This window comes from Drosophila nasuta, unplaced genomic scaffold, assembly GCF_023558535.2.
Source record: "Drosophila nasuta strain 15112-1781.00 unplaced genomic scaffold, ASM2355853v1 ctg16_pilon, whole genome shotgun sequence".
Lineage (NCBI taxonomy): Eukaryota > Metazoa > Arthropoda > Insecta > Diptera > Drosophilidae > Drosophila > Drosophila nasuta.
In genome coordinates this window covers 1047788-1191966 of record NW_026869398.1, presented here as the reverse complement: position 1 = coordinate 1191966, position 144179 = coordinate 1047788, and the positions used below count along the sequence as shown (strand labels likewise).

General features: G+C 37.4%; 7 protein-coding genes and 3 long non-coding RNA genes across 20 annotated transcripts; 5 read left to right on the top strand and 5 right to left on the bottom strand.

Moving 5' to 3' along the window:
• Positions 1–4695: 4695 nt before the first annotated feature.
• On the bottom strand, positions 4696–5157 carry LOC132797660 (uncharacterized). Its single transcript, XM_060809415.1, has one exon. It carries the CDS (start codon positions 5155–5157, stop codon positions 4696–4698), a length of 462 nt encoding a protein of 153 aa, XP_060665398.1.
• Positions 5158–7779: 2622 nt separating this feature from the next.
• LOC132797659 (uncharacterized) lies at positions 7780–8574 on the bottom strand. The gene has a single exon (XM_060809413.1). It carries the CDS (start codon positions 8572–8574, stop codon positions 7780–7782), a length of 795 nt encoding a protein of 264 aa, XP_060665396.1.
• A 1930-nt stretch (positions 8575–10504) lies between these two features.
• On the top strand, positions 10505–11753 carry LOC132797662 (pinin). The gene is made up of 2 exons (XM_060809417.1): positions 10505–10700; positions 10777–11753. The coding sequence occupies exons 1-2, from the start codon at positions 10588–10590 to the stop codon at positions 11624–11626; spliced, it is 963 nt and encodes a 320-aa protein (XP_060665400.1). The 5' UTR covers positions 10505–10587; the 3' UTR covers positions 11627–11753.
• Positions 11754–13324: 1571 nt separating this feature from the next.
• LOC132797663 (uncharacterized) lies at positions 13325–14682 on the bottom strand. Its single transcript, XR_009633758.1, has 3 exons — positions 14031–14682; positions 13600–13905; positions 13325–13534 (listed from the first exon to the last, which is right to left on the bottom strand). It is a non-coding gene; the product is annotated as an uncharacterized LOC132797663 (long non-coding RNA).
• A 6550-nt stretch (positions 14683–21232) lies between these two features.
• On the top strand, positions 21233–34072 carry LOC132797644 (catenin alpha). Of its 3 annotated transcripts, none has more exons than XM_060809399.1 (12): positions 21315–21630; positions 27487–27863; positions 27918–28235; positions 28326–28529; positions 28589–29273; positions 31314–31465; positions 31909–31981; positions 32128–32195; positions 32254–32435; positions 32891–33131; positions 33186–33302; positions 33560–34072. In XM_060809399.1, the coding sequence occupies exons 1-12, from the start codon at positions 21480–21482 to the stop codon at positions 33722–33724; spliced, it is 2733 nt and encodes a 910-aa protein (XP_060665382.1). In that variant the 5' UTR covers positions 21315–21479; the 3' UTR covers positions 33725–34072. The 3 variants fall into 3 exon arrangements, with proteins under 3 accessions (XP_060665384.1, XP_060665382.1, XP_060665383.1); XM_060809400.1 differs by lacking the exon at positions 21315–21630 and adding an exon at positions 21791–21863; XM_060809401.1 differs by lacking the exons at positions 31314–31465; positions 31909–31981; positions 32128–32195; ... (2 more) ...; positions 33186–33302; positions 33560–34072 and adding an exon at positions 29328–29347 and having other exon boundaries at positions 21233–21630.
• A 5365-nt stretch (positions 34073–39437) lies between these two features.
• LOC132797678 (uncharacterized) lies at positions 39438–41043 on the top strand. Its single transcript, XR_009633767.1, has 3 exons — positions 39438–39630; positions 39866–40360; positions 40618–41043. It is a non-coding gene; the product is annotated as an uncharacterized LOC132797678 (long non-coding RNA).
• A 19260-nt stretch (positions 41044–60303) lies between these two features.
• LOC132797647 (cytochrome P450 307a1-like) lies at positions 60304–63704 on the bottom strand. Of its 2 annotated transcripts, XM_060809403.1 has the most exons (3): positions 63451–63529; positions 62716–63285; positions 60305–61839 (listed from the first exon to the last, which is right to left on the bottom strand). In XM_060809403.1, exons 2-3 carry the CDS (start codon positions 63119–63121, stop codon positions 60536–60538), a joined length of 1710 nt encoding a protein of 569 aa, XP_060665386.1. In that variant the 5' UTR covers positions 63122–63285; positions 63451–63529; the 3' UTR covers positions 60305–60535. The 2 variants fall into 2 exon arrangements, with proteins under 2 accessions (XP_060665387.1, XP_060665386.1); XM_060809404.1 differs by lacking the exons at positions 62716–63285; positions 63451–63529 and adding an exon at positions 63674–63704 and having other exon boundaries at positions 60304–61839.
• A 14852-nt stretch (positions 63705–78556) lies between these two features.
• On the top strand, positions 78557–79406 carry LOC132797670 (uncharacterized). Of its 3 annotated transcripts, XR_009633763.1 has the most exons (4): positions 78557–78646; positions 78774–78833; positions 78885–79011; positions 79078–79406. It is a non-coding gene; the product is annotated as an uncharacterized LOC132797670 (long non-coding RNA). The 3 variants fall into 3 exon arrangements; XR_009633761.1 differs by having other exon boundaries at positions 78774–79011; XR_009633762.1 differs by having other exon boundaries at positions 78568–78833.
• A 9525-nt stretch (positions 79407–88931) lies between these two features.
• On the top strand, positions 88932–100691 carry LOC132797685 (cholesterol 7-desaturase nvd). 6 transcript variants are annotated; one of them, XR_009633771.1, is made up of 6 exons: positions 88932–89222; positions 95163–95556; positions 95626–95932; positions 96004–96145; positions 96205–96807; positions 100051–100136. XR_009633771.1 is itself a non-coding variant. In XM_060809435.1 (5 exons), the coding sequence occupies exons 1-4, from the start codon at positions 89040–89042 to the stop codon at positions 100133–100135; spliced, it is 969 nt and encodes a 322-aa protein (XP_060665418.1). In that variant the 5' UTR covers positions 88951–89039; the 3' UTR covers positions 100136–100157; positions 100220–100349. The 6 variants fall into 6 exon arrangements, 2 of the variants coding, with proteins under 2 accessions (XP_060665418.1, XP_060665419.1); XR_009633769.1 differs by lacking the exon at positions 100051–100136 and adding an exon at positions 96848–97247; XR_009633768.1 differs by lacking the exon at positions 100051–100136 and adding an exon at positions 96873–97246.
• A 32887-nt stretch (positions 100692–133578) lies between these two features.
• On the bottom strand, positions 133579–137742 carry LOC132797684 (uncharacterized). Its single transcript, XM_060809434.1, has 5 exons — positions 137619–137742; positions 137373–137564; positions 136763–137300; positions 135016–135205; positions 133579–134736 (listed from the first exon to the last, which is right to left on the bottom strand). Exons 1-5 carry the CDS (start codon positions 137730–137732, stop codon positions 133947–133949), a joined length of 1824 nt encoding a protein of 607 aa, XP_060665417.1. The 5' UTR covers positions 137733–137742; the 3' UTR covers positions 133579–133946.
• Between the last annotated feature and the right edge of the window lie 6437 nt (positions 137743–144179).

The following is a 144179-nucleotide window of genomic DNA, read 5'->3' as shown; positions in this document are numbered from 1 at the left end:
GCGCTTTACTCTTAGTGCTTGTGCTTTGTGCTCTCAACGCTCTTTAGAATAGTAACTCTCCCTCTCTTGGTGTTGTAGTTGCCTACCTATCTTGCGTCTCGCTCGACATGTGCACACTCTCTGTGTTTTGTGCTCTTCGTAAGTACAGATCATATTAGTTTGCAAATAATTTACCTATTTTGATTTATTTCTTTTTGGTTTTTTAATTGGTTTAATAATCTTTGTTTTAGCAATATGTTGGTCTGCTACAACAAGAAATGCCGGGTGCCAGTTGGTGCCAAAATGGGTTTTGTTTGTTGCACATGAAAAATGTGCTGGCTTTAACGGCCGTATTGTTGTTTTGATTTCGGCCTAGTCTGGATTGAGATGGACTTGTGAACATTGTAGGGACTCTGAACGCGATATAGCTGGGTTTATACGGCAGACGCGAACTGGGTTTAAAGATATATTGGCGGGCTTTAAAAAACTCTCCGATAGCTTTTCTGCTTTGGATTCTGGGTTTAAGAGTATGAAGCTCTTGACCGAGTCTCCGAAGCGTAAAAAGGCCAATACGCGTCTGTCGATTACCCCAATCGAGCTTTCTGTCCCAGTTGATGTTCCAAGCTTATCTATACCACCTGCTGGGGAATTAATGTCGTTTAGTTCCCCGTCCCCTCAACCTTCGGTAGCTCTGGATGTTCTAGATCATGACATTACGTCATTAAGATTGGAGTCTCCTGCTCCGGCTTCGATTTTGTTGTCGACTGAGATGGAGACGGTTGAAGAAATTCAACCATCACCATCCTCTGTTGAGATCGTTAGTGCTGTAACGATAGAAGAATCGCCTCCAGCTCCTACCTCAGTTGTCCGCAACACATTAGTTTCAGTGCCACCTCTTAAGCAGATTTTCGTTTCAAGGCTTTCCCCTGATACGACATCTGATGATGTTCGGGCTTATATTAAGTCCAAATCCCAAGCCAGGGTTAAAGTAGATAAATTTAATTTCTCGTATGAACGGGAGATTTCGTCTTTTAAAATAAGTGTTCCGGCTGAACAATTTAGCACGATGTGCAGTAAAGAGTTTTGGCCGGAACACCTATTAGTTAAAGAATTTGTTGCGAAAAAGAAAAATCGGTCTCCGGTTTCTCTTCCTAGTAGTGGCAAGAATTCGATTTCAAAGCCTTCTTCTGTCAGTTCAAAAAACTAACATCCTCTTTACTTCTTGGCTATCAGAATGTAAGAGGTATTTGTAGTAAACTTACTGACTTATATTTAAATAGTGTATCTTTCCCTTTCAATGTCATTGCCTTTACTGAAACTTGGTTAAAAAATGACATCCTTGATACGGAAATCTTTTCTAGTAGATTTTCCGTATACAGACGTGACCGCAAGGTACGTCGCGGTGGTGGGGTTTAATTGCAGTAGATGCTCAATTAAATTCAGAGTTGATTGATCATACTTCTGACATTGAGTTAGTGGCTGTTAGATTATCCTTTGGTAGTTTTAACATTTGTATTTCTTGCTCATATATCCCTCCTGCTTCAGATGATGCTTTATATTTAGCTCATTTTTCTATTATTAATAACATTTCTAATATGCTTTCTGATCGTGATCACTTTATAGTGGTGATTTTAATATCGCTGGAGTGTCATGGCATTCCGCCAAGAATCTAAATGGACTTTGCCCCTCTGTATCCCATGTTTTTATTGATAGTCTCTTTGGGGTATCATTGTCTCAGATTAACGGTATTCCAAATAGCTTAAACAGGTCTCTAGACCTTATTTTTGTTTTAGACCCAGATTCATGTTCTCTATCGAGAATATCACCTATATCTTCCCCTGAAGACCCTTACCATCCCACTTTAGAAATTATGTTGGAGCTCCCATTTATTGCGTCAGAGTCGAGTGTACGTCGTGGTGAGCTTTCTCGTTGTTTTCGGAAAACCGATTTTGAGAAACTTGCTCTGCTTATATCTCAAACTGACTGGTCCCAACTTTCGTTGTCTACAAACTTGGATATAGCGGTTGAATTTTTTTATTCTACTTTAAACTCGCTATTTGATGCTTGTGTTCCATCAAGTATTCCACATTTGTCTTATAAACCCTTATGGTTTACCAAGAAATTATCGAATTTAAAAAATCGTAAGTCGAGACTTTACAAAAAATTCAAAGGAACTGGCTCTTCTTTTGATTTTCTGCGTTATTCTGTTGCACAAGCTGCTTTTCGCACTCATAACAATGAGTGTTATAATAATTATTTGGGTAGGTGCAGAATAAGATTTCAGCGTGATCCAAAGCGATTTTACGACTTCGTTAACTCGAAGCGTAGATCCGCGTCATCACCAGCATTTATGTCTTTGGAGAAATTGACAGTAATTTTCCAAACGACATATTCTGTCCCAAGTTCTCAAAATTCATTTTCTTATCCTTATCAGTTAATTTCATCTAATTGTATTTTTGGTCCTTTAATTACTGAAAGCTCTATTTTAACGGAACTATTGGCTATAAAACCTGTTTTTTCGGCTGGTCCGGATGGAGTACCTAGTTGTGTGCTAAGGTATTGTGCTGGTAGTATCTGTAAACCGCTTTTTAAATTGTTTGAATTATCCGTTAACTCATGTTCTTTTTCTAAAATCTGGAAAAAATCATACATTATACCTATCCTAAAAAAAGGGAGTAAATCTAAAGTTCAAAATTATCGCGGTATATCTGAATTGTCTGCGATTCCGAAAGCATTTGAAAAAATTATAACCTCTCAACTGCAACATCTGTGTAAATCTATAATTTCACCTTACCAACATGGGTTTGTGAAGTCTAGATCCACTTCTACTAACTTATTGGAGTTCTCTTCTATTGTAATTAAAGGATTCGAGAATAAAATGCAAACGGATGTCATTTACACCGATTTTAGTAAGGCTTTTGACTCTGTTAATCATCACCTCTTACTGTATAAGCTTAATGTTTTAGGGTTTCCTCATAGCCTAATTGAGTGGATATCCTCATACCTTTCCAACAGAATTCAAAATGTTTATTATAATGGTTTTGTATCTAAATGTGTTCAAGTCATTTCTGGTGTGCCCCAGGGCAGTCATTTAGGTCCTCTATTGTTCACTTTGTTCATAAATGATCTTCCTTCTGTTATTGAGCATTCCCGTGTACTTATGTACGCCGATGACGTTAAGCTTTGCCTGACATTTAATGATAGTCTTGCGAGCTCACTGTTACAATGTGACCTTAATCGTCTAGAATCTTGGTGCAGAGTAAATATGTTACATCTGAACTGTAATAAGTGTAAGTTTATGACCTTTTGTAGGGATTCTTCCCAGTTAAATAACTATATGTTATATGATACTCCGCTTGAGCGAATTGAAGGTGTGAATGACTTAGGGGTTTTGCTTGATGTAAAACTAAAACTCGATAAACATATTCTGTCTGCTGTAAATAGGGCCATGGGTGTTCTGGGATTTATAAAACGCTGGTCGAAAGAGTTCAATGATCCCTACATCACTAAGACTTTGTACGTCTCACTGGTTCGTTCTATCATTGAGTACGGATCTCTTGTCTGGAATCCCCAGTATAGGGTTTATCAAGATAGGATTGAATCGGTGCAGAAACAATTCTTATTATTTGCTCTTCGTAGTTTAAATTGGAATCCTAATATTAGATTACCACCGTATCGAAGTAGACTTTTATTACTAAACCTTCCTTCTCTTTCTGACCGTAGAACTATGCAAGGTGCTGTTTTTATACAGAGACTAATTAATGGTGAAATAGACTCTTTGGAGCTGTTAAGTCAAATTAGTTTTGCAGTTCCTGTCAGGATCACTAGGAATTTTCTTCCTCTTCTCATTTCACGTAGATTTACTAACTTTGCTTGCCATAATCCCTTCCGTATTCTGTATGTGAACTATAATAATCTCAATAACGTAGTTTGCTCTAGTAAATCTATTCCTTTGCTTAAAACCTTATTATTAGCTTATTTATCGAGTATTTAATTGTTATTTATCTTATTATACATTTATTCTAACATATTTTTAATCTAATTTAATTAGCTGTCCAGCGTCTTTTAATATTTATTCGCGGTTTTCGTTTAATGCATGCTGTTCACAAATTTTTTTTGTTTTGTCCGCGCGTCAACAAGCCCGTGCTTGGTATCGATTGGCCACTTGATGGTACTGCCGTTAGTACGTCAACGTCCAAATAAATAAAATTTTGTAGGTTCCTTATTAAGGGTTATAACGCAAACACCCAAATCTGCTTTTGCTTCAATTCCGAAGAATATTAAATTGTAATATGCTCTATGTTTGCTGCCTTGGCAGTGAAATAGAGATTTGATTGTAAGGCAAAAAACTGTCGTGTGTGCAGCCGTTTACGTCATACGCTGCACGATCACAAATAGTAGAGCATTACCACCCCTGAGTCCTTCCCCTGTTGAGCATCATCATAGAATCCCATCATTGAAGCAGTTGGTGAAAATAAATATATATTTGCTTTGCCTTATGTTTATTGATTACTATATACTTATATTTAAAACTAAAAAGATGATCGGGAGATGAAAGCGGCAAAGACTCTGCAGTGGCGGCGGACGAAGCTGACGAAACTTATTGAGGGGAGAGTGTGTCTCCTGGAGATGTACTCCCGTAATATCGATACTCGCGTGAGTTATCGAGTTTTGTTGATCACGAGAACTGAAAGGGGTTGCCACAGTACCCCCCTCCTAGAGTTCCAGTTGGGAAAGATACTTTGCTGGGAATCTGATTTGTCGTCCTGATCTTGACACTTTCTCGAGTGTCTGAGCAGTTGGCGCTGTCGTCTGCTCCTGTGTTGGAGGCGGTACGTCTTTGAAGATGTAAGCTGGTTTAAGTCGATCGATGGAAACCTTGTTTTCCTTTGTGTGGCCCTTGAGTGTAAAATATTTGTCGTGTTTTGTTACCACTTCGAAAGGACCCTCGTAGTTTGCTTCCAACGGGGTTTTCACTCGATCCACTCGAACGAAGACGTGGGTACAATGGTTTAGGTCCGGGTGGACAAATTCTTGCGGTGTATGATGGTGCACTGGCTTAGTGGTTGGCAGTTGAGACATGGTTTTTTGAAGAGCCTCGGTGAACTCGGACTCAGTGTGTTTTGTGTGCTCGGTGCAAAATCCGCCTGGCACCCGTAGTGTGGTGCCATAAACCATTTCCGCAGGGCTCAGCCCGATGTCGCTTTTGATTGTTGTGCGTAGGCCGAGTAGGATTAGATGCAGGAACTACTCCAGTTGATTGGATCGACGCATTTTAAAGCAGCTTTTAACGTTCTGTGCCAGCGTTCGATCATACCATTGGCTTGTGGGTGGTACGCCGTCGTCCGCAGGTGCTTAAAACCACAAATTTTGGAAAGCTCTTGGAATAATGTAGACTCGAATTGTCGACCCAGATCGGTTGTGATGTGAAGAGGAATACCGTACTGAGCGAACCAGCCCGATATCAGTGCGTTGGCTACAGATTTTGCTGTGATGTCTACTAAAGGAATTGCTGCGGGCCATCGTGAGAATCGATCGATACACGTGAGGCAGTATCGGTATCCGTTCGATGAAGGCAGCGGGACGACTATGTCGATATTTATGTGTTCGAAACGGGTGTCGCTGGCGGTGTACTCTCCTAGTGGCGATTTGGTGTGACGTTGGATTTTGGCCTTCTGGCACGGGATACAAGAGCGTACGATCTTAGCGACATCCTTCGCCATGCGGGGCCAAACGTAGTGTTTTCCGACCAACTTGTTTGTTGCCTTAACTCCCGGATGGCTCAGCGAATGTAGGGCCTCAACCACGGTTTGGCGTAGGCATTTGGGCACAAACGGACGTGTATGGTTATTGGCGACGTGGCAGTACAATTGTTTGTTTGAGCCTGCAAGAGACAATTTTGTTAGTGAGATGGGTTTTCGGCGTCAGACTTGAGTAGCGATTGTAGTTCCGCATCGTTTTCCTGTTCCAGTGCCATCTCGTCGAAGTTTATGTGTTTGATGGCATCGATGCGTGAGAGAAGATCAGCCACGTTGTTTTCTTCTCAGAGATGTGCCGGATATCGGTGCTGAATTGGCTGATAAAATCCAGTTGCCGAGCGCGTCGAGGTGATGCTTTCTCGCTGTTTTGACTGAAGGCGTACATAAGCGGCTTGTGGTCGGTGAAAATAACGAAATTCCTGCCCTCCAGTGCGTACTTGAAGTGCAAAACGGCCTGATAGATGGCAGTCAGTTCTCTATCGTAGGTGCTGTACTTCTTTTGCGTCGATGTGAATTTCCTGGAGAAGAATCCCAGTGGTTGTGTCTGCCCGTTGATGACCTGATGTACTACGGCTCCCATAGCGTCGTCGGACGCGTCGGTGGTTAGAGTTAATTGTGAGTTTGGTGCCATGTAATTCAACAACGTAGCGTTTGCAAGCTCGTTCTTGCAGGCGGTGAATGCGTAGTCGGCTTCTGTAGACCAAAGTATCGGGGTTTTGTCGTTCTTTTATTGCCTTGGATCAGCGTCTGGAGTATGTGCTGGTTCTCGGCTGCTCGTGGGATAAACGGCCTATAGAAATTAATCATACCCAGAAACTTTTTTAGGTCTTTAGCGATAAGCGGTTTTTTAAAATGCCGTATGGCTTCCACTTTGGCTTCGGATGGTTTTAAGCCGTGCTGACTGATGTCGTGTCCCAGGAATGTAAGTTGTGTCTTACCGAATTGGCACTTCTCAAAGTTTACGGTGAGATGTGCCTTCCGAAGGCGGTCGAGGATTGTGCGGAGGTGCGTCTCGTGCTGCGCCTCGGATTCTGAAGCGATCAAAATGTCGTCGATGTAAGCAAAACGAAGTCGAGGCCTTGTATGACGTTGTTTATGTGACGTTGAAAAGTTTGCGCTGCGTTGCGCAGACCGAACGTCATGAACAAGAATTCGAATAGCCCAAAAGGCGTGATAATTGCTGTTTTGGGAATATCTTGTGGTTCGACAGGAATCTGGTGATATGCTTTTGCAGGTCGATTTTCGAAAATATCTTCTTACCGTATAAGATGCTCGTTACATCCAGTATGTACGGAATAGGATATCGATCCGGCACGGTTACGTTGTTCAGTGCTCGGTAGTCGCCGCACGGACGCCACTCTCCATTTGCTTTCTTTACCAGGTGCAAAGGGCTGGACCAGTTGCTATTTGAGGGACGGCATATTCCTTTCTCGATGAGGTAGGAGAACTCGGATTGTGCAGCTTTGAGTTTGTCGGGCGCTAGTCGTCGGGCGCGGGCGTGAGTAGGCGGCCCGTTGGTCGAGATGAAGTGCGTTACTTCGGATGTTGCTGGCAGCCGGTTCGAGTTGATCGTTGCGAGATCGCGATATTCGTGAAGCAATGTAGCGTATTGGTTACTCGTGTCGTAGGATAAAACCGCGTTGATTTTACGTTGGGGCGCGTGACATTTTGATTCCAGCAGCGTAGCCCGATCGATGAGTTTGCGTCGTTTCATATCGACGAGTAAGTCAAAATGTTGAAGAAAGTCGGATCCGATGATAGCGCAGTTGACGTCAGCTATCACGAAAGTCCACACGAAGTTTCGTCGCAATCCCAGTGACAATGCTATGCGTTTTTCTCCATAGGTTTGTATTTTCGTGCCATTGGCGGCGAAAAGAAGCTTTGGAGTGAGCATAGTTTTGCGTTTTGCAGGGTGGCATCACTGAAATGTCGGCGCCGGTATCGATGAGAAACTGTGTTTTGGAGAAATTGTCGTTGATGGCGAGGCGGGCAATTGTGTTGTGGTCTTCTTCGAATTTGTCCGCCGAATCCGAAGATTGATTTAGTTTTTTGGTTCGGATGCAAAAGAGCATGGTTGGCGACATTTCTTGGCGGCGTTACCAAATTTGCTGTGGTACCAACACATGTCTCCAGCCATGACGCTGTTGCGATCCGTTCGCAAGCTGTTCTTGCGAGAAAGGTTTCTGGAGAGCGCGTTGATTTGTTGTTCGATGCGGTCTAGACGATCGTCGGAAACGGCGCTGCTGGTTGGCGCCGACTTGGCGTCGATGGTGCGTACCTGATGAAAATCACCGACTTCCATCACTTTATCTGCCAACTTAGCTAAGTTTGCTAGGCTGGCGTCCGATGCTTGCAAGATCGCTTGCACTTGTGTTGGTAAGCGCTGCAGCCACAGTGCTTTCAGAAAAGATTCTTGAACTTTGTTTGCGGCTAGTGCGTTTAACTCGTTGAGCAGTTGCGTGGGGCGCTTGTCACCAAGGTCGGTCTCCGATATTAACTTCTGGATTTTCTTTTGTTCGCTTTCGCAGAAGCGTTCCAGGATGCACGATTTCAAATTTTCGTACTTGCCTGTGCGTGGTTGGTTGACGATGGCGTCGGCAATTCGGGCCAACACCGGTGCTTCGATTGACGCTAGGATTGTGTTAAATTTCGTTTCGTCCGAGGTTATTCCCGCCAGAACGAATTGGGCTTCGATTTGCGATAGCCATAATTCTGGGTGTTCGGGCCAAAACGGCGGTATTTTCACAGCTACACGGTTGATAACTGCGTCAACACCGTGAGTAACGGTATCGTGAAAAACCTCGGCGTCGTCTTGTGGGGCGTCGTTGTTTGCCATTGTAAGCACCAGTACTCGTGTGTATATAGTGATCACGTCGGGGTCACCAATTTGCTTTGCCTTATGTTTATTGATTACTATATACTTATATTTAAAACTAAAAAGATGATCGGGAGATGAAAGCGGCAAAGACTCTGCAGTGGCGGCGGACGAAGCTGACGAAACTTATTGAGGGGAGAGTGTGTCTCCTGGAGATGTACTCCCGTAATATCGATACTCGCGTGAGTTATCGAGTTTTGTTGATCACGAGAACTGAAAGGGGTTGCCACATATACATATGTATAAGCCATTCATGAATAGCGATATTTACAATAGATTATTTGTATTTGGATGCAAATCAATAGGCAATAAAATTATTTTTCTTTTGAATTTATGTCATTGTGTGCAGAATTTACGATCTAATTTTTTTTTTTTGTAAAATTTATCAATCTCACCACAAGTCCTATACAAAATGAGTACAAAAAAATTAATGATACCAATTGATGACTGTAATTTTCTTTAGACGTTCGTAGATACACATTTAAAGAATATACTTACATATGTAGCATCTCTATAAATAATTCTTTTTTTCGGAATATTTAGAGCGCTTTTTAAGAAAATTTACAGTATTGGATTCCACCAAAATAAGTTTAGATGTATTAAATATTTTCTCAAAAACTTAAATAATTTTGCTATGTGATATCTTTCTTTAAGGAACATAGAATTTCTTATATTACTTATCAATATAAGCATTCAGCTCATTTAAATGTAATGTCAATTTAATATATAACATACTTGTTTTATTTAGATATTTTCTGTAAGTTTTTAAAATCCCGCCGAAACGAAAAATGTGTTATTTTACACTACGTACCCCGGTTTGAGTCAGCTCTGGCATGACTGATTCCGCATTGGTTCCAGCTAATCGATGCACCTGTAAAATCAAATTGATTTGATGTGTTGACAAAAGATCAAATTTCTTCAAAATTACTTTAGGGACTTCTACCAAAAAAATTTCTTAAATATAGATACATATGTCTTTAAATGAATAACGCGCGCCTTGGCTGACGAGAGACTTATGAACATTAATCGGAAGCTTTGATTTTATTGGGATCATTTTGTATGGGGCTGGAATTGAGGTTGTTCTACTTTTCCCCAGTGCATGATATTTTGGGGATATATTCTTTAAGCTATACTCTAAAACCTTCTATAATCCAATATGACCGATAACTCAGAACTGAGTTTTTCGCAAATTTTTTTATTTCTTACATTTAAGACTTATGCCCCGTATCCACCGCACAAAAATACTCGGTTCTTTTCCGTTCAGTTCGAATGTTTCGTTTGCCTTAAAAAACTCGGTTTTTCTACGTTCGCGGCTACATGAAAATATCGATAACGAACATGGAAATATCGAGCACACTTTTTGAGTAATCACGCGATATTTCATCGATATGACAACGAAGAAGAGATCACCACTCAACAAGCAGCTGTGCGCCAAAGTATGAATAAATAAATTAACAAATTTATTTAGCTTTTTGGCACAATTCTCTAGCAACCTTGTGGAGTAGCATTCACGAGGAAATGTTGTTTGAGTTGTGGGAATAAAATTAAACGCCATTGAGGTCTGCACAAAAAACTCACACACATACACATATGTATATCAATGTAAATATTGCATAGCTGCCAGCAATTCTACTTACAAATGGCCTATCTTAAATTAGATCTTCCTCCACTTTGTCAAGATATTAAAATTTAAAATAGTTTTCCATTTTACAAGTACGTATACAGTTTTTTAAATTGTTTGCCAACTCTTGTTTACATTTGAACAGCTGGCATTTCAGAGCGGCTACATTATGAAGGCTACCGTTGTCCATACTTTTCGGTTCTTGGCGGTGGAAACGCCAAAACGGTACTTGGACGAAACTAAAATTATCGATATTTTGAAATTCATGTATCAAAACATACCAAGAAGCGTGCATCTCTAGTCGATTAGTTTCGCTAAACTAGAAATTAAATATTTCTACACATTTATTAGCCATGGAAGAAAACGTGTGTGATTTAGAAGCAAAATTAAGTCATGCTCGTCAGTCATTGACAACTTTAAATGATAACATTCGACGATTTGTTGGTCGTGGTCTTAAGGATTCCAGGTTTTTATTTTAAATTTCTCATGCATATACGTGTTTACTTGTACATACAAATATGTTAATAGGAATTTGTTTCTAGAGTGGACAGATATAATCCTGACAGCGGAACTTCTAAGAGAAATGAATCAAATTACGACCGAAATGTGCCACGCAAGGATATTACTTTGAGGACAAATAGGCGGATACACGATTCAAAAATCGTAGTAAATCGACCCTCTAAAGAAGAGGATGAAGATGCGTCAATATGGCTGCCAACCCCAAGAATAAATTCACGGGTAATTCGGGAATTACCTTCTAGAGAAGAGATTGTTGAAGCTCAAGGCATTGATTCAGAATCAAGAGCTCGAAATCGACGTATGTTTGGTTCGCTCTTGGGTACATTACAAAAATTCTGTCAAGAGGAATCAAGATTACGAAAAACCGAAGATAAGAAGGCACAGATTGAAAAGAAGTTGGAGAAACAACAATTACAAGAAAGAGAACTATTGCAAAAGGAACGCAATTCATTATATTTAGATAGGAAGCGCAAACAACTTGAAATCAAATGTCTTGAAAATAAAATGGCTAGAGTAAAGGATTTCAAAACTTGGGAGCACTCAATGAACAATCAAAAAAACCAAATACAAACCAAAAGCAAGCCGCATCTACTCTTTCAACCCAGATTAAACACACCGCACACCGAACAGTTAATTTTAAAACGAAAAATCGAACTGGATTCCCTAATTGAGCGACGCCGCGTAAACTTGCAAGCTGATCTAAGAGAAATCGAATACACTAATAATATGGAGGAAGACGAGTACGGATTAGATGACAGCAGCAACAGCAACTTTTACGATGCAGGCAAACAAGTAAATGAATCGAATATAAAAACGCTGCTGGCTGACAATTCTGAAAAATCAAATCACAATTGGTTGACGCTTGAAGAATGATGTGCAAATTATTCGTTTTTCTTAGTATTGCGATTATTAGTTAATGCCGATATGTGCTTAACTTTTTTCGATGTCGCTAGACTTATATTTTAAAAATAGAATAAAAGTTAAGTTGGACCAAAGTAAATTTAATATTCTTTAATTCATTTTGCATACCTCAAGGCCCTTTTAACTATTCATGTGTAGAGTAGCAAGTAGCTGTGAATATGTACATGTTTGTGACGTATCGAATTCCGTTATTCTATGGAGTTCCCAATTCTCTAAAAACTGTTGTGTTCGATAGTATTACTTATTCTGAGTAAAATTTCTGCTAAAATTAATTGTAGAACGTCAAAATCACAAGTAACCGCCAAACCTTAGCACATAATATAAGTACATACATACATATGTATATTCAAGTCGGTGTAATACATTTTCAAGCTGTTAAAGTACAATATATCGCGCTTCACATTTGCTTTCTTTGATCAGATTTTTTTTTGCATTTGAAAATGCAAATGTACTCACTTTTCAAGATCTACATATGTCTATGGCTTTAAGCTTTTGAAATTTAAATTGTTTTCTTATGTCAGAAAACGCTTACGCTTGCATATGAATGTGCATACTCAAATATTCTGACGCAAAGCATGAAAGCACAATATGAATTGTGCGGCTATTTTACAACAACAACAATATAGTATGTAGCAGGCAAAAGGAGGCATCTCCAACTAAATAAAGTTTATATATTCTTGATCAGCGTCAATAACCGAGACGATATAGTCTTGTCCGTCTGTCTATCCGTCCGTACGAACATCTAGATCTTAGAGACAAGAAGTCGATTACTCCAAAAACTGACCACCACTGGTACAATTCGTAACGAAGTCTTCTCAGCTAACAAACTCGTAACATTGCGAATCTTATAAGCAAATACAATTTTAAATTCACGTCAATTAGAATGAACGAATGACCCAGACCTAACCCAAACAATAGATTGTGTCTCGCCTGGCAGTCCTACAGACTGAAGGAAAGAAGTATATTTGGCTGACTTTGCAGTTACGAAAAACATACAAGGCGTCAAATCTTAATCTGATCTGCCATCAGATTTTTACCGCTGCTTTCCAATAAATCAACACCGAGTAAATAAAATAACAAATTGGCTTACAAAAAAATTTAGTTTTTCATATTTAACTAAACCTACGATAATTGGATAACGTAGCTGATATAAACTTCTCTACAAACTTGCGTCAGCTCGTATTTCAGCGCTACAAATGCGACACGCGTTTCGCAAGAGATTGAGCAGCTCGTAAAAAGGCGTTTACGGCAATCCCACTGATCCCCATCTGCACTATATCTATATATATCACTATATCAGTTACAATTACTAATGACGACTACTTGTCTTCCCGGTTTACAATAAAACAAGTAAGAAAGTTACAGTCGAGTGTGCTCGACTGTGAGATACCCGCTACCTATTTTGAATAAAAGCAAATTATTGCGGTATTTTTCTAAAAATATATAGCAAAATACAAAAAAATACTGAAAATTTACCTAATTGCATATTTGTTATATCGATATAGTACCACATTCAAAATATACCATATACTCCACAATATACCAGATTGTTAGCCAACGCTGTCGAGATTTACTTTGCTGCTTATGCTGTTTTTTGCTCCCCTTGTATTCTGATAAATTAAACAGTTTGAAAATATGTTTTTTTTAATTCTTTTTTTTTTTCATAAAATACAATGTTATTCAAAATAAACTTTCAAAATCTTTTTCATCTTGAAAAAGAGATAAGTTGTCAATCGTTGAATCCAGAAAGCTTGGATTCAATTTGACCAGCAGTATATTCTCTAGTACTTCCTGACTTAGTCGATTTCGGTAATCAGTAAGTACAAGTCTTAGCGTCGAAAATGCTCATTTAATCGTCACCTGTTAGAAAACATTTGTATTTATGTTTTAATTTATTAAAACATTTACATTGCATATATACGTACCTGAGTTGGTGGTACCGCAAAGCAAACATTAGTTAGTGCATATAGCTCCTGGTCAGTGCACTGCTTTTCTTTCCAAAATGTGAGAACGTCTGCATCGATTCTTTGGAAAGAAAGTTGAAGATTCTCAATCTTTGAGTAGACGTCTGACTTCCGTTTGGATCCCTTGCTCTAAGTAAGCGTTTAACAATTCATCTTATTCATCAAAAAATGGTTCACAGATTAATGTGAGCCCGGATTTGGTGTTGAGCATATCTGTCCAGTAGAATTTGTCATTTATTCTGACCCATATCGATTTAAAATGATTTGCTGCATAATTTTTTTGTTGTGGTGTTAGTGTATGTTGAAAACGAGGATTCAAAAACAAACAGGAAATGAGATATTAATTATTTAATAACATTTTCGATCGAGAGATCGAGAGTTGCATCATTTACAATTTTTTCTGTGCAAATTTCTAATTTTGGCCATTGGGCGTAAAAATTTCCATAATGTAGTTGTTCTTCTTGAATTTTTTTAATGTTTTCTGCAATGGACTGAAAACTGAGCAATAGTTTTCAATAAAATTCCACAACGATGCATCCACTTAAAAATTGTCTTCTTCGAATTGTTCGATTGTTTTCAGTTGACTCACTTTCAGTTACTTCATCTTTGGCCACTAACAAATCCTTTAGCATCGTGTAAGTGGATCCCCATCTGGTCGAATAATCTAGTTTCGGCATTTTTAGCTGTTTCAGCTTGAATATTTCGCGATATCCATTTGAAGTTTTTCTTATAAATTTCGTCATGTTGCGACAATTAAATTGGTATTTCAACACATCCGACGATTTGGTAACATCAAGAGGAACCAGTTGAGCTGTATGTGCAGCACAACGACAAACTTGAATTTTCCTTATTAACACGTTTGGCACTTTTTCGATATTTTTAAATATTCATCGTTTGAACAATATTCGCAGTCCTTACCAAGATTTTCATCGAAAACAAATGGTACCATTGTCATATGTAACTGACACTATTTGGCTTAAGTTTATATTATATTTACTTAGGACTTTAGTACTTTAGCGGCGAGATTTTTGGCTGTGCTCGATCCAACACCTTTGAGCTCTACCATGCCTAATATAAGGGATTTTATTTGAGCTGAACCAATATATTGAGCACTTATGCCAAAAATGTTTCTTGTCAGCCGCGTGACACTGTCTATTATTATGACCTCAGTTGTTGTCTTTTATTCACTTCAATTTTTTTTTTCTAATAGCTTCTTTTAATTTTATGGAGGAATTGGACAACACTTCAAATTGTTCAACACATTCAGCATTTAAATTAATAGGGCGTGGCAAAACTTTGAAATCAACTTGATCTGCGTGCAAACGGAACAAATGCTGTCGAAAAATTATAGCTCTATCTCTTATAGGATGGACAGACGGTGTTGATCAAGAATATATATACTTTAAAGGGTCGGAGATTGCTCCTTCTACCTGTTACATACATTTCCTGCCGGCACAAAGTTGTAATATAAAAACACATCTGGCCACGCCGACATTCGATCGCGAATATAAACTTCTCTGTTAACTTCCGAACAATTCTCACGGAAAATTTCAGCATAGCATGCGGATATACAAAAGCAGCAGTGCAAAGTCTTTCGGGGGCCGTTTTGTTCCGAAGTTCTCAACCAAAAAAATTTGTAGACAGCTCCACATGCGAAAAATAGACATATGTTTATTTTTAATTACAGCATTTATTTAGCAAATCTTTGGGCTATACTTTTTTTTTTTTACTTTTTAGGGTCATAAGGGTTGCCAAAAACGGTCCCTCCAAAATTTGTGGAAATATATTGCTTTTCCGCACGTTAAAAATGTTGCTCATCTGCAGATGGGAACAGCAGTTAACATCCTCCAGATCAAAAATTAATTATTAAAAAATACTTCGTGGTAACTTTACATGAAAACATTATGTGTTTTGCATATTAATAATTAATGGCGAAGTTGATAGTTTAAGAGAGTTGCGAATGAAGTTGTTAGAATTAGGGCGAAAGTGAAAGCACAATAAAGCTTTAGTGACGCTCTCTGAGCGAGTTCGTTCCGCCAATTTAGTTAAGTTAGGCTCACAATGTAAATTAACATTGTGAAGTAAAGGAGCTGAAGATCAAAAGCTACAGCGCGTCGCTATTTTTTCGTTCGTTTTCAACAACAACAACAATTAGGTCCAGTCAATCGTTCGCGAAATAAAGCGAGATTTATAATAAAAATGCTTGTGATTTTTATGGCGCTCCCGGGTGGACTTTAAATGTTGTTGCTTCGCGAATGCATCTCTCTTGGCTTTCGTCGCCCTCTCTTGTCAACACACTCGCAGCCAATGTAACGTGTGTGCTGACAGCTAAGCGCACATACATATGTATATGTAAGTTAACAACAACGTTGACACATCAGAAGGTGGCTAAGTGCATCGACACCTGAAATGCACTCAGCCAATTCTGCAAGCTCTGCAAAGTCTGCAGAACATCCGCTACATGCCCTGGGTCGGCATAACATCGATCGTGGGACACTTGCGCAACGCGGGATCGCAATCAGCACCGAGTGCCACATGCCCTGTGTCAGCATAATATCCATCGTGGGACACTTGCGCAACCAGCGCCAACGCGGGATCGTCAGCAGCGACGGCAGCAGCGGTAGCGGCAGCGAGCCTTCATTTTAAGACTTAGAATTGTCATAAGTTAGTTCCATTTTGGCAACCGAATAAAGCAATCGCTTTTTTTTTATTTAAAAACAAACATAACGTTTTGCTAATTTGTACATATAAATACGGCCGAAATCCCCCTACATTGGTTGATTGTGTATATCAGTGAGATATCGTGTTGTGCGATATATAAATAATAAAAATAAAATTTTTATATTCGCTACCCATAGGGTAGAAGGGTATTATAACTTTGTGCCGGCAGAAAATGTATGTATCAGGTAGAAGGAGGTATATATATTCTTGATCAGCATCAATAGCCGAGACGATCTAGCCATGTCCGTCTGTCTGTCTGTCCGTATGAACACCTAGATAGCACTTCGACAAATCTGAAGGTAGTATTTGATGCATCGTGTCGCACTTCGAATGGTCGGACCAACCGTTCAAGAAGAGCTATTTTCGACTGCATAAATATGCATTAACGACCAACATTAAAATGATGCACCGATAACAATCTCCGAGACTAACAGCAACAACAGCAACTTAAATCAATTTGACGCAGTTGCAAAACATAAAAGTACCACGATATTTGCCCACTCTTCAATAATAGCGTATGGGCATTTATTTACGTTCGGGCGCACACTGCAGAAGATTGTAAAACCTCCAAGTCGAAAGTAGCGCCCCTCAAGCCTACGACACATCCTAGACTTGAGTTGTGTGTAGCCCACCTTCTTGCAGAACTCTGCCACCGAAGGCTGATACGATCATCAATTGAACGGATGGTTCTGTGGTCAGATTCGGAAGTCACTCTTTATTCGATCCGGTCACATCCTTCCACTCTCGCGACATTCGTGTCGAATCGCGTGGCCGAGATTCAAGAGTTGTCAGAGAGCGTGGACTATCGTCATGTTCCAACTAAGCAGAACCCGCAGACACTATATCGTAGAGGTTGCGAAGTGTCTGAACTATGCGCGTTCATATGGTTCAGTGGTCCGTCATTCTTATAGGAACCGCTCGATGCATGGCCAGTTAATCACCATTCTGAAGAGACGCGTAATTTGGAAGTGCGCAAAACTGTTTTTGGACTGACAGCTTTGGTAGCCAAGTCGGATCTATTAGTTGAATCTATTGAAAAATTTTCGACGAATACAAGTTCGTTACAAGTGTTCGCTTATGTGTGTCCGTGGTCGTGACGGTCGAAGCGGTGCTCAACTCCCATCCACTCGAAACCGTTAGTCAGGATCCAACAGACGGCCAGGCATTAAACCCATGGCACCTACTGGAGGGCGGCCCACTGTTGTGCACTGGTGGCACCGGCAGCGTCCAGGACTCCTACCAGGATGGTCTTAAGCTGCTTAAGGCGATGTCACATCGCTCAAGCCAGCACTCTGGCAGCGATGGTCCCAGGAGTATGTACTGAGTCTGAAATCACGGGCCAAGTGGAACCAATCGCTGCCAAATCTACAAATCGGAGAGCTCGTCGTCTTTGATTGAGTCGTGGCGGTTTACCCAGGACAAGACGGAGGGAAGCGCGTCGCAGATGTGCGAACTAGCGGTGGAGGGCTCTACAAGCGGTCAATTCATAAACTGGCGTCTCTGCCAGTGGTATGAAGGCACAGCCGTTCATGGGGGCAGGTGTTGGTGCAGTTGATAATTTTAGAGAGTTATGGCGAAGCCAGAGCGCAATAAAACTATCGTGTCACTCTCTGAACGAGTTCGTCTCGCTTAAGTTAAGTTAGGAATAGAATGTAACATTGTGCAGTAAATGAGTTGAAAATCGGAAGTTAAAACGCGTCATCATTTTTCGCTCGTTTTCTTTTTCAACAACAAATAAAGCGAGAATTAATATCATAAAAACTGTTGTGATTTATCAAACAGCAACCTTTAAAATTTTGGCTAAAATGGGCCATAATTTTGTTGAGATGAAACCACATCTATAAAGTTCGATTTGTTATAATTAGAAGGATAATATATCCAAGTTAGTTAGTGTACAACTACATTTCTCAACTATTTTCTTAAGCATTATAAATTTAAAAACAGCTGATTTAAAAAGGTAATTATCAGGTGAGTGCAAAGAAATGGTGGTGAGGATGGAAAAGTCCTTAAATTTTTTTTACGAAATCTTTCAATTCCTAGCTAGATGCCATCTCACATGCCATCTTCTCAATCGATGACATTTCGTGCGTTTTCTAATATTTACATAACGATCCTCCGTCACCCTTAGTTGGTAAATGTAAATAATTCCTTGCCGAACCGGGTTGGTCCAATCGGATGCATCGTTGACTGAAAATTATAGAGGTATTCCGTTTATGGGTTCAAAAACCTTTTGCATTTGGTCGGCAAATTTGTCGAGTTTTGCTTTGTCACTGCGTGTATTGTTGCCGTAAATGCCACAATTGCCATGAGAAGAGTTGTTTGATATGCAGGACAACTGATTGTCTTAGAGTACTGCTGTTCTGCCAATGTTTAGCAGATAGTGATGAGGGATTTTCGTTCTTAACATAAGCGTTCATAGGTCTTGGGTTGTGAGTTGCTTTTCGCAATTGCTACAACCAAACCGGAATCAAGTATAGTTTGTAGACACATTTATATCAGTGCCATTTAAGCATAATCACTTGCTTGACTCAGTTTGAGAGGCTAAAGGTTAAGGCAAGAAAGCAATACAGATTTTATATATTTATATTGCAATCAGCGGTACGGCCACTAAGTTTCTGACGGCATAATAACATTAAGCAAACAATACCATACATGCCAAAATAATGGTTTCACTGAAAACTGAATTATTGGCCCTCAAGCCATGGCAACAACAAGCGACAGGCTGATTTCGAACATCGAACTCAGCAAATTCCGTTAAATTTAGTTCAGTCGCACATGGACTGCATAGGGCAGCGAAGGATAGTGTTTGCGTGTGAAATTTTCTATTGTGCTGCCATCAGCTCGCGCACATTGATTTCACAAACAAAAGTGGCGAGAGCCGAAGGACTAGTGCTGCAAAAACATCGGCACACTATCGATACTATCGATGTTTTTATTTTTTAAAGAAAACATCGATGTTTTTTTTGCGCTATCGATGTTTTGTTTGAATGGATTACCATCACAAAATTTACTAAAAGCGCGCGAAGCAGGTTTGGGTAACATTATAAATTACAGATTATTTTAAAAGCTTGGCTTAAATTGGTGTTGGCGGTCGTACGATGGCTAGTCCTGTAAATAGAAAGCGTAAGTACATGTTTCTAATCTGTTTGAAGGTGATTAATTCATGGCTTACTATTCATTGAATTAAATTTATTATTTGTTTTGGTTTAGAAAAAAAACTCGCTTTTATTTAAGATTTTAAACTTGTATATCAAATAATTACAAAAAAATTGTTCTAAACATCGATACTATCGATGTTTTTTTTTTAAACATCGGAAACCTCGATGGTGCCAAACCTCGATGTTTTTGCAGCACTACGAAGGACTATATTGAATATATATTCAGGTCCAATGTTACGTTCGTCCAATGTAAAAACCCATAAGAAAAAACAGTTGGTTCGAAACTTAAAAAAACTAAATGCAGTGGAATTAGGCTATTTTGCGATTTTACTGGGGGCAAATGTACCATTTTAACTTAATGGAAATTAACCAAGAATGTTACGCTCGCCCCATGTAAAAACCCATAGGAAAAAATCAGTTTTCTACGTTCGCGAGCTACATGAAAGTTTCTAAAACGAACGTAGAAATATTGAAGACACTATGGGTAGTCACACGATATTTTATCAATGTGAAACCGAAAATGAGCTCAACACTCAACAAACAGCTGACAGTGCTAGCCTGGCACTTAAGTGTGTCATGGTATAAAAAAAGAAATAAAAAAATTTATTTTGATTTTTAAAACATATCTCCAGCAATCTCGTAGAGTGGCATTCGCGAAGAAATGTTGTTTGTGGCTGTTGAATTGTCAAAACGGGGATTGAACGGACGTAAAATAACTGACTGGCTGTGGAAACGTGGCATTAAGACAAAAACAATGATATCTATCAGTTATTATTATATCGATAGTTGACGCTTAAGATGTGGTGTGCGTAAAGATAGGTACGCAATATTATAGCTTATTCCCACTGCACTAGCTGACGTTTCAATCCGATTTTTTTTCTTATGGGTTTTTACATGGGGCGAACGTAACACTCGACCTGGATGAAAAAATTAGATTTTTTCTTTTTATTTAATCCATGATCGTCAAATTGATTTAGTACTTGGTATAAATTCGTAAAAGATAAATTGGGGTTCTAACAATTTTGTCCATATCTCGGTTCTGAAAAATTGTCGGCAAATTTGGCTTTTGACAAATTATAGGGTATAGTTTTAGAAATATATCCGTATGAAATCATTAATTTTTCTTTAGCTGTTTGCGAGATATTTGGGAAAATTTTAACCACCTCAGCTCCAGTTCCAGGAAGATATGCAGCAATTATGGTCAAAATACTTATAGCGGTTTTTAAGAAAATAAACATGTACTCAACCCATAGCCGATTTAAAGCGGGGCACAATATAGTTAAATTGATTTTGGGGGGACAGTGAATACTTACAGAAAACAACAAAATGAAACAAAAAAGCAATAAATTTAAATTTATATTAAATTTTTATATTATTTCATATATATATTATAAGTTTATAATCATGTTTAGTGCATAAGCAATATATCGACATTAATTTTAAATTATTCTTCACATTTGTTTAACTATGTCGCTCTTTGTTTTATTGAAGTCGTTATAGCCCTTTTTGGGAAAATTCAATTTTTGTGATAATTGCGACAATTTAAAATTAATATAATCGTTTTCTTTAAACAGCATCCGATATTTTTATCCCGATAGGCGACGCCAAAGTTGCGGAACTATCTTGACGGACATTAAGTTGTGGAAGTAAACTAATACACATTTATATATTTCCAATATGTATGGATATGACAACAAATAACATTAATTAATAATTCAACTACTTGTAACTTAAATGTACAGTGCAGTATATAATCAAAGTGTCATTAGTGTATCAACAGATAAATCGTATGGAACATTTTTTTTGAATTGATTATTCACCTAAGTATCGTTACTCTACGTATACCGAAAGATATCGACACTTCCAAATCGATTTTTTTTTTATAAAATAAGGCGTCGTCTTTATAGACGAAAAAATAATTCGAGCGTCTGATTGTGTCAAATATAAAAAACATATTTCGAAATGGCGTTATCAGATTTTGGACAAATAGCCTTAAAATGGGACCCAAAAAATTTGGAAATCCGTACAATGTCTGTGGAGAAAACATTAGAGCCTTTGGTATTACAAGTGACAACACTAGTGAACACCAAAGGTCCTAGCAAAAAAAAAAAAGGTAAGTAAAATGTGTATTACAAGATTTAGAATGTGATTAAAGGTATTGCTACGAAAATATGTAAATACAAACATATTTATAGTAAAATGTTCGATAATTGACAATTGTGTCAACAATACCAAGCATCTCTATTCATAAATTTCGGTTGGTTATTGGACTAAGCAGCGAATATAAAATGCTAAACAATCGTATAGTGACTCATAACCTAGGACCCTATATCTACTTTAAATATGGTATAGTATCTATGTATGTAGTTTGGTATTTAAGAATCTCTGTCTATATACAGTTTTTATAGTTTTTACGACATTTATTAGGTCAACTGGTCATTCATGCATTTACGTGAATTCAAATACATATGCTTACTTCATATGTATATGAGCCTTTAATTGTATGAATATTTGCTTCATACGTATATGTATGTATTTACACATTACAGAAGAATTTACATATGAATGTTTATACGTACGCATGTATGAATGTACATTTGCATGTACATACATTTACATGTACATATGTATGTAGATAAAACAAGTAACAGTCGAGTGTTCTCGACTCTGAGATACAGAAATACCTCAATAATTAGCTTTATTTCAAAATGGGTAGCTGGTATATATTTATATATGTATGTATATAGTATATATATATATATATGGTATATAGCCAGCTACCCATTTTGAAATAAAACTAATTATTGCGGTACTTATATATATATATATACCAGCTACCAGCTGGTACCAGCTACCCATTTTTGTATCTCACAGTCGAGCACACTCGACTGTTACTTTATATACTTTACTTTATATAATATATATATATATATATATAATATATATATTTGGTATATCGATATAGTACCACATTCAAAATATACCATAGACAGCACAATATACCAGATTGTCGTCCAAAGCAACTATGATCCCCTTGTAAGTAGGCGTTTTTGCCCATACAAAAGTACAGTAGAATCCGGTTATAACGACTCCGCTTATAGTGTCCTTCCGGTTATTGCGACGAAAAGTCGATGGCTTGGTTGGTCCCCATACAACCTTATATGAAAGGGCCTCCGCTTAGTACGTCTCCGCTTTTACCGACAAACCGCTTATACCGACGAAATTTTCACAATTCAACCGGATATTGCGACGAAAAAAAAAATACAGCGAAATACTGCCAACAAATTTAAGTATCAAACGACGCTGTCATAAATGTATGCATTTATCAGTGAGTGGCACTCTTGTTGGGAGCGTAGGAGCGACACGAAGGTTCTTACATACTCACTACTCTCTGTTAGTTTTAGCAGGTATACGATTTATTATGGGAAAACCATTCCAATAAAGTAATTTATCAATTTTTTGTTTTGTTTAAAAATTCATTTGTTTCATCTTAAAAACCTATTACGAACATGGCAACCATAAAAAAAAACAAAACAAAAATTTATTTTGCTCCTTTCGATTAGTGCGTCTTCCGCGTATAACGACGTAAAATCGTCGGTCCCTTGAAAGTCGCTATAAACGGAATCTACTGTATTTCTTTAGTAACTTCAACAATTTTTATCGGATCGCAACCAAATTTTCAGGAATCACAAATACTTTAGTTGTTATTGTATTTTTCGCAGCTCTAGCTTTAAAATGACGCTTGTAATTCGATTTTTTTGATTTGTAGGGGCGGAAAAAATTTGCGTGCAAACATAACAAATGCTGTCGAAAAAATTATAGCTCTATCTCTTATAGTCTCTGAGATCCAGTGTTTCATACGGACGGACGGACATGTCTAGATCGTCTCCGCTGTTGACGCTGATCAAGAATATATATACTTTATAGGGTCGGAGATGCCTCCTTCTACCTGTTACATACATTTCTTGCCGGTACAAAGTTATAATACCCTTTTATCCTATGGGTTGCGGGTATAAACATTGGCTCCAAGATTAGCGATTTTTTCTAAAAAATTACTCAAATTTATTTGTAAGCACCATCTGTTTACTATTATTTTGTAATATACTGTTATATTTTCTAAAAAAAAATTTAAAGCTAAAACAAGATGATTCGTAGGAATAATAAGGCAGAAGCCAAATGTGAGATGCCAGCAAATCACACAAACATGAACGCTTTTTTTTGGTTATTTTTTGTTTTTCTATAATGTTATATAGTAAACAAATAATAGAGAATAAATGACAGGATATCTCTATGTTAAAACATTAATCTAAAATCCTGCGTAAATAAATTGAATACATTTTTTAGTTTGGACAGTATACTGATTCAAAGTTGACGTTTGGTGGTGGTTGAAATAAGCTGTTATCCACTGTATATTAACTGAAAAATACCACTTTACCACAATTAAGAACATTAATCTTAAATCTGAGCTCTTAAAACAATATTTATTTAAGAGCAAAAGATCCAAACTATGAAAATTAATCTCAATAAGGAAAGTTCTCAAAATAAGACCCAAAATACTAAATTTATATTACGAATCAATTAAAAATCATACGAATTTTCGCGCTTAGTTTAGTTAGTCGATCTGTGACGAATTCGAATCGTAATTTCAAGAGCTCAATTGTTAAAATAGAATTTAAGAATTATTTTATTAGCTGAACAAAATGAAAGCTCACTGCGTCGTGATACTGGTGAAGTGGAAAGGAAATTAATTTTGGTATTGATAAAATGCAAAATAGCTCGAGATGATAATGCTCTAATGAGAACGAGCCTGCTTGATGTTTAGATTAAATGAAATGGGCTTCATAGCAAGGACACCTGGAAAAAAGCCGCCCTTGAATAAAAGAATGAAGGTAAACCGTCTAAACTAGGCCAACAAGGATACAACAAAATGGAATTCAAATTCAATATAAGTGGAACCGATGCACAGTGGTTGGGCTTGTATTGAGCCGCGGCCATAAGTACATACTTGCGACGAAATTTATACCAAAATTTTTTAAAAATGTATGTAATATAAAATTTCGTAAGTCTGTCTATATCATATAGCTGCTATAGAAACGGTTGATTCGGTTAGTTCTTAGCATTTAGCTTGAAGAATTTTTTTTTGTTTTTGAATATATGTAAACCAAACTCATGGATTGTGTTTTGAGCAATTTTATATATGTTTCCCAAATTTAGTTCAAATCGAAAAACTATACCATACTATACTATACCTGCCATAGCAAAAATTGCAAACAAAAATAAGTGCTAGAGTCAAAGAGTAGTTTCTAAATCGAAAAGGCGTCATAACAAACCAAATAGTTGGTAAACATTAACTAAATCAAAAAAACAAAGGATGAAATAGTAATTACTTTCATTCTAAAATGATATCTAGTGCAGGCTTGATTAAACTGGAAGTCTTCGTGGAACCTTTTTATACCCGCAACCCATAGGGTATACGGGCATTATATCTTTGTACCGGCAGGAAATGTATGTTACAGGTAGAAGGAGGTATCTCTATAAAGTATATATATTCTTGATCAGCGTCAACAGTCGAGACGATCTAGCCATGTCCGTCTCTCTGTCTACGTATGAAACAATGGGTCTCAGAGACTACAAGAGTTAGAGCTATAATTTTCTTCGACAGCATTTGTTATGCTTGTTTCAAATTTTTGCCACGCCCACTTCGGAATTTTGGTACATACAATAATAACTATAGTCATTATGATTGCTGAAAACTTGGTTGCGATCACATTAAAAAATTGTCGAAGTTATTGAAAAAATACTTTTGTATGGGGAAAAACGCCTGCTATGATTTCTTTTGTATGTATGCGTCTATGTATCTACATACATGCTCGATATTGGTGTGTGTATGCATGTGTAGTGTTGCAACGAAGATGAACACGACAACAATTGCTTGTGTCTTAGATGTTTAGAGTTCAATAGCGGCTTCACAATAATTACTATAGTAATTGTGGTGGGCGAATTCGAGTCCCGGTCGGGAATACAAACATACATATATATATTTTTTTTAATGCGATTTATGTATATATTTATGCGATTTATATTTTTAATATATACTGCAAAAATACTATAAATATACCATAGGCGGCACAATATACCAGATTGTCAGCCAAAGCATCTAAGACCCCTAGTAAGTAGGCGTTTTTGCCCATACAAAAATATTTCTTTAATAACTACGACATTTTTATCTGATCGCAACCAAATTTTCAGGTATCATAACTACTATATATACCAAAATTCGCAACTTTAGCTTTAAAATTACGCTTGTTATTCGATTTTTTTGATTTGCGGGGGCGGAATTGGGCGTGGCAAAAATTTGAAACAAACTTGATCTTCGGGCAAACATAACAAATGCTGTCGAAAAAAATTAGAGCTCTATGCCTTATAGTCCCTGAGATCCAGTGTTTCATACGGATAGACACACAGACGGACATGGCTATATCGTCTCGGCTGTTGGCGCTGATCAAGAATATATATACTTTATAGGGTCGGAGATGCCTCCTTCTACCTGTTACATACATTTCCTGTCGGCACAAAGTTTTAATACCCTTCTACCCTATGGGTAGCGGGTATAATAAATAGTCTTATTCAATCCGAAAAACTGAATAAACTTATCTTTTATTAAGATGTGCTGAACATCACTTAATTCATTTTCATCGATATTTTGCAAAACAAAACTGATTCACAGCAGTTTGTTGGCGGTTGTTGTTGCTCCAAAAATCAAGCAACGTTGGATAACAAGACGTAAATACAACTGCAACATTAAGTTTTGGCGTAAATCGGGCAAAAATGTTAACCACTATTTGATTGTTAACAGTTTGGTTAATAACATTCAGCTTTAATATTGCCTCGACCGGCGTAGACGCACTAGTTACACTCCACAGAAACACAAATACATTTGTTACCAGGGACAATTGGACATTATATCACATGTTCTAAAAATTTAGTGCCAATAATTAATATTACATACTTTGACGATTAAATTCCATATTCAATCTTTTTTATTTGATTTAATATTTGAATATAAAACTGACAGAAAAAATCACAAATTTTCACGCAAATTTTTTTTTTTGAGGGTCCAGACCATAGTCTTTTAATATGGGCGAATAACAAATTACCAACGAAGTCTAAAATTCTTTAAAAATATGTTTCAGTATTCTTGAAGTATTCTAATTCAAAAATAAAGTCAATTTAATGATACCGAACACAAAAAAAAATGTAAAAATGCCGCACTTAGCGACTTTTTGCCCATAGTGCATTGCCAGGTATGGTGATGGTGACATATATGACCAGCTTTGTTTTCTTATTCTTGCTATTAAACCCACATAGTTCAACCAACTTAAAATTGTTCGCACCGAAGAATTATTATTCTCCAGATCTGGAGAAAATATTTTCATACAAAGAATTTGTTTTCAGTATCAACCCATTTTAGCTTTCATTTCTAGAGTCTGAGTGTGCTATATGAAGTGGTTTCAAAAAACAACAAATAATTATCATAAAATTATATAAATAGTGCTGCAAAAATAGGCAAACTATGTAGAAATTATATCTGAGAACTCGAAAAAAATTAATAATATAAAATAGTATTTATGAAAACTTTTGATTTTGTATGCAATTATTGGCTGGCAGGAAAATATAAATTTGGGAGATATTTCCAATAAAAGGATAATATGATAGTAAAAGTTAGAAGTGAATACGGGATAGTCATAGTAATTTTCAGATGATATGCACAATGTTGTCTACTATACATTTGCCTATAACCAAAAAAAAAATACTCCGTAATAAATAATATGTCTTTTTTTGTGATAAAATAACAAATCAATGAGTATGAAGAATTTCATATATATTGTAATGTATATGAATAGACATAGAATATAATGAATAGAATATATGAATATCAAGAAAAGTATTTCTGCCTCTGTTCTTTTAGGAAAATCAAAACGAGCTAGCGCACTAGTTGCAGCAGTTGAAAAAGCCACGGAAAACTTCATTCAAAAAGGAGAACAAATTGCGTATGAAAATCCAGACATTACTCAGGAGATGTTATCAGCGGTAGACGAAGTGAGGAAAACTGGAGATGCAATGAGTCTGGCAGCAAGAGAATTTTCAGAAGATCCATGCAGTTCATTGAAACGCGGAAACATGGTGCGGGCAGCTAGAAATTTACTTTCTGCTGTCACACGATTACTAATATTGGCTGATATGGTTGATGTTCATTTATTGCTTAAGTCTCTTCATATTGTTGAAGATGACCTCAATAAACTGAAAAATGCATCTAGCCAAGATGAACTCATGGACAATATGAGAGTAAGTATAAAATGTTTTATTTAATATAAAATTTGAACATTTGGTTGTTTGTAGCAATTTGGTCGCAACGCTGGAGAACTTATAAAACAAGCAGCAAAACGTCAGCAGGAGCTAAAGGATCCTCAATTGCGAGATGACTTGGCTGCTGCTCGTGCAATGCTAAAAAAACATTCCACAATGCTTCTAACCGCATCCAAGGTCTATGTTCGACACCCAGAATTAGATTTAGCCAAAGTCAACCGGGATTTCATTTTGAAACAAGTTTGCGACGCAGTAAATACGATTAGTGATGTAGCACAAGGAAAATCATCACAACCTACTGATGTTTACAGTGGCGCTGGGGAACTAGCTGCAGCCTTGGACGATTTTGATGTGAGTTTAAACAAAAATCAATTATAATTTTTTTCATACATAAACTTGCTACAGCGGTTTACTTTTATATTATGTAAAATAATATTTTAGGAAGGCATTGTAATGGATCCCATGACTTATAGTGAGAAACGGTCACGTCAACTGCTTGAAGAACGTCTCGAGAGTATAATCAGTGCAGCAGCATTAATGGCCGATGCAGACTGTACGCGAGACGAGCGCAGAGAAAGAATTGTAGCGGAATGTAATGCTGTGCGTCAAGCTTTACAGGATCTTCTCTCTGAATACATGTCAAATGTGAGTATTTTGTATGTTATTTTAGTATAAATAATTGTGAATCTTATTTTTTTTTCAAGATGGGCCAGAAAGATAATACAGCAGGACTGGATCGCGCAATTGATCAAATGTGTCGTAAAACGAGAGATCTTCGCAGGCAGTTACGTAAAGCTGTTGTTGACCACGTGTCCGATTCGTTCTTAGAAACGACATCTCCTTTGATTGACTTGATTGAAGCTGCCAAGTCAGGGAATGAAAAGAAAGTCAGAGAGAAAGCTGACATATTTACTAAACATGCTGAAAAGCTTGTTGAAGTTGCCAATCTCGTGTGCAGTATGTCAAATAACGAAGATGGAGTAAAAATGGTCCGATACGCTGCGGCCCAAATTGAAAGTTTGTGTCCCCAAGTAATTAACGCAGCATCAATTCTTACGGTTCGACCTAACTCTAAAGTTGCCCAGGAAAATATGTCCGCTTATCGACAGGCATGGGAAGTGCAAGTTCGAATTTTGACAGAAGCCGTTGATGATATTACGACTATTGATGACTTTTTAGCTGTATCGGAAAATCATATTTTAGAAGATGTCAACAAATGTGTAATGGCTTTACAAGTTGGCGACGCTAAAGATTTACGTGAAACAGCGGGATCTATACAGGGCCGATCGTCACGTGTATGCAATGTTGTTGAAGCTGAAATGGATAATTATGAACCATGTATTTACACCAAACGAGTCCTAGAAGCAGTCAAAGTTCTTCGAGAGCAAGGTTAGTATCAAAATACTTTTTGTGCTGTAATCTTTTAATAGCCACTACGTATAGGATAGACCAGCGTCAACTGCGGAGACAATATATCAATGTCCGTCTTGTTTGCCTGCATGAAAGCGTAGACTACCCAGACTGTAATAGAAGGAATTATAATTATAGCAACACTTGTTACTTGTTGTTGCTCGCAGATCAAGTTTGTTTTACATTTTTAGCATGCCCAAGAAAACGAGAAAAATCGAAAAGCGTAGAGTAATGATACAACAATAACTACAGACTTTATGATTCCTAAAATGTATAGTAGGCGCTCGTATTTTTTTTTAATTGGGGCAATATTTGAATATCGCTTAACAGAATCAATTGTTTTTATTTTTGTCGTACGAGACATTTTTAACATTATATGAGTTGCCTCTTGTTTTTTTTCCTTTGAGTCAAAAAGAATGTTGAAAAATATATCGCATATAAAAAACTCATTGAAGTAAAAATAGACTAAATAAAGTAGGATAGATCTAAATGGAATAGTTATATTTGCATCTCTAATTTTGTTTACTGTCCATTTTCCTCACATACATTGAGCAGAATGACGATAAATTTATAATAAATTACGTTGTGCTTAGGCAAAAAATAATATTCGAATATGAAGCAAAATCCACTTTTTATAATTTTTTTTCACCTCGCGGTCAGAATTTTCGGGTAAGAAATAAAATAAAATAAATTGTTTAATTAAACTTGACTTATCTCTGAAGTTCAGTTGGGTTAAGAAACATATGTATGTATCTAAACACAATCCAATTGAAAATGTCTGTACTTTTTTGAGTGTAAAGATAAAGCGCTGACTTAATTTTATAGTGAAATGAGAAAGAACTAGGAATAAAAACTAAAATATGTACTTCCAGGAATTGTATGATTTGATTTTAAATTAAAAGTTTTCACCGGTAAAGACAATTGGCAATCGTTAACTCGAACAGATTTAAGAGTCTACATCTTCCATTGCAAATTAGCGCCGTTTTTCTAAACGTTTCCTTGAACACCAGCTGGCGACTTAGTGAAATTAGAGGTAATTTTAATTTGTATTACCGAGTTAATTCCATTTTTTGCCGATGTAAGTTTTTGATTCTCTATCGATATCAAACGATTATTGATAAAAGTCCAAATTTTGTTTTTGGGAAAAGCCAATTAGTTCTAGTATGGATAAAAGTTACCTAGGCCAGAAATATATAAATCAATGTAATACTTATTGTAATAATACCTAGGCGGAGCCTTAGCCATGAAAGATTATTTTGAGTTAAAATGAATATCTTTCTTTGCGTAGCTGCGACGATGTGCTCTCAGTCGTTTAAGCTAAGTTATCACTTATCACCCTATCGGGTGACAATGTATGTATGTGCTTGTATTTTTTGCTCTTTGTAAGTAGGGCATAAAGAAGTTTGCAATTAACATTATTATTATTTTTATCACCCTTTTGATTATTTAGTTTAAATTAATTTATTTTTTGGTTTTCTTATTTTGTAATAATATTATTGTCTGCTGATAGAAAATGCTGGTTGCCGGCTAGTGCCAAAATGTGTTTCGTTTGTTGCTGGCTGTGCAATAGCTCTCTGTTTATACCCTTATGAAACACATAATACTATCCTCACGTTTTTATACCCGCTACGCTAGTGTATTATAACAGGTAGAAGGAGGCAACTTAGTTGTAAAACTTTTCAGCCATTATTAAAAAGTTGCCACAGGCAGAAAAACCCGAAAGCCTCAAGAAATTTGTATTTATTTATGTATATGTATGTAGCAGGAGACTGAAATTGCCACACAAAAATGAAAGCTTATCGAAGACATGTAAACTTTTTGAATTTGAATTTTTTATGTTAGCAGTATTAAGAATTTATAAATGGCATAATGAAGAAATTTGCGACAGTAAAATATTATAGAAGTTTCACTTCGATATGTGTCAATATGTAGCGGGCGAGACTATGGCCAAATGGTCTAATACATTGAAATGTTAATTGAAATTCTTAATAAATAATATTCAATTGCTATCTCTTTCAGTTATGATCAAATTTGAGCAGCGAGTTGATGCTGCCGTCGAAGCTCTATCTACCAATTCAAACAAAGATGTTGATGAAAACGATTTTATTGATGCATCGCGCTTGGTTTATGATGGAGTTCGAGAAATTCGCCGTGCGGTGTTAATGAATAGAGTAAGATAATTGAAACGTTAATTTGAACAATTTATTCTTGTGCATGGACATACACGCTATGCAAATCTAAGTAGTCAAACGATACTGAGCTAAATCACATTACATTCAGATTGTAAATCAGAGACCATTTCCCGTTCAAAAATGAACAGAGTTTACCACACTCGAACGGGAAGGATGCGGACATAGTACTTAGTTTTGCTGCAAACTAATTTTGCTGTTTTAAAAGCTTTATGCTCTTAACTCTTGGTCTTCTATAAAGACGTGATTAAGATAGTGAAACTTTAACATTAGCATTAACCGCGAGGAGGCAATGAAATACAACCAATGTGCTCTTCTAATAATATCGTAGCTTCTTAGCTTCAACTGTCAGTATAGCCGCATGTTAAGCATAATCAATTTTATCATCTTGTCTGAAAAAAGTATGATGCTTGATACATTTTCAGAGCTCAGAGGACTTGGATACAGACACCGAATTTGAACCAGTTGAAGATTTAACGTTGGAAACTCGAAGTCGATGTAAGATCTTAATTTTCGATTTTTATATTTTAGCTTGTATATTTATAGTTATAAAATTTAAGTACTAATTTTTCAAATATACAATTAGAAATTAAATTGTATTTTTAATTTTTTCTATTAATTAATTGGTAACTAATTATTTTTAGCGAGTGCACATACAGGAGATCAGACCGTTGACGAGTATCCAGACATTAGTGGTATTTGCACAGCTAGAGTAAGTAATTACAAATTTTTTTTTTTGATTCATTATTGTTTGTACATTTGATTTAAAGGAAGCAATGCGTAAAATGACAGAAGAAGATAAGCAAAAGATTGCCCAACAAGTCGAGCTATTTCGAAGGGAAAAACTTACTTTTGATTCCGAGGTCGCAAAATGGGATGACACCGGCAATGACATCATTTTCTTGGCAAAACATATGTGTATGATAATGATGGAAATGACAGATTTTACAAGGTGATTTAAATATTATATTGAACAAAAGGAATGGTGCTTTGATATTCATTCCCTTGAAAGACCATTTGCAAAGAACTAACCGCAAGTAAAAATCTTTTGTACTGAGTGTACAAGTACCAAAATTATATTAAATAATAAATATATAGATATTACTCAGAAAAATTAGGAATGAAGAAAATATTTTGCTCCTGGCCACAACCATATTGTTCATTGTACTAGAAATAATGCAATATAAATAATGTTTTTTAACTTGCCATTTAGTTATTGGATTCGTATCGAAAATATTATGTACAGTTACAAAATCAAAAACATCGCTTTTGTATATATTTTGCTTATTAAATAACTAATGGTTAAGGTGAAACATTTTTTTTAAATCTATCCTAATATATTAAAACTTGAATTGGGGCTATAAAATAATACAATAATATATAACAATAATTTTTACAAATGCATAGAGGTCGCGGCCCTTTGAAGACTACTATGGACGTTATCAATGCTGCTAAAAAAATATCCGAAGCCGGCAATAAACTTGATAAGTTAACCCGTGAGATAGCTGAGCAATGCCCTGAAAGCAGCACTAAAAAAGACTTGTTAGCATATTTGCAACGTATCGCATTGTATTGTCATCAAATTCAAATAACTTCAAAGGTCAAAGCAGATGTACAAAACATTAGTGGTGAATTGATCGTGTCTGGGGTAAGAATTATTTAAAAATAATTTTTGTAAAATAGATAGTAATTTTTTTTTTAGCTGGATAGTGCCACATCATTAATCCAAGCAGCTAAGAATTTGATGAATGCTGTTGTACTCACTGTGAAGTACTCCTATGTAGCTTCCACAAAATACACCAGACAAGGCACCGTTACTGTAAGTATATTTGATAAATAGAATTTTCTTTTTACAAAAATAACTCATCACCTGAAAAGCTTTTGTATAAATCACTTGCGATGTTACTCGCCGAAAAATGTTTTATGGCATTGTTCTCAGATGGAGGCTATCTTTTTCGCAAGTTTCACATATGTATAGTAGTGTGCGTCACTTTAATAATTAAAACAAAGACTTTTCGGGCGATGTATTATCGTACTCTATGACTAAACAGTATTTCCTAATGAAAACTTTTTTAGTCTCCAATTGTGGTATGGAAAATGAAAGCACCAGAAAAAAAACCATTAGTGCGTCCTGAAAAACCTGAAGAAGTTCGTGCTAAAGTTCGAAAAGGATCACAGAAAAAAGTGCAAAATCCAATTCATGCGTTATCTGAATTCCAAAGTCCCGCAGATGCTGTATAAAGGCAGATATTTCGAACAATTATAAAATATATATATTCCTATCAATACGTGAATTTAAAATAAAAAATGTATTTCTGCTGTTAACACACTCTAAATTATACTTATATGCTTCATTATCAGAATTACATAATTTGTGTAGCGATAAATAAGTTATGTATACAGGTAGAAAATATTTCATAAGTGCTTGCATATATGAAGATGCCTACATATGTCAATAATTTTTCAATATTAAAAAGGCAAGCTAAAAAAAAACATTATTATGCTAAGTTATACATTTAATTTTAATTTTACTTTTTTCTATTTAAATTATATTCTTTGAACTTGAAAATATTTTACTGAAAAGTAAATACACATATAAATTAATAAACATTCACTCAAAATCGAGTTTCTTTATAAAATGTAACTGTGCAGCAGATGTTTAAAGCACTTAAAGTTATGTGCCATCTACGGTTTAGCTGGCCTGCAAATTTCCTGAGATCAAGATCTCTAGAAATTTCTTTGGTATCCCCCATTTCACCGAAAAATTAATTCTACTGTTAACTTCGGTGAATTGATAAAGCGATATTAACTAAAGCCGACTCTAAATATAATTTAGTACGAGAAAAGATAACGTTACACCTTTTTTGTTACTAAATTCCAGTCGTGGGTTAGACAATATCGCTACTAAAGCAGGCCATCCACAGGCGAGGAAGCACAAATGCGTGAGGCAATAAGCGCAAACGAACGCCTCTCATTATATTTCTCCAATAGCACTTCCCATGCTTTATTGCGTAAATTATTATTTTTATAGGCCTCGCATTTTGCATGCCATACAGCAGGCTGCGCAAACACGTGTTCTCTCTACTAAACGATTTCACAAATGATGTTCGCGCCAACGTTGGCGAGCATATTGTTGCCAACATAGAAAAAAAAAGAATGATTTCAATTTCATGCTATCATTTTGGCCAACACGAAATTTGCCGACGAACACTACCATCAACGAGAAAAATTTCGGCAAACACAACATGCTCGCCATGGATGGGCTGCTTTAACCAAGCTCGAATAATGCCCATTTAGAGAGGGGATGTGCCTTAGCACACATGGCAACGGGTACATCAAGGGGCCACGCCACTGTCCGAGTTAACCCGTAGCGAATTTATAAGCACCCGGCCTTGCCAAGCCACGTAATTTCAACAGTTATATCTACATATGTCCACAAAAAACTTATCAAGTGACCAACGACGCTAAGCTAAGAGCTTGTAAGCGCGGGAAAGCTGTTACTGAGTATCCCAACTCCGGAACACCCAACAATTATATAGGGGTGCCACTTAAAACTCTAGTGATGTAGAAAATCTGCAAACGTCAAACAACTGAAGCCTATGCGATTTGAGTTCTGATGGTTCACATATTCCACGATAAAAAATTTCCTTTTTGTTTCGCATATATTTGGAAAAATTAATGGTACGAAAATAAATAATTTAAAATGTAATTGAAAATGAGCAAAATAACGAAAGTCGATCAGTAGTTGTGGTAGCTGTACCGGTGGAGCGTATCTTCGTCTCATAAGTCGCACAGTATGGATGTATTTTTGGCAAAAGCCAGCAGCATCCTGGGTTGTAGCCGTGAAACGCCACGAACATCGTTGTGGCATGGCGAATCAAGGTATTTCATCCGGAGTCGGGATAACGCTGGGCATCTACCCAGAATATGCTCAAGTGTTTCCTTAAAACCGGACTCGTTGCATTTCCTGCACTGATCGCTGTTCGTAATATCCAGCTTTATAGCACGCGCAGCGGACAAACAGTGACCAGTTAAAATTCCTAGCATTAGCCTGCAATCTTTCCTTGAAAGTTGCATGATGAATTTGGTTAAGTTGTTGTTTATTGAAGCACACATCAGCCTTGCAGTTTTGCACGAGTTGGTATTACGCCAGTTCGCGTCACACTGAAGTCTAGAGCGAACTTCAATTTCTCTGTCTAGAGATCTCAGGGATATCGGCATTGCACATGTTGCCGACATCAAGTCTTACCCCATCGATGTCCTGGCGGCTTGGCATCCAATAGATGCGCACGACCGCAGAGGCGTTCAGGGACTCTCAGGGACTCTTCTGTTATCCATGACAACTTTGGATTTGACCACATCTGACCCTATAAAGTACATGTATATATTCTTAATCAGCGTGAATAGCCTAGAAGATCAAGCCATATCCGATTGTCTATAGTTTGTCTGTCCATATGAACAACTAGATCTCAGAGACTATAAGAGATGAAGCTATAAATTTTATTCAACATCGCTTGTTTGCAGGTGGATAGTTTGTTTAAAATTTTTGCCACGCCCACTTCCGCCCCCATAAATTGACAAAACGCGAATAACAAGAGCGTTTTTAAACCTTGAATTTTGGTCCTGGAAATTTGGTTGCGATTTGAAGTTATTAAAGAAATACTTTTTTATGGGAAAAACGCCTACTTACTAGGGGTCTTAGTTGCTTCGGCTGGCGATCGGGTATATTTTTCACTCTATAGTATATCTTGTATGTAGTATCATAATATGATAATCAAATCCATATACCAAATATACCATTTGATATTTTTAGTATTTGTGTGGTATGTTATTTTGACATATTTTGAAAATACCACAATATTTTGCTTTTATTAAAAATGGATAGCGGGATCACAGTTGTGCACACTCGGCTGTAGCTTTCTTACTTGTTTAAATTTGAAGGTATGGATTTTTAAAAATTCTGCGCCCTTGAAAACATTTTCTGTCACAATTATCGTGTTAAAAGAAGACTTTCGATGACCCTACTCTTATACTTCATCACTTGGTTACATCCTACCTGTTTTTATTTTTTGTGTTACTACTACCTGTAAACAAGACAAGCTACTAATGTCATTACAAATTAAACCATAAATACCATACTAGTAGGAAATGTCCATTCAATATCAAATAAATTTGTCTACACCTACATACTTTTAAAGCTTTTGTATAACATTCAACACATTTTTATACTTTTAGCCTGCAGAAAATGTTTGTGTCAAGCAGGGAAGCTATCTCCGACAATATAGCCATGTCCGTCCGTCCGTATGAAGTCTAACATTTCAGACACTATAATAGATAGAGCAATAATTTTTTTGACAGTACTTGTTATGTTTGGACGCAAATGAAGTTTGTTCCAAATCGCAAATCGAATTACAAGCGTAATTTTACTTTTCACAAGTTTTTGTTCATCGTTTTGGTATCGGACCTAGAGGTAGAGATCTATCGATAGTGGACACTATCAATATTCGTTGATAGTCATTTATTTTGTATTCTTTACAAAGCATTTCGCAAGTTTTTTGTCGTCTGCTTTTCTAAAGGACTTGCAAACATTTGAAATACTACTATTTTTGGTAATACTTCGCCTTTCAGTAACAGAATTCATTTCAAAGTCTGTGCTGGTGCAATCGCAGTCCAGCTTGTCTGTTCTTGACGCACTAGGTTTTGCGACGTTCAACGTTTGTCTTAACCCTCTTCGGGACGGAGTATTATTATAAATCCAAGATAGTTGTGGCAAATGTTTTTGCATATTATGAAAGGTGGCTAACAATAATTATGTACTGCATACTTAAAAATCCTTAAATCATTGTGAAATAGACACTTAAAGTTGCGTTTGATGTTGTTGTTGAGCTACTAAGCTTTTTTAGTAACTTTTATTCGCAAGAATATTGTTTATAAATAAAACACGCGAATTCAAATTAAATTGTTTATTAAATGGCACATATGTTCGTATATGTAACCACCACTTTGGATTATTTGGCTGTGACTTGCGTAGTACCAAGCTTCGCCACCGACACAAACAAGAGTCAAGGTAATTAGCCGATCGACCTGCAAGCGATCGCTAACAGAGAGCATACAGCGCTGCCGGCAGATGCAGCGCTGCTGGCAGACGCTGTAACAACATTGCATTAACATGCGCTGTCTGCTGCTCCCGACAGTTGTTGATAATACGGAAGTTTAAAAATTGCTGGGACGTATTGTTGCAGTAGTCCCGAAATGGTTAAGTTCATAAAACGTACCTATTTTTAAAAATCGAATCATATCTATTTATTTTTTCTTAATTGTAGATTTAGCACAGTACAGTGCGCACTGTTCGCCGAAACCTGTTTAAAAATATGTTTTTTTGTTCTTGAAATATTCTAATTCAAAAAATAAGGTTAATTTGATAATACGGAACAACTCAAAATATGTAAAATGCCTTTTTGCCCATAGTGCAGTGCAAGACGCCAGCTATCGATTGCACTATCGAAGTTGCCTGCTGCTATCGATTGTGAATCGATAGCGCCCAACCATCGATAGTGTCATCGACCGCTAATCGGAACGTTTAATTTCTTACTGATGAACAGCTGCCTTGTGTTTTGATTTTTGCTTTCCCCTGCAAGCAATATATTAGCCTTTTCTGTTTTTTTCACAATAAAGTTTGTAACTTTTATTTTTAAAAAACAGTGGAACCGCAATTAGCTGTTTTCCACAAAAAGGGATGCCACCTTTTAACCGATTTCGTTTCGGTGGTTTCAACTACTTTATGGACTTATAGCATTTAAGTAATAAAATTAAAAAGATTCATTATTAAAAAAAATATTTTACCCAACTTCAACAAAATTAATGGCTATCCGTTTTATTATATAAGTATTATTATATTGTTTATTTTTCATTCCAAGCATGTATTTATTTTTAAAACAACTAATTTCTAACCCCATCTCAAATTTGGGAATAAAATGTTTGGCTTATCTTGGTTTGGTGTGTCTGTTGGCTTTTAAGTAATACAAAATTTGCAACCTTGGATCTAAGTACCTTTGCCTTATTTGTATATATTCATTTTCATATTCTTCAATGGCTAAGCAATTTTTTCAGCTTGTGCTCTTACGTTTAACAGATGAACCTCATCTTCTGTGTATAAAGTGACATGACATAGTGAAGTAGCCTTTCCCAATAATATTTCTAGACGATTTGCCTTTGTCCCACGATTAGTTGTTCAATTAGTTGCCTAGTGTCCCTCTCCTAGCATATTCTACAATGATTGAATTCCCGTTTTAGCCGCTTTACAACATATTTTTCAACCTGGTCATTGTCCGTTTCACTTGGCCATTTGGTCGACTAGCATAAGTGGTATGAACTGAACTATGTAGACTTTGCTCCCGTAAAGCACCTTCCCTGCACAACTATAATTCGGTTTGGTACTCCAAACAAGGAAACAACGGATTGAAAAGCTTTCCTCTCAGTATTCGGACAGGTTTATAACAGACCATCACAAAACACTTGGCATCGCTGCGCATTGAGCCGTATAGCCGAATAAGTGTAATAAAATCAAAAATTTTATTTTGTTTTTATTCTTTGTAGTGAATCAAAACCTTATCCTGCCTTCAAGGCACTGATTGTCCGTGGCTTGGTGGGTTGCGCATTCTTGCGGTTAGCCTAACAAACGCACATTATAAATACGCTAACAGATTTTAGAGCACAAAAGTTCGCTACAATAGAAAAGAAAATTAATAATGAAAAGAAATTCCGCGCCGACACACGCTTCAGTGGGATTTCCTTGTAAGAAATTGTTTAACAGAGGAATCTAGGTGTTGTGTACCTCGTTTCTATCCTCCCCTACTTTAATTTACATATATTTAAGTTATACGTTTACTCGACAGACCATACTAAGTAAATTTACAAAACATTTCATCATACACTTGTATTTTATAATTTTAAAGATTTCAGATATTGCAATTTATACATAAGAAAGATATAATTCGATATCTCTAAGACCAAGAGTAATATATTTGTAGAATGAATTAAGTTAGAAGAGCGTACTCGTGACAGTTTCGATCTAACTCAGATTGACTACCAATGTTCGTGTTCAATTACAAAACGACCCACCAGCGGATTTATTTTCACAGGAATTGGTAAATATCGAAAATTCCAAGTTCCCAATTTACAATTTCACCGGATTTTCTTCCTCTTTTCATTCCTTCCGTATTCTGTGTGAATTATAATAATATCTATAACGTAATTTACTACAGTAAATTTATTCCTTTGCGTAAATTAGAATATTAATATTAGAATATTTATCAAGTATTTAATTGTTTTTTATCTTCATATACATATTTACTAACATCTTTTACTTCCCTATTAATATAGTATAGTGCCGTTAGTATGTCAACGTCCAAATATAAATGATCAGTCTCGTTATATAGACTAAGCTGACTTGCTCCCAGTTGGCTCTGCTGCATTAAAAAAATAATCTACCAGTTTTATATCTGGAGGCAAATGGCAAGCTGCAGGACTATCGCAAAATTCAAGCTTAGAAAATGGTGCAGACGAATTGACGGAAATAGCTGAAGATGACAAGGAGTCGTATATGAAGTTCAGCGATGCTAGTGAAATAACAAATATTCTTGGCCTAGTCTGGGATCCCTCATCTGATTGGCTGTTATTCTCGCTTTGTTTGTTAGAAGGTGGTTCCAAGCCGTGCAGGCGATCTATCTTGGCCACAATTGTCGTATTTCTACAATAGCTTTGACTTCGTATGAGAGTTTACCTTTGCAGCAGTATAGAGGTTGGGTAGATACATATGTGAAGCAGCTTTAACTCTATTTCCAGACTATCATTTCCGAGAGCTGTCCTTACTGCTAGGTACACACGGTACCTAATCTTATGAATTTTGTGATACTAGCGAAGAGCCCTAAGGTAGTTGCGTATATGTGGTGTCGAGTGGACGCCCTTCTCAGGGTCAGTTGTTATGCTCTAAGTCCAGAGTTGCACCACTCAATACGATATTGGTTCCTAAGTTGGAATTATGTGATGCCTATATTTTAGCCAAGCTGCTTCACGAAATTCGCAAAATGGGTTTCCTGAAAGGTGATTTCTATTATTAAAGCGAATCATTGCAGATGCAGACTAATCAACCGAATTTTTGAATTAACGTGATGTTCCAGGAATGTCCCTACATAACCTACAATTGAAAATTGGAGCACCAATTATTAGCCTTTGCAATATTTATATTGTAGGAGAATTCAATTTTCACATATGTTGTCAAACCGGTGTTTTGTCAGCTCGAATCACAATCTAGAATCATCTGTAATCATCATCTATCACAGTTTTAAATAAGTAATCAATTTATTGTACTGATGAAATAATTCATGAAGTTCGTGAATTATTTGCCTTTTTATAATTGCCTAACGCCGACAGATTTCATCATCTGTATTGCCCATGAAATAAATTTGCACAACATGGTGGTAAACCTAACCTGGAATCTAGGTAGACATTGCACTATGGGCAAAAATTCGCAAAGTGCGGCATTTTTACATTTTTTTTTGTGTTCGGTATCATTAAATTGACTTTATTTTTTGAATTAGAATACTTCAAGAATACTGAAACATATTTTTAAAAAATTTTAGACTTCGTTGGTAATTTGTTATTCGCCCATATTTAAAGACTATGGTCTGGACCCTCTAAAAAAAAATTTGCGAGAAAATTTGTGATTTTTTCTGTCAATTTTATATTCAAATATTAAATCAAACAAAAAAACTTGAGTATGGAATTTAATTGTCAAGGTATGTAATATTAATTATTGGCACTAAATTTTTAGTACATGTGATATATTGTCCAATCATGCAATGTGTTTTTGGTATATTTTAAGGTCCCTAGTAACAAATGTATTTGTGTTTCTGTGGAGTGTAACTAGTGCGTCTAGGCCGGTCGAGGCAATATTAAAGCTAAATGTTATTAACCAAACTGTTAACAATCAAATAGTGGTTAACATTTTTGCCCGTTTTTGCCCGATTTACGGCAAAACTCAATGTTGCAGTTGTATATACGTCTTGTTTTGCAACGTTGTTTGATTTTTGGAGCAACAACAACCGCCAACAAACTGCTGTGAAGCAGTTTGCAAAATATCGATGAAAATGAATTAAGTGATGTTCAGCACATCTTAATAAAAGATAAGCTTATTCAGTTTTTCAGATTGAATAATACTAATTTACGAAAATGCAACAGAAAAGCCTGCGCAATGGCTTGCATCCTCGTTCATAATTGAGTTTCTTAAGATGATGTTCCACCCGAAAAGCCTGGTCGTAAACGCTTAACGTATACTGAGGCAGGACCAAGGTTAAAGTGAAAATTAGCATTTGAACTAGTTTATGAAACAGAAAATTCAAAGCTATTGTTGCATGCCGTTTTGAAAAGTGTTTATATAATTTTGCTTGCTACATAATGTGAGTTTGAGGTATGCCCATCAAAAGTTAAAGCAGGTACTTGATGTACTTATACGTTAATACTTATAAGTGGTATCCAATGTCTCAAATTTTGCATAAAGTACTGGTACATTGGCACCAAATTATAGAAATCTCCGTACTTCTTCTAGGGGCTCTCCGTGAAAATGCGTCAGAAGAGCGCAAAAATTTTACAAAATCGATATGTTTTCATGCAAAGAAAAACAGCCGACTGAATACTATATCAGATGTGTTAAATAGAGCATTAGATTCCTCTGACCCACTGCTTTCAACTATAAATCTAAAGGAACGCCAAAGATTAAACTATAAAAAAGCCTACCAAGAGATGTTATAGCTCTTTTGGAATCTCCTGATATTGAGCCTCCAATAACATGGGCATGTGTAGACAATAAAGATAATCAGGTAGAAGAAGGCGGAGATAATGAACTCGAAATTTTCGGGCAAAGTTCCCTGGAGTTGGAGGAAGAGCTTTGTGAAAAATAAATTATTAACTGGACACCAAGGTATGGAGTCACAAAACATAATATTGGGCTCTTATTAATTTTTGATTTAATTTTGCATGGATCCAAATTAAATTTAAAATGCGAATTTGCTAATATATTAATTTAATAAGTTTAATTTAGTTTCAATTAATATATAATATTACATTAAAATATTTTAAAACAAATTTTTGGAAAAAAAATCGAAAATTATAACCTTATGGTAAGGTGGGCGGGAAGGAAGGCGTGGTCCAATTGAAAAAAGAATAAATCCGAAATTCGATCTTTATTTTTTAGGTACAAAGTTTCATGTTTCTCTCTTCAAAAATGGTAAAAATGCCGCAATTCGGGACTTTTTGCCCATAGTGCAGTGGGCGATTTGGTCTCGCTAGCGGCATTTAATTCAAATTTTCAAATTTAAAAAACAGTTAATATTTTTTCACATATCGATAACAGATGCTTTGATTAGATTAGCTTTTAAGAAATGCTCTACGATAAGCTGATCATCAGCTGTGAACGGACAAACACATCATATAATTTTGCAAAGAGCTCCACAAATTTTTTTCTTTTTTCGCGCATTGATTTCGAGTTCCTCGGAAATTTACAATTTTTATTGAATTTGTTAAAAGTTTGGCTTTTAATTATCTTCAAGGTATATATTACAAAAAAAAAACAATGTTTGTGACCGGTCTATAAATGTGTAGCTCAAAAAACGTATTGGTAATTCAGTGTATTAACAACGAGTCCGGATTAGTGCACACCTATCTTTCGTGGAGTCGAACTTACTGGATTGAAGTGGATTCAGTCTAACTCTTTTATTAGCCGTGTGTAATATGAACTGCTATTACCTGCTAGCCTTCAAACTATGGTAATTTTTAGGCACAGTGTTGGTACCAAAAATCTTTTTTTAGTATGACACTCAGAAGTTATCCCATTTTTTCCCATCATCCCATCATTTTTTAGATAAACAGGCATGCTCCGGTTTTCACTTTCGGTTTTCGTTTTGGAACCAAAACCGAGATTTTCGTTTTTAGGTGCTCCGGTTTTCACACGTTTTTGGTCATCGTTTTGCTATCGGAACGTTTCATTTTTTACTGCTAAAACAGCTGACTTGTGTTTTGGTTAAAAGTAAACAACGCGAAAAAATTTCTTTTGAATGTCCAATTTCGTGCGTGGATTGAACTCACATAAGGATATTTTTATCCTGCATTGTATATTTAGGTTTCCTCTGAATAAAATATATATGCCTTTTGTCTTTTTTGCAAAGAACGATTTGATACTTTCTTTAAAAAAATCAGTTTAACGGCAATCAGCTGTTTCCCACAAAAAATGGGGATGCCACCTTTTTAATGCATTTCATTCCGGTTATTCCAACAATTTTTTTTATAAAATTTAAACACATAAGTAATCAAATTAAATAAATAAATTTTTAAAAAACATATTTTACCCAACTTCAACAAATTTATCGCCATCCGTTTGATTGTACAAGTATTTTTAACTTGCTTTTTCATTCTATCAAAAGTATGGCAGCTTAGGCGATAACTCATGGTGTCCGACTTATCGGTCGCTCACCAAAACAAAAATTGTTGTTGCCGACGGCAAAATCTGATATCCAAATTTGATGTGGGGTCAGAAATTAGTCGTTTTAAAAATAATTACAAGCCTAATTGATCTGCTGGCGGTCGTAAAAGAACGACAATAAACCAATGAGTAAACTACTTTTTTTCCTTTTGCAAATAAGATCCGATTTAATATAGAAAAAGGCATTTACTTTTCATTTCTACAAGACAAATTTTCTCGTTTTGGAATTCGAAAGAATCTTGCGAAAGTGAAAACGGGAGCACCAATTTTTTAGTTTTCGTTTTGAAAATGAAAAGTTAAAACCGGAGCACAGTTGATTAAATATTGCGGTATTATTCTCAAAATACACCAAATTAATATACCACAGAATTACTAAATAATTTTCCAAATGGTATATTTGGTATATTGATATGCTAATGTATTAAAGATATTCATTCCTTCAGCCAAAGCAACTAAGACCCCTAGAGGCGTTTTTGGCCATAAAATATTATTTCTTTAAGAACTTCGACAATTTATCGGATCGCAGCCAAATTTTTAGAAATCACAAAGACTAGTTATTATTATATATACAAGGTGCGTTCCAAAGTAAACAGGACTTTTAACAGAAAGACAGAACAAATAGTTTTTTTCGGCAAAATCTTTTATATTATTCAAAATAGTCTCCTTCTGCTTTAATACAGCTTTTGCACGGTCCAAAAGCATGTCGAACGAGTGTTTTAGCTCGTTGCCCAGGATGGCCTCCAGTATGCCGGTGCAAGCCTTTTGAATGGCCTCGACGTCTGCATATCGTTTTCCTTTCATCGGCAAATGCATTTTTCCGAAAAGATAGAAGTCGCACGGTTCAATATCATGTGAATACGGGGAGTGTTTAATGGTTAAAATGTGATTTTTGGTCAAATAGTCGGTCCTTCGAATGTTGAATTCTGAGCAATTTTTGGACGTCAGTCAATTTGTGCGGAATAAACCGTGCACACACCTTTTGAAAGCCCAAATGTTCGGTCAAAATGCGATAAATCGATGTTGTGGAGATTTTCAATTCTATTTTCATCAATTTCAATGATGATTTCGGCTGATTTTTTATGAATTCACGCACAGTTTCGATGGAATTTTCGGTGATCACGGATTTTGGTTGGCCCACATGTTCATCGTCATTTATGTCCTCACGATCACTTTGAAAACGTTGAAACCACTCGTGCACTCTGCTACGGGATAGGCAACCATCGTCATAAACTTTTTTTTCCATCAATTGAAACGTTTCGGTAAAAGTTTTAAAACAAAATTTAATGTTGGCTCTTTGTTCGAAGCTCATTTTCGCACCGATGACAAAAACATAATTATTGCTAAAAATTGCTAAAAATTATCAAAAAATTGCCAAAAAAAATTGCTAAATCTTTTAAATGTTCTTTTTCAAATAGTATGTACATTTTTAAATGATTTGAGAATAAAATATTGAAATTAAAAAATTTAAATAAACAGGATTTCATATCTTCTTTTGTTAACATTACAAAATACTTAGAATTTCGTCCAATTCTTCTGCTTCCCTACTATCCGTGTACTTTACGTTTCCTGAAATTTTAACTAAGTACTCGTAGGGAAGTACATAATTATGGCAACATTTGTTATGCCTACATATGTAATCCAAAACATATATAAATATTTTTTTTTTAATTATATTTTTATAATTAGCTTCTTTATTAAGTATCGAACCAGTACAGCAGGAAGAAAATAGTACTATAACAAAATGTATTTTTTTTGAACCAAACCTCATATTAGTTTAAGGAGATTATGTGAAGTATACTATTGGGTTATCGTTTTGGCGAAACCTTGACGCTTCAATCGCCTCAACGGTCTAGCTGGTAGGAGTCTCCTAGCGAGACTAGCAACCTGTCGCTATATCGGCTCGTATTTTCAATTGTTTAAACTCAAACTAACCTTATATGCAATATCGCATTTAATGTTATAATGCTCATACAGTTACGTAATTTATGTTTTGCTATATTCATTTGTGAGAATATACGCTCAACTTCAGCGTTCGACCAAGGTAGGGAAAAGATTTTGAGCGCAAAATTTGCTAAATCACTAAAAGGGTTTTGGTTCAAGTAGCTCTTATAATCGAACTGTTGAGTTAAATACAAGTTCCGATTTCATTGTGAACTATTAATCGCAATTTTTGCAGTGAATGGCAAAAAGAGAATACAAAATAAAAGGGCTTTAAGTAAAGTATAAATGAAAAATTGCTAAAATAGCTAACAAAAAATAAAAAGTTGCTAGATTTGTAGCTGATAGCATTTTCAAAAAAAAAAGTTGCAAATATTTTGAAAAGTTGCTAGATCTAGCAACTAAATTGCTAAACTGGCAACACTGGTTGGAAGTCGATAAAGGATAGCAGATTCTAACGCACTAGTTGACATATAGATGGCGCCACTAGATGGCGATATGTGGCAACTCTGTCATCCACCTATTGCCCATATGCTGGCAACACCGAACGATCAGCTGTCAACGCAAAATGATTAGTTGGGCAACCCGCGAATCGATCGCAGCCAACTTCATGGCGAAGCCACTTGAATTTGTGCTTTCAATTTCACCAGTGATACGTTTAGAATAATCAATAAAGTTAAGTTAAAATACAACGGCGTTTTCATTAAATCACCGCACCAATGAAGACGCCAAAGTGGTGACCCCGACTGCAAAAACACAACTACAATTTACGTTCAGTGGAATGCCAAGCTCATGACACTGAAGACGTATTTTTTGACGCAAACATGCAGGCACACGATCAAAACCTCGCAGAACAACTGCGGGATCTGAAACAGCAACTCGAGCAACTGCAGTCACATGGCCAACCAGCTGGATTCTCATCGCAATGCGTGCAACTTCGCATTCCGAAATTCAACAAAACAAATCCTCAGCTTTGGTTTTCTCAGTTGGATCGCCTATTTCATCTGCAAAATGTCACGGACGATAACAAATTCGACATTATATCTGTGAATTTGGAGGAGGATGTAATTGCCAAACCACCGCTTACAAACAACTATGCCACTTTAAAGCAACGCGTGCTTGACAAATTCGCAGAATCATCAGACTCAAAGCTGAAAAGGCTTTTGCGTGGCCGCGAAACTGTTGGCAAGAAACCGTCAGACATCCTTGACCACATGCGGCGTTTAGCACCAACCACGGGCTGCGAAGCAGTTATTCGATCGTTGTTTTTGGCGGAGCTTCCAAACTCGATCAGACCGTTCATTTCGGTATGGGACGAGAACAACCTTGACAAATTGGAGGAGATTGCAGATAAAATGCTTGAAGCTAGCGGGCCAGGTTCTGCATTTGTTGAGTCAACGGCACTAACAGAACAGCAGCACCAAGTTGATGCTCTGAGCGGCAAGCAAACCGGCATGTCAGAAGTAACATCGGCATTACGAGCGCTCACTACAAAAGTCGATAAGCTTCAGGAACAGTTACGCCAATCAAAACATGCGCAATTGTCACGGCACACACATGATATCTCTAATGATGTCGGTTCAAAACTATGTTTCTACAACACTAGATTCGGTGAGAATGCTCGCAAGTGCCAGTTAGCATGTCCACGTTACCAGTCGTCAAACTAAAGACGCTACCGTTGACTCAGCTGGTAAACGGTAGCGCAGAAACCACCAGCAGCAACAAAACTCCAAACGACATTCAACAAATTGGCCTGGACCGGCGTCTACACATCAAAGATCGCTTGTCAAACCAATCATTTCTCATTGACTCCGGATCAGTGGTGTCAGTGATCCCACGCAGCATGGCACCGCACACACGCATCAACGGCAGACTTTATCTGTATGCCGCCAATCAATCTACAATCAAAACCTACGGAAATTGTACTCTTCAGCTCGACCTAGCCCTGTATCGCTCGCTCACATGGCCATTCATCATCGCTGATGTACAAACACCTATAATCGGAGCAGACTTCCTTGCCGCACATCATCTTCTCGTCGACGTCAGTAAACAACGATTGCTTGACAAATCAAAGTCAACTCACCATGGCAACACTGACCCGTCACACGACTTACAAAAATCTCTAGAACTCAAGTCCTCTAATTTGTCAGCTAATGTGCAAAAGATCGACAAAATTGATTCTCTCGAGCGAGTCCATGCACACAACGTTTGTCACTTCATTAAAACAAGCAGCGCACCTGAGCGACCTAGACGATTATCTGGCGAGAAACTTGCTTCAGCCAAATCGCAAATCAATACGCTCATAGATAAGGGAATTTGCCGCTACTCCAAAAGCCCATGGGCCAGTCCCTTGCACATGGTGGCTAAAAAGGATGGATCTTGGCGCGCCTTTGTCGATTACCGCAAGCTAAATGGGATTACGGTTCCAGACCATTATCCGATTCCACACATTCAGGATTTTGCTGATCGCCTTCACAATAAGATTTTCACAACGCTTGATCTCGAAAAGGCTTACTACCAAATTCCCATGGCGCAGGAGGACATAGAGAAGACGGCTATTTGCACTCCATTTGGCTTGATTGAATTTGTTTTTATGCCATTTGGACTAAAAAATGCAACGCAAACCTTCCAGCGCTTCATTGACCAGATCTTCCGTCAAATTGACTACGTGTTTTGTTATGTTGATGACATTCTCATCATGTCGAGCTCGGAAGAACAGCATAAGCAACACGTGCAAAATGTTCTTAACATTCTTAAGAAACACGGATTGGTCATCAACCGAGACAAATGCAATTTTGCTCAGGCAAAGGTACAGTTCCTTGGCTATGTGGTTAGCAGCAAAGGCATAAAACCACCACAGGACTGAATAAGCGCGATGTTAAACTTCTCACAGCCACAGACAATCTCTGAATTGGGCCGATTCCTGGGAATTTTGAATTATTATCGACGCTGCATCCCTCACGCCTCGCGAATACAAGTTCCTCTCAATGACTTAACACGCAACATGAAAAAGAATGACAGGCGTCCCATTGAGTGGAATTCTGAAACTATAAACACTTTTCTGGAATGCAAAAGAAGCTTGGCAAACGCAACCACGCTCGTCTACCCCAATCCACGCGCTGATCTCTGCCTGGTGTGTGACGCGTCGGACACAGCAATTGGATCTGTTTTGGAGCAGAGCTCTGAACATGGTTGGCAACCTCTTGGAATTTATTCCAAAAAGCTCAATAGTACAGAACGCAACTACAGCACCTACGACCGCGAATTGTTGGCAATCTACGAGGTGATAAAACATTTCAAGCATGTGTTGGAAGCAAGAGTGTTTGTGATCAAAACTGATCATAAGCCCCTAATTTATGCCTTTTCACAGCGACCGGAGAAGGCGTCACCTCGCCAATTGCGACATCTCAGTTTCATTTCCCAATTCTCTACCTCAATTTGTCATTTGAGTGGCGACGAAAACGTGGTTGCAGATGCATTATCGCGTTTAAACGCAATATCCATGCCATCATCACTCGACACCAAAAGCATTCAAGAGGCGCAAGCGTCTGACGGCGAGTTATCTGCACTTCTAAATGGAACAACTTCGCTGCAACTGCAACCTGTGGAGCTCACCAAAGAAGTCCTTGTGTACTCCGATGTTTCAACCGCCTCCGTACGTCCATCCAGCATGCAAGCGCTAAGGCCCATCTCGGCAGCACACCACAGCAAGCCAATTCACGAATGTTCCCATGTGTTTGTGAGAACCGATGCCATGAAGCAACCGCTGCAACCACCATACTCTGGGCCATACCAAGTGATCGACAAGCTTTCAGATAGTTTTTGTTATTCGAATGAATGGCAAGGACACATCTATTTCAGTGGACAGACTGAAAGCAGCATACCTTGATTTGGAACATTGTTGTGATTAAAACTACACTTTAGACTTTGTAAAAGGTCTTTCAAATCATGAAATTTTGCTCTAAGACATTATTATACTTTCGGATTTCATGTGCGATGTTAAAAACTGCAGGTGACAAAATATGAAATAGTCCGCACACCCATGGTTCAAACGATGCTCTTGCTTACGGAGATCAAGGAATTATTAATTAATTAATATCGGCCTCTTCCAAACTTATTTTTATCAGAAAAACAATGTATCGCCACTGAATAGTTCATGACATTTGAAAGCAAGAGAAATTCAAACGTATTTATTTTCAATGGTAGTTGAGTGGTGGGTTTTTCTTCAATTCTTTCTTTCTGAAAATTCTCAGAACTAATAAATACCGTACATAATACTTGCTTTGATTGAACATATGGTATATATTTTAAATGTAATTGTATATTTATATACCAAACGTAGCCCTCCATATATTTAAGTATTTTTGGTATATTTTTAGAATAATATCGCTTTGGTTTGCTTTTATTTTTTTCCCAAAACTTGATCAGCGTCCATGAATAACAAGTGTATCGCTTATTGTCTCGAAGGCCTAATTATAGGTTTTCATATAGAAAAGCGCCGACGAGTGGTGCCATATCATTTCATATATTTCTGCTTTGTTAAATGTTATATTACCCAATAGGTAGTGTGTAGGGGGCGTCTTTAGATAAGTAAAAACACAATAGAAATTTGAACTTTACAATTATTTTTATTGCACTTGAAAATACACTTGTTGTGCCGCTCAGAGAAAAGTACAACATATGTTATGTAGGAAAAAGCACTAAAAGTGGGCAGGGTAACCAACATGAGGACAAACTATATCAGTGTGACTGCGCGTGTGACAAGGTCTCACGCACAGTATACTAACTTTGTCACTATCGATATCAATCGATTGCGACCACACTGTCAGCTGTTTTGAGTGGTCACACCTGCCATCATCTGGCATCAACATCCCCAACGGAACTCGGATGTCAGCGAACGGATGATCGCCGTGCATACGCCCTCCGTACCAATGCGGGTGACGGAAAGCCGATAGGCTGTTGCCAAGGATGCGCTGATACGGCTGGTTGCAGTGCACGGGTCGATCAGAGCTCGCATCTCGAAGGTATAACACCCGGTGTCGATCAAGATGTTGGCGCGTCGCGTCGTCAGTGACGACTGGGCATTCACGTATTTGGCTTTGCAGAAATCGTAGAAAGATGGCCGCGGATTGCGACATTTGGAAGGTGTTCAGGTACTTCTTCCACCAAATGAACTTCTGGTACTTGGGTCCCATGGCAGCAATCATGTAATAGAAGTACATCACAATCCACACGGAGATGGGCATGCAACATGGAATGAAACAAGAACAAATGATTATTCGTCTTTGTGTCGGTGCCTATCTGGTTTGAATGAATGATGAGGCAGAAAAAAATTATAAGTGGTGACGGGCTTCCGGAATGGAAGAGTCACCCGATATCTGCCACATCTACTACTTGAAATTTGGTTTTCGCAGTTAACCAGCTTCGACGGAATATCCTCCGCCTCCCAAAATTTGGAGCCGTATCTGTCGAGTTGATCATCTGCTTGGATGACGACTCTCGTCGAAAACGCAGAGACATTTGTCGACATATTCTGGGAGACGGGACCGGTGAGAATCCAACCAAACACGGTTTCTTGCCAAAGGAGTGAGCCACAAATGTTTGGCCGGGAGCCGCTCAGGAAGACTGACGGAATGATATCCGCGCCAATTAAAATGTCAATCTGAGCACTTTTGTAGAAGTATGGATCTGCCAGTTCAATCGCTGGTAGATCCCTTAGAAAGCCTTTCTACACATGGAATGAAGGCAGCTTGTCTGCCAACTGTGGAATGACGAACGCTGAGGTCTCGATATGGAGCCTCGGCTTCGTTGGAGAACCAATGCTGAAGTTGCATAACTTCTGCGGTTGGGCCGCAATTGCATGATTCAGCCTAGATACTTCGGCTTGCGCGGATTGGAATGGCAACTTTATGCGCTAGAATAAACGCTCAGAAATGAAAGTCGCTTCGGACCCCGAGTCGATTAGTGCTCGTGCGGTGTATGTAGTACCTAGATGGCATACATTGACAACCGCCGTGCCGAGAAGGATGTTCTGATGTAATTTTGCACATTTGTTGCCGATTGATTCGGAGTGGACTGTATCGGAGAAGAAGAGGCCCCATTATGGGCACTATCGCCCCGTTGAAGAAGAGTGTGGTGCCGTCCCTTGCATGTGAAGCAATTGTGCGCACTCGTACACTCTCGGAGTTGGTGACCTCTTGCAAAACAATTCAAACAGAGGCTCTTCTGTTTGATGTAGCTCATCCGATCATTGACCGACATTTCAAGGAAGCTTGGACAGACCCGGACAGGGTGATTCTCTTTTAAACACAAGTCACACGATTTGCCTCTCTGAGTGAGTCAGCGAAAGGACTAGAGAGAGAAATGTCCGAGTGGTCAAGAACGGTCAAGCACCTCTGAATCGTGCCATGCAGCTCCTTAATCGCTGCCCCCGACTCTTGCGAAACCGTGGACAGGTTGAAGAGTATTTTTAATAATCGTTATCAACAAGCGCTTGTTTTCGAACCGCTCGTAGAGAGCACTCCAAACCGACGCGAAACCATCGTTCGTCAGCGGAAATTTGGCTACGATCTCATTGGCCTCATCTGCGGTTTTTGAATTGAGATGGAAAAGTTTCTCAACCGGAGTCAACCTCGGATTGTTCACGAAGATGACCGTGAAAAGATCACGGAAGGTCGGCCACCGCAAGTAATCCCCACGGAATACTTCGGTGTCGACTGGAGGGAGCCGGCAGCTACTGGAGTACACAGGAGGAGCGGATGCTTTACTCCTGGTTGACCCGGAAACTTGGGTAATTTGCCCCTTTACACGGGCGAGACACCGCTCATACACTACATAGCAGTGGTCATATTTCGCCTCCATGGCCTGTATGCCTTCGTTGTCGCCGTCTCGATGCAGTGCATCAACTTTGACTCGGAGTTGAGCGGCAGGAGTAGCGGATTTGAACCCCGAAGGAGCGGGCGAAGTGGACGACAGGCGACGAGCTGTGGTCGGAAGCTTTAATGAAAGTTTCGAGTCTTTTTCACTCTTTTGGCTTTCGGACGTACTATGCTTCGGCAGACACTTTAGAGAGAGTAGCCGAAAGCAAGCATAAATTGGAGAGGAACTTCGGCTGTCACAGGATAGTGAACAAGGCCGACACAAAAAACAGACGGAAATATCGCTGTTGGAAAAAACAAAATGTTAAATAAAACACAAACAGCAGCGTGAATCTTTATTAAACTCGTTGGATCACAAGTTGCTGCAGTTCATATATGTACGTTATATGAAAATGTTTGGATAATATATATATCTATAATGTATATGGAATGTAGTATATGTGTGTAAGTGTCGTATATGAAAGGATAAGTGAATGTATATGTGTCGTATTTGTATGTATATATATATATATATATACATACAAATACGACACATATACATTCACTTATCCTTTCATATACGACACTTATATATACATACAAATACGACGATATATATATATATATATATATATGTATATAGATATATGGAGTGTAGCGTATCTGCGCGCGTTTGTTTTTAATAGCGTGCAAACTTTCTTGTTATTTAGAATAAAACAACACGAAGAGGTTGCATACACTGGAGTGTGTTAAAACGCAGACAAAACGCGAAACGACAGAAATGTAACAAAGTACATTCAACAACGGCCAAAACGGAAAATATAAGCGAACTCTTTTAAACTGTATAAATACTTACACATACATATACATATAAGGATATATATATATAAGTTAACGTGCCGAACAATACTGACGTCACAAATAGTCAGGCTTGGGACACTAACTTGCGAATCGTCGAAAGAGAGGTGCAAGTTAACGTGCCGAGCAATACTGGCGTCACAAATAGTCAGGCTTGAGACACTAACTTGCGAGTCGTCGAAAGAGAGGTGCATATGGAGCTTTGGTGAGCGTCGACTGCGGCCCAAATGCACTCAATCGCCGATCTAGAGCTTGAAAGCTGAGAGTGCAGAACTTTGTGAGATTAGTTTTAAGTTATGCTAGTTAGATTAGATCTGTAGCTCAAGCTCTCAAGAGCAAGAACCACAAAAAATGAAAGAATAAATAATTAAAACATAATTATATTAACTGGCGCCCAACGGCAAAAAGACCTGAAAAAAAAAACCAAAAGAAGTAAACACGAAGCAGCATAGGTAGCTGCAATATTCACTGCCGGACAGCAGAGCTGGATAACTTCACCAAATCCGCAATTGCTGTACCAACTGCTGGACACGTGCGTGTCCACACATAACCAGAAAAGCTGACATCAGTGCTTGCCCTACCCAGCATCGGACAGCGGAGTTAAAAGCTAGCAGAGAAAAGAATTTGGATAACTAAAAGAAAACTGAAAAACATGTAAGTGAGAAGTTCATTTTTATTAAAAGCGAAATTTGCTCATTACGGCGTTTACATAAGCGAAAGCTCAATAAAGAGCGCACTCCAATTTTTCATATATGCCGACATTTGCATAAGCTAAAGCTTATGCAACTTATTTGATTCTTTTGAATTTATTCCTATTCTATGCTGTTCAATAAATAAATAAATAAATAATAAGTGACTATTCCATCTTTACACTTATTTAAATTTTTACACAAGTAAAAGCTTATGCCGCACAATAAATAAAACAAAACCCATATCGTTACATATCTATTGCCTTTTTTCAATTAAATATTGTTTATGCATTTATTAGTATTTAGATAAGCTTATTCCGCAACATATGTAAATAAAAAAGCTCATTTCCACATGTCTAGCGACGAAGAACTTATCGAAAGTTACAAAGAAGCTTTAGCGCACAATCGCAATCACAACCCAGTTCACCAAATTACTTCGTACAGAAACAATATCATTCAACCATCTAGAATGGACGCGACTACTCTTCGGGCCATGGAAGAATCCATCAATACTGCTTAAGAGAGACAAAAAATAGAATTTGAGGAGAAAATCAATAAACTTACCCAACAATTAAATTCATTTAAAACAAACACTCCTAAAATAGAGGTCTATCAAGAGATCATTATTTCTAATGATGTTATATGCAACGAACCCCTCGATATTGTAAAATCTGTTTGTGAATTCGATGGAAAACAAGAAAATTATGTTTGTACAAGGTGTTTGAGCCTTATAATGGCAGCAACAGGCATTATCAAGCAGTTGCCATACTTAGAAATAAAGTCAGGGGACCAGCCGATGCCGTGCTTGCCTCTTTTAACACCGTGTTAAATTTTAAGGCGATTATGGCAAGGTTAGACTTTACTTATTCAGATAAAACACCAGTACATGTTATCCAACAAGAGCTAAGTTTACTACGGCAGGGCGAAATGCCTTTACTGAAATACTACGATGAAATAGAGAAAAAGCTAACGTTACTGATTAATAAAACTATTATGTCACATGATGCTACGGCCGCTGCCGTACTTAATGAAAAATACAGAGGGGACGCCCTTCATACATTTGTGTCTGGGCTTAGGAAAAGTCTAAGAATGGCAGTTTTCCCATCACAGCCCCAAGATTTGCCGACAGCGTTGGCCTTTGCTCAGGAGGCAGAATCGAGCAATGAAAGGAGCATTTTTGCTGCTAACTTCGCGAAACACAATGAAGAGCGAATGCAGAAAAGTGCGAGTCAGCGTTCAAACGGCTGGCGCCATCAGTCTCAACATAATTCTGAGAGTCAAACGAATGAGGGCTCGAGAAGGAACCCTCACTTCACAAAAACCCAAACACCAAATCATAAGATGGGTGCTTTAAGCAACAAGGTTCGAATGCAAGTCGATCAAAATCAGACTGCTTCATTGCCTGAGCCTATGGAAGTCGACACTTCTTCTCGATACAGACAACCGACTAAATGGCAAAACACCAACAGTCAGGGTGCTGCAAAATCCGGGAGGACTCAAAAGGTTCATGCCACCACCCACGAGCACGAATATGAAACAACAGCTAGAACCGCAGTCGCTCAGACCGAGGATGAGCTGTCAGATGCAGAAGCATGCAATTTTTTAGGGAGAAGTCCCTGTTACCGTACATCGTACGAACAGTAGCAGGGCAAACCATAAAACTCTTGGTGGATACAGGGGCCTCCAAAAACTACATTAAGCCACTTCCGGGCTTGAAGCATATCATCCCTGTAGAAAACGAATTCCAAGTAACATCCATCCACGGAAGCACAAAAATTACTCATAAGTGCTTGGTATCAGTTTTTCAAGTTAAAACATATTTCTTTATACTTGACACACTTAAGGCATTCGACGCAATAATCGGCTTAGACCTTTTAAAAAAATGCCAAGCAAACATTAATTTGATTCAAAATATAATTTCAACAGAGTATACCTCTGAGCCCCTCAAAATGTGAATCTTATTCATATAGATGACGCTGATGTACCATGTGCTATCAGGCCATTCTTTAACTCAATGATAAAGGATCATATCAAAACATTCGCAGACCCTTGTGTGGCCTTACCATATAACGTTAATATTATTGCTACAATCAGAACAGACGGAGTGCCAGTGTACTCAAAACTATATCCACATCCCAGGGGCGTATCTGATTTTGTTAATGCAGAAGTTAAACAACTTTTAGCGAATGGCATTATTAGGCCTTCAAGATCGCCTTACAATAACCCCACTTGGGTGGTCGATAAAAAAGTAGAATATCTAGGATTCATCGTGTCTAGGGGAGGAATAAAAACCGCACCTGAAAAGGTTCAGGCAATAAAAGCGTTCCCGACCCCAACCACCCTATTCGACCTCAGATCATTCTTGGGTCTTTCCAGCTATTATCGCTGCTTCATCAAAGATTATGCTTCCATAGCCAAGCCCCTCACAGAGCTAATGAAAGGCGAGAATGGCAAGATCTCAAAGAATCACTCTAGGAAAGTGAAAATAGAGCTGAAGCAAAATAAACAAGAGACTTTTGAAAAACTTAAAAACATATTTGCGTCGGAGGACGTCATGTTAGAATACCCCGACTTTAAAAAGCCTTTTGATTTGACAACAGATGCTTCGAGCTTCGGCCTCGGGGCCGTATTGTCACAAAATGGACGACCCATTACAATGATATCGCGAACACTACGCGACAACGAACTAAGCTATGCGACAAACGAGAGAGAGCTCTTAGCTATAGTTTGGTCATTAAAAAATCTCCGTAATTATCTTTACGGAGTCAAAACCTTGAACATTTTCACAGATCATCAGCCGTTGACGTTTGCGGTATCCGATAAGAACCCAAACTCAAAGATAAAGCGCTGGAAAGCATTTATCGACGAACACGGAGCGAAGTTGATCTATAAACCTGGCAGACAAAATCATGTAGCTAATGCACTGTCACGGCAGCATTTGAATACACTGGACAATGAGCCAGAATCAGACGTTGCGACCATCCATAGTGAGGAATCTCTAACTTACACGATTGAAGTAACTGACAAACCGGTCAATTGTTTCAAAACCCAAATTGTTATTAAAGAAGCTGAAATGACATCAGTAACAACAAGAATCTTATTTAGAGATAAGATCAGGCACATCATAGAGGTTTCCGAAAGGAAAGAACTTCACCAAATACTTGTGGATGCAGTAAATTCAAGTGTTGTCAACGCTATACATTGCACACTGCCAGTATTGGCCTTTATCCAACATAGGCTAGTAGAGGCGTTTCCTTCTACAACGTTTCGATATTCGAAAGACTTAGTAATTGACGTCCTAAACGATACGGAACAAAGGGAAATTGTCACAGCTGAGCATAATCGAGCACACCGTGCAGCCCAGGAAAACGTGAAACAAATCCTTTGCGACTATTTCTTTCCAAAAATGTCTCGTCTTGCAATGGAGATTGCTGCTAACTGCAGAACTTGTTCTGTAGCAAAAGCAAAATATGGCCAGCACCCCGATCCCAACTTTTGCGGGAGAAATCCTACATCTAGATATATTTAATACGGACAGAACATATTTTTTAACGTGTGTGGACAAATTTTCCAAATTTGCTGTTGTCCAACCCATACCTTCTAGAAGTACTATTGACATAAAGGGACCTATTTTACAGTTGGTAAATCTCTTCCCTAAAACAAATACAATTTACTACGATAATGAAAAAACATTAAATTCAGAAACCATTAGGACCACCTTAATGAACCATTTTGAAATAAGTGTGGACGCACCACCATTGCACAGCACTTCTAATGGCCAGGTAGAACGATTTCACAGTACCTTGGGGGAAATTGCACGTTGTCTAATAATTGAAAATAATTTAAGCGACACAGTGGAGACTATCCTTTTGGCTACGATACAGTACAATAGGACCTTTCATTCAGTAACTAAAGAGAAACCGATTGAGATTATTCACTCAACTCCCATCGACTTTCAAAACAAAATAATGCAAAATTTACAAACCGCTCAAGAAAGAAAATTACAACAAGTTAATAAAGATCGAGTTTACAAGGAGTATTGCGTGGGCGATAAGGTTTTTTTGAAGAGGAATAAGAGACTGGGAAATAAATTATCTCCTTTATGCTCTGAAGAGGTAGTGGAAGCCGACTTAGGAACGACGGTTCTAATTAAGGGGAGGGTGGTCCATAAGGACAATTTAAAATAAAAAAACTAGAATAACAAAATTTTGGAATTATAGAAGTTAAAGGAATAAAGTAATAATTTGCGATATGATATGATATGGAAAACTAAAGAAAATATATGGAAAACTCATTAAAGAATTAATAATCTGGAAATAAATAAATCTTAACAAAGCCGATATTAAAAATGAACATGTAGGTTATGTAATATAATATATGTATCTAGTACTAAGAGTATCCAAATAATTACATATTGCACTTTGTAATAAAACTATAAGGTTACAAATTTCAGTACGTGAAGATAGTTGAGACTGCAGAAATATCCTCGCTGAACGTGGGGCAAGCACTTTCATCATGGGGAAATTACACGAAACTCATCCGCTCTACGCTCTGTAAGGATCAGCATTATGCGCTTGAGAATATTTATCAGGAGTGAAGGCATATCATGGCACACGACTCGGGATTTTAGACTCTACAGTGGAAATCGACGATGGAATGCTCACCATTCGATCGAGCTTCTATCAATGGCGGCTGGTCGAACACCACAAAACACAGCCTATAAGAACCAACATTGTCTCGGCAATCTCACAGTGAATGTGACATCGCACAGAGGAAACTGGGCATGCTATTCCTGCATCCACTGAGTACCTAGAATCCTGACACTGCGGTGATTTGCGAGATGAGCTTATTGCAGTCAACGTTCCACTCTGTTGCTGTTTAGTTATTCGGCTTATCGACGCCTTTAAACGAAACACCAACATCGAGCACAGAACTGAACCATCGTTCCGTAGAGTACCGATGACGGCCCTCACTTAACCGAGGGAGGAGTTAACGTGCCGAACAATACTGACGTCACAAATAGTCAGGCTTGGGACACTAACTTGCGAATCGTCGAAAGAGAGGTGCAAGTTAACGTGCCGAGCAATACTGACGTCACAAATAGTCAGGCTTGAGACACTAACTTGCGAGTCGTCGAAAGAGAGGTGCATATGAAGCTTTGGTGAGCGTCGACTGCGGCCCAAATGCACTCAATCGCCGATCTAGAGCTTGAAAGCTGAGAGTGCAGAACTTTGTGAGATTAGTTTTAAGTTATGCTAGTTAGATTAGATCTGAAGCTCAAGCTCTCAAGAGCAAGAACCACAAAAAATGAAAGAATAAATAATTAAAACATAATTATATTAACTTATATAAATACTGTGCAATGTATACACAAAGTAGAAAAGATAGCGGAAAAAATGCCGGTAGAACGCTTATGTACTTATATATATGCTGTGTCACATATATATAAGGTACAAGGAAAAAAGAATATGGCGCGAACATGACACTTGCACAAATGTATGGAGAAAAAGGTGTATTACTTATCTTGACAACCAATTGCTTGCTGGGGTCGAGCGATATATCCAATCCGGCTCGAAGGACCAAAATGTGTAGGGGGCGTCTTTAGATAAGTAAAAACACAATAGAAATTTGAACTTTACAATTATTTTTATTGCACTTGAAAATACACTTGTTGTGCCGCTCAGAGAAAAGTACAACATATGTTATGTAGGAAAAAGCACTAAAAGTGGGCAGGGTAACCAACATGAGGACAAACTATATCAGTGTGACTGCGCGTGTGACAAGGTCTCACGCACAGTATACTAACTTTGTCACTATCGATATCAATCGATCGCGACCACACTGTCAGCTGTTTTGAGTGGTTACACCTGCCATCATCTGGCATCAACAAGTAGCAAATATAAACAATAATATAAAAAAAAAGATAATAAATTGTAGTCCCATAATTAAATATTTTATTTAAAATATTTTTTAAATAGATATAAATATATACTTTCAGTCTTTTTAAAACTCGTTAATAATATTTAAAATATTTATATTTTTTTACAGAGTTTTATTTGACGAACCAGACAAATACGAAATTTAAGTAAGTTTTTCATTCATTTCGAACAACGGATAAAACTAAAACTTTAAATGTTTATGAATTTCTATCCTATTGATAATAAACAAAACTATATTACATTCTAGGGGTCAAGACTAAAGGAAAAGTGGTGGCAGGTAATGCAACTGTAGCCGAATTTATTATTATACTGGAAAGATCAGTACTGTTTATATTGTAACTTTGAACAATATTTGCCAGCATAATAAAACCAAATCCTCTCACCAAATTCTGTCCTATACAAGTACGTTTTCCAATACTAAATGGTAGAAAATGGGGGATATTCTTTTTTAGCTGCAATCTATGATGGCCGTATCGTTTTAAATTTTCAATTACTTTGCCTCTACAAAATTGATTTTTGGAAGATGCGTGATACGTTCCAGTTTCTTTCTCAATCTCAATACCCGAATCCGATGCTTCAGAGCACCTTCTAATATCATAAAGTTTGGATGACATCGTAATGCTTTTAATCTTTTCTTCTAAAAATCGTTCTGGTTCGAAATTATTGGGGTTCGTCCAGTATTTGTGGCTCATGTTAAGCTCATAATTATTTATAAAAACAATACTACCGCTAGTAACACCATATCCTGATATCTGCGTATCCTCTGTAGCTACATGAGGAACAATTGGAGACGATGAGTATCGCAAAACTTCAAATATGGTTGCCATCGTATATGGCATTTCATTCATATCATGTAACTCAATGCTTCGTTGTCCATTATTAGAGACAAAATCCACTTCATTCTGAATATTTTTACCAATTACTGGATCTTTAGCTATATATGCCAAACACAACATAACTAAATTTCCTACGGCTGAGTGACCTCCAATAAAATCTTCAAGCATAAATATAATAGTATTTCGAGACACATTTTTATCTTCCCTAAGGCTTTTTAAGAGTACATCTGTGAAATCATTATCCGGCTCATCTATATCAATATTTGACTCTCTTTGATTGATAACACGGTCCAATATAAATTTTCTAATCGTTGTGGACCAATCACAAATTTTCTTTGTGTGATTTTTGTAAAATGGAAGAAGCCATGGGAGAAAATCTAGTGGATATCCTTGATTTATCTCCCAAAAGATTTCATCGAAGAACTGGACAATCTGTTGAAACTCAGTATCCTCGTAGTTGAATCTCAAAGAACACATATACTGACTGAACATATTCGCACAGGCTTTAAGAATTAGAGGCTTAATATTGAAGGGCTCCCCTGGCATAATCGTTTTCTCCAGCTTTTCCATTAAGTGCTTAATTTCTTCACCACCAATTCGTGACATTTTTGTAAAATATGAAGATGATTCTCGAGGGGAGCAGTGACGTCTCGCTAGATTTCGTCGTTTTTGCTGTAACATTGACCAATCACAGAGAGCAAGAGCTGTGAAGTAAAGATTGAAATATTTATTGGAAAACATTACTTAAATTATTCTTGGATTTATTTATTTAATGTAATTAAGTCATTTGAACGAAACTGCAGGTTTGGAAAGCGATATGATATCGTCCCATTTTCTTAAATGGATATTGTAACTTGATGCCCACAGAAAATATATTAAACAGAAACAAACATTGCCGACTATATAAGGTATATATTGTACATTTCCTCAAGATTAGCGACAAGATCCGTCTGTTTGTCTATATATCTCTTTAATGTGAACAGGTAGTAGATGTCAGAGATTATATGAGACAAAGGTACAACTTTTTTTAAACACTTATTTTTTCAGTCAGATCTAGTTTAATTTTGAACAAATTAAATTAAAAATTATTTATTGCACAGATTTTAAGGTTAAAAAATAATTCCAGGTATATTAATTTGTATAGACTTTTTATATAATATTTTGTAATGTTTTATGAAATTATAGAGTTCCATTCCATGTAAAAAAGTCGAAAATTCAACCGCGACCAAAAATTAAATTGATTTTCTATATCTTTGTGAGTATAGTTATAATAATAATATATTATTATTATTATTATTATTATTATTATTATTATTATTATTATTATTATTATTATTATTATTATTATTATTATTATTATTATTATTATTATTATTATTATTATTATTATTATTATTATTATTATTATTATTATTATTATTATTATTATTATTATTATTATTATTAATTCTTATCGCTTTTTTCGGGCTATGGTATGATGTTTTATTAAGCTTAAGGCAAACAAAATTTACATTGAGGGACTAGTCGTGATTTTAGAGGTAAATGATATTTGCAGCACTTGTTTCTCAGTTACTACTTACAGTTGTTTCTGTCACCACCAAAGAGTTTATGATAGCGCAGAAAATCTGGACGTCCTCCAAAAAATTTGCCATTTTTATTGAGTACTTCTCTAATTATCTCCAAATTGTTAACTATAAGGCAACGTGTTTGCCCAAGTGTTAACGTGTAAATATCGCCGTACTGTTTTCCTACTGCTCCAAAACCCTCGAACGGATTTTTGAAGCGGCCGACTATGTCTAAGTTTCCAATTATTGGCCAAGGATGCGGCCCGGGTGCTTGATGTAATCTATGATAAATTTGCTCGGAATTCGAAATGCCAAATTTGATTGTTGCCTTTCGCTTACATCCGAACAGAATAAAAGCGTATGAAACGATTATCACTGTAAGTGCAACTCCGACGAATGAGTGTAAAATCATGAAGAACATTTTTTTAACTTCAACGGAACTTATTTTCAGTAACACAGTTTTTATCTCAATTATTTCTTTTCTATTCGCAAGAGATAGACCAAATTCATTCCATCCGGTTGTCTTCAAGATCGGTTACTTCTCAAAGCTGTTTCTTCTTTTACGTTTTATTTTAATACTAAAGTCTGGGAGCGAGCAAGTACACCTATAAATATGTATACATCTATACATGCATATATTCGAATTCCCCAGTGCATATGTGTATGCTGAATTAAAGTTCCTTCATATACAAAAAAGCGTGCGTATATACATACATACATACATATGCACTTGAGAATAAAATGTCTTACAGTTGTATATGGGAATACCAACAGAGTTGCCAATTTAATTTTTCAGTCAATTAAGGTTTTTTTAAAGACTAAAGACTAGAAACAAAAATGTTTGACATTAAAAGATACCCATGCTCAGTCCTAAAAACTAAAACATGACAAGGGCCAGAGTTGAAACTAAAATTTGTAAATTTTTTTTTTTGGGAATAAAAAGAATTGGTAAAAATAAAATTTTGGTCTATACCTGGGGTAGTAATCATTATATCAAAGATTATATGTACATAAAAAAATAATTTTCCTTTATTTACAAAATTTCACTTGGTATGATTTTAAGCCTTATTCACAAAACGTTTGCATTTCTTTGAAAAACTTATCAGCACCGATTGTGTTCAAGTGTGAATGAATATTTAATATGTGTACATATGTATGCATGTGTATACGTACGTATACGCACAGATATCCAGTATTGTATAGTCGTTGCAGATATGTAAGTAAGATTCAACTGTAGACTGGTCCCGATTAATTTGTTAAGGTGACTTCGGGACCCAGTTAAAGAGATAGTTTGATAACGAACGCATACATTTTTTGTCGTAGAAAAACATTATGATTTCTCAACGCTTTCGACGAAACAAATTTATAAATTAGGGGCTGTCCATATATTATATTACGTAATCACTTAGGGGGTGGGAGGGGGTCAAGGAAATGATTATGTTTGATTACATGGGGAGGGAGGGGTCTTGGACAATGATTACGTAATCTTTTTATAAAAATTTTGTTGTTAAAAGTATTTATTCAAAAATTGGTTTTGCGCCGATTACTCCGTCGATAAGTAACGAATGCAATAATTCATAAAAATGTAGCTGTAAGCTTCGATTGGAAATCAAAATCGCAGAAAACGTGATTACGTAATATATGGACAGCCCCTTACCATAAGAATCTTTTTAATCTCACCTGTTTTTGCTTTGTTTACAATAACTTTGTGTGGTCAATTTTCCAGGCAATTGCTGTTAAATTGTTTTCATTATAAGTGAATAGCTAATGGCATTTCAACGCATTTTCTTGGGCTTAATAAACAAGTAATAAAACTACAGTCGAGTGTGCTGGACTGTAAGATACCCGCTACCCATTTTTTATACAAGTGTCGTTTTGCTTTAAAAATATACAAAACTAATACATCGATAAAATGATTACTATAACTTTTTACTTATGACCTCACAAGGTGTAATTATTGTTTATCAGTGTCGAAAGCCGAGGCGAGTAGTCGATTTTTGCCATACAAAAGTATTTCTAAAATAACTTCTGTGGCTTGCTATTCGATTTTTGTCGATTTGCGTATGGTTGTGGAAATATTTTAAACAAACTTAATCTACGTGTTAACATAACAAGGCTGTCGAAAATTTTGTAGCTCTTTCTCTTATAGTCTCTGAGATCCAGTGTTTAAAACGAACAGAAGGTCAGATGGTCTTGGCTAGATCGTCTCGGCTGTTGACGCTAATCAAGAATATATTTACTTTATGTGGTGGAAGATGTGTCCTTCTGTCTGTTACATACCCTACAATTATTGATTTCTGCTCTCCGTTGTTTAAATTGGTACTGCAATACTAGATTAATTAATAATCGCGACTTTAGCTTCAAAGTTATGATTGTTATTTGATTTTTATCGATTGGAAGTGGTCGTAAATTTGATCTACGAAAAATATAAGTACTGTCGAAAAAAAATTATCTCTATCCCTTATAGTCTCTGAGATCCGGCTGTGTACCGGCTGTTGACTCAGAGCAAGAACATATGTATACATATATATACATATGTTTGTTGGCATTATTTCGCTGTATTTTTTTTTTTCGTCACAATATCCGGTTGAATTGTGAAAAATTTTGTCGGTATAAGCGGTTTGTCGCTAAAAGCGGAGACGTACTAAGCGGAGGCCCTTTCATATAAGGTTGTATGGGGACCAACCAAGCCATCGACTTTTCGTCGCAATAACCGGACTGACACAATAAGCGGAGTCGTTATAACCGGATTCTACTGTATTTTTATACTTCATTGGGTTGGAGGTGACTTATTCTGCTTGATTCTTACATTTTATGGAGACACAAAGTAATAATATCTTTAATTTCAATATGGGTAGTGGGTATAACAATTTATTTCTAATGTGTGCCACTCGATGGTATTGCCGTTAACATATCTGAAAATAAATCTGCATTACGATCATTAGATTGGTGGCGATGATGCCGATTTACGCTTTGAGTGTACAAAGTTATAGAAACGATTCAGATCACGATCAAAGTCTATTCTCGAGTAATCATTATTCCAAAGATTATTATGAGTGTGAAAAGCGGGTGTCGAGTGTGTTCGACTGTGAGATACTCGCTACCCATTTTGTATAAAAGCAAAATATTGCGGTATTATTTTCAAAATATACCGAAAATACTACAAAAATACTAAAAATATACCAAACGGTATATTTGGTATATCGATGTAGTACCACATTCAAAATACGCCATAGACGGCACAAAATACCAGATTGTTGGCCAAAGCATCTAAGACCCCTAGTAAGTAGGCGTTTTTGCCCAAACAAAAGTATTTCTTTAATATCTGATCGCAACCAAATTTTCTGGACTCATAAATACTATAGTTATTATTGTACACACCAAAATTTGCAGCTCTAGCTCTAAAGTTACGCTTGTTATTCGATTTTTTTGATTTGCGGGGGCGGAAGTGGGCGTGGCAAAATTTTTAAACACAATAGAGTACACTCGATTGTAGCTTTCTTGTTTAATATGAGGTAATATATGTGAGGTATATATGTGTGTACTTATTCTATTTATGTACAGAAAGGTTAAACTTATATGTTGTTGTAAAGATTTATGGATTTAAGGAATTTGGATAGTTGTGGTTATATTCATGGGATCTACTATTTCTTTTAAAGTTTTTTTGGAGGAACATACGCCTGTGTTCAATGTAGGTAGGTCATATGTGTGATAGGAATATGTGTGATACGGTAAGGTTAAGGTTACATTGTTGGCATGTGGGTGGAGGTGTTTTATCAAATAGGTGGGTGTGTGTCACTTTAGTGTGTCCTATTCGGAGTCTCATAAATTTAATGGTCTCTATTCGAGAAATAGTTGGTTTTAAAAGTTCGATATTGCTCTGTTTTTTGGTGTTAATGAGTTTGTAGTGTAATTGTTAATGTATTTAAGAGTATCTAAAACGTTTTAGTTTATTTCTGATATTAATGGCAGTGCGTTTGCTTGCTTAGCAGCTTGATCTGCAAGCTCGTTGCCTATGATGCCGGAGTGGCCTGGGACCCATATCAGATTGAATTTGTATTTGTATTTATAGATAATTTTTCTGATTTCTAATGTATAGTATGTATAATATGTAGAGTTATTTGGGTTTTCTAGTGCTGTAAGGGCAGAGAGTGAGTCGGTGCATATGTATATCGAATTTTCCTATTTGTTGATGTACATTTTGGGATTCGTTTTGCTTTCGAGACTTTTTTTCAATAATTTGTTCTAGAAGTGTTTTCTTGGCGGTGGAAATCATTTTGAATCATTTTTTTATACCCGCTACCCATAGGGTATATATATTCTTGATCAGCGTCAACAGCCGAGGCGATTTAGCCATGTCCGTCTGTGTGTCTGTCCGTCTGTCCGTATGAACACCTAGATCTCAGAGACTATGAGAGGTAGAGCTAAAATTTTTTCCGACAGCATTTGGTGGTAGAGTGCAAGACTTGCACTGCAAGCCGAACATGTTGTGGTGCTCGGGCTCGAACGCGGTCGGGGTACAAGCTTTTTTTTGTTTTTTTTTTTTAATGATATATACAATAATTACTATAGTAATTGTGGTGTGCGAGTTCGAATCCAGGTCGGTGGTGCTCGAGTTCGAATCCCGGTCGGTGGTGCTCGAGTTCAAATCCCAATCGAGAACACATGCATATTTTTTTTAATATTTTGAGATTATTACCGCAATATTTTGCTTTTATTCAAAATGAGTAGCGGGTATCTCACAGTAGAGCACACTCGACTGTAGCTTTCAAATTTGTTAAATATGGCATGTTTAGTTCTCTGTTCTATTGGTATAATGTTAGCTTCGTATAGTAAGTTGTTTATTGGTGAGGAGCGGAATGCTCTGAATGCTATTCTATCAATTTTTGACATGATAATTGAGTTGATTACATAAATAATGGTTTTAATGTGGCAGTTGAAACTAGTGCTATAGAGGCATTTCATAATATTTAGTCTTTTAGAAATTTGTATTACTAACTAATCTATGTGTGCTTCCCTTTTATAATTATTACAATAGTTATGCTGTAAATTCGAACATCGATTTGTGAAAACCTATGATTCTATTGAGTTTGTTATAGGCAATTGCAAAAAGGATTACGGATAATGGTGATCCTTTTGGGATTCCATTCTCAAGTGGCAAGGATTGGGATTGTATGTTTTGAATTTGTACTTAAATTTTTCGGTTAACGGACTCACTCTCTGATAAGAACTTGCCAGTGCGAAACGCTTTTACCCGCGAGTGCCATTAAGAAAAGTCTTGAACAAAAACCACGTGCAAAATTTACAACGAGAAGTTCCATCACGTCACCCACGAATATTCTACAGGTACGTTCAAGCTCAATGCTTGATACACACTTACACATTGATTATTCCCCTTTGCTCCCCCGTTTAACATATGCGATTACGCATAACCAGTAGCATTGTTATTGCATAATTCCACTCGAGTGCGACAACGCACTAACACAACCACACTAACGATATACGCTAGATATTGTTCTTTTCCGCCGCGTCTTTCGTTCGTCGTTGTTTTCCTTTTCGCACAACGCGCATATTTTTTTTTCCGTTCACTGTAGTAGTGTGACTACAGACTACTACAGTCGACGCTGAAATAGTGTGTATAGTGCGGCTGTGCCAGTGTGATTACACACCAACACTCGCCTCACCTACACCGTACATCCCGGTTACGATTCTTCGCGAAGTACACCGAACTCTCCCGCTAGCTGTAGTAGTGTGACTACAAACTACTACAGTCGACGCCGGAACAGTGTGTACGGTGTGATTGGGCCAGTGTGATTACACACTCACAATCATTCCACCCACGCCGCGTGCTACGTTCCATACTATTCGCACGAACTCCCAATTTCTTCCCGTTAGCTGTAGTAGTGTGACTACAAACTACTACAGTCGACGCCGGAACAGCGTGTACAGTGTGATTGGGCCAGTGTGATTACACACTCACAACCATTTCACCCACGCCGCGTGCCACGTTTTCATATTATTCGCACGAATCACAACTCTTCCCGTTAGCTGTAGTAGGGTGACCACAACCACTACAGTCGACGCCGAAAAAGTGTGTATAGTGCAACATAGTCAGTGAGCTTCACACTGACTCCCGTGACAACCAACCGTGTAACATTCCTATCGACGTTGGACCTGAGGACAACCCCAGAAGCGGAAATATCTACATCATTGTTGACTAATCTGGTACCAGAGAAATAAAAAATAATTTGACGATTATCGAGTAGCTGGCTGTTGTTAACTAGCCACCATAGTCTTTTAGATATTATTTTATCCATGACTTTGGATAGACAACTATTTAAAGATATAGGACGATATGAAGGTATTTCTGCTTTGTTTGAATCCGGTTTTAATATTGGTATGATGTTGCTTACTTTAAATTGCTGTGGGATGTGTGCATTGAGGATATTGTTGTAGAGTTTAAGTAGCCTTAGAATTACCGAATCTGGTAGATTTTTAATCATTGGGTAAATGATTCGGTCCCTATCTGGTGTTTTGCCTTTAAGTTGGTTCATGGCGCTTTTTATACCCGCTACCCATAGGGTAGAAGGGTATTATAACTTTGTGCCGGCAGGAAATGTATGTAACAGGTAGAAGGAGGCATCTCCGACCCTATAAAGTATATATATTCTTGATCAGCGTCAACAGCCGAGGCGATCTAGCCATATCCGTCTGTATGTGTGTCTGTCCATATGAAACACTGGATCTCAGAGACTATAAGAGATAGACAGCATTTGTTATGTTTGCAGGCAGATCAAGTTTGTTTCAAATTTTGCCACGCCCACTTCCGCCCCCACAAATCAAAAAAATCGAATAAGAAGCATCATTTTAAAGCTAGAGTTGCGAAGTTTGGTATATACAATAATAACTATAGTAGTTATGATTCCTGAATTTGGTTCCGATCCGATAAAAATTGTCGTAGTTATTGAAGAAATACTTTTGTATGGGCAAAAACGCCTACTTACTAGGGGTCTTAGTTGGTTTTGCTGACGATTTGGTATATTCTGCCGTCTATGGTATATTTTGGATGCGGTGCTATATCGATATACCACATATACCATTTGGTATATTTTTATTATTTTTTCAGTATATTCGGTATAATTTGAGAATTATACCGCAAAATATATTGCTTTTATTCAAAATAGGTAGCGGGTATCTCACAGTCGAGTACACTCGACTGTAGCTTTCTTACTTGTTTTTTTTTGTTTTTAGACGCTTTAGGTGTTCTGCATTTCTGATTGAACAGTTGAACAGCAAGCCTTGCTTTTACTCCGGCTAATTCCTTAATCTTAGCTGCGGGCTTAGTCGAATTTGATGCAATTCTAACAATTTTGCGTACTGCTTTTTCAGATAGTGTTCTTTTTTTTTCCTTTGAAGTTTTTTCCATATTCCTCTGGATCTTTTAAATGTCTATCAACAGTCCTGGAGCTGCGATTTATCTTTTTGGCAATGTTTCGATTGGACAGTCCTTGCGAGTGAAAAAGTCTTCCTTTTAACGTTCTAGTAAGCTCATAACACCAGCTTTTCCCATTTTTACTTTAAAGCTCTAAAATAATTTATTTGTTTATTTTTAATATTTTCTCAATACAAAAAACTGCACTTGTTTACGCAAAACAAAAAATCTAAAGTGCGTCTATTTCAATGACCAACCGAAAACACGCGTGATTGCCATAGACATTTCTGGAATTTCTGAAATTTGTTCGCAAATCAACCAGCTGTGAGTACAAATTTTTGGAACAAGCTTCGAACTCTGATATGAAAAGCTTTTTGAACACTTAGAATAAGCATTATTATAAATATAGCATTTTATTTAAAAAAAAAAGTTCGTGCGTCTAACCTAAGACCAGCAGTGTATATCTATAAATGTAATAATACATTGTATTATTGTATCATGGTGTACGCCGCGCGCTGCTGTTCGAACATCAAATTTCGAAATGAGCCGAAGAGGCTCTGGAGTTATATCGCAGCGCTCGGCTCTTCTGGGGTTGCTATCATGCTGTTGCGAATGATACGTTTTGCTTTAAGACATGATGCATCCATGTATTATAAGGTTAGTGGTAATATATTTATTAAAGTTCTGTTTATGTTAGAAATAAATTTTTTGTGAAATAAATGTTAGATGTGTAATAATTGATTAGTGTTAGTATAAACTTTTAGGTTACTTGTATTTTTTAAGGCGGTTTGGCGTCTTCATTGGTGTGAGAGATTTCATGAAAACGCCGTTGTATTTAACTAAAGTTTATTGATTATTTTAAACGTATAACTAGCGTAATCGAAAGCACAAGTTGCTTTCACGGGTTGCCTAACTAATCGTTTGGTGTTGCCAGCATATGGGCAATAGTTGGTTGACAGAGTTGCCACTGTACTCCCCCTCTAGACACGTCTTTCATAAGTTTTTGTGCACCAAGTTTTTGTGGTCAAGGAATCCTCCGTCTCGTTGCTAGAGTCGTTGCTCTCTAAGTATGCTGGTTTCAGTCTGTCCACGGAATAGATGCCGTTCATTCGAATAACAAAAACTCGATCTGAAAGCTTGTCGATCACTTGGTATGGCCCAGAGTATAGTGGTTGCAGCGGTTGCTTCACGGCATCGGTTCTCACAAACACATGGGAACATAAGTGGATATGCTTGTGAATGAATAGTTTTGGCTTACTGTGGTGTGCTGGCGAGATGGGCCTTAGCGCTTGCATGCTGCACAGTGGGCGATTTGGTCTCGCTAGCGGCATTTAATTCAAATTTTCAAATTTAAAAAACCGTTAATATTTTTTCACATATCGATAGCAGATGCTTTGATTAGATTTTTAAAAGCTTTTTAAAAGCTCTACGATCAACTGATCATCAGCTGTGAACGATCAAACACACGATATGATTTTGCAAAGAGCTCTAGAAAATTCTTTCTTTTTTCGCGCATTGATTTCGAATTCCTCGGAAATTTACAATTTTTAGTGAATTTGTTTGAAGTTTGGTTTTTTATTATATTCAAGGTATGTATTTTAAAAAAAAATCAATGTTTGTGACCGGTCTATAAATGTGTAGCTCATAAAACGTAGTGGTAATTCAGTGTATTAACAACGAGTCCGGATTAGCGTATCTGTCTTTCGTGGAGTCGAACTTACTTTATTCAAGTGGATTCAGTCTAACTCTTTTATTAGCCGAAAGTGTGAATCAGTGGCGTCCAAAATGTGTAATATTAACTGCTAGTACCTGCTAGCCTTCAAACTATGGTACTTTTTAGGCACAGTGTTAGTACCAAAAAGGGATCTTTTTGTAGTATTGCACTCAGAAGTCATCCCATTTTTTTCCATCATCCCATCATTTTTTAGATAAAGTTTATATATTAAATATGTTAATTGAAGTTCAAATAAAATAAAAGTACAACAAAATTTTAAATTAAAAAAAAATCTTTTAAATTAAAAAAAAAATTTAAAAAAAAAATTTTTTTAACTTAAAAAATTCTATGATTTTTCTCTGATCAGTGAAAAAAACCGACTGAAGACATCTATTTTAGTTTAGAAGTTATTAATTAAATGCCGCTAGCGAGACCAAATCGGCCACTGTGTGCTGGTTCGAAATTCACTCACAAACTCAGCTGGTCTTGGCGACGAATTTAAATCTGCAAAATAATAGTTAGGAAGGTGAAGTGTGCGTCCATAAATCATCTCAGCAGCCGTAAGTCCTCCTTGATGCAAGTACGTAGCCAAGGAGGGCGGTAGGAAGCACTTTTAGCCACGGTGTCTCGGAGTCGCACATCAACGCAGCCTTCAAGGACCTATGCCAGCGCCCGATCATACCATTTGACTGTGGATGGTACGGAGTTGTATGGATATGATTGCTTCCACCGAGATTCGCTAATAATTTGAAAAGTGCGGATTCAAATTGCGTTCCTTGGTCTGAAGTTATGATCCTTGGACAACCAAATCGCTCTATCCAGCAATTCCAAAAAGCTCTGCAGACAGTCTCAGCAGTCATGTCCCGAAGAGGGACCGCCTCCGGCCAGCGAGAGAATCTGGCAATCATTGTGAGGCAGTACCTATATCCGTCGACCAGTGGCATAATGACAATGGTAATAATTCAAAATTCCCAGGAATCGGCCCAATTCACAGATTGTTTGTGGCTGTGGGAAGTTCAACATCGCGCTTATTCGGTCCTGTGGTGGTTTTATGCATTTTCTGCTAACCACATAGCCAAGGAACTGTACCTCTGCCTGAGCAAAATTGCATTTGTCTCGGTTGATGACCAATCCGTGTTTCTTAAGAATGTTAAGAACATTTTGCGCGTGTTGCTTATGCTGTTCTTCCGAGCTCGACATGATGAGAATGTCATCAACATAACAAAACACGTAATCATTTTCACGGTCCAACTGAGAAAACAAAAGCTGAGGATTAGTTTTGTTGAATTTCGGAATGCGACGTTGCACGCATTGCGATGACAATCCAGCTGGTTGGCCATGTAACTGCAGTTGCTCGAGTTGCTGCTTCACATCCCGCAGTTGTTCTGCGAGGTTTTGATCGTGTGCCTGCATGTTTGCGTCAAAAAATACGTCTTCAGTGTCATGAGCTTGGAATTCCACTGAACGTAAATTGTAGTTGTGTTTTTGCATTCGCTGTCACCACTTTGGCGTCTTCAATGGTGTAAGAGATTTAATGAAAACGCCGTTGTATTTAACTAAAGTTTATTGATTATTTTAAACGTATAACTAGCGTAACAGAAAGCACAAGTTGAAGTGGCTTCGCCATGAAGTTGGCTGCGATCCATTCACGGGTTGCCCAACTAATCGTTTGGTGTTGCCAGCATACGGGCAATAGGTGGCTGACAGAGTTGCCACAGCGGAAATTTATTAGCGTCATCTTTGTGTGGGGTGTAGCAACATCGCTCAAAGATTTTTAGCGATAGATGCATTCACGGTTGCCATTCCAAAAAAATTTTGTATACCAAAATTTAAAAAAAAATACACCAATTTTAGCAAAAATGTACCACAAATTTTTTTGGGTATTTTTTAATACTATATTTTGTTAACGTTTTTTTAAATTATCTTTTATTATTTCATATTTCATTTTTTTCTTCAAATTAGAGTATAGTATTTACTATATAAAAGAAAACAAAAACAGAAATTTTATTTAATCAATTATACTTTTCAAACATAAATAAATCAAAAACAGAAATTTCACTTGAATAATAATGAATCAAATTTTATACTATCTTAGTTAATTTTTAAAAATGAACAGTCTTTTGTAGACCAAACATAGTGAAGGTCATTACAATCAATCAATTCCTTGCAATACATTATGTTATTTAGTGTCTTAAATTCAATTCTTCACTTAGAAATTTGTATGAATCACAAATTGTGATTCACAATATATAACTGTTTACATAGTGATGGACCTTACATTGGCACATACATATTTTCTCAATTGACACGAAACATCGCAAATCGACTGTATGCGATATTTTCCAGTGCTAGTCATGGTTCAATTTCTAACTGATACAAAATTTTTGTCTGGTTGAACAGAACCATTTGTTAAAAAAAATATGTGTGAACAAAAAATTTTATGAAAAATTTAAATACTAGACTAGGCATATTGAAAATGTACCAATATGAAAAAAAGTGAGCTAATGTACCAACGTATAAAAAATGTACCAGTTTTGGTACATTTGTACCAAAAATGGCATCCGTGAACGCATTGCAATCCATTGCACTATGGGCAAAAAGTCCCAAATTGCGGCATTTTTACCATTTTTGAAGATAGAAACATGAAACTTTGTACATATACCTAAAAAAATATAGACCGAATTTCGGATTTTTTCTTTTTTCAATTGGACCACGCCTTCCTTCCCGCCCACCTTACCATGAGGTTATAATTTTCGATTTTTTTTCAAAAAATTTGTTTTAAAATATTTTAATGTAATATATTTAAATATATAAAAATATTTATTTTATATATAAAATATTTAAATTAAACTAAATTTATTAAACTAATATATTTTTAGCAAATTCGCATTTTAAATTTGATTTGGATCCATGCAAAATTAAATAAAAAATTAATTAGAGCCCAATATTATGTTTTGTGACTCCATACCTTGATGCCCAGTTAATAATTTATTTTTCACAAGGGCAGAGTTCCTCCAACTCTAGGGATCTCTACCCGAAAATTTCGAATTCATTATCTTCTCTATCTTCTACCTGATTATAATTATTGTCTACACATGCCTCTGTTATTGGAAGCTTAACATCAGGAGATTATAGTATTCAGGCGGCTGTTTTTCTTTGCATGACAAAACATATCGCGTTTGTACAATGAAGGTATGAAGGTTTCCATATTTTTGGTGCCAGTGTATCATTACTTTATGCAAAATTGGAGACATTGGATGCCACTCCACTGTATTAACTTAAAGGAACATCAAGTACCTAATTTAAGTTTTGAAAGCATATCTCAAACTCACATTTTATAGCAATTAAAATTATGTAAACATTTTTAAAAACGGCATGCAACAATAGTGGCACTGAACTTTTTTGTTTCATAGACTAGTTCAAATGCTAATTTGCACTTTAATCTTGGTCTTGCCTTAGTATACTTTAAGCGTTTACAACCAGGCTTTTCGCGTGGAACAGCATCTTAAGAAACTCAAACTTTCATTTTCGCAAAGTAGTGTTATTCAATCCGAAAAACTGCATAAGCTTATCTTTTATTAAGATTTTCTGAACATCACTTAATTCATTTTCATTGATATTTTTCAAAACAAAACGGTTGTTTTTGCTCCAAAACCCAAGCATCGTTGAATAACAAAACGTAAATACAACTGCAACATTGAATTTTGCCTTAAATTTGGCAAAATCGGGCAAAAGTGGTAACCACTATTTGATTGTTAACATTTTAGTTAATAACATTCAGTTTTAAAACTGCCTCGATTGGCCTAGACTCACCAGTTACACTCCACAGAAACACAGATACATTTGTTAGCAGGATCCTAAAAACATACCAAGAACACATTGCACGATTGGACAATGCATGCATACATGCACTAAAAATTTAGTGCTTATAATTAATATTACATACCTTGACGATTAAATTCCGTATTCAAGCTTTTTTGCTTGATTTAATATTTGAATATAAAACTCACAGAAAAAATTTTCCCGCCAATATTTTTTTTTATACGATCCACCAGATCTTTAAATATGGACGAATAATAAATAACCAACGAAGTCTAAAATTTTTTAAAAATGTGTTTCAGAATTCTTAAAGTATTCTAATTCAAAAAAGAAAGCCAATTTAATAATACGGAACACCAAAAAATATATAAAAATGCCGCAATTCGGGACTTTTTGCCCATAGTGTCATGGTCAAATGCAATGGGAGACCTGTTTTCAGCCAGGTGAACCTTGTAAAGCCATCAATTCTTTTTTAGATATGGATTGCAACGAGCTGAAAAATGCTGATTTCAGAACGACGTCCCCCATAAGTGTCTTTCACAGATTGCTACAATGGGAAAGTATTTGAGTTCCGAGGAGGAAGAAATTGGGCAAATTTTAAGCAATTTGCTTAACGAAGAAATATAATAAAATTATCAACACTAAATGAACCAAAATATAAGATTTTGTTATTTAAAACTAACGGCTATTTTAATTTACTAATTTTGAAGAAATCTATCTATTTTTGGCTATTTTTTTGCCTTCATTGATATAAATGACCATTAAGAGTTGGCAACACAGCCTGTCCCACGTCGTCGGTGCTTCTCCGGTTGGTGGCTAGTGGCGTCCCTCGTGGTTCGTTGTCGCTGAGTTTTTTTTTTTGCGTTTTAATGCGACGGTTATTGGCAATCGGGGCTCGCTGCAGCGGTGATAACTGACCGTCTGGGTGTCGCGCGTCGTTATATTTTGACTTCGCGATATGCGACGCAACTTTCGAATAAAAACACGATGAAACCAGAGAAAATCGACCAGCCCAATCTTCTGGCTCATCGTCTCCTACCGCGCTCTCTATTCGACTCCACGATCAAATTACGCATGCTAATCCTTCCTGAAAAATCTTGACGTTTTCTTTTCACTCTCCATCCAATGTGATGAGCCCCTCCTCCCCTGAAGTTGCCATCTCTTACCCCTATTATCGATTTGCGATACTCCAGGTATCGATAACACCCATCAAGACTAAGATAAGCAACACTGTTGGTACAAACGATAACCAAAACATGTCAATCGCTATTGCAGGGGTCCCCAGCCTGGAGACCCCAGCTGGAAGGAGGCACCCAATATTTTGTGGGTGGTGTCGATAAATATTAAAACTTGTCATTGTAGAAAATTGACACTTTTAAAAATTCACTTTATTGAAATTAAAGTAACCAATTTTAAAATCAAAACTTTCCGATGATAATTGATCGAAAGGCTTAGATCCAACTTTCTAACTTACTGGGACACAAAAGTCTCATGTGAAAAATGTTTGAATAACATTTTTACATAATTAACAAAAAGGATTAACAAAAGAAAATGTATACTCCAGATCACAATCTGGAAATATCACAGTAAGCTGATTAATGTATTTTACTTTTGGGGCTCCTCATTACTTGAAAAGCAGCACACGTGCTCGAACCTGAAGAAATAAAGAACAAACGCAAAGAGGAGCATAAAACATATACGTATACCGTGTTTAATTCAACCATTTGAATTTTCTAAAAAAATTTTGATGGTACTGATACAAATCAACTGTCTAATTTAATAACACAAATTGAACAATCAAATAACCTGAAAATTATTTGGCAAAGACTCATAAAGTTATGTAGATATAGTAGTTGCAAAAATAGAAACTTAAGAAGAGCAAGATAGTTGGTCAAAAATACAACAAGAAGATCTGTTTTAAAATTCTTAACAAATTCAGCATCATAATATTAATTCAGTGTATTTTATATAGCCCGATTTAAGCTGACATTTTCGTATGAACCTCAGAAATATCTTGAGTCATACCTTTCCAAAAATAATGTCTTTTGACCTTGGCCAAGGTTTTTGCAATACCTGTGTGACTTCCTTGTATTGGATCTTCATAGAATGTAGACAATTTAGCTTTTTTTTTTTTGTTTTTCAATATACAACTTGGATTGATAATATATGTTAAGGGTAGGTTATCTGTTTTAATTATAAAATGTTTTCCATAAATATTTATTCGAAAATGTAATATTGCCCAGTGAATTGTAGCTAATTCCTACTCAGTAGTACACTTGCTACTTTCTGCATTTGTGAAAGCTATTGATGCATAAGCAAAGGGAAGTTGGACACCATCATGGGTTTAGATCAAAATCGCTCTACATGCTTGCATACTTGCATCTGTAAGTCCAGCTCTATCAACATTTTGCGACACTGGGTAGTTCATAATGTTGTCATATTTCTTGTCGACTGGGAGTATTCCTTTATTTGTGCATTTATGGCCGAGAAAAGTCACGTCATTCATAAAAAATTAATATTTTTGGATGTAACTTCAGGTTGTATTTCCGACTTTTTTCAAAAAAATCATTTTAAAGTTTCTCAGAACAACCAATGACTATTAAGTCATCCATAAAAATAAATAAATGCCTTCTCAAGCATTTCTAGTCCAGAGAATGCAATAGGCATCATACTCTGAAATTAATTAGACGCCATTTTTTCGAGTTCAATTTGATGAAATCCTGACTTCAAGTTAAAGCATGCAAGACATATTTTGTTCGACCTAGTTGATCCAAAATATTATCTATTCTGGGAAGTGGAATGTTATCAGATATTAATTTCTTGAAAATCTGACGATAGTCAATTACTAAACGCTATTTATTTTTTTCTGACCCGAAGGATGGTTTGTTAATGACAAATAACAATGGGTTGTTATATTCAGATACAGATGGTTCAGCAATCCCGTATGTGATCAATTCTTCGACTTGCTTATGTGGGCATAGGTAATTTTTTATATTCGGTTTTCAATCTGAATTTATCATTATAATGGGTGTATAAGCTTGAAAACTTTGACTTTAACTGTGGAGGGACATTTTCGACAAAATCGCTAATGCTAATATTCCACCACAGGGAATAGCGTATTGTCAATCCACGAAATTAAAGTCATGTGGATTTATATACTTAGATTTGGTAACTTCTTGACTTATTCCTTTTATATCTATAATATAATTATCTTAAAAGTCTTGAAAGACATCAGAATTTCCTTTTAAAAAAGATATGTCTGCACCTAGGCCGATTAAAAAGACAAGTTATTTTCCCGAAGCAAGGTGAAAAAAAGATACGAATATGCTTTTACTGTGCTGGAATTGTAAGATTATTTAAATCTTGTTTTTTATTTTAGAGTTTACAGAATCAATATTTTCTGGTTTTATAGAGTTAATTGCTTTTCGTGGACTATGTACGCTGTGTGAGAAAAAAAAATTAATATAATAATATACTGCAAAAAATTACTTTTGCGCTATTAGAACGGATCTTTGGATGTTTCAGGCTAAGGAAGCATTCATTAGTGTCACATGCACATTTGTCGCAAATGATTTTAGGCTGCAAATTGCTGTTTTGTCGACAAAGAGATTACTTTGTGAAACAAATTACTCGGCACAACATATTCAAGAGAGTTTACAAGCCGTTTTCGATAATATCTTCTAAAATTGTTGCCATAGTGCGAGCTCAATTAATATATATTAATAAAGCGTGTGATTTGCTTCAGAAAATAAATATACCCTGCTTTGCTCATTCTATCATTCTATCCTCTCTGCGTGTCGGCAGCGGTCGCACCTCTGATGCGGTGGGAGCAGGCCGAATCAGTTGCAACAACACTGCCACAAACAAAAATTCGAGGTTGGTGCGCGCGGGTGCTGTGGTCTTAACCGACTTGGACCAAAAGAGCGCTGCGTCAATCTTTACGGTGGAGGGGGAACGTCTTCCTCTTCAGTCACATCGGCCTATCGCCAGCACCTCCAAGGTTGCGCAGCGGGGCACTGGGGGCTGAAGAAGGCCAAAAATAAGGCGGCGACCCGCGTTCACGCAAGACTCAGTGGTGTAGCAAACCTGTCCGTCAAGGATCAGGAGAGGCTTGCCTGGGCCAACATGTGGATGCGTGAAAAGCAAATTAGCCTCTTTCCAAAAGACACTAAAGTGCAGACCGGTTCTACCGGCCCTGCCAACAAGAAGGTCGAGTCGAGCAAGCAAGCGCCAACGGTCCGCTGACAGTCCCAAGCAACGAGCCCCAGTGAGCAAGAGGCTGCGAGCACCTGGCTCCACCCAAACGGACTCGAACAGAACGAGACAGAGAGCAACGGTTGCTGAAACTGCCAGGCGGCATCTCGCCGTTGCTTTCATAGATAGAAGGGACCCTAACGGGAAAAAGTCTGCAGAGCGGTGGCGGTTGACCCATAGTAAGCTGGTCGACGCACTGTTTGTCAGGATGGAGAATGTCCCAGACAGTCCAATGCCTACTTTCGGAGGCACTGGCTGGATGAATGATGTCAAGATCCTGACATGCAAGGACGACCCAACATTGCAGTGGCTGCAAGCGACCGTACCCAAACTGGACGGACTGTGGGAGGGGGGCCAAGCTGGACGTGGTGGACAGGAATAATATTTCGCCGAAGGCGAAAGTCCTTTTCCCCATATTTGTGCAGGGCGAGCGGGCGCTTCAGCTGCTTAAAAAGCAGAACCTGGCCATTCCGACGAGTGATTTGTCCGTGCTGAAGGTTGATGAACCTTTACCCAGTGGTGGGCAGCACGTGATCATTCAGATCAATAAGGAGGCCGAGGATCTGCTATAGAAGCGCAATGGGAAGATGGCGTGGGGCTTAAGGAGCGTGTACTTTCGCCTCAAAAAAACGTCATCCCAACGACCAGGACACACACACGCTGTGGTCAGGGGAGGTTGAGGCGGATCTCGGTCTTGAGAGCATGACCGACGCCACCCAGCACCTCAGCTTGACTGACGAGGACGGAGGAGGTGGGGGAGGAACTGTCCATGCAGACAGGGGTGAGTCAGTTCTTGATTTTATCCTAAACTATAAGCTTAGACTAGCCAACAGAGGTGAGGTATCTACCTATGTAGGCCCCACCTTTTGTAATGTGCTGGACTTAACTATTGCGACTGAGTGTACCAATGTAGAAGAGTGGAGGGTCCTGGATAGACCCTCCTTCTCTGATCAATGGTAAAATGGATGTACTTAGTTTACCATTCCATTAAACAGGGAACGTGTGGCTCAGCCGTTCAGAAATCCCCTTAATACGAACTGGGCGAAATTCTCTAGCCTTGTTTCCAAGTCTCTTGGTCCGCCGTGTAACATCAACTCGGTACAGGACCTAGAAACTACTGTCAATGTCCCCTTAGCAGGACTACTTTCCGCGTTTCGCCAATCCTGTAGGCTCTCAAGACCGACGAGAAGATCGAAGCCACCCTGGTGGAACCCAGATCTCTCATCGCTACGTGGGGAGCTTACTAGCATGTTTCAACTTGCTAAGAAGACGGACAACGAATATGTTTGGGAAGAGTACAGGTCTCTCCTGAAGTCCTACAAGAAAATGATCCGATCATCTAAAAGGTCTTCATGGAGAACCTTTTGCTCAGACCTGGACAATATTAAGGACACCTCCAGACTGAGGAAGCTGCTGTCCAAGCAGGCTTCCAGTCCTAGTCTGCTCAAGTCGGGCGATGGAGTGTGGACGGAGAGCAGCGCTGAAACTCTTGAAGCAATGCTCTCATTCGTTTCCCGGGATACATTGGAATAGAGAACAGTGACTGGCAGCTCTTACCTAGTCTCCCAGTTATGAGACCCCCTGCCGGTCTAATTACAGATAACAAAATAATTTGGGCTGTCGACTCCTTTGCGAAGGTCAGGTCGCCCGGTCTCGATGGACTTTCGCCAGCAATGCTGCAAGCCAGCAAGCCCACGATTGTTCCGTGGCTATCGGGAATCTATTCGGCGTGCCTCGCATGGGGTCATATCCCCACTCTTTGGAGGACCTCGAAAGTAATTTTCCTGCCCAAGGCGGGCAAATGCAGTCATGTGGTTCTAAATGACTTCCGACCTATCAGCCTAACCTCTTTCCTGCTAAAAACATTGGAAAAGCTACTTGATTTGCACATCAGAAGCAACTCAACTCAACTCAATGTTGTCCCCAAATCAGCATGCGTACACAAAGGGCAAGTCCATTGAGACAGCTCTCCATGCTCTAGTAGCCTCCATCGAAAAAGCAGACCACTATAAAGAATATGCCTTGGGTGTATTTCTTGACATTTCAGGCGCCTTCAATAACGTCACCACTGACGCTATTATGAAGGTCCTTACCTCAGTTAACACGGAACCAGCGATCCACAGGTGGGTCAACCGCCTTCTTTGTGACAGGCGGGTGGTGGCTTCGTGGGGTGATGCGGCCATTCCAAAGGAAGTGCGAGATGGCACTTCCCAGGGTGGGGTTCTCTCGCCTCTCCTTTGGAATTTGGTCATAAATAGACTACTTCAAAAATTCATTAGACGGGCCCCCAAGGTTATTGCCTATGCGGATAACGTAAGCATTGTGATAACTGGGAATTCCCAACCTCCCTCAGTTCTGTAATGGAACTTACTTTACGGGAAGTTAAAGCATGGGCCGAATCAGCCGGGCTCACTAAACGGACCTTATCCTCTTCACGAAGAGCTATAAGGTACCTGCATGGTCCCCCCAAAAAAAGGCTGCACTATGCTAAAGCCGAGCCAGGCAGTGAAATACCTAGGTGTGGTCCTGGACAGCAAACTGTCATGGAAGCTTAACGTGTTAGAAAGGGTGAAGAAGGCCACCGGAGCCTTGTAAATGGCGAAAAGATGCTTAGCTGCACTTGTGGCTTCTCTCGTAATCTTATGCGGTGGATATACATCTCTGTTGTTCGCCCTATCCTCACCTATTGTATTCTAGTATGGTGGCAGGCTACCTACCCATCATGAAAAGGACACAGCGTCAAGCGCTACTGTGAATCGCGGGCGCATCATCCCACGTAGCCACCATATATCATATATTTTTTTGTTTTGTTAAGGAGTTGATCTCACATTTTTGTTTCTTTTTTTTCTACTGAAATGTTATATTAATTTGGATCTCTTATCTTCCTAGTTGTAGTTATAGGATTAAGCACAAAATATATCAAATATACATAGATTCGAATTTGTTAAAATTTAAATTCTTATAAAAATCTGCAAAAAAAAAGCGATACTATCGATTGTATGGAATTTTCGTTTCCAAATCGTTGAAAATATTGAATGGCACCACCATCGATAGTTTCCCAGCTCTAGTCTTGGCACTGGTCGAGGTGTCATGCAGGTGGATTTGCATGCTGCATTATGCAGAAGTCCAGGGCAGTCGTCCGGGCAGATGTCAGGTTTTCTCGGCAACGGCTTTGAGGTTGGAGGCTTAGTTAGTTTTACTTTGATTATTACATGAATGTTAGCTAAGTGATTTGCGGTGTTTGGGTTTCTCTTTACGAGAATTGTTTTCAAATACAGTAGAATCCGGTTATAGCGACTTTCAAGGGACCGACTATTTTACGTCGTTATATCCGGAAGACGTTCTAACCGAAAGGAGCAAATCAAATTTTGTTTTTTTGTGGTTGCCATGTTCGTAATAGGTTTTAAGATAAAATAAATTAATTTTTTAATCAAAACAAAAAAATTAATAAATTTAATTCAATAGCATGGCTTTTCCATAACATATTCCTTCCATATAATTACATATTCCTTAGCATAAGCTAAGGCGGCGACTGCTAAAACTAATAGAAATTAGTGAGAATGTTAGAATCTTCGTGTCGCTGCTAGGCACACAACCAAGAGTGCCGATCACTGATAACTGCATATAGTACATTTCTAACAGCGTCGTTTGATACTTAAATTTGTCGGCATTATTTCGCTGTATTTTTTTTTCGTCGCAATATCCGGTTGAATTGTGAAAACTTTCGTCGGTATAAGCGGTTTGTCGCTAAAAGCGGAGACTTACTATAATAAGTTTGTATGGGGACCACCCAAGCCATCGAGTTTTCGTCGCAATAACCGGACGAACACTATAAGCGGAGTCGTTATGACCGGATTCTACTGTAATTAAGAACGAACTGCAACTTTTGTGCAGTTGCACACGCAGATGTCGGCATTTTAGTGTATATTTGTCAGTTATATGTGCTATTATTTTATTTACTATATTTTATTCTTTGCGCCACCGCGTCTACACATCACTCGCACTCGACTTACTTAGACTTTTAATACCCGTAACCCATAGGGTAGAAGGAAGGGTAGAAGAACTTTGTGCCGGCAGGAAATGTATGTAACAGGTAGAAGGAGGCATCTCCGACCCTATACAGTATATATATTCTTGATCAGCATCAATAGCCGAGACGATCTAGCCATGTCCGTCTGTCCGCCCGTCCGTATGAACACTTAGATCTCAGAGACTATAAGAGATAGAGCTATAATTTTCGACAACATTTGCTGTGTTTGCACACAGATCAAGTTTGTTTCAAATTTTTTGCCACGCCTACTCCCGCCCCTGCAAATTAAAAAATCGAATAACAAGCGTAATTTTAAAGCTAGAGAGTGTATACAGTAATAACAATAGTATTTATGATTTCTGAAAATTAGATTGCGATCAAATAAAAATTGTGGAATTTAAAGAAATACATTTGTATGGGCAAAAACGCCTACTTACTAGGGGTCTTAGTTGCTTTGGCCGACAATCTGGTATATTGTGCCGTCTATGGTATATTTTGAATGTGGTACTACATCGATATATTAAATACACCATTTGGCATATTTTTAGTATTTTTGTACTATTTTCGGTATATTTTCAAAATAATACCGTGATATTTTGCTTTTATTCAAAATGGGTTGCTGGTATCTCACAGTCGAGCACACTCGACTGTAGCTTTCTTACTTGTTTTTGTGTTGTGGCATATCCTTGTAGTCATATAATCAATCAATCTTCTCTTTCCTCTTCTTATGTTGCATCCAGCCCTGCGTTAATGCATTATTGTTGTTGTTGTCCTTCAGGTAACACACCATATTCAAGGTCGCTGTGTAGAATAAGTCAAAACACGTTTGATTTGCCTTGGACCAAGACGTCCAGTCTTGTTCATTTTTTATTTGAATTGTTCTTAAGTTAAGTACATTAGTGTTGATATTACATATGTAGCTAAGTCTGCGCTGTCCGGCAGTGAAGCAGTCGGTATTAGTCTATGTATTAAATTAATACTATTAATATTATATGTGAGTAGCGGCGAGACCGTTGCTACGTAAGGGAGAGCGCATCGTATCCACTTGGTGACAATGAGGTTGCCCTGCAGACATGCTAACTCTTCACTCTGGCTGTCCATAGCATGTGTGTTCAAAGTACTCTACACTTGAACTCTACTTAGGCCTAATTTTTTGTTTATATAATGAGAAAATGTTACAATGTATTTTTAATATTATTTATGCAAAACACTGTGTGCAGTTGACATCCGATCGATATGTAAACATACTATACTATATATTTTGTAGATCTTAAGGAACGCTTTATTTAATTTGGAAGCTGAAAATACTAAGGTTCTAAGCATTCTAACGGATGTGATAGCACAAAGACAGCTTTTTCATAGAAGTTAAAATCTAATGTTACCACCAAAACCCTTCAATAAAGTTGAAGACATTCAGAATTTTCCAAGGATTTAAATAAGTCATCAGAATTGTGTAAGCAACTGGTAAAACTAACTAAAACTGCTCTTTAATTTTCAATAAAGTAATGCAGTCGTTTTCTATTTTGAAATCCGCTGTCTGACCCCATTAAGTATAATTATTATATACATACATATATAATATTACTGATCGACGTCAACAACCGAATCGTACGTTGTTCCTCTGCCTTTCTGTCTGTCTTTCTCAGATCTCAGAGAATACAAGAGATAGATATATTTTTTCAACAACTCTTGTTATTTTTTTTAGAAAGATCAAGTTTGTTTCAAATTTTTGCCAAACTCACTCGCCGCAAATAAAAACAAGTAAGAAAGCTACAGTCGAGTGTACTCGACTGTGAGATACCCGCTACCCATTTTGAATAAAAGAAATATATTTTGCGGTATTTTCTGAAAATATACCGAATATGCTGCAAAAATACTAAAATATATCAAATGGTATCTTTGGTATATCGACATAGTACCGCATTCAAAATATACCATAGACGGCACAATATACCAGATTGTCAGCCAAAGCAACTAAGACCCCTAGTAAGTAGGCGTTTTTGCCCATACAGAAGTATTTCGTTAATAACTTCGACAATTTTTATCTGATCGCAAATTTTCAGGAATCATAACTACTATAGTAGTTATTATATATATCAAAATTTGCAACTCTAGCTTTAAAATTACGCTTGTTATTCGATATTTTTGATTTGAGGGGCGGAAGTGGGCGTGGCAAAAATTTGAAACTAACTTGATCTGCGTGCAAACATAACAAATGATGTCGAAAAAAATTATAGCTCTATCTCTTATAGTCTCTGAGATCCAGTGTTTCATACGGACAGACACACAGACGGACAGACAGACAGACGGACATGGCTAGATCGTCTCGGCTTTTGATGCTGATCAAGAATATATATACTTTATAGGGTCGGAAATGCCTCCTTCTACCTGTAACATACATTTCCTGCCGGCACAAAGTTATAATAACCTTCTACCCTATGGGTAGCGGGTATAAATATTGAATAACAGGCGTAATTTTCAAGTTTAAGTCGCAATTTTCTGTAGATACAATAATAACCACAGTATTTATGATTCCCATGTATGGGCAAAATGTCTACTGCAATCGGGTCTTACCTGCTTTGGCTGATGGCTGGTATGCTTAGTACTCTATGCTATATTTGGAATCATATATTAATATCCGAACATATTATGGTTAAAATATACCAAATTAATAGGTACATATATTTGTAGGCAGCGGGAATCCTCCCAAAATTGTGCGCACAATGGGAGGAAAATTTTCATGAATGAGACTGCCGCTAAATATTCGTGCCAGGGCACCAACACCAAAAAGTGTGTTATGAGCAATGAGAAGATATTGTTGTATTTACAATTTTTGACTTTTTTGTCCATCTTTTAACAAATGTATATTATATGTTCTTAAATTAATGTGTTTTTCTTTAAATTAAGAAAACAGAAAAAATAAGTAAAACAAAAAGAATTAAACGTTTATATATAATATATAGTAAGTATATTTAAATGTTTTTATATATTATATATTTTTCAAACTTATTACTTTTTTTCAGAAGATCTTACTTTTTAAATAAAATAAAAAAATAAATTCAACATTTTATTGATAATAATAAGTGTCTGAAAAGATCTTTTTCGGGATGATATAAGTGCCAATAAAGGTTTCTTTTGTGTGCCTATTCCGAGCATTTTCCAATTGTTTTATTGGGAGGGTAAAAGCATAAGCGCATACATTGCTTATAGTAGAGTTAATATCAACTTTAAGAATAATACTGATTTGCTTTTATTGAATGGATTATTTTAGTATAGCTCGGTGCATTAATTTGGTATATTTTAAGAATATAACTGATTTGCTTTTATTGAATATGGGTACCGCCTATAGTTTATTTTAGTATAGCTCGGTGCAATAATTTGGTATATTTTATACCAAATTTTTACACTCGCTACCAGTATAGAAAGGAATACATATCTTGATCAGTCCGTAAATACAACTAGATATCTGGAACTAAAAGAGATAGAGTTCTAATTTTCTTTCGACAGCACTAGTTATTTTTGCACGCTGATTATGTTTATTTTAGTTTTCTTGCAGCGCCCACATCCGAACAACTTGTCCGAAAAAATAAAAACAAATAGCAAGCGTAATGCGAAGAGTCGTAATTTTAAGTACAAACAACACTTATCATTCACAACATTATTTATCATTACTGAAAATTTGAATGCGGTCAGATAAAAATCTTAGAATTTATTTAAGAAATTATGTAATACATATGGCGAAAACGGCTGCTGCAGTTTGGTCTTTGTTGCCTTAGTTTTATAATTTAATTGCGCCAAAGTGCGACACAAAAATGTTCGCCAACATACATTCCCGCTCCACAGTGGGCGATTTGGTCTCGCTAGCGGCATTTAATTAATAACTTCTAAACTAAAATACATGTCTTCAGTCGGTTTTGTTCACTGATTTGAGAAAAATCATAGAATTTTTTAAGTAAAAATTTTTTTTTTTTAATTTTTTTTTTTAATTTTAAATTTTGTTGTACTTGTATTTTATTTGAACTCCAATTAACATATTTCATATATAAACTTTATCTAAAAAATGATGGGATGGTGGGAAAAATGGGATGACTTCTGAGTGTCATACTAAAAAAAGATCCCTTTTTGGTACTAACACTGTGCCTAAAAAGTACCATAGTTTGAAGGCTACCAGGTAATAGCAGTTGATATTACACATTTTGGACGCCACTGACTCACACTTTCGGCTAATAAAAGAGTTAGACTGAATCCAGTTGAATCAGGTAAGTTCTACTCCACGAAAGACAGGTGTACGCTAATCCGGGCTAGTTGTTAATACACTGAATTACCACTACGTTTTATGAGCTACACATTTATAGACCGGTCACAAACATTGATTTTTTTTGAGAATACATACCTTGAATATAATAAAAAACCAAACTTCTAACAAATTCACTAAAAATTGTAAATTTCCGAGGAACTCAAATTCAATGCGCGCAAAGAGAAAAAATTGTGTAAAGCTCTTTGCAAAATCATATGGTGTGTTTGACCGTTCACAGCTGATGATCAGCTGATCGTAGAGCTTTTAAAAAGCTTTTAAAAATCTAATCAAAGCATCTGCTATCGATATGTGAAATATTTGAAATTTTGAATTAAATGCCGCTAGCGAGACCAAATCGCCCACTGTGCGCTCCTGTCTTTTACTCAAGCGCTAATAGAATAAGGCATCGGAAGGTTTTACTCTTCACCAATCTCTCTTTATACATATATGTACATATGTACATACTTTTGGTATTTTTACGTGGAGATATTTTCTGAGTATATCTAGATCCAAGTACCCTTCAATCAATTAAATATGTACATACATTTAAACCTTGTAAAAAGTAATCGTCAAATACAAATACAAATACATACATATTATACTTGCAAATAAATGTTTTAAATACGACATTCGTTACTGGTTTGCATTATTGCATATAGAGTCAACCAATCGTATAAAAACCAACACAATCAATCGAGAATTGACTTTAATAAATCCATATATGTACATATTGTGAGAGCCGAACTTTTATAGTATTCCGACCGAATTTTGTTGTGTAGTTAAATTTATAAATATGACGCATTTTCTTCATGATTCCTTTCTTTTAGTACTGTTTAAAGTGAATTCATTCATCAAAGATGATCAGTGGATGGTGATAAGTTTACAACATTACTTAAATTGTTTTCTAATAGTAAGTGTACTTAGCTTGATAATTTTATGTTACTGGATATTTTTTGTGCCTCTTAACTGGACAAAGGTAAGTTGAATTCAGTCAAAAAAATTTCCATAATAATAAAAAATTTTAAATAAAAAAAATCTACGATAACACGATTTATTTTCGGTTGCTATCGTACTATTCATTTTTATTAAAATTTTGTAACAAATGACAAATTCTTACAAATACCAATATGTATTTCAAATAAATTGAAAATGTTTAAGATTGTAAACATACATACATATGTATGTACATGTATCGATAAGCTTTAGTTGCTACGTTTTGATTTTTGAAATATTGTGTGCAAATAAATTTGTTTGTGATTGCTTGTCAACTGTACCTGGATTCTCCTTTTTTGTTTTGGAGAATTTCAGTCTCTGGATTTTCTGCTGCACGAAAATCAATTACTCCAATTAGATTAAATATGAATTGCTGGAGTTGGGTTTTACTAACATGTGGTTTGCAGTCAGCAAAAAAAAAAAACACTGACCACAACAACATTTTTTAAGCATATTTTGCTTCAACAAACACAAATAATTCGATGTTTATACATATTATTATTGGATTTATATTGTATTAAACGAATCGCAAAATTTATATGCGCTGGTTTTGTACGTTATATGTACATACGCACTCACAGATTAGAGTAAATGTCCATCTGCATTGCAAAATCAAAAGCAAATCTCAAGAACAACTATGTTTGCATTTGATTGCATGATAGTAGTGTTAAAGTACATAATTGTTTGCTGATCTTATACCAGGAAGAAGAAGTCAATAGCAACTCCAAAAAACGCCAGTGCACTATGGTCCAAAAGCCCAAATTTTTGGCATAAACGATTTTTTATACCCGCTATCCATAGGGTAGAAGGGTATTATAACTTTGTGCCGGCAGGAAATGTATGTAACAGGTAGAAGGAGGCATCTCCGACCCTATAAAGTATATATATTCTTGATCAGCGTCAACAGCCGAGACGATATAGCCATGTCCGTCTGTCCGTCTGTGTGTCTGTCCGTATGAACACCTAGATCTCAGAGACTATAAGAGATAGAGCTATAATTTTTTTTCGATAGCATTTGTTATGTTTGCACGCAGATCAGGTTTGTTTCAAATTTTTGCCACGCCCACTTCCGCCCCCGCAAATCAAAAAAATCGAATAACACAATCTTAAAGCTAGAGTTGTGAATTTTGGTATATATTATAATTACAATAGTAGTTATGATTTCTGAAAATTTAGTTGCGATCAGATAAAAATTGTGGAAGTTATTAAAGAAATACTTTTGTATGGGCAAAAACGCCTACTTACTAGGGCTTTTAGTTGTTTTGGGCGACAATCTGGTACATTGTGCCGTCTGTGGTATATTTTGAATGGTGTCCTGTATCGATATACCAAACATATCATTTGGTATATTTTTAGTATTTTTTTTAGTATTTTCTGTATATTTTGAAAATAATACCGCAATATTTGGCCCTTATTAAAAATGGGTAGCGGGTATCTCACAGGCGAGCACACTCGACTATAACTTTCTTACTTGTTTTTTTTTGTGAAATAATGTTTAATTTTTTTTTGATTTGATTAGATTTTTTGGGAATACCCCTAATTTTTTGCGCGCTTTTAAAGTCAGCTGTTCAGTGTCGTTTTGTTTTAGACAAAAAACCCGCGAAAATTTTGACGACTTGCAGCTCGTAAATCAATTGAACAAAATACTAAAAGTTAAAAGTGTGTAAATGGAAAATAAAGGTCAAGGTATGTAAATTAATAGTTACTAAACGTTTTTCTATATTTCTAAATGTTTGTGTTGTTTTGTCTAATGTGTTGCAAATGTGTTGTTCTAGCTTATTCTAACAAAAGTACATGTGTTCTGTGAAGCTTTTCTTTTAAGTGCCTCCAAGTGCCTTAAAGGTAAAAACGTAATATTTTTAACAAATCTCTATAGAATCCATTTTTAGTAATGGTTTTTTGCCCGTTTTTGCCCCTTTTTGAAATAACAATACATGTTCCAGGTGTTTATGAGTTTTCTCATGCAGCGCTGCTCAAAGTATTTCTTTAATAACTTTGACAATTTTTATCTGATCGCATCCAAATTGTCAGAAATCATAACTACTATAGTAATTATTGTATATGCCTAAATTCGCAACTAGCTTTAAAATTACGCTTTTTATTCGATTTTTTTGATTTGAGGGGGCGGAAGTGGGCGTGGCAAAAATTTTAAACAAACTTGATCTGCGTGCAAACGTTTGTTACGTTTGCTGCCGAAAAAAAATTTTAGCTCTATCTCTTGTAGTCTCTGAGATCCAGTGTTTCATATGGACGGTTATATGGGGGCGTGGGGAAGGCGTGGTCAAATTGACACAAAATTTTGTTCGAAATTATATCTTTCTCTCCCAGATATTTGTGCAAATTTTTAGAATCTTATGTCCATTTTTTAGAGTTTATGCCAAAAATATGGGCTTTTAGACCATAGTGCAGTGCAAAATTTTGGAGGCGTTTTCGTTCCGCAGTTCCCAGCACAAACAAATTTTAAAGCACATCGAATCACCAATACTGGAATGTATGTGGATATCAAATCAGCAGTTCCAGTGAAAAAATCGACAACCTATTATTCCGCACTCATATCGGCAAAGAGAAGATAAGCATCAATAAAGATAATTGAAATAAATAAATAAGAAGAAAGCATCTGAGGCATTTATTGTGGAGTGTCAAGACTATCAGGGGTATCAATGAAATCCACTAGTGATTTGGGAAATCACAGAACCACAGAATTCAGAGCCCAGAAAAAATCCTTGTGAGTTGTAGAAGCTGCCTTTATGCATATTTAAAAATCTCTTTTTTGTTGTTCATTATTAATTATTATTCCATTTGGACTAAAAAACGAGTCATCGGTCTCTCAGCGTGCAATTGTTCGTGTTTTTGGTAACTTAGCAAATTCCTATGCAGCAGATGGAGTACACTGATGATGTGTTAGTTGTTGCAAATAAGGAGGAGGCATTTGACAGATTGAAAAATATGTTAAATGTTTTGTCAATTTTTTTTCTCTTAATGTAGAAAAGTGTGACTTTCTGCGCACAGGGGTTTTTTTTGTAGAAGACGGAGAGTTAAATCCAAATTCTCGAAGCCTTGTCCGTTTTATCCAAGCCTAACACTTCAAAACAATTGAGGCTTGGATCATATTTAAGATATTTGGGTTTTCCGAGCAAATGAAAACAATTTATCAATTGGTTTCAAAACTAAACAAGTGTGTTTGGAAGAAGGAACACGAGCCAATTCGTCGATAGATAACTCGTATACTCATAAGTGAACTGGTACTAACCCTGTTCGATCCTCAATACCCAATTGAATTGCATACATATACAAGCGCCAAGCGGTGCCAGCTTTTACATAGAATAGATGGTAAACGTAGAGTAGTAGAATATTTTAGCAAATGCACATTGCCTTTAGAATCAAAATATTACTCATACCAATTAAAAACTTTAGCGGTATATAATCTCAGTGGAAGAAAATTTGTGGTACACACAAATTGTAATTAGGTACTATAGTTGGCATATATGCAGTCATTTGATTGAAAATCAGAACAGCAACGCGATGAGAGTTTGATAGCAATTATTTCAGGGTTGAATAGGTTGCTCTATCGCATGATTCAGAGAAATGGCAAAACCAAGTGTTTACCTATAGTACCAAGCACATTTAGGTTGTTCGTAATTAACCATGGGCATGAGGCAATAAGGCACTTGGGCTGGCAGAAAACTCTAGACAAAGTTTAAAGACAATATTGGTATGAAAATATAAAGGAAATTTGTTAAAATTGTATGACTTGTAAAATGTATAAGCCACTGTCAGGCAATATGCTAATGGAATTGCATACAATACCTAAGATAGAGATATCATAGCACACATTTTACATTGATATTAGTGGCAAACTAAGTTAAAGGAATGGTATAAAGTAGTATGTCATAGTATAAATAGATGCCTTCACAAGTTTGTTTATTTATAGCAACTTTTAATTTAGGTATTAGACATATCACTTTTTGGAGTACCGATTCGAGTTATTGCATATCAGGGAAGAAGTTTTGCAAATAGCGAATTTCAAAAGATTTGTAAGACAAATAGAATTGATTTTGACTTAATAGCGACAGGTGCCTGTCAAGCTATCGGTCAAGTTGAGCGTGTTATGAGCACGTGGAAGAGTTTGTTGACAGCAGTGGAAACAAGTGAGCGTTCATGACAGGAAGCTTTACAAGAGGTTCAGTTGGTCCTGACTTGCACAACTAACCGAGTGGCAAAGTTCAGCGCACTAAAGCTATTGATAGCTACAGAAGGAAGGCCACTTGGCTATAAATAATGAAAATCAAGTCAATTCTAGAAATGCAGAATAAAAATCGAATGAAAATTTTGTTAAGAGTGCTCAATATAAAAAGGAAAGAGTTCATCAGCAATGGGCTCAAATAGTATAAAATGATCAGCATGAATTAGATCCTAAGCTCGAGGGGCCATTTGTCGTGCTTAAGTTGTTAGATGGTGCCCGTTATTTCTTAAGGTCCTTAAATAGTAAAAAAACATGCAAATATCCGGCCAAAATACAATCTCTATCACTTAAGAGAAGTGCAGGAATCATCATACACAGGGGGTAGTGACAAGTAGCAAAATTAATATATGTATATATTACAAAAATACTAAAATATACCAAAGGCTCTTTTAGGTATATTAATACAGTACTACATTCAAAATATACTATGAATTGCAAAATATACCAGATTGTCAGCAAAAGCAACTAATATCTCTAGTAAGTAGTTTTTGCCCACATAAAAATATTTCTTTAATAACTTCCAAAATTTACATACTAACATATGTTGACCATTACTCATAAACATAACATAACATGTGCAATCACAACAGCGTTTTGTTTTAAATGTATGCTTACTTGTTGATATGTATGCTTATTTATTATGAAAATTCGAATTCGTTTGGGTTTAAGTAAGTTAATAAATCAACTCATAATATAGATTAAACTTCAATCGCCACTAGCTACGCAAACGTTGAATATATTGGCCGATGTTAACTAATAAATTATTATTTTTTATACCCGCTACCCATAGGGTAGAAGGGTATTATAACTTTGTGCCGGCAGAAAATGTATGTAACAGGTAGAAGGAGACATCTCCGACCCTACAAAGTATATATATTCTTGATCAGCGTCAACAACCGAGACGATCTAGCCATGTCCGTCTGTGTGTCTGTCCGTCCGTCCGTATGAACACCTAGATCTCAGAGACTATAAGAGATAGAGCTATAATTTTTTTTCGACAGCATTTGTTATGTTTGCACGCAGATCAAGTTTGTTTCAAATTTTTGCCACGCCCACTTCCGCCCCCGCAAATCAAAAAAATCGAATAACAAGCGTAATTTAAAAGCTAGAGTTGCGAATTTTGGTATATACAATAATAACTATAGTAGTTATGATTTCTGAGAACTTGGTTGCGATCAGATAAAAATTTTGGAAGTTATTAAAGAAATGCTTTTGTATGGGCAAACCGCCTACTTACTAGGGGTCTGAGTTGCTTTGGGTGACAATCTGGTATAATGTGCCGTCTAAGGTATATTTTGAGTGCGGTACTACACCGATATACCACATATACCATTTGGTATATTTTTGTTTTTTTTAGTATTTTCGGTATATTTTGAAAATAATACCGCAATATTTTGCCTTTATTAAAAATGGGTAGCGGGTATCTCACAGTCGAGCACACTCGACTGTAGCTTTCTTACTTGTTTTTTATTTTATTTATATGCCAAATGGGGCTTACTTAAGTAACGTACAGTAAGCGCATATGTTTTGTATATATAGTATGTCACAAAATGTTTTTGCGATTAAATGTTAGTGTTTTTACTCATACATATGTATTTCACTATATTTGAAATAGATTCCTCTGAAAAAATCATTAAAGTAGTTAACTCGCATCACTTCTTTACTAAATCTTTTTTCAAGCATTTAGATAGAATTCCTGATTGTCAAATTTTAAAAACTGAAAAAAACATCAGAAATATTAACAAAAAAATGGCGATAAACCGACTCAAAAATAATCGATCAGCTAAAACTAAGGATCTGCCACCTCCCTATCCCAATGGATGGTATGGAGTTCTGGAATCTTCTATGCTTAGTGCCGGAAAATCAATGTATATTTCATGTTTGGGGCAGCATTTCGCAGTCTACCGAACACAAGCGCATAAAGTTTACGTTCTTGATACTTATTGCCCGCATTTGGGAGCTAATATGGGTCTTAGCGGTCGAGTTGTTGGGGATAACATCGAGTGCCCTTTTCATAAATGGAGTTTTAGAGGTATCGATGGAAGATGCACAAATATTCCTTACAGTTCGTGTGGTATGTGCTGCATTTTCAAAATACATTTTCATTATTTTTCAATATATACATATGTTCTCCACATTTTAGTTCCTTCAGCTATTAAAGTAAAGAAATGGATATCCACAGAAGTTAATGATCATATATTTATTTGGTATAATGTGGAAGATTTGGAACAGCCATGGACTATTCCAATTTCTGATGAACTTCAAACGAAACAATTTGTTTATCAAGGTCGCAATGAATTTTATGTAAACTGTCACATTCAAGAAATACCAGAGAATGGTGCTGATTTGGCTCATTTTGCAGCAATACATAAAAAAAGCTTTATGTCTGGATGTATTGATGCTAAAGAAAATTTCTTAACTAATTTTGCGCGTCATGATTGGAAAGCAAGGTACGTAAAAATAATAATTGATAATAATCATTTCTTCAACTTTTATAAATTCATATCTCCTTGAACAAAAGTCACTCTAGCCAGAATTATATATAAGTTTATTTATTTACTAAATTAATTGATAAAAAATCAGTTATAATAAATTGGCCGGTTATCGGGAAAAAAGTTATTTAATAGCATCAAAAGCTGTTTACCAATTTCTGGCAACCCTTCGTGAGTATTGCAGTATTTAAGTGAAATCAGGATTCTAACGCGATGTCACATGACAAAAGTATAATATTTTTTAGGTCAATATAAAAGAAAAAATTCCACACAGTTTTTTTTTAGCACCTTCATCAATTTCACTTTGAAAATCTGACAGCGTTGACCTTGACTCATCTTCATCGAATAAATGACAGCACTTAAGCGCAAAAGTTGATTGAATCATTCGGGTCAAAATTTGTCTGTTGAATGAGCTGTGGTACCGCGTAATGAAATTGACTAGTTTGGATTCATATTTCGAATATGGCTGAAAGTTGGATCTGAAGCAGTGGTTCTCCGTGGGAAATACCTGCATGGCGATAATTAGTTGGAGCTGCTCTCGACTGAGCTTGAAGTGAGCAGTTTCCGACACCCATTCATGAAACGGAACACGTAAATACAAGTACGCAGTTCTCTGTGGAGGTCCCAGAACTTGCTGCGGGTACTCCGTTGCACGTATTGCGCTGCTCAGGTATAGTCTGCGGAATTGGACACACTGAAATGGGCTATTGAAAGAGCTGAATAGAAAGCCAATGTGGTGTATGCAACCACACGAAATCAGCCGTCAGAACTGCACCCAAGCGAGGGATTGATAATAGCTAGACTGGAGCTATCCTAGTCTTTGTCATGAGGAGGTGAGTAGCAACGCACTGTGCTGTCTCGATACGTTTGTAGATCCCTGTTCCTTAATTCCACCGAGGCCGCGAATGTATATTATAGCAGCAAAATGTCACAGTTTAAGGAAAAGAAAAAGAAGTGCCCTGAATGAAGGATATCATTCAGGCTTTATCCGGCCTTCATCGAGTCTTTCACCCACGCGCAAGCAAGCGGATTTTGGCACACTCATTGAGACGGTGCCAGTGAGAATGTCTCTTACCCAAAGAGTGTCCGCGGAAGAATATCCGCATCGATGAGAATATTGATTTCACACCTTGTAAAAAAGTCTGCGGTACGATGAATGAAAGCAGATTCTCTGCGGAAGGACGAAGGTTGATGCCTCAATATGAAATCTCGGTTTTGTTGTAATACTAATAATTTTTGGTATTATTAATATTACTTTGGGCTAAATAAGTCTTATGGTATTATTCTTAAAAAAATATCACACTAACATACGAAAAAATATTTTAATATACTGAATACACTCAAAATATACCATAGAGTGAAAATATCTAGTTTGTCAACCAAAGCATACAAAAATGTTAAATAAATTTAAAATATTTTGTCAGATCGTAATAAAATTTTACGAAGTGATAAATATTGTAGTTCTGATTATATTTATGCATGTAATAGTCAGAAGGAGGCATCTCTGAGCTTATAAAGTATATATATTCTTAATTACCGCCAAGAGCTGATACGATGTAGCCATGCCCGTCTGTCCGTATGAAAGACTGAATCTTAGAGATCATAAGCGATAGAGCAATATTTTTTGCCACGACAACTTTCACCCCCGGAAATCGACAAAAATCAAAGAACAAATATAGAGTGATTTTTAATACATACAATAGTAACAATGGTATTTAAGAATCCTGCAAATTTGATTGTTATAACATAAAAATTATAGAAGTTATTGAGTAAATACTTTTGTATGGGCAAAAACGCCTACTTACTAGGGATCATAGCTACTTTGGCTAAAAATTTGTTAATTTCACATTACATTTTACATGGTATATATGTTATCAACAGGTATTTATCTGTTTTCCAATATTTTATAGAACTTTCGACCTTTGTTTTGTTATAGCAACTGTTTTCAACAAAATTTGAACGTTTTATTTTCTATTTAACGTTGTTTTTAGCACCTTTGTTTTTCTCGTGGACGTGTGCATTTGAATAATGAGAAAGACATCTGTAGTATAAAAAACTAAAGTTGAAAAAGGACAGACATATTATATATGCTGCGAAGCAGAAAAACAGTGAAGACCGAAGAAGTGCAAATCAAATCGTTGGAACTTGTGAGAAATAGTGCAGCAAACACAGAGAAGAAACAAGAAGGAAAGAAAGAACAATTGGAAGTTGCCAGCAATAGCACAAAGACAAAAAGTAAAATCGAACTGGCGAAAATGAAGCAGATAATTGAACAAAATCAAGAGAATTTGCAACAAATAATACAATTGTTGAACTTAAAAATACAAGCGGATGAGACAGACCGGCAAGAGCCAAAAGTGTCGGTAGAAGGTTTTTCCAAAGTTGTGCCAGATTTTGGTGGAGAGTTAGTGCCAGTGGAATATTGGCTTAATAACTTCGAGTTGAGCGAGAAACAAAAATACGTATATCGCGATCGAAACCGAGTTTGTCAGCAATTATGAAGGACTAAAAACCAAGTTGTCAAAGGAGTTCAAAAGAGAATACGAAAGTGCAGAGGTACAAAGCTGAATGAGAGGAAGAAACAAGATATTGAAAGTTTCCAAGAATATATATAGCAGATGAGAAAAGTTGCTGCATTGGATAACGTCGAAACAAAGTCAATTATTCGCTATATAGTAAAGGACTTAAATATTCCCAATGAGTTTAAATATAACATGTACGGTTGCAAAACATTTAAGGAAGTAAAAGAAAAATACTGCGTTTATGAGTGTATAAAACAAGTTGAAAACTAAAACGACTATAAGAAAGAAAGAAAGCGTAATCAGAACGCTAAAAAACAATCTTGTTGGTTTAATTGTGCGTAAAGACTGCGTAGCAAAAACAAAGTGCTTCAAATGTCAAGAAGATGGGCATATCTCGTTAAATTGTCCGAACGCTATAAAAGCCGTTCAAGTTATTAAAGCGGATAGGTACCTAAAAATTATAAAACTAAACGAAGTTGAGGTATCATACCTCGTTGATAGAGGGGCCGATGTGTCTATTGTGAAATACTCCGTTTACAAATGCTTGCCTGAAGTGGGCTCAATAAATGTACATATATCCATTGGGCGAGCCGTAACTGTAGACGATGTTCAGTGTATTCAACAGCGTGTGCCGCAGAAGGCGCGTTAACAACTTCAAACGAGTCAATCAAGCATGAGCGAGGCCCAATTGAGTGAAGCGGCGTACTGCGAGAATCTACAGGTAGAGGCGCATAAGTGTGAGTAAAAATTGCAGCAAGACTTAGCCAAGTTGCAGCTGGAACAGCAACAACAGAGCAGCGACAACGAGGTGGCCATGAAGGAGCTGCAAGAGCGATTGGAGATCACAAACACCGCGCTGCAGCACAAGGAGCAGCACGCACGCAAAGATGCACAAAAGATCGCCGACTTGGAGACGCTAGTCGAGGCCATACGGGTGGTCAATGCTAATTTATGGGCCAAAAATGCGGAGCTTTCGACAGTGCTGGAAGTGTTACACACAGAGAAGAGCGAACGGTGCAAATATTTGATTTGTTCGATCAGAATTTGCGGGGCACTGCTGTCGAGGTAGCTGAGCAACTGCGTCTGCTGAATTGCAGGAAACTGTGCAATAAAAGCCGTATGACAGAAAGCGTAAACAAGATAATGGCTACAAAGAAGGTGACTTACGATAATTGCTGTGAAGCGAACACAATTCCTTGCTGGGAAGAAATTAGACAATAATTACCTTGGTCCATACGAGGTAATAAAAGTGAAACGCAATGGGCATTTTGAAATCAGAAAAGCTGCACAGACCGAGGGGCCCAATATTACTAACACAAGTTTTGACAATATGAAGCTGTGCAAGTACATACGTCGGGTACATCGTCTGTCGAATTACACTTTTTCGCTAGCGGTCATACTAAACCCCCCTCTGATATTTTTAGGAAAATCTGCGCCAATCCATCACTAACAATTTAATGATATATACATTTATAATAAAGATCTTTAACTTTGCTTATTCTATAAATATTTGGTATTTTTATATATAAGATCATTTTTATTTTTGCATTACAGTTGGAGTGCAACAGAAGATAAACATATTGCTGAAGTTAAACTGTGTCATTATATTGTCTTGTTCAACAAATTTAAATTTTTTTAAAATAAATGTCACGGGAAAACAAGTAAATATATATTTTCGATCTGCCCATTTAACGAATTTTAATTTTTGTATGTCTGCTTCCAGCTCGGCCCGTCATATGTTCATCTCTTTCTTCACTCTCCCATTTTTGGAAGTTTTCAAATATTTCAGACCATAACACCCGTAGAGCCTTTGTTACAGAAAGTGGTTCACCGATTCTATGCTCCCCGTTTAATGGCACCTATCGTGAAGATCCTCATATGTGGCGAGAGCATAATGGTATGTTGATTTTTCGGCGCTGTTCAAAATATGAATCTTATTTATGTAATTTTAGTTTGAGCGAGACATGAATATATGGGACCATAAGATTTATCGTGGTAATCCTCAGCTGATCGTGGAAGATTCCTCTGTTAAAAAATTTCGAAAATGGTATTCTAATTTTTATTCAGTTAATAGTGATGGATTTAATATTTCCGAAACTCTTCAGTGGTAATGGAAGTGAATATTCTTGACGTTACATAGTTTGGTTTTTTTATATCGATAAGAAGTAAATAAATTTAATTTCCAAATAAACAAATAACAATTGCGAACAAGTTCATTCCTTCGCAAGAAATTAATTTTAATGCATTAGATGCACACTACTTTTCGTAATTTCATCTGTATACTTAGTTAACTTTTAATTATGTTTTCTTCTAAATTTCCTTATTAAAAGTACTCCTAAACAGCAAACGTTGTACATATATGTATATGCAAATGTATATACAGCATCAGTACTCTCTCGCTTATTATGATGTTTTACTATCTTTAATATCACCGCACTTAGAGGCGGCAATGGCTAAGGGTTAGCGTCGCAAGCTATTAGCAGAAAAATAAATTATAAATTAAAATTAATTTTATCAATTGATGTATGCAACGTGTCAATTCGTTTGCTTTCATGCGCATTTAGAAACAATTCGAAAAAAGAAAGAAATACCAGTTTTATTATTTCAGCAGGCATCTTAGAAAAGCAATGTCATTATTATGCAACTACATCGATTTGTGACACCATATAATTTTCATTTTAGCATCGCTGACCTTCACTTTGAAAATTTCAATCGAAAAGCTGGCAGCCCTTACGCCACCTGTAACACCACGGAATGGAATTGAGCGGAAGCGTTTTCTGTTGCACCCCTGATTGATTCTAAACTTAAATATATTAAACTAGATAGTTGAATATAATTTTAAGAATACCCAAACCATTGAAGCCATCACGGGCAAAGGTATAGGCGATCCATATTTAAAAGATGGCAAAGGCGGTCGATCTCTTTTTGATTTCTATTTCATAGACTCTGGACCCTGACTTTCCAACAAAGTTAGTGTCAAGGGCGACATTCACATCGGAAATATCATTTAGTGCCTCGACTAGTGCAATTTCCTAATCTAACCCATCGCCATCACCGTCACTTGATTGATTCTCAAATCGTCAGTCAAATCCTACAATTTGAAACGTTTTCGAGTTGATTAAGACATTTGTTTGTAAAAGTTCCTGTAAAATATTTTCGATAAATAGTACGCCTAAAACGATTTGCGACTTTGGGTGCTCTAACGAGTGACTGTCATGCATTCAAAAATTGAAAACTTGTTTTGACTAAGAATTAACGTACCTTTGATGAAAACAAGTTTAGTTTACTTAGCAACACCGAAAAATATTCGTTCTGTAGAGACAACTTTGAAAAATTTGATTGATATGATATCTCCCAAAACATTAAAATTGTCAAAAATATCTTTGAAAAAGTAATAAAAAGCGCGTCCTTTTAAAAATCCGTAATAGCGTGTTGAGCTAAATTAGCTACAAGCGAGTAAGGTCTCCAAAGTTCGAGAATATTTCTCTGTTTACTTTGAATTTCTAAATTTATAGATGGTGTAAGATAAATTTTAAGTGCGAAATTCCAATAATTTTGTGCACTCAATTGAGTAAGCAATATTATTTTCAAGATACCATTGACATTGAACCATTTCAATCAAGAGAACTCATAAAAATACCGTGCATTATTCTGTTTGAAATTGAAGTACTAACGGCAGTACCTTTAAACGGTCTAGCAAGAGTTATTTTGCGCGATATATCATACGCTTGATAACTGCAGCTGCGTTCCAACAACCCAGTTCCAAATTATTAGCAATGACAACATGCATGCTGTCCGCTCTCTGGTGAAACCAAAAAAGAGAAGCTGTCGATATATGTATGTACATATAATCAGTCTCGATGTAAGAATGCCCCATAACATATGGGTAATTCCATGACGGAATTTGTCCCGTGCGAGACTCTTTACATTGAAAATAACATAAACTGAAACAATTTTGAAAATAAGACATGTTTATTTTTATAGCTCTAGATAACTTTAATTAGAGCTAAGAATGGTTTTGGTATTTTCTTTTTGTTTTGTTCTCTGTTGTGATAATTGCAAAAATTAACCAATTCGTACGCGAAACCAAAAAAAAAGAACGAAATTATATATTTTATCGGGAAACAGATCAAGTTCCTAAAATCAATCTTAGCTGTAAATATAGTGCTTATCTAGAGCTTTAAGAATAACATTCACTTATTTTTAAAATTGTTTCAGTTTATGTTATTTTCACTGCAGTGCACTGCAAAAAGTCTCGCACGGGACAAATTTCGCCATGGAATTACCCATATACAACTAATTCATATAAAAACAAGTAAGAAAGCTACAGTCGAGTGTACTTGACTGTAAGATACCCGCTACCCATTTTGAATAAAAGAAATATATTTTGCGGTATTTTTCTCAAAATATACCGAATATACTACAAAAATACTAAAAATGTATCAAATGGTATATTTGGTATATCGATATAGTACTGCATTCAAAATATACCATAGACGGCACAATGTACCAGATTGGCGGCCAAAGCAACTAGGGCCAAAGCAACTAGGTGTTTTTGCCCATTCAAAAGTATTTCCTTAATAACAATTTTTATCTGATCGCAACCAAATTTTCAGGAATCATACCTACTATTGTAATTACTGTATGTATCAAAATTCGCAACTTTAGCTTTAAAATTACGCTTGTTATTCGATTTTTTTGATTTTCGGGGGCGAAAGTGGGCGTGATAAAAATTTGAAACAAACTTGATCTGCGTGGAAACATAACAAATTGTGTCGAAAATTATAGCTCTATCTCTTATAATCTCTGAGATCCAGTGTTTCATACGGACGGACGGACAGACAGACAGACGGACGTGGCTAGATCGTCTCGGCTGTTGACGCTGATCAAGAATATATATACTTTATAGGGTCGGAGATGCCTCGTTCTACCTGTTACATACATTTCCTGCCGGCACAAAGTTATAATACCCTTCTACCCTATGGGTAGCGTGGACATTATTGTAATGTGCGCACATAATACGAAAGAATATATGCCTATCTTAGTTAGTAGTTCTACTAGAAATGGAAAGGGAAACCAATTGTAAGTGGTGCTGGCCGGAACAGCAAACTCCGAAGAATCGATTAAGATGGTGGGTAATAGTAAAGCCTGCATGGTTTTAAAGTCAGTAAGAGAGTAATTAATCAGTGAAAGCTTTAGTAATAACTGTCTAGTGCTGTAAGGTAGTGTCCGAAAAATATAAGCTAGCTTAAGCACCAGTGCCAAGGTAGGATGGTTGTGATTTTCAAGGAAGGGTGAGGAGAGTTTACATTTTGAAATATAATTTTCATCTTTCGTTTTCGTTTTGTAAACATATCACAAAAACTCTTGTGATTTTTAATGTCGCCTCCGGGGTAAACACAAATTGTTGTTGTTGTTACGCCAGTGAATCTCTAAAAAAAAAAACCAAAAGCGATTCGTGCCGGTCGCTGTGGTTTAAAACTAACAAAAAGATTAGTGCTATGCCAGTGCTGCTGCCTGAGTATCGCCCTGCATCTGCAGCAACACGTACAGAGCAAAGTGTCTGATATCATTAAACACATTGCCAATTCCAGGTACTGTATAAAAAATAAAAAGTGAACGAAAGAATTGGTTGGCAAGTTCTAACATTAACCATATAATACATATGTAGATGCTTTAACTCTTGAAACAAACCTATCACTCGCAACAGCATTATTGCGACCCCAAAAAAGCCGAACGATGCGATTAGAACCAGTGGTGTCATTTTTTTTAAGCAAAAAATGCTGGATCAGCGAAAACAAAAAGCTAAACAAAGCGGAATTCCAGAGAAAAAAGTTAGGAAAAAAGCTTATTTTTATAAAGCAATATGGTTTATGTTTTTCATTTATAAACCCTCAGTTCAATACGTAATATAAAATATAATTGGTAATTCTCTGACAGATGTCACGTGCGACCATCTTTACAGTGAAAAAAAAACATAAACTGAAAAGGTTATTCTTTGGATGAGCACTATATTTAGAGCTAAGATTGATTTTAGGAACTTTTTCTGTTTTAAGATAAAATATAAGGTTGGCCAAAAAGTCTTGCGGTATTTTTATTGAATTTTCAATTGTTCATAAAATTGGTTATAATAATGCGATTTAAGTCAAATATGCGCCGTTTTGTTCGATGACGAGTTCCCAACGAGATGCCAACTTCATAATGCCCCTCTTATAGAAGCTCGCTTTTCTATTGGCAAAAAACTCGGAGAGCCAATTTTCACAGGACTCTCTTGTGGCCAATTTCCGACTATCAAGCTCGTTCGCCATGGACAGAAATAGGTGGTAATCACTTGGTGCGAGATCCGGACTATACGGTGGATGCAAAAGAACCTCCCATCCGAGCTCCCGGAGCTTCTGGCGCGTCACCAAAAATGTGTGTGGCCTGGCGTTATCCTGATGAAAGACAATTCGGTCTCTGTTGATCAATGATGGACTCTTCTGCATGAGTGCTGCATTCAAGCGGTTAAGTACAGGTCCGAATTGAGCGTTTGGTCATAGGGGAGCAGCTCATAGTGGATGATTCCCTGCTAATCCCACCAATCACACAGAAGAACTTTCCTGGCCGTCAATCCAGGCTTGGCCACCGTCTGGGCAGCTTCACCGCTTTTCGACCACAACCGTTTGCGCTTCACGTTGTCGTAAGTGATCCACTTTTCATCGCCAGTCACCATCCGCTTCAAAAACGGGTCGATTTTGTTGCGATTGAGAAGCGATTCGCATGCATCCATACGGTCAAAAATGTTTTTTTGCGTCAAGTAGTGTGGCCTTGCGGACCGTGGCGCATCTTCGACCACCTCCGCACCAGAACGAAAACGTTGAAACCATCGTTGTGCGGTGGAAATGGAAACTGTATCGGGTCCATAAACTGCACAAATTTTATTGGCATCATGAGTTGCATTTTTGCCTTTATCGTAGTAGTACTGTAAAATATGCCATATTTTCTCTTTTTTTTGCTCCATGTTTCTGACTGATATAACTCACGAACGACTCAACACAAACAACAATAAATCAAACACGTGTTAGCACGTGAAAAGAGCTTTCCCAAAAAGGTATAGCATGAACCGATGCGACGAATAGAACTAGAACTACGTGCTTGCAAAAACACCTATCGGAAATACCGCAAGACTTTTTGGCCAACCTTATATATGCATATGTAAATGCATGCAGATAAGAAAATAAAACAGAAAAAAAATTCCAAAACCATTTGTAGCTTGTAGACTTCCTTTCCTTTGGTATCCTCAATTTGTTTTAGCGCAAGCGAATTTCACAATGTTAGTTATGCAAATCGCTCCAATTTAGGTGCAAACTTTTGAGGGAAGTTATTTGATACAAGTAAATATCGATATTTTGTCGATAGAAATATATTTTTAACATTTCAGCTGTAAAATTCAATTTAAACATCACTAAAATTTGAGTAAAAGTAAACTAAAGAAAAAGGTGCTTAAATTTGGTCAAAAAGCCAGAATTCTCGCTGCCCGCTGTTTTCATATTTTTCCGGCAATCACACTTAAAAAAATCCAAATCTGACGGGAAAAAAAGCGGGTATGACACCACTGATTAGAACCCCAGAGCCTCTTCGGTTCATTTCGAAGTTCGAGCGAAGAGCGCAGCGTACGTCACACACAGCGCTGCCAATTTAGCTATTTCCCCGCTAGATCTGACGGTTTTCAAAAGCAAAATGCTGGATAAATTGCGGGATAAATTGCTAGCGGCTAGCGGGAATTATAGCTATTTTCAAAACAGAACTGACGGAACTTTAGTTTTATAAAAACATTTGGTATTCGGTATTTTTATGTTTTACGATGTCACACTTTAAAACCTTGCAGTATTTTTGCATTGCAATGGTAAAAAACATCGATATACCAAAAGATCTTTACATTATTATCGATTTTATCGTGTGTGACAGTTTATTGCAAATCCAGCATTAATGCGAAACTGTCTGATTTGCACGCGCATGCCGAGACAAATAAGCACAAGTCTTCGTCATCTGTGTTTTCACAGACGAACAAAATAACGTTTATTCCATCTGTCTCTTCAAAAACCTGCCGGCAAAAGGCGGCATTGTCTTTATATGTTGCGGCGCATTCGTCGGTGAGCCCCATTGACCATTTGGGATTGTTGGGCGGGACAAATTTTTAGGATGGCGGCTCTAAAGCTTCATAGAACAAAGTGCACCAGTATTATAACAAATATTTTGGCTCCAAGCTTTCAATCGTTATTAAAGGAGGATATCGGTGATGCCAAGTACAGCTTGTTGCCTGATGAGAGTACTGATATACATATGTAAGTGTCTGCAAGACACTTGGTAAGTTAAAATGCTAATCATCCTAAAACACAATTAAATATATATTCTATATGCATAGGTGTTGCCATAAACTATTTTAGGTAAACACGTACATAACTTTATATTTTGGCTATCATCCTAATTTTCTGGCGGTATCTAAAATCATCCGCATACCTGATCTGACCTTTTTTTAGATTTTTCATCCGGAAATCTGTCCTTTTTTTAAATCTAATATAAATTCTTTATTTTTCTAAAATAGTTGCTTTCGCGCTCCAATTTAAATTTATTAGAAGCTGTAAAATTTGAAGCAGGTGGCAACTTTTCGCGGCTGCCATACTTATATCGACAGTTTAGTAAAAAATTAATCGAAAAACTCTATTCACGGTTTACTTGCACTCTCTGTTTCGGTACTGAACACACATTTTCAAAATTTGTATTAAATTAAAAATGCAAAAAAAAAATGTATAAGCAAAAGTTTCGGGACTGTTGGCTACTGCAGCCCGATTTGGATTGGATTAGCTGACATAATTCAGACATTAACAAGGCTTATTTCAAATACTGCAAATGCAGTATTAACTGTAAAATTGACCAAATAACAGTGCACATGACGACAAAAAAACATACGCAAAATATATCAAGTTTAGTGAAACAAAGTAAAATTTGTTTCGAGCCGGTCAAATCTTCAGAAACTTGTCGCCAAGAAGCTGCGATAGCCCAGAATTGTGCTATTGAGCCGGTGGGCCACCTAAGTGAATTAGTAAACACACATTTTGACGCCAAGAAGGTTAAATGGCACAGAACCAAGTGCACTAACCTTATTAAAAATGTAGTGTCTGACACACACTGTCTGTGCCTGAAAAGTAACTCCAAATAGTTAAAGATGCCTTAAAACTGTTATCTTAATAATACAAAATAAAATTACTATAAACAAACTTTTTGTCCTTTTTTCTATCCTTTTTATAATATTTCCATCCTATTTTTCCTGTTTTTTTTTTCTCAATCTGTCCTTTTTTTTCGAAAAAATATTGGCATCACTGCTGGTCACACATTCATTTCAGTCGCAGATCAAATGCGAAACGATGAGCATGAGCGCATTTCGTTGCGCTGTGCTTCCGTTTGAAGGTTTGCGTCTATGTATGTATATACATGCTCGCCTATATTGGTATGTATATACATATGAAGTTTTGCAACGTGCAATTGCCTCGCAGACAAGCAGCACGTCAATTTTTTTGCCGTGACGAAAGTTTCAAAGCGGAAGGCGAGTGACTGTTTGTGCCTATATATTGGCAATTTACCGCCAATGAAAAACAAAGAGCATTGGTTATGTTCGTAATGTGTTGGCAAGTGTAGTGCTTGGGTTCAAGTCCCAAGTCCCAGCTTTTTTTTTAATACAAATTATTTATATTTTATTTTTTTCAATTTCTTACAATCTAAAAAATTTAAATTTTCTTTTATAAATACTTTTTTTATTTCCAAATTTGTTATTCAATTTTTTACTAACTACAAAAATTAAAAAAAAATAAAAACAATAATTTTTTTTTAGAAAATATATAAAAAATAATACTTTTTTTTAATTATTAGCAGTTATAAAACAATTATTATTTATTTCAGTAATATTATCTAATTCTAAATGCTAAACTGTCTAGAATTGGGGTGGGTTGTATGCGTGTGTAGCTTGCCCCTGTGTTTGTGTATACACATTGCTAGAGTTGTTTTTGCAACGACAAACACGCTCCAATTATTATTATTGTTTGTCGCCGCTCGAATTAGTTACCGATTAAATAAATAAACTTGATCGGTATCCAGGTAACACCACGAGGAGGCCATTGCAAGTGCAATGGGGTCATCAAATGACCTTCCAGTCGACTTGAGATTATTTTGATATAAAACTCCATGTTCCCCTCTTAATCTACATTTTTGTGTTTGTTTACGTTACCCAACATATACGGACTGACAAACTGGGCTTTGACGACTCTACTCTTAGTATTTTATTTTTAAAATTTCCATTTTCGGGTACTTTTCAGCTTCTCACCACATAGCTTTTCTGTTAGTCATATACTGTTTTTTCTAAGCAGGACGACTATGAAATAATGGCAATAAATAATCGGTACTCATTGCAAGATGCCATTTGGAATACCATTTGGAGTATTTTTCAACGCTTTCCACTTGCGCAATGTATTATATTAATTTTCGATAGTTTCCATATTTTTACAGACATATAGAACATTTTTAAACAATTTCTAGAATATGATGTAGTGTGGTTTTGATAATTCATAGATATTGTTGAAAAATCACAAGAGTTTTTATGATATTAATTTTCCGCTTTATTCGCGAACAAAGAATGGACCTAATTGTTGTTGGTACAAACGACGAAAACGGAGAGAATGATGACGCGCTGATAAGTTCTTGTTTTCAACTGTCTTTATAAATCTATGCTAAGTTACCTTAATCCTAACTTAACTAGAGCGGCGAAGCGAGGCGAATTCGCTCTGAGAGCAACAAACGAAAGCTTTATTGCGCTCTCGCTTCGCCCTAATTCTAACAACTTCATTTGGTACTTCATGCTCTTAACTAATAACTGTCAAATGCGCCAACACCGGCCCCGATAAACGGCTGTGCCTTCATACGATTGGCTGAGGCGCCAATTTGTGTATTGGCCGTTTAAACAGCCCTCCTGTGCTGGTTCGTCTGCGACGCGCACCGCCCCGTCCGCTCCTGGGTACACCGCCTCGACTCGCCTCCTCAGCTCCTCCAGATGGCGACTTGCTCCGACTCGGCTCAGGCATCCTCTTCGACCAACAAACCTTTGGAAAGCCATTAGAAATGCATTAGTTGACAGATCGGATACAATTTCTAAGTGAACCGCTTTTGACGCAAAACAGACGAGCAAAGCTATGTACGACTTGTACGGCGGCTTTCCGCGAATCCTATAGGTTGTCTCAATCGGGCCACAAAAATCTACGCCACAAATTGAAAATGGGCGGAGCGCTCGGAGTCGATCAGCAGGCAAATTTCCCATTATTTGCGTAAGCAGCCGAGGTTTGCATTTAAAGCAACGGATGCATGATCGTACTGTCTGACGATGCTCACGAGCGCTCTTGGACCAGCGTGACAGTTGGTCAAGTGAAGGTACCTCACATAGCTACGAGCAAATTGTGAGCGCTTCGACAAGAGGAGGGGAAACTTGGCATCATATGAAATAGGAGCATTTACCAGTCGCCCCCCGACTCGCAACAACGAAAACGAACACCAAGATCCTTCATACCCATGTATGAAAGGATTGAGTCGTTGTAGACTCGAGCTCACACGTGTACTCTTACGAACCCTTTCTATATCGACTCTGAATTCGAAATCCTGCATTACTTCTACTATTTTGCTGAATGCTTCTTTTAGTTCTGATGCCGTTGGAACCAGTTCAAATTGAACTGTTTTGTCTTTGCATCTTCGAATGAAGCGGAACACATAAGCGAACACTCTCAACAGACTTGTGTGCGACGAAAAACTTTCGATCGAGTCCACTAGATCTGACTTTACCACTATAGCTGTCAGTCCAACAGCTGCTTTGCGCACTTCCAAATTGCGGGTCTCTTCAGAGACGAAATGGTGGTTAACTGGCCATGCGTCGTGTGGTTCCATCAAGAATGACGGACCACCAAACCACATTGACGCACACAGTTAAGTCACATCGCAACATCTCGATACAATGTCTGCGGGGTTCTGCTTAGTTGGAACATGACGCCATTCCACGCTCTCTGACCACTCTTGAATCTCGGCCACTCGATTCGACACGAATGTCGCGAGAGTGGAAGGATGTGACCGGATCCAATGAAGAGTGACTTCCGAATCTGACCAAAGAACCGTCCGTTCAATTGGTGATCGGATGAGCCTTCGGATGCGGTGGCAGAGTTCTGCAAGAAGGTGAGCTGCACACAACTCAAGTCTAGGAAGAGTCTTAGTCTTGAGGGGAGCTACTTTTGACTTTGAGGTTAGTAATGATACTTTACAATCTTCTGCAGTTTGCGTACGAACGTAAATACACGCCCCATACACTCTTATTGAGGCGTCGGCGAAGCCATGTATCTCTATCGGTGACGTAGGCTCTGTGAACAAATATCGTGGCACTTTTATATTTTGTCAAATTTGACTTGGGGAGAATGGGGGGAAGCATACAGGTCAAAGTGTCTGATTGCATTCAACTTGGTGAATGCCAGCATGATTCCTGTCACTGCTTTCTTCAAGCCGACGCACTACCTCCACGTGGTTCTCCCTGGATTGTCGCTCGACAGCCGTTGAGTGGCAAACTAAAGCGCGCGACGAGAGTCCTAACTCTACAAACTAGGTTTTGGCGTAGGACTTGGAATCCACCCATGCAAAACACAATTTCAGTGAAGGAAGCAAGAGAAGCCTCGGAAAGGAACCGATCTAACGTTGACGACCATAGCAAACGTAAAAAGGACAATGATTTGAGAGTATGCACCTGGAACGTACGAACTTTGTACAGACCTGGTGCTGCTCAACAACTAGCAGATACCCTCAACAAATGTAGGGCTGACATCACTGCTATCCAGGAGATGCGATGGATAGGACAAGGCTGCATAAAGAGGAAGAACTGTGACATTTACTACAGCTGCCATCCAGAACGGCATGAATTTGGTTGTGGTTTCGTTGTAGGTGCCAGGCTGCGGCGCCGAGTCTCTCACTTTCGGCCAATAAACGAGAGAATTGCAACGATCCGAATTACTGCCAAATTCTTTAACATCAGCCTGATATGCGCACATGCCCCAACGGAGGAAAAGGACGATGCCACCAAGGACGCTTTCTATGCGGAGCTCGACCGAGCTTATGGCCGCTGTCCTTCCCATGACATTAAAATTCTCCTCGGGGATTTTAATGCCAAGGTAGGACGAGAAGACATCTTTGGTGCCACCGTCGGGCGATTTAGTCTACATGAGACCACCTCGAGCAATGGTCTCAGATTAATAGGCTTTGCAGCTGCGCATAATATGGTAGTTCGTAGTACCGGATTCCGTCATTTGGACATCCATAAGGCATCTTGGCTCTCTCCCGATCGACTGACCAGAAATCAGATCGATCATGTTGTGATCGATGCAAGGCACGCATCTAACATACTCGACGTACGATCCTGTCGGGGTCCCAACATCGACTCCGACCATTATCTTGTTGCAGCTGTAGTGGTCGGATTTGACCAAAGCGGTTGTTTAGGTCGACACTGTTAATTTGGATTCTGTTAGGTCAGATTCTGTTAAAATACATTCTGTAATTTTTTTTATTCGGTTAGGAGTTCTGTTAAGTCAGTCTGTTAAGTTTGCTTTGCTGTTCCTCTGGTAAATCTGCTGATCCGTTATTCCTATCTATTTTGTCTGCTCATTTTGTTTTGTGCATAATTTTTTTTCTGGTCGATAGCGAGGCAGCGCAGGCTTACCGCGTCTCCCCCCCTCCTCTCTATTCTTGTAGTCGCGGTCTCTTTTGGTGTTCAAATTCGTTTGTCACCACCCGTGCATCGAACGATTATACCGTTTCTTGTTTGTCACCACCCGCGCATCGTACGATTATACCGTTTCGTATCATAGATCGTTGTTGGTAAATTCGTAAATCGTTCGAGGCATTGGCTGGACTGAAGCTGAGCTCACTAAATTAGTACAGCCTAACTCTTTGGTGCGCACAGAACAAATTCGTAAACAGCAGCGACAAATTATTTGAAATAAAAAGGGAAAAGTCCACGCGGGACAAAATTCCAAAGTTGTGCAGTGAAATAGTTTCATCTTAATGTGAATAATTATTATTGGCCAGGTATGGATTTTGATTCTTGATTGAATCCATACTTATCTTTGTTTTTGTATTTAGTGCATTTTTTTTGCCAGTGCCAGCGGTTCCCGCTTACACATTGAAGTGGCTCATACGAGCAAGTACCTCCACTCGCACCTAAAAGGGAATTAGGTTGCTTCGCCTATTGACTACGAAACCTCTTCTCAGCCATCGATAATTGATGTTTCGTCCCCAACGTCATCATCATTTCTACCATACGTGATCATCACTTTCATTATCATCTTTACTTCAACAACTTTATTTTGCTTCGAGGGATTACTATCGCTGCCGCTCAAGAGACAGTCCCAGGCTGCCCTTTTCCAAATCTGTGCTAGGCTGAATATTATGTTTATATAGAATCAAGTTTTTGGAAGTTAACTAAGACTTATTGTTATTTTTTTTTGCTCTCAAGAAGTTGACTTCTAACTCGGCCATCTCGAATATGGTGACTTCAAATTGTGTATAAACTGAAGTGAATTTATTTGTATGTTTATGCACATTATATACGGAAATCTAACTAATTTGCTTTATATAGATATATATATATTCTTATATTATTTTGCTTCATGAATTAACATCGAATTGAAATTTATATACCTCGAATTAATTTGAAAAGAAACCAACTTATGTAATCTTTATTATGAATTTGTAACTTTAACTAAATTGAACTTTAAACGATTTTCACCATTTAATTATTTAACATTGCCGAGTATGTCAGGGTAAATTTAAGGTTTAAATTGTATACTTAGTTTTACACCAGTCTCGTCAATTGAGCTCTACGACGCAGCGATGGGTGAGTCCAAAGTGCCATTTACCTCTTAAATTTGTTTTTCCCCAAGACATACTTTTATTTCGCGCAATCATTTTCTCGATAAAAAAAAAAACGTATTTAATTCATCTATGAGAAGATTTAGAGTTCAATTTCTAAACCTTATGTTTGTAATTTCTTTTATTATTAAAAATTAATTTGTATTTGAAAATGAATAACTAAAGTGTTATTAATGGAGTCCGTCGCCAGTACTCCAGAGGTCATGCCTGTCCAAAGCTAGTTACTGGTAATTACCTGTAAAAAGGGGCAATGTTTAAGACCTATGTTGCCATGGTAGGGAGGGTGAAGAAGAGGATCCATCGCCATCAGGTTCCTCGCTCCTAAGAGCCAAAGTCTTGTCCGTTTAATATTTTCCTTAATATTTGATTTTCTATTATTTATTTTTCTCTTGTCCGACACACAGTGCACTTATTTATTGTTAAGTGTGAATGTTTTAAAAGCAGAAAGATCCCCGCCCCAATCCGTCGAGCTTAGCTGGAGCCAAGCCAGAAGTGCACGAATTCTGTTCTTTTAAAAACATACCCCAGTCACACGTTACACAATTGGCGCCCAACACGTGGGGCCTAAAAGTTGTTTAGCCTCACGGAAATTTGCTCCCTATTTATCCACCCAATTTTATTTTGGTTTTTTGATTTAAACGAGTAGGTGAGACTTTTATATGATATAGATAGGACCTCGACTATTGGATTCTCGATCATTTTTCATAATTTTGGGAATGATCGACCAAGTCGAACCTATTCTTAAATCCATACTTTTCTTTCATATTGTGTTTAATGTCAAAAAACTCTAGTCTCAGTTTCTTATTTGTATTGCATACACCCACATAAACTAGTACTGGGGATTGACTGGTGGTGAAGATGGGATTTCGATTATTGGAATTTGCGACTGCATTTCGTCATGCTGGAATGGTCGACCAAATCGAACTCATACTAAAATCCACACATTCTTCAGACTATAATTTTGTGTAAAAAAACTTTGGACTGATAGCTGAACATCTATACTTGGAATTGCAGCATACTGGAATAATTTCGGTATCCGGACCAGTAGGATGACACTATCAATTCAAATCAGAAATATTTTCTAATTCTATGAATAGTTTAGCTTTCGGCTTCAAAGGAAATTTTGGCATGGCATCGATCTCAAAAGGAAAGTGACGGACTCTATATAAATTATAAATTAGAATAAATATATATATTATTATTTGCATAAACATACACAAATTCACTTACACACTTAACCACACAAAAACTAATTTGAACATTTAATTTAACGATAAGAATTAATTATGGCGGTGCGACATAGTGCTGAAGATATAGTGCAACTAATGCAAGATCAAGATCCTTTTTGTGGCATTTGCCACGAGGCAACAAATTCAAATGAACTCGTTGCAACCACCCCTTGCAAGCATAAATTCCACTATAGCTGTTTGATCCCAGCACTGCAAAACACACCTTCTTGTCCTATCTGCAAATTAAAATGCTCGGTTAACCAGTTATCGCTCTCTAATAATAATTTAGAGGTAGAACTGACCGAGGCAGAATCTCACACTGAGGCTCGTTCGCAATTAGGAGAAAACTCAGCCTCAACTTCTAACAGAGGGAGTAAAAGTAAGTTAGCTACGCCCAGAGGAGGCATGCAGACACGTTCTATGCAGAGAGCTATGCGCGATCAATCTTATGATTTACTGGATCCAAAGCAAGATCCTAGGCCGACTGTTAGTCCTACGCCTGAAACCATAAATAGAAATGATGTTGTAGATATTGCTCGATCGTATTTGCAGTCACAGCAACATACGCTTTTGCAAGAATTAACAACAGCCATGAATGCATCCATTCAACAGGCCATGCAGGCACAGATGGCAAATTTGAATCTCGGTCAATATGACTCAACCCCATCTCCTGGTAGGGACTTAAAGCTACCAAGAGCTCCTCCAGTCTCAAATAATCTTTGACCAGATTATAACACTTTTAGAAATGGTACCCGTCAAACCCATGAATCGGTTGGGGAATTTCGGCCATCCTCTACTATTTCTCCCGAAAAGGTGTCTAATCTAATACAGAGCTGGCGATTAAAATTTAATGGAGATAGGAAAGGTATGAGAGTTGAAGATTTTCTTTATAGGCTTCGCTCATTGACTGTACAAAATCTTGGCGGCAACTACCAATTGGTGTGTGACCACCTGTATTTGCTGTTCGCCGATAGAGCTACTGAATGGTTTTGGAAGTTTCACAAATCTTTCCCTGGTTTTAATTGGGCAACTTTCTGTGAAGAGCTCATTAAAAAATTTGGCGATAGTGATTCGGACATGGATATATGGGATTTGATTAATTCTAGGCGGCAGGCCGAGCAGGAAAATTTCGACGACTATCAGTTTGCTATTGAAAACTTCGTAGGCCATCTCCAAAATTCCATTTCGGAACAGGCTTTAGTTAGAATTCTTATAAGAAATTCAAAGCCTTCGCTTCAATATGAAATAATGCATTTAGGTATCTCGACCATTGCCCGGCTGCGAGAAGAAATTCGCACGCATGAAAATTTCTTTAAACAAATCCATTCGAATCCTGCCAAACCAAAATTACCATACAGATCTCAGGTAGCAGAAGTTCTTGTTGAAACAGATGATATTTCAGATAATGAAATATCAGAAATCAAACGGAAGAGATTAATCTGTTGGAACTGCGATAAACCTGGCCATAGATTTGAGAATTGCATGGAGGTCAGGTCAATTTTCTGTTATGGTTGCGGAGCCCGAAATGTGTACAAGCCGACTTGTAAGTCGTGCAATGCGTCGGAAAACCGGCACAAGGATGTGATAGGCAACAACATCCTATCACATCCTCAACAATAAGAACATTGAGCATGGATGCCTGGTCACAAACACACACACCGGCATTCAACCTAGAAAGCGAGGAAAAGGCGAGCTCTTCAGATATTCTACAGCCATTCCATATTCGCTTTAGTAAATACAGTGAAGTTGATCAACGAATTTTAGGAAACGTTGACTACTTGAAAGTTAATAATAAACCCAGACGTTCAACATTGAGAATTCGGTCGTTTTGGAAGAAGATTCGTTCGGTTAGGAAAGAATTGGTCTCTGCCATTTTTATGCAATCCGACAATCGTCTGTATAGTGATATTGAAATTGAAAATGAGAAATATGTAGCTTTGCTTGATTCAGGTGCATCAATAAGTTGCCTTGGTGGCAATGCTGCCACCGTCATTATGCAAAAGCACAAAGTTCAAAAATGCTCAGGAAATATTAGAACTGCTAATAATTCTAAGAGTGCAGTCATTGAAAAAATAATTTCAAATGTTTCGTATCGAAATAGGACGAATCCTATCGAATTTTATATCATTCCAACTTTAAGTCAGGATGTGTATCTAGGAATTGACTTTTGGAAAGCTTTCGGACTGCTTGAGCAAATATTAGAACCATCCATTTCAGAATTAGAGGATGAGGCAGAAGGAGAAGTAGAAGACCCAAAAATCCATTTTCTTACCAATTCTCAAAACAATCATTTACAAAAAGTTATTAATGATCTACCGTCCTTTGACATTGAAGGACTTGGTCGCACTCATTTATTGGAACACAGGATTGAAGTAGACAATGCCCGACCCGTTAAACAGAGGCATTGGCCCATATCTCCGGCAATCGAGAAACTTATGTTTTCTGAGGTTGACCGTATGTTGGATCTAGGAATAATCGAGGAGTCCAACAGCCCATGGAGTAGTAACTCTGTTATTGTTAGAAGGGGAGACAAGATTCGTCTTTGTCTAGATTCGAGGGTGGTAAATAAAGTAACCAGAAAGGATGCTTATCCTCTGCCTCACATCGATGGCATTTTAAGTCGCCTACCCCCTGCACGTTTCATTAGTAGTCTGGACATGAAACATGCCTTTTGGCAAATACCTCTAGAGGTCAACTCTCGGCAATATACGGCATTCACAGTCCCGAATCGGCCACTCTACCAATATAAGGTAATGCCATTCGGATTGTGCAACGCTCCACAGACATTATGCAGATTAATGGACCAGGTCATTCCGCCATACCTTCGTACGAGAGTTTTTGTATATCTTGACGACCTTTTGCTGTTATCGGACGATTTTGAGTCCCATATGGTTTTGCTGCGTGAAGTGGCCTTGTGTTTGCGCAAAGCCAATATTACCATAAATGTTGGAAAGTCTAAGTTTTGCATGCGCGAGGTAAAATACCTAGGATTCATTATTGGTTATGGGGAATTGAAAACTGATCCAGGAAAAATAAAAAGTATTAACGAATTTCCTGTTCCAAAAACAGTGAAACAATTAAGGCGCTTCCTCGGCTTGACTGGCTGGTATCGACGATTCGTTGAGCAATATGCCACCGTCAGCTTCCCATTGACAGAACTGCTAAAGAAAAATAAGGCATTAGAATGGAACGAAGAAGCGGAAAAATCTTTTAAGTTCTTAAAAGAAAAATTAACGTCGGCACCTATTTTGAAAACTCCGGACTTTTCCCTGCCATTCTTATTGTTGTGCGATGCGAGTACCTATGGCATTGGGTGTGTTTTAGCACAGGCAGATTTAGATGGTGTTGAGATGCCCATAGCATACATGTCGGAAAAATTGTCCAAGGCCCAAAGATCATACACCGTTACGGAACTCGAATGTCTGGCAGTGTTAAGAGGAGTTAAGAAGTTTAGAGCATACATAGAAGGCCAAAATTTTACAGTTATCACTGATCATGCCTCTCTTAAATGGCTCATGTCTCAAAAGGATCTGACCGGTCGTTTAGGACGCTGGGCGGTAACATTGCAAGGTTATGGCATTGAGATTAAGCATCGTAGTGGCTCTAAGAATATTGTGGCGGATACTTTATCTCGGCAAAATGAACCCATGATTTCCGAACTTTCCGACAGCGGCCCAATAGTTGACTTAAGATCTAAAGAGTTTCAATCTCAAGACTATCTGGACCTTATACAGCTGATCAAAGAAAACCAGTCTAAATTGCCAGATTTAAAATTTGTGATAATTTTGTGTACAAAAGAACACAGCACTCAACCGGTGACGTCACACAAGAGGCCCAAGCGTGGAAGTTGTGGATACCACAATATTTAAGAGAAGACATTTTGTATAGAGCTCATGATTCTCCTGATGGAGCACACTGTGGCACCGGAAAAATGATAGAGAAACTTAAAAGATACTTCTTCTGGCCCGGTATGGTAACGCAAATTCGAAACTATGTCTCCAAGTGTTGTGTGTGCCGCACCACTAAAAGTCCGAATATCGTCTTACGACCCCCTATGGGCAAGCCTTTGGTCTCCGAGAGACCCTTTCAAAAGCTATACATGGACTTACTCGGTCCGTACCCAAGATCTAAAAGCGGTAACATTGGGTTATTGATCATAGTAGACCACAATACAAAATTTCACTTTTGCAACCGCTTAAAAGTTTACCTCTCACCGAATCTGTGAATTTTACAGAATTATATTTTTATACATTTGGTGTTCCCGAGGTCATACTGACAGACAATGGATCACAATTTCGTTCGGCTCAATTTGAGTCTTTTCTAACCCGTTTTGGCATTACGCATGTATGCACTGCAATATATTCGCCACAGGCCAATGCGAGCGAACGATTGAATAGGTCTGTTCTATCCGCCATTCGTGCATACATTGGTACAGATCACTCTAATTGGGATAAGAATCTAAATGAAATAAGCGGAGCTCTTCGAGCCAGCGTTCATAGCAGTACCGGATATTCTCCATACTTTTGGCTTTCGGGCAAAATATGCTCCTTAATGGACAAGACTATGAGCTTTTGAGAAAACTAAGCTTATTGAATGATGATACGGCTCTGAAACAGAATGACGTTTTACAAATTATTCGGCGAAAAGCTAAAGATAATGTATCTACCGCTCATGACGCTAATGCTAGAATCTATAACCTGCGTAGTAGAACCATCCAGTTGAAGGAAGGCGATAAAGTTTATGCTCGGAATTTTACTCAGAGCAATGCTAGTAAAAAATTTAGCGCTAAATTGGCACCAGTTTTTCAAAATGCCAGAGTGCGTCGCAAGTTAAGTCCTTCATACTATGAATTACAAAATGAGTCTGGAAAAATAATCGGAGTGTACCATTTGAAAGACATTCAAATTACGGCATAAATTGGTTGGTAATAATAAATCCTGCCCTTCTTCAGTTAAGGACTCTCAAACTAAGACTTTTCGAGCCTTAACTGCGCTGTAGTGGTCGGATTTGACCAAAGCGGTTGTTTAGGTCGACACTGTTAATTTGGATTCTGTTAGGTCAGATTCTGTTAAAATACATTCTGTAATTTTTTTATTCGGTTAGGAGTTCTGTTAAGTCAGTCTGTTAAGTTTGCTTTGCTGTTCCTCTGGTAAATCTGCTGATCCGTTATTCCTATCTATTTTGTCTGCTCATTTTGTTTTGTGCATAATTTTTTTTCTGGTCGATAGCGAGGCAGCGCAGGCTTACCGCGTCTCCCCCCCTCCTCTCTATTCTTGTAGTCGCGGTCTCTTTTGGTGTTCAAATTCGTTTGTCACCACCCGTGCATCGAACGATTATACCGTTTCTTGTTTGTCACCACCCGCGCATCGTACGATTATACCGTTTCGTATCATAGATCGTTGTTGGTAAATTCGTAAATCGTTCGAGGCATTGGCTGGACTGAAGCTGAGCTCACTAAATTTGTACAGCCTAACTCTTTGGTGCGCACAGAACAAATTCGTAAACAGCAGCGACAAATTATTTGAAATAAAAAGGGAAAAGTCCACGCGGGACAAAATTCCAAAGTTGTGCAGTGAAATAGTTTCATCTTAATGTGAATAATTATTATTGGCCAGGTATGGATTTTGATTCTTGATTGAATCCATACTTATCTTTGTTTTTGTATTTAGTGCATTTTTTTTGCCAGTGCCAGCGGTTCCCGCTTACACATTGAAGTGGCTCATACGAGCAAGTACCTCCACTCGCACCTAAAAGGGAATTAGGTTGCTTCGCCTATTGACTACGAAACCTCTTCTCAGCCATCGATAATTGATGTTTCGTCCCCAACGTCATCATCATTTCTACCATACGTGATCATCACTTTCATTATCATCTTTACTTCAACAACTTTATTTTGCTTCGAGGGATTACTATCGCTGCCGCTCAAGAGACAGTCCCAGGCTGCCCTTTTCCAAATCTGTGCTAGGCTGAATATTATGTTTATATAGAATCAAGTTTTTGGAAGTTAACTAAGACTTATTGTTATTTTTTTTTGCTCTCAAGAAGTTGACTTCTAACTCGGCCATCTCGAATATGGTGACTTCAAATTGTGTATAAACTGAAGTGAATTTATTTGTATGTTTATGCACATTATATACGGAAATCTAACTAATTTGCTTTATATAGATATATATATATTCTTATATTATTTTGCTTCATGAATTAACATCGAATTGAAATTTATATACCTCGAATTAATTTGAAAAGAAACCAACTTATGTAATCTTTATTATGAATTTGTAACTTTAACTAAATTGAACTTTAAACGATTTTCACCATTTAATTATTTAACATTGCCGAGTATGTCAGGGTAAATTTAAGGTTTAAATTGTATACTTAGTTTTACACCAGTCTCGTCAATTGAGCTCTACGACGCAGCGATGGGTGAGTCCAAAGTGCCATTTACCTCTTAAATTTGTTTTTCCCCAAGACATACCTTTATTTCGCGCAATCATTTTCTCGATAAAAAAACGTATTTAATTCATCTATGAGAAGATTTAGAGTTCAATTTCTAAACCTTATGTTTGTAATTTCTTTTATTATTAAAAATTAATTTGTATTTGAAAATGAATAACTAAAGTGTTATTAATGGAGTCCGTCGCCAGTACTCCAGAGGTCATGCCTGTCCAAAGCTAGTTACTGGTAATTACCTGTAAAAAAGGGGCAATGTTTAAGACCTATGTTGCCATGGTAGGGAGGGTGAAGAAGAGGATCCATCGCCATCAGGTTCCTCGCTCCTAAGAGCCAAAGTCTTGTCCGTTTAATATTTTCCTTAATATTTGATTTTCTATTATTTATTTTTCTCTTGTCCGACACACAGTGCACTTATTTATTGTTAAGTGTGAATGTTTTAAAAGCAGAAAGATCCCCGCCCCAATCCGTCGAGCTTAGCTGGAGCCAAGCCAGAAGTGCACGAATTCTGTTCTTTTAAAAACATACCCCAGTCACACGTTACACAGCTAAGATTCGCACACGGCTATGTGTGGCGAAGATTGCACGTCGAAGTGCGTTAAGAAGGCTGGACATCGGAAATCAATCACAACAGGCGAAGAATGCATTCTCCACTCACGTCTCGGGGCTATTAAGCCGAGCACCTTCAATACCTCAAGACATAAGCGATATGTGGGCGCTCATATCTCACTCCCTGCGAGCTTCGGCAGAAGAGGTGCTTGGATTCCAGCGTCCTCTAACAAGGAATCCATGGTACGATCAGGAGTGTCGTGACGCAACAGCTGCAAAGGACGCCGCCTACAGAAGAACACTGCAGGCTGGGGCGACACGAGCTATTGTGGACGTCTACAGGTTGAGAAGAAGACACGAAAAACGCCTTTTCAGACGCAAGAAGAAAGAGCAGGAAAGGCGAGAGTGTGAGAGCATAGAGAGCAGCAGATGCAGAAATGAAGCACGTAACTTCTACCAGAGGGTCAAGCGTCTGACCCAAGGATTAAAGTCTGGTGCAGTGGCGTGCAGGGACGATGATGGAAACCTTGTCACAGAAGCAGAGGTCGTGCTGAGGTTATGGAGGGATCACTTTTCGAGTCTGTTATCTGGCTCAAGCACAGACTCTGAAGATTATGATCCACGAACCCCAATCTATGGCACTGATATTGAAGTGCCAATCCCAAGTCATATCGAAGTCAAGGATGCAATCCAACGGCTTAAGAACAACAAGTCTGCAGGTGCTGACGGCCTGCCGGCAGAACTGTTTAAGGCAGCTGGTGATATGTTGGTAGGGAGCATGCACCAACTAATCAGTAAGATATGGCTCACGGAGAGCATGCCCGAAGATTGGAATCTCAGCATGATCTGTCCCATCCTGAAGAAGGGTGATGCCACGGTGCGCACCAACTACCGCGGAATTAGTCTTCTTCCAGTTGCGTACAAGGTCCTAACGAGCGTATTGTGTGAAAGACTGAAACCCCATGCTGAAGCACTGATTGGACCTTATCAGTGTGGGTTCAGGCCTGGCAAGTCCACTGTTGACCAGATTTTCACCTTGCGCCAAATCCTGGAGAAGTCTTACGAAAACCAGATCGACACGTACCATCTCTTCGTCGACTACAAAGCTGCATTTGATAGCCCCCGGCGAGATCGCCTATATGCCGCCATGTCTGAGCTTGGTATACCAGCAAAGCTGACTAGACTTTGCAGAATGACGTTGAGCAACACCATCAGCTCTGTCAAGGTAGGATGTGGCCAATCCGAAACCTTTACTACCAAGTGTGGCCTCAGACAAGGTGACTCGCTGTCTTGTATACTCTTCAATATTTTAATGGAGAGTATTATAAGAAAGGCCGGTGTACATCGGACGGGCACGATATTAACCAACAGATGTGTCCAGCTCCTTGATTACGCTGATGATATTGATATCATTGGCCGCACCAAGCGTGATGTCACAGGAGCCTTCGGGGCTATTGAAAAGGAATCAGCAAAAGTAGGACTAGCAGTTAATATGGAGAAAACAAAGTTTATGGTGTGCTCTAGCAGAGAATCGCGGCGTCTTGATTCTCAGCTGACTGCAGAAAACTATAGCTTTGGGTCCGTCAAGGAGTTTATTTACCTAGGCACTGCTATAACAAGCACAAATGATGTCAGTCTGGAGATTAAGCGGAGAATAACACTTGCCAACAGGTGTTACTTTGGGCTCAGTAGGCAGTTTAATAGTAGAGCTCTCTCTCGACGCACAAAACCACACTCTACAAGACGCTCATTCTTCCAGTACTCTTATATGGTGCGGAGTGCTGGACTGTGACGCAGTCAGATGCAGCTGCTCTTGGAGTGTTCGAGAGAAAAATTCTTCGCAAAATCTTTGGTCCAATCTGCGTGGACGATGTTTATCGCATCCGATACAACCACGAGCTGTATGAGCTATACGGCGATGTTGACGTGGCCAGTCGAGTGAAATCTCAAAGACTTCGCTGGCTGGGCCACGTTGCCCGTATGGATGAAGATGCTCCGGCTCGTAAGGTGTTTGATGCGATGATTGTTGGGACACGAAGGAGAGGACGACCCCGAACGAGTTGGCAGGACCAGGTGATGGAAACCCTGTCCACACTTGGTGTTACCAACTGGCGAAGGCGCGCTCAGGACAGAGCCGCGTGGAGGCACATCGCGCTTCAGGCTGAGACCCGATAAAAGGGTTGTAATGGCCACATAATAATAATAATAAATTTGACTTCAATTGCTGCCACGATGTATCCAAACTCAATGGTATGGATTCGTCCCACTCCAACTTTTGAAGCCAGAGCTCTTGAAGCAGTATCTTTGCTTTTATAATTAAGAGACTCAATAGGCTAAGCGGATCGAATAACCGCGATGTCACCGAGAGAATGTTCCGTTTTGTCGCTTTAAGACCTATGAATGAATCGTCGATCCGGAATTGGAACACGTCTTCATTTGGCAACCAAATCACACCTAGAGTCTTGTTTGCGTCAGTCTCGGAGATCGTTATCGGCTTTGGTGTACTGTCTGATGCGGAGAACCCAGGAGCATTCGAGAACCACTTCGCAAGTTCAAAACCTGCTCCTAGCAGTATCTGCGACACTTCAGACTTAATTGTCTTCAGGTCTTCGACGCATGCGGCACCAGTCAACATATCGTCAACGTAGAAGTCTTGCCTGATAACCTCAGCTGCCATGGGGTGCGAGGATTTCGCAATCTCGCTCAGCTGGATCAAACACCGTATGGCCAAGAATGGCGCTGGCGCAGTGCCATATGTTACAGTATTTAATCTGAATAATCTCAACGAGTCTGATGGCTCTTTTCTCCACACTATGAGCTGATAGTTTCGATCTGCCTCGTGCACCATAACTTGGCGGTACATCTTTTTGATGTCGGCCGTTAATGCATATTTATGCAATCGAAAACGAAGCAGAGTCGAAAACAGCTCTTCTTGAATGGTCGGCCCGACCATAAGAATGTCATTCAACGCCTTATGTGTCGAAGTGCGACACGAAGCATCAAATACGACCCTCAGCTTTGTCGAAGTGCTTTGGGGCCGTAGTACACATTGGTGCGGAATAACATAGTGTGACTCACTTCGGACATGTGGCCCATCTCTACATATTTTAACATAAATTCCAAGTACATTCGCTTTAACTCGGGATCTCGAGTTAAGCGTTTTCAACGACAAAACCGCCGTTTAGCAACTTCAAATGACCACCCAAGCTGGTGCGAATCTGATTTAAACGGCAGTATTACTTCGAAACGACCAGACGGCAATCTTCTCACATTATTTGTGAAATGATCTTCACAACTTTGTTGTTCAGCGGAAAGGACTTTGGAGGGAGAGCGCACATCTTCGACAGTCCAAAACTTCAGCAAGGTCTTGTCAATCGAGCTCAAACTTTCTTCCTGATAGCTAAGATTGACAGTCATCTTCTGGTGAGATTTTTCACCAGGAGTGTACCGCCCCGAGACAATCCACCCAAGGCTTGTCTTTTGGAGGATTGAACACTCTGGACCTTGCTTGATTTGGCCAACGGACAATAGGTCAAAGAATGTTTCAGCGCCGATAAGATCAATTTTCTACGGTTTGAAGAAATAGGGATCCGCTAGCTGAATATTGTCAGGTATCTTCCAGCCACTGACATTTACAGTGTGATCTGGCTGATAACCTGAGATCGATTTGAGGATCCATAAATCGATCGCGTATTCATTGCAGCCAACTTGCGACTTCACCACAGTGTGTATCTTTTTCTTCACTTGAGAATTGGATTCACCAATGCCAAGCAAGCTGATGCACGAGTCTTCTCTACGCAAATGCAGCCGCTGAGCTAGTTCCTCAGTCACAAAATTAATTTGTGACCCAGAGTCCAGCAAAGCTCGGGCTAAGACGAAATCGCCTGAATTCGTCTTTATGTTGATGACTGCTGTGGCCAGGATCACTTTATCCGACACGGTCGCATGCATCGCATGCGAAGTGGATGGACGATCAGGCTCAACAGCGGAGTGACTCGGGGGTGGTAACGCTCTACTATTTGTAGTCGCAGAATACATGTGCAGCAACGTATGATGTGAACGGCTGCATACACGACACTTTTTTGCCTTACATTTGGCGACAGTGTGACCCTTCCGAAGACAATTTATGCATAATGCAGTCGTTTTCGCGTAGTCGAATCTCTGTTTAACTGCCAAGGCAGCAAACATCGAGCAACTCACGATGGAATGATCTTCGGAATTGCAATATACGCATATTTGGGTCTTTTGATCAATCTTATCTTTGAGCGTCGTACACGAAAACTTGCTTTTATTCAGCTGTTTAGCGGAAACTGCTTGACTATCGGACTTTGTCGAATTCTCAGCTGACAAGTGCTGATATCGACGATTAAGCACAGTTTCACACTCACTCCATAATGGAATCTTCGTGTAATCTAGCTACTCATCCCACTTCTTCTTTGTCATTGCATCAACTTTGTGCATGACCAAGTGAATAAGGATTGCATTTGCAATCCTCTTATCATCACCTATCGACAACAAAGATCCGTATATCGCAGAGACAGTGTCAATCAAATTTCGCAACGCTGCGAAATCTTTGGCAAATTGAAAAGAGCAGTGATATCAATCATTGTCATATACTCTCTTCAAACTCGCCATTGCTTTCTCATAGTTCTCCTCGGTGACTTGAAACGCTCTCACCGTTCCAAGAGCCTCACCAGAGAGACAAGAAATGAGATGATTGAATTTCTCAATGCGCGGAATTGAATGGTCATTGTCAACAAGAGTCTCAAACAAACTTATGAAATTTTTAAATTCGGAATACTTTCCGCTGAATTTTGGCAACGACAGTTTGGGCAGACGGGTGCGAGGAGCGGCAATCGGCTGAATCGATATATTAGCGGATGAAGTATCGGTCAACGATTTCACCATCGCCTTCAGCCTTGCCTTTGCAGTAATGCAAATCTCTTCTAACTCGCACCGGTATTCGTCATATTCGTCAAATGTCTCAATTCTGCTTTGATATTTGAGAGCATTTTCAATATGCGACGACAACATCTCAAGCCTGCACTCTAGCTCTGTCAAATCTCGACCGATAGTGTCATCGAGAATTTGATCATTAATTCTGCTAATGCTCTTCACGCAAATAGCAAGTTTCTTTCTAGAGCCTTCAAGAGTTTCTTTCGAATTCATTTTTTATTTAGGTTATTAAAGGAGACGACAAAAATAAAATATAAAAATAAAATACAAAATAAATCTTGTTGCTTCCAACAACAACAACGAAAAAGAAAATTTTAAAAAAAAATTTATTATTTTTTTTTGAATTATTATTTTGAATTATTATTTTTTTTTTTTTTATATATTATTATTATTTTTGAATTGTCCTAGCAACCACTAAGCTATCTCGGACAATAATAGGGGAGTACACAATTCGAGGGAGCAAACGAGATATCGCACTGATATGCTCAACCAATATGTATATATGTATGTATATACGTATGTGCGCTTAGCAACAGCACACAACTTACAGCGGCTACGAATCTGGTGACAAAAGGGGCGACGAAAGCGAAAATTGCCACGAACTAAGAGAAGAAGTTCGATGCAATGGAAATAACAATTTTCCCTAGTCACTTTCACTTAGAAAACAAAAACAATGTTCTGCCTAAGCGGTTCACTTTTTTAATTTAAAAATATAAAATTTAAAAACAAATGCTCTACTATTACGTATGTGCTAAGAATTGAAAGCGTCACTAGAATTTTGCAACTTGGCAACCAATTCAGTTTTTCGTTTCCAATTTTTCGCACAGTACCTGGAATTGGCGATCTTTAATGATCCCAGCCACTTTCCTCTGTGTGTTTTCTGCAGTTGCAGGGTATCCTCCAGCGATGATGCGAAGAATCCAGCGATGACAACACAACACAAGTAGAATCACAGCACTGCACAGTTTATATTTTATAAACGACCGGTGCGAATTTGTTTTGTTTTTGTTTTCTATTTTTCAATCAATCACTCGCGTTTAACAACAATTAGAGTCCACCCGGGGGCGCCATGAAAAATCACAAGTTTTTATGATATTAATTTTCCGCTTTATTCGCGAACAAAGAATGGACCTAATTGTTGTTGGTACAAACGACGAAAACGAGGACGGAAAGAATGATGACGCGCTGATAAGTTCTTGTTTTCAACTGTCTTTATAAATCTATGCTAAGTTACATTAATCCTAACTTAACTATAGCGGCGAAGCGAGGCGAATTCGCTCAGAGAGCAACAAACGAAAGCTTTATTGCGCTCTCGCTTCGCCCTAATTCTAACAACTTCATTTGATACTTCATGCTCTTAACTAATAACTATCAAATGCGCCAACAATTGTCCTGTAGGGCTTTTAAATTCTAATTATTATTAATGGTTTTAAAATTTTTATTAAACAAGAATTGTTTGCACTATTCAAAATCCGCTAGTTCTTACTTTAATAAAATTAATTGGCAAATATCACACTTAAATTTCCATTATGATTTATATATTACAAATCCGATAAAATATCTAAGTGCATTTTCACTAGCGTAGCTAAGAGCAGGTTGTGCGTATACCATTCGGATTCCTTATCTATGTATATCCAATACATAAGTTTCAATCCTTAGCTCTAAATCTTTGCAATCCACCTGATATTGGTCATATGCTTTATCTGCCAGTTCATTCTATGTTTCTTCTATAACATATAACACCATATCATCATCTGGCTCACAATTTGCAGTTGTTTTTCTTGACGTGATGATTTTCATTGATAAGATCTTGGAAATTATTGCTGTTGATGCCAGATGATGGCCAGTGTGACCACTCAAACCAGCTGACAGTGTGGTCGCGATCGTTTGTTATCGATAGCGAAAAAGTTGGTATATTTTGCGTGTTACCTTGTGACGCACAATCACACTAATCTAGCTTTTTTTCTCGGGCTGATTACCGTGATACTTTTAGTGCTTTTTCCACATTATATGTAAGTTCAAGTCGAGAATCGGGCGTTGTTACATGTTACCTACATATATACACATATACAACAATTTCGTCACCGTCTCTGACAGACTGGTGCTATTCGAGAATCGAGCCGAGGACGACAACGTACATATCTACGTACAAATTAGTCTGGAGTGTCTGCGCCTGAAAACCAGCCAGCTTAAGATCCTCTTCAACCTGTTCACGGTTTCACAAGAGTCGGGAGCAGTGATTAAGGAGCTGCAGAGCACTATTTAGCGGTGCAAGCACCGCTCTTGAGCACTCTGATATTTCCGTCTCCAGTCCATTCGCAGACTACATCCTGGTGTTTTTATGCTCATTAAAGCTCCCCAATTTCACACTCTCATTATGGGACCAACCTTTGCTGGACAAGTCCAAGATTCCTGCATGGCAGCCCTTGAGCACGTTCCTCAACTAGCGTTATCGGACACTCGAGGCTATTGGGGATGTGAAGCAAACTTCCAACTCGCAGAACTCAACCGCTGTAGCATCCCGTCCACAGCAGAGTTCAAAGCGGATTAACTCTTTCGTGGCCCGAGTCACTCAAAAGAGAATCACCCTGTGCGCACAATTTCTTCACCTTCAAGAGGCGGCACAAAACTCTTCTTCATCGGGGCGATAGTGCCCACAATGGTGCCTCTTCTCTTTCCACTTCAACCACAAATTTCAGTATACAGTCCACTCCAAACCAATAACAAATGTGCATCCTTCTCGGCTCGGCGGTTATTAATGTATGCCATCTAGATACTACATACACTGAATGTGCACTAATCAATTCGGGGTCCGAAGCGACTTTCATTTCTGATCGTTTATTCCAGCGCATAAAGCTGCTATTCCAATCCGTGCAAGCCCAAGGATCTGGCCTGAATCATGCAGATGCGGCCCAACCGCAGAAGTTATGTAACTTCGGCATTGGTTCTCCAACGAAGCCGAGGCTCCATATCGAGACCTCAGCGTTCGTCATTCCACAGTTGGCAGACAAGCTGCCTTCACTCCATGTGCCGAAAGGCATCCTAAGGGATCTATTAGCGATTGAACTGGCAGATCCATACTTCTACAAAAGTGCTGAGATTGACATTTTAATTGGCGCGGATATCCTTCCGTCAGTTATCCTAAGCGACTCCCGGCCAAACATTTGTGGCTCACTCCTTGGGCAAGAAACCGTGTTTGGTTGGATTCTCACCGGCCCCGGTATTTCCCAGAATGTGTCGACAACTGTCTCTACGTTTTCGACGAGAGTCGCTATCCAAACAGACTATCGACAGATTAAGTTCCAAATTTTGGGATGCGAAGGATAGCTGCGAAAACACAACTTCACGTAGCAGATGTGGCAGATATCGGGTGACTCTTCCATTGCGGAAGCCTGTTTCACACATGACACCCATCTCGCCGCAGGCTGTGGTCACCACTCCTAAGTTTTATCTGCCTCAACATTCATTCAAACCAGATAGGCACCGACACAAAGGTCCGAAGACCCGTTGCCAAACTGAAGGAAGGAAGGACCGACGGACGAATAACCTCCTACTTTGTTTCTCTATTCGTCGTCCTGTGCTGTCCTAATCCGTCCTGTTCCATGTGTCATTGACAGACAATGTAAAGAGGCTACTATAATTATCATTTGTTCTTGTTTCATTCCGCCGACCAGAGCTGCCCCGATGGCACCAGCTCCTTCCGGTGTCGCGTGTGCCGTGGGATCCACCCACTACGGAAGTACCAGCGCTTTCTCAGGCTGACAGCTGAGAATCGATTGAGAGCAGTACTGATTAACAAGTAACTGTCTAACTAACTGTCTGGCCCACCAGCACTCCGGGCCATCCTGCCGCAGCGCGGGAAGCTGCAGGGTGTGTCAGAAGGACCACCACACGCTCCTGCACTTCACGGAGCCATGCAGCGCTCGCCCCAGTCGTCAGCGACGACCAACCGGAACTGACTCGGTCTTCAACTCCAGCACGGCCACGTTCCCGCTCGCCGTCTCCCCACAGACCGGCCTGAGGGGCTTTTCCGATGACGCTCACATCATTGTTGCAGGATAAGGCTGTGAGCATCCTACCGACGGCCAACATCCTTATCGACACCGGATGTAAAACGTTCGAGATGCGAGCACCGGTCGACCCGTGCACTGCGACCAGCCGTATCAGCGCATCATTAGCAACGGCCTATCGGCTATCCGTCACCCGCGTTGCACAGTGGTTCGACTTGTATGGAGCCGCGGCCATAAATACTTCTAGTTGTTGTATTGTTACAAAATTTTCCCCAAAATTATAAAAAAAATATTACAAATATATTTTATAAAAGTTGGCCATATCGTGCATCTATATGATATAGCTGCTATAGGAATGATCGGTTAAAAATACAATTTAGTATGAAACATTTTTTATTTTTAAAGATATGTTACTATAAGTTTGGTGTAGTTTTACATATGCTTAGCAAATTGAATTAAAATCGGATAACTAAATCATATGGCTGTCATAGGAAAGATTGACTATTTTGTGTTTTATTATACTTAAGTTAAATCTTATCCAATCCCCAAGCTGTACACCTACTAAAATATTATCATATCAAAAAATCCTAAATGAAATCATTCTAAACCAATTTATTAAATTGATATTTGCACAGCCATCAACGAATCAATATACACCCAGTCCTTTTTTTACGCGATTGTTGGTTCTGCCACTAATCGCGTAAAAATGGTTAGTTTTCCAATATAAACTAACGAATTGGTTCCGAATAAAAAAAATATCGCGTATAACAAAATATACGCGCAAAAAAATCAAAAACAATACAATAAGTTTTAAATTTCAGACTTATGATTTATTCATTCATAACAAAATAAAAAATACAAAACAGAAACCATATATAAAAGAGAAGAAAACAAAAAAACATAGGTAGATTTATTGAAAAAATCGTTGAAATCGTTTAATCACTGTCATTATCCGAAGTGGAAATTATTCTTTGCCGCTTATTTTGATGGCCGGCACTGATATCATTAGAATTTGTATCAGAATCAATAGTAAGAACTATGGATTGATGCTCTGATTGATCCGACTTAGTTTGCACCACAAATTCAGTTAATTTTGTTTGAATGCTTTTTTTTGGACCCAATAAATAATTTTTGGACCCATTTTCCGATTCGATTACTTCCGTAGCTATTTCAAACAAATCGTCATCATCGAGCTCTCGGTCTAGAAGAATCTCGTCTATATCTTCTCTCGTCATATCTGCAAGAATTTCTCCTATACTGTTACAAAAAGCGTTGCATACTTTTACATCTAAGATAGTCAGTAGTAAACTATGCTCAACAATTATCTTTTTATTATAAAAATCGAAAATTCTGTAGGCTTGAGTTGATGTATGTTTTTCCTAAAGTATTTTTCCTCTTCGATTGACAGTTGCTTTGATTCTATTTTTAGAAAGTACCGCTAGTTTTCCAGCGAAAACCGGTTTGCAAATTGAAAATTTTGACATTTTAGAGACTAACTGTGTAAATTGAGTTTAAATATTTTCTGATCGGTTTTTTGATTTTTGGCCTCTGGCGGAGTTCCAGCCATCGATGGTGTCCCTGGTGTTCGGCAATGATGTGTATCCTCACATCATTCAACCTGGCATCCTACCGAGCACCAACGGTTTGCCAATGGCCCAGAACTCCACATTGGGTTGGATTCTGTCCGGTCCATGTGGACAATAAAACCGTTTGCAACTCATTGCAAGGGGGAGAGGATGTTGATGCCGGATGATGACAGGTGTGACCACTCAAAACAGCTGATAGTGTTGTCGCGATCGATTGATATCGATAGTGACAAAGTTAGTATACACACTGATCTAGTTTCTCCTCAGGTTGGTCACCCTGCCCACTAGTGCTTTTTCCATGTATCATAAGTTCCACTTTTCGCATTATGCGCACTACAAGTGTTTTCCCTACCAGTTTTTAAAATAGTTAATAAACGTGACTCAAAGTGAAATTCCCATTGAAAGTGTTTTTTCTACTCTACTTATCGAGTAGCAATTTCGAAGTTTAAACTTTCCAAATAATTCCATACCCAGACGGAAATCGACAGATCATTAGTGAAAATATTTACATAATAACTCTGTTTCAAATACTATCTCAAAGATCATAAATGACCAATGCATTGCAAATATAATAAAACATAAAAAAAACCATTTTGTACTTTCAATAAATATCGCAAACAAGATCTTATACAAATAGTAGAACCAAATATTGTAACAACTTGGAATATAACATGAACCAAAAATGTAACAAATTAGACATTTACATTGAAAAGGATAAAATAATCAAAATATTTAATTGTACAATCGAATTAAAAAAATGTAAAATTATCATATAGAGGCCAACAATTCATAACACTTATGTTTGCAGAATACAATGTAATTAAAATAGAGCCATTATCATACAGAGAAACAAAAGAAATGATTTTGTATAACCATAAGAAAAATATTATCTACAAATATTCAACAATTACAATTGTATTAATCTTAATTCTTATTGTTATATACTACTTAGCAAGTAAGAAAATAAAAACACTTTTCAACACAATCATACAAAAATATATAAGAAACAAGTAAGAAAGCTACAGTCGAGTGTGCTCGACAGTGAGATACCCGCTACCCATTCTGAATAAAAGCAAAATATTGCGGTATTGCTTTCAAAATATACCAAAAATACTAAAAATATATCAAATGGTATATTTGGTAAAATGATATAGTGCCGCATTCAAAATATACCATAGACGGCACAATATACCGGATTGTCAGCCAAAGCAACTGAGACTCCTAGTAAGTAGGCGTTTTAGCCCATGCAAAAGTACTTCTTTAATAACTTCCACAATTTCTATCTGATCTTAACCAAATTTTCAGGAATCATAAATACTATAATTATTTTCTGTACCAAAACTTTGCCTTCAAAATGTTTTCCGATTTTTATCGATTTACGGGGGGACGAAAATCGGCGTGGTAAAAATTTGAAACAAACTTGATCTGCATACAAGTGTAATAGTCTCTAAAATCAATGTGTTTTGCCTGATACAAACATTTCCTACAGGCAAGGTTAAAACCCTTCCACTTTTATGGGTAGCGGAAATATAAAAAGTAAGGGAATGCTCGCCCGGAGGGCCTGGGCCCGCTGCAATTCTGCAATATTACTCACCGACCAAATACTATTGGTTGGATTTTATTAACGTTAAGTGAAATAAGAATCGATTATTGGCATACATTTTTCTTTTTATTAAACAAAATTATTACAACTATTCAAATAATTTAGTTCTAGCTAAAACCATTCCAAAGTTTTCAGTACGAAGTCGAGCTATAGAAGAGCGACCTTGTTCCTCAACAATAATTTTTGATGAAGACTTTAACTTTACGATGGTCTTTTCTGTTATGTTTTTTTTTGTAAAATATAGTTCTTTATTTAAATTTTCGAATCCCTGCGTTTTTGAATCGTAGTGAACTCCTATTTCTTGCACCGGAGTATAACAGTTATCCAAATTTTTAAAAAAATGTTCAGCTGGCAACCACTGATTAAAATCCTTCTGTATAATACCAGGACTTGGGGTATTTAAATTTTGACTTTTGGACGAACGAAAATTTGGTGTTGAATCTGATGGTACATTAATATTGCAAGGAATATGCCGATAAATGCGTGACGACATATGTTCTCGTGTTCTCCGTGCCGTCCCAACTAGATTTAGGGATCGTACAAAATTACCTTCGCTACTTCGTCGTGTTTTTATTTTTGTATTAATTAGTTCGGTTTTCACACAAATTTCTTCAGATACAAGACTTTCTAAGTTATAGAAGCATTTCTCTTTGGGCGTATTACTTTTGCTTTTTATTGATGACACCCGTTCCAAAACAGCATCGAATTCGTTTTCGCAAGTATGTGGACAATTTTTTGTGTAATCACCTGATTGGATTTGAATATTTTTTATCATGTTTTTATTCTTGTTATCTTTTGCGAAGCCTGTTGGAACAACGCTCCATCTTCGCTTGTTAGCTGGTTGATTTTCACAGTTCCCATTCATATTCATTAGTTCACTGCAACAAATAAAATATATGTTAATTCAAGGCATTTGTACTAAAGGAAGAAAAAAGCTAATAATACAATGTTCTAAAATATACGAAATTAATACATAATTCTTATTAATTAATATCACAAAAATATAACAAAGGCTTTATTTATAATATATTAAAATGAGGCTTGCTATTCGATTATTATTAATATTATAATTAATATATGTAATACTAACAATTATAATTCAAACCAGCCCTACAGGCGTTTAAGAATAAATAATAAAAATATGTATATTCACTTACTTTTGTTTCGATCGAAAAGCGTCAAAAGGTTCAGCACATATTTGCGACTTAACGATTATTTCAGATCCACATTTATCCTTTGAGGTTTCCTTGCTTAACTCAAATTCTTGAGTATTGGAAGTATCACTTTGCTTTGCAGGAGAGCTATTCATTGTTAAACCAACCTTTGTCTTCAACATACTAAAAATATCTAAATAAATTGAGCATAAATTAATCACATCCTTGCTCGAAGATATTTACTACATAAAATTTTTAGTTTATAGCAAAAAATTATAGCAACATTATTCCCAAGGAATCACAGATCCGATGCTACAATTAAATTGCTTTTGATAATAAAGATACATTTTTGTAAATAGCATTCATCAACAATAGAACGTAAATTTCATCACTGGTTTGATAGAAACAAAATAAAAACAAGTCGTGTGAATAAAAGCAAAAATTTGCGGTATTATTCTCAAAATATACCACATTAATATACCTCAAAATACAAAAATATACCAAAGGCTATTTAGATATACACTGAAAACCATAGAATGCCAAATTACCAGTTTGTCAGCCAAAGCAGAAGTAAATTTTCCTACCTAAGTAGTGGATATAATGATATTGCTACTCTTAAATTCTGGGCGAAAATTTTGGAAACCCATTCCAGCTGACGAAGAACGCCAACAATAAAATGTTTTCATCGTGACAAAGGCAATTGTTATAAAACGGAAACACCAAATGAAATGCATTTTTGAATTCATCAATAGCATGTCCGAATGGCCTAACATTCCACTAAATAAAATTCCTAAATTGCACGTCAAATAGGGAAATCATTCAAAATATAGTACGGCTTGTACTACAGTAGTTGATAAAAGTAACTATTTGCTAAGCTACTTATCTAGTGCTGCATTAACGTTCCAAGTCAGAAAAACTAGCGAATAATCAGAAATAGGACAGTACCTTTTGTAGACTGCTGTTTTTTGAAAAGCAAAAAAACACGATTATTTCTAACCTAAATTTCGATGAAAACTTGGTAATGGCTTTGGTTTATCACTAATCTAAAAATAAATGTCTTCTGGTTTGGTTACGATAGTGCATATGGCTATATGTACCTACATATATGTATGTACATATGTGTGTAGTATCCAGCCGTCAATCATTAAAGATGTTCTCAACTCCGCTTTTTTTTTTTGGAAAAAGCACATCGTTCGTGACCGTTAGCAGAGAAAGAGCAGCTGCGAATGAACTGCGCAGACTAAATACAGTAATCACACTATAACATTTAGACATTATTCAAGCCTAGAATTTTGAGCAACGCGAGAATGACAATCAGCTTCATAGAGCAGCCGCCACATCGCTTCAATGATATTTTTAACAATAATTTTTTTAAATCAACCATATTTGAATCGTTGCTGATTAGAAGCTTAATTAATTTATTATATTATCATTAGTTGTTGGGGAATCTATAAAACGGTACTATTGCAAGCAGTGTAAAGAGTCTGATTTTATAATATATAGAACTATTTAATGGTTTGTTAATAACTTGTAATTTCGTCTGTTGATAATAAATTTATGATCGATATCGATCTACAATATTCATAAAGATTTTTTTTTGTATTACTCATGACTGCTTTTGGGTTATCTGCCGTAAAAATTATATGTTCACTCTTCATATGCATAAATACACAGAAATTATTAATTTAGCTTATACGTATGTACATACATATATGTAACATATGCATGTATGTATAAAGATCATACTTACTACTTCGTCGCTGCATTTGGGTAGTAAGAGGTCTGCGGCATTCATGTCTCTTTTTTTTTGTCGCTATTAAACATGTGTTCAATAAATTCTTGGATTTGCTGCCAAGTTTATCTTGAATCCTTTCTGGGATATTTCCAATAACGCTAGCGTTGTTGATAAGCATCTCAACTATTTTAATGTGATTCTTGAAGCGGACGCTGTTAATATCACGGTATGGCATGATACTAGGTGCAATTACAATTGCCAAGTTTTGAGCACTCATTTTGTTGGATGCGACATGCCTTGTGATCGTGTTTAGAAATTGCATAAAATATGCCAGAGTTTGAACTGTCAGCAAGGGCATTATCAAACAAGTCAATTGCATGGAATGAATGGTATTTGATGTTGTTGTTGGAGTTAAGAGGCATCTTACGAGAGTGTCGTGTAAATAAGATGGAATAAGAGGTTCAGGTAACTCTCGAAAGAAATAACTCACAATATTGGCAACATCTATAACCCGATGGCATTTTCCTAAAGAATTCCCAGCTTCGAGAAATTTCTGTAACAAAACGTAGAAAGTAAAAACATTAACTTTATATAAACTAAAATTCTGGTAGTTTTCAAATCTTACACGAATCTCTCGTTGCTTTATCGCTGAGCCCGCTCTTCGAAATATGCCTTCTGTTTCACAATGCTCCAATATAAAACTACAAGCTTCGACAACAAATTGCGGTATCTGTACCACTGTTCCATTTTCAAGAAATGCATCTGCCAATTTTAGGTATTGCAATCCTTGGCGAAACAACCGATGTTCGACTGAAGCCTTTAGATTAAAATACGTTTATGTAGTATATACTTATAAAACATTATTTATTACCTTTATTATTTTGGGTTTCTTTTCTTTGTGTTTAATTCCTATTTCCTTCAATTCATTTACAACCAAAACAAAAAGTGAATTCGATACAGGCATTGTACTTGCTTTCGAAAGCATTATTTTTAAATGAGGAGCCATTACTATTTTTGTTATCGATAAGTAAAATTCTCCAATTGAGGTTTACGTTGATCTTCACAAATTTATTGAACCATGGAATTGGATCAAAATCTGATTTTTGTTGCCAGGTTTTGAGCACCCGTATAAGCTAGATTTTTAAGAAAAATAAGCTAGAATAAGCCAAATTTAAAAAAAAAATAATTCAGAAAAATAATCTACACACCACAAAAAACATGAAATCTTGATATGTTTTTAAGTGGGTGGCAAAAATCATTGGGGGCTATATTTATGATTAGTTCTTTAAATTTCCATTGCGACAGTTTCCAAAAGAAAAATTAATAGTTTTTGTAGTAAAATCATATTAAATGTCTTAGTAATGCCCACTGCTAACATGCGCTTCTTTGATGGCGCGCAAAATTTGTTTATACATACATATGTATGTACATATATCTTTTCTGGCATTTTAACAAACGCTTTCTTTAATTTCACAACTCCAAACGATTAGTGGTAACACTTCAGCCGACTTATCGATCTCCGATGACACAATCAATTAGAAAAAAATTCACGATCATATGAAATGCAACGTAACCATCGGCAAAAAAAAGAACAACAGGCATGCTCCGGTTTTCACTTTCGGTTTTCGTTTTCGTTTTTAAAACGAATTGGTGCTCCCGTTTTCACTTTCGCAAGATTTTTTCGAATTCCAAAACGAGAAAATTTTGTCTTGTAGAAATGAAAAGTAAATGACTTTTTCTATATTAAATCGGATCTTATTTGCAAAAGGAAAAAAAGTAGATGACTCATTGGTTTATTGTCGTTCTTTTAAGACAAGGCCAGCAGATCAATTAGGCTTGTAATTATTTTTAAAACGACTAATTTCTGACCCCACCTCAAATTTGGATATCAAATTTTGCCGTCGGCAACAACAATTTTCGTTTTGGTGAGCGACCGATAAGTCCGACACCATGAGTTATCGCCTAAGCTGCCATACTTTTGATAGAATGAAAAAGCAAGTTAAAAATACTTGTATAATCAAACGGATGGCGATAAATTTGTTGAAGTTGGGTAAAATATGTTTTTTAAAAATTAATTTATTTAATTTAATTACTTATGTGTTAAAATGTTATAAAAAAAAATTGTTGGAATAACCGGAATGAAATGCATTAAAAGGTGGCATCCCCATTTTTTGTGGGAAACAGCTGAATGCCGTTCAATTGATTTTTTTAAAGAAAGTTTCAAATCTTTCTTTGCAAAAAAGACAAAAGGCAAATATATTTCATTCAGGGGAAGCATAAATAAACTATGCAGGATAAAAAATCCTTATGTGAGTTCAATCCACGCACGAAATTGGACATACAAAAGACATTTTTTCGCGTTGTTTACTTTTAACCAAAACACAAGTCAGCTGTTTTAGCAGTAAAAAATGAAACGTTCCGATAGCAAAACGATGACCAAAAACGTGTAAAAACCGGAGCACCTAAAAACGAAAATGTCGGTTTTGGTCCCAAAACGAAAACCAAAAGTGAAAACCGGAGCATGCCTGCAAGCTTCGATATTTTCATGCATATTTGTTACGTTTTTAGATATCGTTTGTGCCAGCAATGTTGTGGGGGCTATCGATATATCGCGAGGCGATAAGAGTGAGTAGGAAATGGCAACTCCAGGGGACGGAAATTTGAAAATTGCTCCTCCTGTTAAATAGGAGATGAAAAAGGAACGTCAACTTTCACGAGAGGTTAGCATGTGGATTTTGCTGAGTCGTGGGTTGATTCTTGATCGAGGTTGGAGACTGTCCACCGCAAGAAGAGAAATTGCTTTTCGCTGGTCGAGTTTTTTTGTTCTTGAATTTTCGCTGTTCGCATCGTACATAGTTGTGAATTGAAAAGTGGTATCACGCAACGCCGCGTATTCAAAACAGACTATAACATCAAAAAAATATAACGGCAGAACAATTCAACAAGAAGTGCAAGTTACCAGCAGACGAAGCGGCAGAAAAAAAAACACTAATCAAAGAAATACAGTTGATAAATTGACGTTGGTCAGTTGCCTAATCGTTTGATTGCACGACCAACAAAAACAACAACAACAGAAGCAGCAGCAACCACTGAAATCTTGGTCTCGTGCGTCCGCTTTCCTCGTTCATTTCGTAGCTGTTCTGTGCCTAAAGTGCCGGCAAGTGCAATCTGGAGGAGTGGTCATAGCACCAACGGTATACTCAAGATCAAATACCACGTCGAGTGCGTAACGGTGTGCGACACCAGCGGCCACAATCACCGCTGGATAAGTGCGGGCCACCGTCGCCGCATGCCACACGGCGCTTTGACGACGGGAACAGCATCGACGACGTGGGATAGCGAGCGAGTCGAAGCCACCAACATGTTGGTTAATTGTTGTTATTGTCCAACTGCCGACACTGTGCAAGACAAGCAATAGATCAATACGAGACGAATTTTCCTGTTCAATTTAATTTTTTATAATTAACAAGTTGCATGCTACAGAAATAGAGCAAATCTCTTTGCAAAGTGGTGGAGATTTGAAAATCGTTTCATAAATTTTCCCAAAGTTGGTTTTGAATTCGTTTAGTTTTTGTTTCTGTGTGATTGATAACTTCTGTTTGTTATATACTATCCAGTGTTGCCAGTTTAGCTTATTATAAGCTAGGTCTAGCATATTTGGAAATGGAAAGCTTATAAAATATGCATCTAGCTTATAGCTTGAAATATAGCTTATTTTAAAATTCATCTAGCATATTCTAGTTTTAAATGTTTTTGCGACATAAACAGTTTGTTTTGTAAGAAGAATATGTTACGGACTGTTTGGGGCCTCCTGGCGCCGCGCCGGCTGGTTCATCGGTACTCAGGTGGAGTTCCATCCCTGGCCCGCAGTCCGCACAATCGATAACTCCACCGATACAAAACAGCTGCTTAAAGACAGAAGAAACGCATCACTAACAAAACAAACAGCTGCCGCGCGATTGAAAATTGCGCTAAACAAAAGGAAATGCAAAAAATAAACTTTTGACGTCGGTAAGTACAAATAAAAACAATAATAAATTCACTCACTGATCCATTTATATTTTGAATAGGGCCCAGTTGGACCCCGGCGTACCCACCCTGCCTGAGATGGCTACATTGGCGCCATCTCCCTTGCGTTGGCCACTATATCAGTGGCTGCTCCTCATCCGGCGTAGCGCTGTAGAATTTCCCTCCCCCTCCATGATGAGAAACTCACTCAACCATGTTCAACGTATTTATAATTGTGTTATTCAAGAATTTTTCTTAAATATTAACATTTAATTGTTTATTTTTATTTACAGATAACATACACATATTTGGACTTCAAAATGGCAAAGGAACAAGATTCATAAATCACGTAGTAGGACGAACGAAACAACAAATAGCCACAACGGCGTAAAGGACAAATTCTTTTACATGTAACGCATTCGGGCGGTTCGTATATATTTATTTACCAATTTATATGCATGTTTTTATATAAGTATATATATATATTTATCTAAGTCGCTTTATTGTCAACCTTAACCTACCTAAGAGCTCTTGGGATTGGTGAAGGGGGCGATATGGGTTATAATAGAGAAAATATGTGTATATATGTACATATATAAATTAGTAAACATAAACATATAATCCAGCAGCAAGTAGATTTTTAAAAATGTATGTAGGAATGAAGGTGTTTTGTCGTCCCTATTCTGTCATTTATTTACAAGAAAATTAATTTGAATTTACTTTAATTTATATTTATTTAATTTACTTGGAATTTTTATTTACTTCGCAAAATTTATAATTTACTGGTTAATAAATGAGCACATCAAAAAGGTCGGCAGAAAAAAATATAGAGATCTCGAAAAAAAAAGAATTAATTGCTGTTCACGTTTATGCAGTTTAGAATTAACGATCGAGCAATCCGCTACCACGGATAATGGCGACTGGAACGAGAATGGGCCTGGCACTGACTCACCAGTCGGGATCCTCCTCCTGCCTCAGCGTTGCACAGTGGTTCCGCCAGAGGCCAAAAATCAAAAAACCGATCAGAAAATATTTAAACTCAATTTACACAGTTAGTCTCTAAAATGTCCGAATTTTCAATTTGCAAACCGGTTTTCGCTGGAAAACTAGCGGTACTTTATAAAAATAGAATCAAAAGCATGAACATGTGTTCATTTTAAGAGCGCATCGCAGCTCTGGTCAAATATTTCGGAGCAAAAGCGCACTTCAAATCGGGCTGGTAACTATTCAAGTTTATAAATTTATATTTTTTAAAATGGATTTTGAAGCCCAAGGTATGTATTTTAATTTATGAAATTAATTTATACAAACTTGATATGAAATTAATGAAAACTAACTTGATATGTGAAACCCTTTTGTTTGTCCTTTTTTTGTGTGTCTTTAATGTGTTTACCTAAAGTTTGGGGAAAATTTCGTAACAATACAACAACTAGAAGTATTTATGGCCGCGGCTCCATACAAGTCGAACCACTGTGCATACTGCGCTGCTGTCTCCAAAACTCGTCTGGTCTTCTGCAAGCATACCTCAGGCGACTCGGCGTATATGATTATATCATCCATGTACAGCTGCATGTCTCCAGATTTTATAAGGTTCTGGAATACAAACTGAACAAATCTTATGAAAGCAGCTGGCGAATTTTTAAAACCAAACGGAGTTTTATTAAATTCGTAAAGCCCTTCACGTGTCACGAAAGCTGTCACCCATTTGCTTTCTTCTTGAATTGGCACGTGGAAATAGCCATTCTCCAAATCCATTATCGTATACCAACGTGCAGCCTGCAAACTCTCAAGCATTTCCTCTATCAGTGGCACCGGAAAACAATCCATCAGTACCATGCTGTTAAGTTTTCTGTAGTCGACGCATACTCGCAGTGTGCCGTCCTTCTTTTTAACAACAACTACTCAGCTTGCAACATTTGACGACGATTTGCGTACGACTCCGTGATCAATCCACTCTTCTACTTGCTTCTGTACAGCGGCAGCTTCATCTGGTGATAACCGAGCAGGTGGATGGCGAAACGGCTTAACCACTCCATCTGGCACTATCTTTAGCTCGACAGGACACTGTTTAACAACTTGCGGCGGCTTCTCGTAGGTGTCCTCTATCAACTGCTCGACAGGCTTCCGATACTTGGCGAAACTGTAAAAGAATACTCTTCGCAAATATTATATACTTCATACTCATAATTATGCATCGAGCTTCCTTCCATATTCAAAAAGTATACACTAGCAGTACATCGTATTCCATTTTATTGCTAGGCACAACAATAAAATTTTGGTCAGTTGACAGCCGATCGACCACTACTTGCGCGACCACTACATCCAGTTGGTTGTGTCGTGGCATTGCCCAATCCACGCAATACTGAGGCAGTCTTAGTAAGCTCTACGTTCTTTATTTGATCTACGATATTTGCCTTTATCAACGTCACATCCGATTCTGTGTCCACCAGACAGTCTACTTCAAGATTGTTGACTTTCATCTTTTTAGTGCGGCTGTTCTCGTATACAACTTTATTAACTTTTTCAACTTTTGTAGGACAATTACGCGAAATATGACCCTCTCGATTGCAACTAAAGCATTTTGTGCTGGCATTGCAATCCTTTCTTTTATGCTCTGTCGAACCGCAATTATAGCAATGATATTTTTTACCAGCTGACGTCATTTGCTTGTTGTTAACATTCGTTTTCTGTTGCTCACTCTTCTTTTCATTCACATTCAGCTTATCGTAAATCTCAAACTCTTCTTTTCATTCACATTCAGCTTATCGTAAATCTCAAACAAATCTCTCTTATCGTACATGGCAACATACTGCACTTATATTCATTTTTAATGTCGAGTCCATTTACTATGTGATTAATTACAGCAATATCTTCAATGTCCCCAAGTGCAGCTATCTTCCTCATTTGCAAGATGTAATCGTGCATTGACTCATCTTTCTTCTTCATTCTATCCTGCAGCTTCTTGTGTATATCTGCACTATTGACACTGCATGCAAACTCTTCGATCACACTACGTTTCAGCTCTTCATAACCGCACACATCTTCAGACTCCAGGAATAGCTTGGCTGTTCCAACCATCTTGCCTCTGGCTTGAACATATTTCTGCTTTTCTGAAAGCTCGTAGGCATCCGAATTTCTTTCGAAAATTTCAAACCACTTTTTAATTGGTATCGATTTTCCATCGTAATCGGCCACAACTTTTTCAAACTAATCGGCTGCAATCTTAATCTGGCCACTTTGTTTTTTCATCAACTTCTATTTTCAAACTTAACAGCTGCAGCATTTCGTCAACTTTGTCAGATACACTGCTGTTCACTCTTTTTTCATTTTCTTCTTCCATTTCGTTCTCTACCACAAGTTCTAATTTCGACGTCACCTCTTCTTCTGCTTCTTCGTGTTGTACATACGTTTTTTTTTGCCGGCG

Excerpts from the sequence above, each read along its gene's own strand:
- LOC132797660 (XM_060809415.1), bottom strand. The coding sequence starts at position 5,157 with ATGGTTTATGGCACCACACTACGGGTGCCAGGCGGATTTTGCACCGAG.
- LOC132797659 (XM_060809413.1), bottom strand. The coding sequence starts at position 8,574 with ATGGCAAACAACGACGCCCCACAAGACGACGCCGAGGTTTTTCACGAT.
- LOC132797662 (XM_060809417.1), top strand. The coding sequence starts at position 10,588 with ATGGAAGAAAACGTGTGTGATTTAGAAGCAAAATTAAGTCATGCTCGT. Across the intron at positions 10,701-10,776 it reads CGTGGTCTTAAGGATTCCAG|AGTGGACAGATATAATCCTG; the intron begins GTTTTTATTTTA and ends ATTTGTTTCTAG.
- LOC132797644 (XM_060809399.1), top strand. The coding sequence starts at position 21,480 with ATGGCGTTATCAGATTTTGGACAAATAGCCTTAAAATGGGACCCAAAA. Across the intron at positions 28,236-28,325 it reads CAGCCTTGGACGATTTTGAT|GAAGGCATTGTAATGGATCC; the intron begins GTGAGTTTAAAC and ends ATAATATTTTAG. Across the intron at positions 31,466-31,908 it reads GTGCGGTGTTAATGAATAGA|AGCTCAGAGGACTTGGATAC; the intron begins GTAAGATAATTG and ends ATACATTTTCAG.
- LOC132797647 (XM_060809403.1), bottom strand. The coding sequence starts at position 63,121 with ATGTTCTTCATGATTTTACACTCATTCGTCGGAGTTGCACTTACAGTG. Across the intron at positions 61,840-62,715 it reads TGGTGGTGACAGAAACAACT|CTCTTGCTCTCTGTGATTGG; the intron begins GTAAGTAGTAAC and ends TTTACTTCACAG.
- LOC132797685 (XM_060809435.1), top strand. The coding sequence starts at position 89,040 with ATGACGCATTTTCTTCATGATTCCTTTCTTTTAGTACTGTTTAAAGTG. Across the intron at positions 89,223-95,162 it reads TGCCTCTTAACTGGACAAAG|CATTTAGATAGAATTCCTGA; the intron begins GTAAGTTGAATT and ends TCTTTTTTCAAG. Across the intron at positions 95,933-100,050 it reads CGTCATGATTGGAAAGCAAG|TTGGAGTGCAACAGAAGATA; the intron begins GTACGTAAAAAT and ends TTTGCATTACAG.
- LOC132797684 (XM_060809434.1), bottom strand. The coding sequence starts at position 137,732 with ATGCTTTCGAAAGCAAGTACAATGCCTGTATCGAATTCACTTTTTGTT. Across the intron at positions 137,301-137,372 it reads TAAAGCAACGAGAGATTCGT|AAATTTCTCGAAGCTGGGAA; the intron begins GTAAGATTTGAA and ends GTTTTGTTACAG. Across the intron at positions 135,206-136,762 it reads CCAAATGCAGCGACGAAGTA|ATATTTTTAGTATGTTGAAG; the intron begins GTAAGTATGATC and ends CAATTTATTTAG.